The following is a 140,443-nucleotide window of genomic DNA, read 5'->3' as shown; positions in this document are numbered from 1 at the left end:
CAGGGGATTTCGGCTGTCTAGCCGCAGGAAGGCGGAGCAGGGGACGAGGCTGCCAGACAACACATAGGATGTGTCGTACCAGTATTTCTGCTTTCGCTGCCCCGGAACGCCCCATTTTGGCCTCTCTGTGCTCCTCTTCAGAGTACAGGGTTGTTCCGCGCACAGGCAGTGCAGAAGAGGGGGAAGGTTGGTTCTCTGGGAACTGACCTTGGAGCACAGGCTCCGAGGTCAGTTCCTGGAAAACCACATATCCTATGGCCGTCTAGCCGCTGACTAGCGGCCATAGGATTGCTCCCTCTGAGTGATTTTCACCCTCTCTCAGTGGTGGTAATGTGCATTAATTGAAGTGGGACAGGGGAGTCTTAGGTGATAATTAAAGCCTCTAGTGGAAATTCATGAATATTTTTGGCCTTGGGCTAGCTATCACTGACCATGACAACACAAAACTGTTTCAGATTGAACGTCTGGATGATGTGGCTGGTGTGTGGAGGCTACTCTTGGTGTAATGGTTGGGGTTATGACACTGTTTCCTTGACCCTCTAATGAAGGGGTCCCCACTGCAGGGCCCACAGGCACCAGGTTCCTGTGAGGACCTCCAACAGTGCCCACAAAGGTCTCCTCTCCCTAGCCTCTTCAAAAAAATAGTTTCAATAAAAACCTTGGAAAATGTTAGGGCACTCTTTCTCTCTTCCTAGTCTCTAGCTTTGTTTGTTCTCTCCCCTCCACCTTGCTATTCCCCCTTCCCTCCCAGCCTCTAGCCTTGCTATTTTCACCGCACCTCTTTAGCTCACTTTTGACTAGCCAAGCCCTCATGGCAGCCATTACATGACTAACCACATCCTCCATGGGAGCCATTTTGTGGTGGTGCCCACAGCAGTTTCTTAACATTTCTCCCAAATGTGCCCATGGGTCCAAAAAGGTTGATGACCCCTGCTCTAATGTTTAGTCATGAGATTGAAAGTTCATTGAGGGCAGCCACCTATAGCTGTGCAATTTACTGTGCCTGTGTAGACCTACCTATGGACTGTGGGTGCCATCCTAGGAAATCTGCATATAACTCTCTCAAGATCCAGGAGAAAACTTATGTGATGCTTTAGACATAATTCTAATTTACAGTGCAATTCTATACATGTCTACTAAAAAATAGTCCCACTGAATTCAGTGGGACTTACTCTCAGGAAACTAGGTATAGGATTATAGCCTGTATGGCTGTGAGAGCTGGACTATAAGGAAGGCTGAGCGCCGAAGAATTGACGCTTTCGAACTGTGGTGCTGGAGAAGACTCTTACGAGTCCCCTGGACTGCAAGGAGGTCAAATCAGTCAATCCTAAAGGAAATCAACCCTGAGTGCTCATTGGAAGGGCAGATACTGAAGCTGAAGCTCCAATATTTTGGCCACCTAATGCGAAGAGAAAACTCCCTGGAAAAGACCCTGATGCTGGGAAAGACTGAAGGCAAAAGGAGAAGGGGACAGCAGAGGATGAGATGGCTAGATAGCATCACGGATGCAATGAATATGGACTTGAGCACGCTCCGGGAGAGAGCGCAGGACAGGAAGGCCTGGCGTGCTATGGTCCATGGGGTCACGAAGAGTCGGACAAGACTGAACAACATCAAGCCTTAAATACTGGAAAGTGGAAGAAATTCCCCTTGGAATCAGTGGGACTAACTTCCAAGTAAATGGCTTTAGGGTGGTGGTGGTGCTGGTGGTACTAGTCCTCATTGCTGCACCTTCCAGATAGGGTTATTTTCCAAGTACTACCCCACTTTCACCATTTTCTTGTTCTCTGTTCCTCTATTCTTTACCTCTACCCATTCCCTTCTTAGCATCTGTCTTCAAATTCTGTTTTGGATTGGACTGGATGATCCAAAGTTAACTCTAACTTTGGAATCCTGAGAAAATTTAGAAAAGAAGCCCCCTTGCTCCAGCTGCCTTTTGCAAAAGTGCAGGCTACTTTTCCAAGACTCTTGAACAGCAAATGGGTGTCAACTATGAATTTAGTTTGGGAAGAGTCACAGAAGGCAACTGACATTTGTAAGGAGGCATACAGGGAACCATCTGTAAACTTTCTAGTTCATTATTGCACAAACTCTGTATAGCTGAATCATATCTTTCCACCACCTCAATTAAATTTTTTGTTGTTTATTCGTTCAGTCACTTCCGACTCTTCCTGACTTCATTGACCAGCCCATGCCAGAGCTTCCTGTCGGCCGTCGCCACCCCCAGCTCCCCCAAGGTCAAGTCTGTCACCTCCAGAATATCATCCATCCATCTTGCCCTTGGTCAGCCCCTCTTCCTTTTGCCTTCCACTTTCCCTAGCATCAGCATCTTCCTGAAAAGGTTTCCAATAAGGGTAAAAACTGCCCCCCTTCAGAGGAACTCTGCCTCTTGGTGTTTCTGCATGAGACACTGCACTCCGCTGGGCATGCTTTTTAACTGGAAAGAGGCCATTCCTGAGCAGTGACTCATGCAGAGGAACAGAGAAGAGTTGGTTTCCTCTAAGCATGGGCTAATCTGCTGCATCTCTGCATTGGGAATGATCCAATTTAGAGACAAAGCAGAATTAGCTGCCTCCAATAGAAGCTGATTGAAAAGAAAGATCAGCGCAGTAAATCCTAAAGAGACACAGTTCACCACCTCTCATGCAGATGGGAGATTCGAGCTTAAAAGAATCTTTGATTATTTCAATAATTAGTTGCTCATGTCATACAGTTGGAAATTATTTGCTAGCTGCAATAACCAGCGGTGCTGTCAGTGCAGGATTTTGGGAAAGAAATCTACAGTCCTACTCAACGAAATGCAGCAAAGTTGAAGGACCACATTTTGAAGTAAGTTTAATAATACACATTAACATTGGGGGAGCAGGACGGAGATAAAACCTAAAGACCAGAGTCCAAAATTACCCAGCTACTGACAGTAATCATATTCTAGTCAATCGCTGTTACTACACAAGGTTTTTGGGGGCAGGGGGAGTGGTCTGATACCTCCCCTGTTGATGGAGCAATACTGTTGTGCTCTTAAACCTCAGCTACTTACACTAAACTCCAGACTTAATTAGACCAATGGTTTGTCCAAAAGCAAAACCAAACGTTTGTTTTTTAAAAGTGATGGCCACAGACACAGATGAGTGGCATAAGTGGGGAAGAGTTTGCTTTGAAAATGATTTGACAATAGTTAATGAGTCACCTCTTTGCCCAAAGGCAACCAAGGCAATGTAACACATTAAACACCTAATACAACTGATTACAGAATAAAGTAATTAAAACTCATAAAACCAAACATCATAATCTCAAACTATACCATTATAAGTAACAAAAACAAACCGTAAACTTATACTACTGCTGTATTACTATAAGAATAATGTCAGGAGGACAATACATGAGAGTGGATGTTAATTGAAATAGAGCTACATTGATCAGAAGCAGTTTGAGTCTCCTTTTCTGAAAGCTGTCACAGAACAGAAAAGTCTATCTAGACTCTAGAGGACATATAGTCCAGCTTCCCAGACATGCTGCACTCAAAACAGAAAATCAATATGGTGTGCACACAGAGTAAATAAAATAAAAATAGTGTCTGCTCTTATTACTGCCTCTTTTAAGCAAGAGGGAACAGCCCCTCCCACAAAGAGGCATTAATCATTTCTCTTAACCATGGCATCAGTCCTACCTTGGCCAGTTTACAGGGCAATCCTGCACAAGTCTACTGAGAAGTCCCGTAGACTTACTCCAATAGGATTTACTCCCAGGAAAGTATGTATGGGATTACAGTCTTAATCAGCCAAGAAAGGCAAGTGTTGAGTACACAGATGACAGCCATCACAGTTCCAGATACCCTGTTAAATACCACCAGTTGCCATTTAGAATTTTGAGGGGCTCCATTTACTTTGCTGCATTGTGAAAACTGTCAGTTTATTCCTATTCTTGGTTTCCTATTTCAATCAGTTTTCAGTCCATAAGGGAACCTATACATTCCATGATACCAAAATTCAGGTATATACCATCTGTCTATATGCTTGTTTAACAGCACAATTCTATCAATTGTGCCCTCGATGATCAGAAACCCTTGAACTGGGAGGTTTCCAGTCATTCAGTACAAAGTGGGAGAAGTGGAAGCAATCTTCACCTTCCTGGCCTCCCACAACCCTGCATTTTTAGCTAGACAGGCTTTTGTGCCCATCTAGCAATGGCACTTTGGAGAGGGAGGGAAGGAGGCTGGCTAGCTCGTATCCTGGCCTCTCCAGTGTCCTCCCCTCCTTGCCCACCGAAACTCCTCCTTTCCCCCCTCTGAGGTCGCTTTTCTGAACTTGGAAGGCAGGCTGCACAGTTCTTTCCACAACAGCTGCAAGGGGGAGGGGAGGTCGGATCTCTGATTCCACCTTCCAAGGTTGGAGTGCCGTCTCCGACCTTGGAGAGCGGAATCCCCAGTATCCTATGGCCTCTCAGACAATGTGTAGGAGCCATAGGATTGCTCCCTCCATAATTCTAAAAATTCTGTTCTGCTGGCTATCTTCTATCTTCCAATTTAAATGATAAGCTGATTAAATGATTAAGAATTCAGCATTTGCGTTCTTTAAGAATTCTCACGTGAATGCAATCAAAATCAGTATACTATAACCCAGGGGTCCGCAAATGTTTTGGGTCAGTTGGCACATTTGGAATTTTCAGTGTTGTGGGATCCCTCACAAAATGGTTGCCATGGCGGCTTGCTTATTCACAAAATGGCTGACATAATACATGTGACCAGTCACAAACCAGAAGGCTAAGAGAAAAATAACTAGCCCAAGAACTAAGTATGATGTAAGAGGTAGGGTCTGAGTCCAAAACACAAAACCACTCTTTTGAACACAGTTCTCTTGTACAATACCCATTTTACAGAAAGCAAATTGGTGAGGCTCAGAGACAGGTAACTTGGCCAAGAATGCCACATGGAGCCCAGAGACATTCTGGGAAATAATTATGGCTCTGGAGGCTGGAGCTTCATTTTGCAGGATGTCAGCCACCCAGTTTAATGTTTTCTTTAATCTAAAAAATAAAAGAAAATCAAGAGGGGTAGGAAGCCTGACAGTTGCCAAGAGAGGTGTCCGTGAGCATAGTGGTGCCCACAGGCTGTATCTCTACAAGCCTTCTAAGCATGCTACTGCATAGTTAAGTTATTTGATTCTTCTGGGTGAAAAAGAATCAAATGGATAGCAATTAGATTCCTAACAATTGCCTGCAACCCCCAAAGCACTATATTTGTAACCATCAGATGTTTTTCTCCCCTTTCCATCTGACATTCAGCAGCACCATTTAAGGGGTGCATTTACAATAACCCCATCTCACCCTGCATTTCACTTTTTCTCCTTTCCTCTTTGTGGTTTTATGTTGAGCTCAGAAAGTTTCCTCATGTGCTTCATTACAAAATTAGCTGAAAACGGAGGGGAGCTCTTGCAACAGATGTCCCGCTCTGCCAAATGCTCACTGAGCTGTGAGGGGGTAGCGGGTTGGTTCTCACTAAACCTGTGAGAAACTCAGCAACTGAATATGCTAGCAATAGATAGGAAAGCTCCTACATAATTCCCCCAGGCTTTTAAAAAAAACGCCTCACAGTGTAATTAGACAGAGCCCACCTGGGCTGGGATCAGAGGCTTTCATTTCAGAACTGCCATCAACCTGAAGGCAGTGATTACTTTAATACCACTGCTGATTACATAAGGGATATCATACACCAGGGTGTGGTGTACTGGGAAAGAACCACATGTACTAGAAAAGCAAGCCACCACAAGCATCACCAGACACACTGCTATCTTCCAGCCACTTTTTGCTGATCTTCTTTTCATTCAAAAACACATAGCTGGTTTGGTGAGGGACAGGGAGGCTGGTTTATATATACTGTTCTGTCTTGCTGTTCTAGGACACAGGCTGGAAACTTGGTTAGCCTGCCAGATGGCTTCTGACCAGAAGCTATTTTACAGCTTTTGCGACGTCATACTCTGAGGAATTATCTTTTCAGGACTTATGGTCTAGACCAGGCATGTCATCAGAAGATGGGACCAGTACTGAGAGGAAGGAGATAATTAACACATCTCACTATCTGGCCTAACAGGCCTCCCAGTCAAAGTTATCTCCCGAGCAGTGTTTCCATTTGCTAATGAGCAATCATGGCTGCGCTCCATTTGCCTAACTTCTTAACACTAACATTATGGCGATGCACTGCTACTATGGAGCTCAGTTCCAGCTCCAAGTAATCTCTAATTCTAGCAGTGCATCACCCTGTCCAAAGGCTAAGACAGTTCCTCAGCACAATAAATACCCCCAACATGGAAACTGATACAACAGATACCACCCACTGTAAGAAATTGAAATAATACCCAAGTAACTTATAGAGTGCATGCACATACGCAAGCATGGATGAACATAGTAAAAGCTACAATAAGCCCTCCACACACTTCCTCATCATGATAATACCGTTAGCAGAATTCTCTCTGAAGCCAGCTTAAAGGAGGGTAAAAAGACAGTGTTCATACATTCTGAAAGTCCATGCTGCCTGTTATAACATGAAAGCCAACCTGTGCTTCTGTGATTGTTATTAGCCTTGCAACTCAGACCTGTGCATGATCACTCAGAAGTAAATCCCACCAAATTCAATGCAGTTTACTTCTAAATTAGTATGCACAGGGTTAGTATGTGAAGGGGTGTATCTAGTGCTGATCATTCACTGATGGAAAGGAAACCACTAGTATAATGGACCCTCTGGAGGAGATTTGGGGCATGCACAGGGGCCTGTAGGGAGGAGTGGATGGGTAAATCCCACTGTGCCAGCAGATGTCAACTTGCACAACATTGGATCCAAGCCTTAAAGTGCAAATCCCCTGAACAATATATGGCAAATCCCCTGAACAATATATGGCCTGGGAACAGTATTACTAAGGGAATAATACAACTATCAGGAGCCTGGGGAATAGACATCTTCTAATGAACATAAGGAATCCAAAGAATAAAGCAACATTACTCTTAGGGTGCAATCCTGTGCAAGTTTAGACAGAAAAAGTCCCACAGCTCCCAGCATGCCCTAGTTAGCCATGCTACCTGAGGAATGCTGGGAGTTGTAGGACTTTTTTTTCTGTCTAAACATACATAGGATAGCGTCCTTAGGAACCTGTAAAATCCCTACTGGCCCACTTACAGCAAGGACAAGAGTTATGCCTCTCATCACCAAGGGCCTAGATAACTGTTTTTATAACTACAATGAATAAATATTACTCATTTCTGGAGAATCCACACACTGGCCCTCAAGGTAGCATTTCTGTTGTAGGAAAAGCACAGTGTCCTAGTAATTTGGGGGGGGGGGATAATGCAATTCTTCCACCAGTCAGTGCACCATTGCTCTTGCAGTTGCCATCTAGAATGCAACTGCATGAACGTCATAGATACTGCCCATGATAACACTAGCAATAAGCAATGTAGCGCAAGCTCATGACCACTTTTGTGGCCTTTTAAGGAATTTCTCATTCTCTTTTTTATAGGCTGGGTGCACCCCCACTGTACCACTCACACATGAGAGTGCTCATCAAGCCTTTAAAAAAGAAAACTGAATGACAAGCTCCAGGGATGCACCATTTTCTAAACCTTATTTAAATGACCTTAAACAAAAGGTTGCAGTGTAGAATGCTCCATTTCAATGTTCTAGCCAGCCAGCCATGCCATCTTCCAGGATACTCCATTCCATTCCCCCTTTCCTACCTGGTTTTCCATTTTTTCTCCCAATTGACGCTCAGCATTCAGTAATCACTGGGCATGCTCAGTCCTCAACTGGGCTGCTTTGGACAGGGTTTGGCCCTCTGAAGTGTTTTTTCCTAAATATTTTTTTGTAGTTCTGCAAAGCTTGAGGGCTTCCCCAAGCATGCTGATAATCTCCCTTGTGTTTCTCAGTTTCCCCATTTTGGCTATAGTCCCTGTCACACCTGACTAGATGTGTTTGCTATCAGAGGGAATGATAAGGATATGCTTTCACCTCTTTAGCACGGGATTACATTTCATCTCCCCCACCACCAAACACCCTGACTCTGTTGGTAAAAACAATAGGTAATCCCATCCCACCCAGCTCCCATATCACGTATTTGTATGATATTGTGCTACTACCACTGGATTGGGGCTGAGGTGAAGCATAATGGGTAAACAGCAGTAATGGGGAAAGTGCAAGCTTTTTATCATTTCATAAATAGTCCCTCAAGAGTCCCAAGCAAAGTCTCAAAGGAAGGAACATGGGAGCTCAACACTGATTTTACCAGATGTCCATTATGAACAGTAAAACCCTTTGTATAAGGCAGGGGTAGGGTACATGTGCGTCTCCAGATGTCAGTAAACTGCAACTCCCATCAGCCATAGCCAGCAAAGCCAATGATGAGGGAAGATGGGAGCTGCTGTCCACCAACTTCTGGACAGCCACATGTTCCCCATCCGTAGTTAAGCTGTTAAAAAAGAAACAACTGTCTTTATCTGGAATTTTTAAAATACCAGCACTACATTATTGGAGTTTATCAACACTGTATGTTTGGGGTTTTTTTAATTCAGAGGGAAACTTGCTCCCATCAATACAGTCAGCAGCTTGGCCAATGCACACCTCCTGTCTGGCTCTTAAAAAACTGCAAGAGAAACATGGTTTTTATTTTAAAACTTTAGTAGAAAAACAAAAATATAACCCTGCCAAAGGGCAGCTGCATGTCAGTAATACTGCTGTAGGTGATGACCAAATCACTGCCTTTAATAAAACAGGCAAGAAAGATAAAACTTTATACTGTTTAAGAAACCAGGAAAGGGGTTTGCTTTCAATAAATGAAAAGAAGCATGCTGGTAAAGCTACATATGTAAGGGTCTCTGTTGTAGCACCACACTTAACATTGTTGAGCAACCCTAAGAGATCAGGAAGAAGTTTCCATAAGATTTGCGTTATTTTCAAAACCATTAGTTGGATGGGACAACTCTGGAAAAATATGTTTGTAAACCACACTTGAAGAACAGAACACCAAGACCAAGATCCCATGGCTGCCTCCTCTTGGCACTTGGTTAACGGTTTTGCTTTTACCCAAAGGGTAAAATCCGGTGAAGGTTCTCAGCTGATGGAACCGCTTATCAGTGGAACAGGGGGAGGAGGCGATTCCCCCAACCCCTGCAGTCTCCAATGCGCCCTCAAAATCTGCTCTGGAGGGTAGGGGGCTACAGGAGAGAGAAGGATGCCCTTTCACGCAAGCAGACTTCTGCTCTCACAATGCTGGATTCTACCCCAAGTTATTATCCTGAATGCAACTTTGCCCTACTCTGTGCATTTCCCTCTCTTTAAGTAGTTTTCTACTTGCCAATCAAAGTTTTGTAGGGACCGTTGCTTTGGGGTGTTGAGTGGAGATAAATCGTATTCCTGAAGAAGGCTTTGTGAAACCTGCTCATTAATAGGCTGTAATGCAACACCTTTTGGAGGGGCAAATGTCTCATACTCGTCAGTCTGAACAACTTGTGCTGCTGTTGAGGGGCCATGGTTCCCCAAGGCTAGTTGGCACAGAGAGTCACTGCCTGCAGAGGAACAAGAGAACCTTCTTGGCATCGGCCATGCGTCCCCCTTGCACTTGGACCTAGTGTGTGTGTGTTTTGACATTACAGCTCTCTGACATTTTTGAAACTGATTGACAACATTGCCTGTCAGATTATGTTTGGTAGGGCTCACACATTCAGAATTGAGTGGAGAAAGCACTCTCTGGCTCTCAAAGGCTTTTTTTGGTTCTGCCATTATTTCCTCCTGCTCCTCCTTGCACAGGGAGTGCCCAGTGACACACCCTCCTTTAGAGAAAGGCACAGATTTCTTCATGGGCTCTGGGCAGCTTTGTTGGGAAACTTCTGCATCAGAGTCATTTTCACTCTTGCTGGTACATTTCTCTGGGGAGTCAAAACAAACCCCCCTGGGCACATAGTGATGGGCAGCTAGTTTTGACACCCTTAAGGGCCTTTCCTGCTTCTCATTGTTTTGCATGAATCTTTCCACTGATTCAGGGACTTTGGACTCTAGAAGCGAGCAATTCTCAGATCTCAAGTACTGCTGGAAATATGCCTGACATGCCTCCTTCTTTATTACTGGGATTATGGTGCAGGGTTTTAGCCAGGCTACAAACTCCAGCAACTCTTGGAAAGATGAGTGGTCTGAGTAGGGAATAATGTATGCATCAGGGTGGTTGATCTTCACTGGCCGGCTGGTAGGGAGGACAGCTATGGTCGGATGACGCTGGTTCCAGCTGTTTATAGTTGCTTGGCGGATTTCTGAAAAATCCACTGCCTGGATCCAACCAGCCCCTTCCTCGGAGGTGAATACATCCTCCATCTCCAGTAGCTGCATAAGCTCCAGCTTCTGGGGACTCACTACAATCCAGGTGTGAAATTCTTGGGCCAGTTCCACCAAGAGTGACTCCTTTCCCAAATTGTAGGTACCTAGAAGAGGGCAAAGAAGTGTAAGCATTTCACAGGCCAGATGGCATATGATGTTGTTCATTCCAGCTAGAGAGTGAAATTTGTCCAGCTGCTATTACTATATCAAGCTCAGGGCTTTTGATATAGGTGTCCACCTCCTACTTCAGAGTTGAAAACTTCAAGGAACTGAAACACTGACCCTTCCCCTAGTGGGCTACGTCTCTAATGGCTCTCATGCTGCTAAACACAATAGTGACATTATATCATTTCTGGATATGTATCCAGATTCTGTGTATTCACCCCATGCTCCAGAGTAATTAGTTTGGATGGGACCTATTTTCACTGATGATTCTGGAAACATCAGCTTGTTAACAGACTTCTCAAATGTCCTGAATTCCTTAGATTGCTTCTAAGTGTGTTCCTCTCTGTCTTTGGAGAGTCACTGTGAGAGCCACAGGTGGGCAAGCTGCAGCCCTAGAGCTGCATGTGTCCCTTGGCCTAATTTCATGCAGCCCTCAGTTCAGACCTCTGGCAAGAACCATCTGTTCCTTCCATGGCAGTCTGCTGCATGGGAAGGAAGAGGGAGAGAAACAGGGGTGGCAGAAAGACAAAAGGTGTGACCCACCCACTTTTGGTTCTGCCCATGCCCACTGCTGGTGTCAACCCTGCTCACCATTGACATGCAGACCCTGGCAGATTACCCATGAGGGGATGTAGCCCTTGACAGAAAGAAAGGTTGCCCATCCCTGCTGTAAACTCTGGTTTCTTGGCCATCCTATTCCAAGTATTCTCAGGCTAGTGGATCTGAAACCTTGCCTCAACTAACCATTTGGAAACTTCTTCCCCATCTATTAAGACTACTTACCAATCTTAACCAGGTGATAGGGGTGTTCCCTGATCACCTCTTTGATTTGCTCGGTCGCCTTTTGTCGGGATGGTAAGGCAATCTTGGGATGGCAGTTCGTATTGTCCAGGTAGAGGACGTTGATAAGCTTTGTATTCCTCAGAGCTGGCTCCTGCTGCATGCTGGGGGTGTAACGGAAATCACCTGGTGAGACACAGATATCACAGGACTGTCACGGGAAACCGACACTTGGAAGGGAGAAGAGTTTCTCATTAAAGTTCCAGCCAAATATGTGAAGAATAAGGTTACTGTGGCAGAAAGTAGTGCTGTAAGCCTATTACTAATTGCTTCTACAGAGCCTGAGTGTAAAATCCTCATTTCATTTATCCTCGCAACAACACTACATGGCTAGTTCAAAGACAATGATTAATTCTCTATATGGCTGCTAATGAGCGAGCGTTGGAGCTGCATCCGGATTTAAATTTTGTTCTCCCATTTCCAAGCCAACACTTGAGCCGCTGCAACAGGTGGGCAACCTTTTCAGCCCAAGTGCTGCCTGCCGTGCCAGGTGGCGGGTCGGGAGCCACAGGCACAAACACATACGCGCACAAGTACACCCGCATGCACACACACACGCAGAGATGGGATTGCTGGCGGAGGGACGAAAGCCTCCCCCTGTGACCCAGGTAGGGATCGCTGCTTCCCCACCACCATTAGTGGCGGAGAAGCAGATATCCCGGCTGCTTCAGAGTCTCATAGGCAGGGGGAGGCTAAAGCCTCCTCTCCAGGTGACCCAGATGTGCTTCAGGGGTCATTGTTTCCCTGCTGCTTTGGGGTCGCTGAGGACCCCTAGCAACTCCAACTGGGATTGCTTTCCCAGCACTGCTAACAGCAGCACTGGAACTGTGGCTGTTTCCACGTAGACCTGCTGATCCACTGGGAAAAGTGGGTGGGGCGCTCCTGGGCCACACAGCAAGCGGCCAAGGGCCACATGTGACTTATAGCCTGCCCACCCCAGCACTACACCATAATGGCCTAGCAGCGAGGACACTGCACAGAAGTGTGAGGCTAGAGCTGTAGAGTCTGCTATTAGTGGATGCCTGACACCAGGCAGCTTAAAGGTGCAGCCAAGAAGATGTTAATGTTAGGAGGTGAACTAAGGAACAGCAACGTTGGGACAAAGAGAGAAATATGACATGAAATCTAAAATGCGAGTCTCCTAACTCTCACAAACAAAGACGTTGATACCTGTGTAGAGGATGACACCAAAGTAGCCTTCAAAAAGGAACATGACAGATCCAGGACAGTGGTTAGCATCTATCAAGGTCACTGTCATGGTCTCTCTGCCAATCCTATCCAAGGCCACGACATGGCTCTCTCCCACTTCCAAAGGGCGGATCCATTGCTTAGCCACCTAGAGTCAAGACGCAAACATGGTACAGTCAACAGTAGGATTCCCCTAAGAGAACTGCTAGAAGACCATGGACCTGAGCCTAAGCGTACCTTTAGCCTGAGATGCAGGATTTGACCAGTAACAGGAGAGCAATAAATAGGTTGGTTCCAGGTGCTAGAGAGCCCCACTGTGTGGTCACTGTGCATATGGGAAAGAAAGAACAAGCGAGCCCGCCCAGCTTTTCTGATATTCCAAAAATCCACTGCAATGGGTGTCCCTGCGATCACAGTCCCATTCATCAGTCCAGTTCCTGTAAAAGCAAGGAAAAGATTTGAATACTCTTTTTAAACAAGGTGGCATCAATAAAATTCCACCAAAACTGATCAACAAAAAGTACAGACTGAGATATATATCCGGAATAAGACACTGTGCCATCAAGGGAATGAACTGAACTTAGATTGTGAGAATAAAGCAATATAGCATGTTTATTAATTTGAAGTATTTGTATGCCGCTCCTCAGCCAAAAAGCCTCCTAGAGCAGCTTACCTATGATCAACTAAACAAGACATTTATGTTGGAATTCATATCTAACAGGAATATACTGTAACCATTTCCAGAGGGGTAGCCTGGTTAGTCCGTTGCACCAAAAACAATGAAGAATCTTGTGGCACCTTAAAGACTAACACATTGATTGTGACATAAGCTTTCGTGGACTACAGTCCACATCATCAAATGCATGAAGTGTAATCCTGGGTTCCAAGCATATATACACACACATGGGGTGTGTGTGTGAGAGAGAGATTGTAAACAGTGAGGTTAGAAGGAATTGAAATGCTGAAAGTACAGCGATAATTACTTTATTTACAGGAATATACTGATTCACAAAGAAAAGGATAAGAATTTACAGACCGATCCTAAACATATTTACTCAGAAGTAAATCCCACTGGAAAATGTTAGTACAATTCTGTGCTGGTTTCATCAAGAAGCAAGTCTTTGAAGACAGAGATTTACAAGACATGCAGTAAGTAACAGTGCAATCCTAAACACATTTACTCATATGTCCCATGACTTCAGTGGAACCTCCCTTGTAAGTATGCATAGGATTGCAACTTAAGGCTGCGATCCTATGAATACTGACTTGGGAGTAAAGCTCACTGAACACTGTGGGACATACATCTGAGAAATCATGCATAGGATTGCATTGTTACTTACTTGAGTAAATGTATTTAGAATTGGGTTGTTACAGAGCTAGTCCTTTATGAAGAATGCTAGTAAAATAACAAGAAAATTCAGATTCGATCATAAACTTCTAAGAGCAATTTGAATACTGGGGATAGTTCTGTTCTCTCTGTCACGAGAACTAGTGTGGTGCCTGTGGCTACTACTGTGATATTTCATTTTTCATTGCTATAATTCGTTTAGTTTTCTGTAAGTTGCCTTGGGCATCAAATGATGGAAAGCCATGTTATAAATGTCTAAAATAAACGTATATAGTGAACTCTTAGACTAGGACTGATGAGCACCCCTCTCAGCAATGAAGCTCACTAGATGACCTTCAGCCTAACCTACCTCACAAGATTGTTGTGAGGATAAAAGGGTCAGGAGAACAATGTATGCTGTCCTGAATTCTTTGGAGAACAAGCAGGATAAAACATCCATAACAGTAGTAATAAAGACTGGATTAACTATTAGTTAATGCTACATGTTCTATGGAGTAAGGCCCCAATGAAACTGGTCCTTGCTCTGATGTAATGTATATCTGTGTAAAATAGTTCTATCCTTTCCCCAGCTTTCTTGAATGTTTCCTACAACTCGGCATACAGCTTTTTATTTAATCACATGACAGGGAGCAACAGCTACATTGTCAGTTGCAACAATTTCCCAGATATTTATCAGTACCAACTATCTTGTGAATTCCCACTGTTAATATCATGATTGTCACTGTCTATACTTTCTGCTAATGGCAGAAAGCGAAGAGGATCTCAAGAGCCTCTTGTTGAGGGTGAAAGAGGAGTGCAAAAGCTGGTTTGAAACTCAACATTAAAAAAAACTAAGATCATGGCATCTGGCCCTATCACTTCCTGGCATATAGAAGGGGAAAAAATGGAAGCAGTGACAGATTTTACTTTCTTGGGCTCCAAGATCACTGCAGACGGTGACTGTAGCCATGAAATTAAAAGACGCTTGCTCCTTGGGAGGAAAGCTATGGCAAACCTAGACAGCATAGTAAGAAGCAGAGACATCACCTTGCCGACAAAGGTCCATCTAATCAAAGCGATGGTTTTCCCAGTAGTAATCTATGGCTGTGAGAGCTGGACTATAAGGAAGGCTGAGCACCGAAGAATTGATGCTTTCGAACTGTGGTGCTGGAGAAGACTCTTACAAGTCCCCTGGACTGCAAGGAGGTCAAATCAGTCAATCCTAAAGGAAATCAACCCTGAGTGCTCATTGGAAGGACAGATACTGAAGCTGAAGCTCAAATATTTTGGCCACCTAATGCGAAGAGAAAACTCTCTGGAAAAGACCCTGATGCTGGGAAAGACTGAAGGCAAAAGGAGACGGGGATGGCAGAGGATGAGATGGCTAGATAGCATCACCGATGCAATGAATATGAACTTGAGCACACTCTGGGAGAGAGCGCAGGACAGGAAGGCCTGGCGTGCTATGGTCCATGGGGTCACGAAGAGTCGGACACGACTGAACAACAAAATACTTTCTGCATTTCATTTCCCACCAACCTCACTGTTTACAATCCCACCCCACACACACCGTGTAAACACACACACACACCCCTTTAACTTAGGAGAACATTTCAGGCATCTGATGAAGTGGACTGTATTCACAAATGCTTATGTCGTAATAAATTTGTTAGTCTTTAAGGTGCCGTAAGACTTTTTGTTATTCTCACTTGTGCAATGTTCACCTTCCCAACATGAGCAGAATGACTATTATGCATCACATTCCATGTGTAAAGTAGCCTGTGTATGTCAATCACATAGGCACAGGAGCCAATAATGATTCATGAGTGATCCTTCATGTGCTTGGGGTGTTAAGATAGCCAACCCCCAACTGGGAATGTTAAAAAAGGCTGGACAGTACGGGAGCTCCTGAAAAATCCAAATTCAATTAACAGTGGCCAAGGTGATAGCTAATATCTGTTTGGGTTTGTAATATTGTCTACCATGTAACACAGAAAAAGTTTGTGTGGTAGATATTTAACTAGAAATACCCCAAGGAAGCTCGCATCAAAGAGGATTATTCAAGAGCATAACCCATAAGGAGGCAGTGGATAGCAATGCTATTGCAAGAACAGGAGGCAATGGGTTGGGATTAGGATTGGCAGACAGTACTTAGTTTTAACAATATATGAGCTCCATGCTATAGGACTTCTTCCAAACAAACAAGTTTTAATGCTAAACACTTTGGATTGAGAAGCACATATTGAAAGGAAGCAGAGGAGGCAGGCTGGTGTGCAAAGGTTTTAGGAAGTTACTGGAGAGACTGGAGGAAGGAAAGATCTAAAATGCTTGCTAAGAGTCACAGGCCTGCAATAAAAGGGAGAGGCCTTTAAGCTCCCCTAACTCTGGATCGGAGCCTTCTGGATGCCCCGTGTGTTTAGCCCTCCAGTGAGGCAGCGCGATCCTACGCAATGTTTACTCGGCAGTAAATCCCACCGGTTGCAATGCGTGCAGTCTGCTACGGCGGACTTCTGAATAAACACGCAAAGACTCCGGAGGCTGCAGGACTGGGCAAGAAGCGCAGGTCTGGAGCCATCACGCGGTCGTCCCCCCCTTCCCAAAATCACGATGCAGCGAGGGGCACGGAGGCTTACTGTGCTTTGAAGGCCTGTGGTGCTGGAAAAGACAACGGCGCAAAAGGCCACGCGCTGCAACGATGCTTTCCAACGGGGCCTCTTGGTGACTTTGGGCGGCCCGCTAAAGGTCTCCTCCCACCACTGCAAGGCAGATCCTCGGGCTCCCAGACCCCAGTTCAGATCTCATTCTGTACCCGCGCTTCCCGCCGAAGAGCGCAAGAATCAAATCGAAGAGGGAAAGAATTTCCCGCTGTCAGGACGCAACGGTACCACGCATGCGCTACGCTGCACTTCAGCGAAATGAAAAAGGATTGCGCCGCTTGCTGGTGGGCGAGTCCGGCCGGGAAGGTGAGCATGAACGCATGCGCGGTATTGTTATTCATTTGCGTAGTAATATGTTCATCCGATAGACGTCTCTAAGAAATAGACGTCCAAATGTAGACGGATTAATTCCATTATCCGCAGACGAAACTTCCTAGTTCCTTTTGACGCCATTTAAAAAATATATTCTGGGAAGGAAGTGGCAGCTATTCATAGGAAACACAGGAAAATCCAGGAATTTAGCATGGGTGTGATTGGGCAGCAGCAAAGTTCATGCTCTTTTTTAAAGGAAAAAAACGCAGGTCTGATTTCATATAGAAAATGTGTACGTGTTTTTAGTTTTTAAACTTTTTTTTTTAATTCCCCTGACAATGACAATGAAAATACAGCCCATTGTTATTATGGACATACTGGAGGTTTGGGGGAGGCGGCTGAGATGGTTTATAACAGCCCTGCAATGTAGTCCACTGCACTGCTAATAATATTTCAGATATTATTTTATTACTATCAGGTCGAGAATAGAGTACGATAACCCTGCAGTGTAGACATTTAGCTGGTCATCTGTCGTTTGTCCCCCCCCCCCTTGAAATGCAGGCTGGCAGCGGGTCGAACTTCGGGTGACACTTAAGGGTGAGAAAAAACAAAGGCAGCCATGTTGGCCATAAAAGAAATGCCAAAATCCATATAATGTAATACTTTTATTAGGTCAACTCAAAGATCACAAAAAAGGTGCATGCTTTCGAGATCTCTTCATCAGGCAAGATGTTATAAAAAGCAGGATGCTGATTATGCAGACATCCTGAGTACAACATCCAGTCAGCTCCCCCCCCCCCATCTGTTTTTTGTAACATCTTGCCTGATGAAGCGATCTGGAGATCTCGAAAGCTTGCACAATTTTTTGTGACCTTTCAGTTGGCCTAACGAAGGTCACCATACGGACGTAGGATGAGAATGGTTAACCCTTTCTCCGCTGGCTTTTTTGCCCGGTGAAAATAGCCTCCACCGAAGTCCCCCCTCCCCATTACAAAGCAGCTGTGGCCTGTGGGCGATCTTAATCGCAAAAACAGCCGCCGGGAAAGGGTTATCACACACATCCCAGCACGGCCTCTGCAATCAACTTCTCCCCCTGCCCCGTGACTACATTTCCCTTTAAAAAGAAAGAAAGAAAGAAAGAAAGAAAGAAAGAAAGAAAGAAAGAAAGAAAGAAAATGTGCCGTGTTTGTGCCCTCGGTGATTGTTAGATAATGCTTTAAAATACTGCCTTGGAAATTACTTTCGCTCTTCCCCGTCGCTTTCTGTCAATGGTGGACTGTTGAATTTCCAGCCAAAAATCTCCCATAAAAAACAGGGCTCAAGTTGCCGCATAGATCAATTATTTCCCTCCGGCCCGCTCCCAGCCCCAAACCAGACCTCGGTTGCGCGCAGAAGCCTGGCGCTCCATCCATTTGCGTGCAGGCGCATGACGCTTTTGTTCCGGGCAAAACCTAACATGAGGAATCCGAGTCAACCCGATGTGTACGTCTATGGTTTAGTCCGTTACGTACGCGTGCGCCAGGCCTTCCATTGGCTGGTGGAGTGATTTGACTCAGAGAAGTTAAAAGCAAAGACAGCGTTCCATTTATATCTCACTTCCGGATTCGATTAGAATTTTAGAGACGCGGAGCAAGATTGATGAAACTATATAGGACTGAATATGGGGTAAGCATCCTAGTGCCCCTAACAACGCAGTCCTACGAATATTTGGAAAGCTTTGGTTATTGGGCGGTATAGAAATGTAATAAATAAATGAAATACTCAGAAGTCCCACTGAGGTCAAGGAGACTTACTCCTACATGTGTATAATTTGGTTGCAATGCAATGTTTCGTTTTCTGTATGCTGCTTTGGGGAACCTTGTTAGGGCCGAAGGAGAGTTCATGAATACTCTTATAAATAAAATTAATAAATACACACTGAAATATTGCTATTTACTTCTGAATAAAAAAACAAATTAACACGCTAAAGCTTTTTTTGTTTGTTTTTAATTTTTAAGAACACAGGACATGATGCTTGCAAAGCGCTACAACAAAAGGAAGCCTGTAAATTGTAGTCCTGTGCCTTCAAAACCTAGCTCACAGGTAGAAATTCAACAGGGAGAGGCTTTTTCACCACTACCTTTCCATCTGCTGAATGGCTGCTTCTCTTGAGGCATTTAAAAGCATAGGAGCCCGTCTGAACAAAGAAGAAAAAACGTATGAAACCGCTGGGTAAACACACAAACGTGCCTTTGTCTATCTGACTTCTTTCCCGGGGGGGGGGGGGGGAGAGGCGTGCGTGATACTTTAAAGTACTGCAGCGAAAGGGAACTTCTATTCCTGCTTTTTTTTCTTTCTTTTTTACATTTTTGCATTCAGGCCGACGTGCTGTCCCCGCACATGGAGCCTTCCATAAATTGTCATGGGTGACCGGAAGTCTCGGTAGAGAACCAGGAGGGCGGGAGTGCCTTCCGCGTTGGTGCGAGACTGGAAAAGGTGGTCCGGGCGACAATTTCTCTCCCAGCGCCTGAGAATTCTACTGACGACCCTGGCGGTAGATGAGGCCCCGCCCACCTGGGCGTTTCCATGACAGCGGCTGCTTCTTCCTCTCTGGCAGAGCGCAGTGACGCGCTGGGCCTTCCGGGCCTCTGAACGTGGCGGGGGACCTTGGCTCGTCTCCGGGGCACACGCTCTGCGTGCGCAGGTTCCGGCCTTGGCATCTCCAGGTAGGACGTGCGAAGACCCCTGTCTGAAACCTTGGAGAGCTGCTGCCAGTCGCGGAGGCCATCGTGGCTGCGGAGTATGTCAAAGACCGACGATATCATGGCCCTGAATAGCAGATGCTGGAGAGCAACAAGGGGAGGGGGCCGTTTCCCCTTTATGTCCTGCTTGCGGGCTTCCCAGAGCCGTGTGGTTGATCACTGTGTGGACCCAAGCGCTGGACCAGATGGGGCCCCGTCAGGGCTCTTCTTACTTTCAAAAGAGTTGTGTTCCTAGATGGATCAGTGGTCTCACTCCATATGAGGCAGCCTTGTATGTTCCTGTGCCCTCTCTAGAATGCCACAACTTCCGCCCCATATGTCTAGGCAAATCCCTGCGTTTTACTGCACTTCTGACCCTTCCTCATTACAAGTATCTATAGGACAGACTAGAACAACCACTGCTCATGCTGTAGGCACTCTGGTTCCTGCTGGGTGTTGCTCTAGTTCCTGCTGGGAACCACTAAGCCCACCCGTTGCAGGCAAGGCTTTTATCTTGGCAGTGGCCTTAGACTTTGTAAGAATAGTGCAAGTTTAAGTGTATGTTAATTATTTATTTCTATACCGCCCAATAGCCGAAGCTCTCTGGGCGGTTCACAAAAATTAAAACCAAACGGCACACAATAAAACAATTTAAAATATATAGAACATTAAAACCACAATATCACAATACAACCACAATAAAACCTAGCAGCAGTGCAGGAGTTTAAAATCCAGATTTAAAACAGCGAAGCTAAAAGTCTAGAAAGCTGAAATGCGAAAATGCCTGGGAAAATGAAAAGGTCTTCACCTGGCGCCGAAAGGAATACAATGTAGGTGCCAGGCGAACCTCACCAGGGAGCTCATTCCACAGATGGAATTTAATGTTAAACACTGTTAGTCCTCATCCCCTACTAAAGTGAAGCCTAAGTATATGATCTCTCCCCTTGATCTTCTTCCCCTCCCTCTGTTGAATCCCCTGTGTTGTTCTAATTGTAAGCTCCTTGTCAACTTGTTACTCTGTAAAGTGCTATACACATTGATGCTGCTATAATAATAAGTCTCTAGACTGAAAACAGCAGGTAATAGAACAGGAGAGTGAAGGGGGAGGATGGAATGCTATCCGAAGTACATTACCTTCATTATGGAGTGATCTATATTATTAACCCTCTTTGACTACTCCAGTAGATTCTTCAGCAGTTACTACATCCTGCTTGTTTAGAGTCTCTGCAGGATGCCATACCTTGGCTCAGAGGATACACTCAAGGAGCTGAAGAGAGCGTTATCTAACCCTCATGTGCAAGCTGACCATCTCCGCTACAGGAATGTTATCCAGCGAGTGATCAGGTCAGTGTCCTGGTCTGCTTGTGGCACACAGTACTACTTGCCTGTTACTTGGGTATTGTAAGTAGGCTTATGAAATGTATAGGTTTTCTGTCAATCTAACCAAAATATGCAACGTGTCCCTAAGATCAGCCTCTGCACCAGAGGACTGGAAGACAGCCAATGTAACACCATTTTTTAAAAGGATCCAGGAAACTACAGGCTGCTTAGCTTAACATCTGGGTAAATTGATTGAAAGCATTATTAAAGATAAAATCAGTAAGCATATAGAAAGACAAGCCCTGCTGAAAAAGAATCATCATGGCTTCTGCAAAGGTAAGTCCTGTTTCACTAAACTTTTAGAGTTCTTCAAGACTGTCAGTAGACATCTAGACAGCGGTGATCCAGTAGACATTGTTTACTTGGACTTCCAAAAGGCTTTTGACAAAGACCCTCACCAAAGACTCCTGAGCAAACTCAGCAGTCATGGAATAAGAGGAAAGGTCCTCTTATGGATCAGTAACTGGTTAAAGAACAGAGCAGAGAGTAGGAATAAATGGTAAATGCTCCCAATGGAGGGAAGTAAATAGTGGGGTCTCACAGGGATATGTATTGGGACCAATGCTTTTCAACTTGTTCATAAATGATCTGGAATTAGGAGAGAGCAGCGAAGTGGCCCAATGTGCAGATGACACCAAATTATTTACGATGGTTAAAACCAAAAGGGATTGTGAAGAGCTCCAAAAGGATCTCTTCAAACTCGAGAATGGGCATCCAAATGGCAAATGTGGTTCAGTGCAAGCAAGTATAAAATGATGCACATTGGGGCAAAAAATCCCAACTTCAAGTATTACCTGATGAGATCTGAACTAGCAGTGACCGAGCAAGAAAGAGATCTTCGGGTTGTAGTGGACAGCTCGATGAAAATGTTGACCCAGTGCGCGGCCACTGTAAAACTCCATGTTAGGCATAATTAGAAAAGGAATTGAAAATAAAACTGAATATTATATTGCCCTTATACAAATCTATGGTGCGACTACACTTAGAGTACTGTGTACAGTTCTGGCCACCACACCTAAAAAAGGATATTGTAGAGCTGTAAAAAGTGCAGAAAAGGGCAACTAAAATGATCAAGGGGGTTGGAGCATCTCCCCTATGAGAGAAAGTTACTACAGCTGGGATTGTTTAGCTTGGAAAAAAGGAGGGTAAGGGGAGACATGATAGAGATGTACAAAATTATGCATGGTATGGAGAATGTGGATAGGGAGACCTTTTTCTCCCTCTCTCATAATACTAGAGCCTGGGGTCATTCCATGAAGCTGATTGGTAGGAGATTCAGGACAGATAAAAGCAAGTAATTCTTCACACAGGGCATAATTAAATTATGGAATTCACTACCACAAGATGTAGTGATCGCCACCAACTTGGATGGCTTTAAAATGGAGTTCGACAAATTCCTGGAAGAGAAGTCTGAATATGAGCCAGCAGTGTGATGTGGCTGCAACAAAGGCAAATGCTATTTGAGGCTGCATTAATAGAAGCATAGCTTCTAAATCCCGGGAAATACTAGTTCCCCTATACTCAGCACTGGTTAGGCCTCATCTGCAGTACTGTGTCCAGTTCTGGGCACCGCACTTTAAGAAGGATGCAGACAAGCTGGAGAGGGTTCAGAGGAGGGCAATAAAGATGATCAGAGGACTGGAAACAAAGCCCTATGAGGAGAGTCTGAAAGAACTGGGCATATTTAGCCTTGAGAAGAGAAGACTGAGGGGAGATATGATAGCACTCTTCAAGTACTTCAAAGGCTGTCACAGAGAGGAAGGCCAGGATCTCTTCTCAGTCACCCCAAATGCAGGACACGGAATAATGGGCTCAAGTGACAGGAAGCCAGATTCTGGCTGAACATTAGGAAAATCTTCCTGACTGTTAGAGCAATACGACAATGGAACCAATTCCCTAGGGAGGTAGTGGGCTCTCCCACACTGGAGGCATTCAAGACGAGGCTGGACAGCTATCTGTCAGGGATGCTCTCACTCGGATTTCTGCATTGAGCAGGGGGTTTGATTCAGTGGTTTTGTAGGCCCCTTCCAACCCTACTATTCTATGATGCTATGAAATCTGTACATGGCTACTATGGTTGATGGCCATGTGCTACCTCCAGTACCAGAGGTGGTATGCCTGTGTACACCAGTTGCTGGGGAACATGGGCAGGAGGGTGCTGTTGTGTCCTGCTTGTGGTTTCCTAGTCGTCAGCTGGTTGGCCACTGTGAACAGAATGCCGGACTAGATGGTCTGATCCAGCACAGCTCTTCTTATGTTCTTAGGCATATCCACTAATTATCTTGTCCCCCTAGTATGGCTGTTTTACTAACATGAAAAATGCATTGTATTAGGGAAAGTGTTAACAAAGAGGAAATTTTAAGGGTTTCTTGTCTGAGCCAATTAGTGAACATCTTGTGTGTTATATCAATTTTATCTCTCTGTGTATGGTTACTTTGATATTCTGGTGAAATCAAGGCCGTGTAGTTTGTTGAGATTCATAGTGTTCAGAGCTTTGCTCATTTATGTTCTGTGCATCTGCTACACAGTAATAAACCTGCCAGAGAGCTTGGCTACTATAGAAAGCAGATTGTTGGCTATTACTGTTGTAGATGTTTTTAATAACGTAAAATAGAGAAGTAGTGTCTGTGATTGCTTGCAACTTAACTGGAAATCTTTGGCCTGAGGGTTAAGATTTTGTCTGCTGCAGCACAGCTCCCTCCTTCTGTCTTCTCATGACTTCTGGTTCCCTTTTTTCATTCCCCTTGTGTCACGGAAAGATTGTATTGCCCAAGCGAATTCTCAGATTCTGTGCCAAGAATAGCTTGTTACCCTTTTCCTAATGTGAACTAGAATTAGTTATAGGTTATAGGTTGGCTGTCACCATTTTCAGGGTATTTTATGCTTTTAAGGTAGGATAATATGTAGCCATAGGTGCTGTGTTTAAACAGTTTTTATCTCTTGCTTTCAGGCATATGACCCAAGGTGTAGATGTGTCCAGTGTCTTTATGGAGATGGTTAAAGCTAGCGCCACAGTGGACATTGTTCAGAAGAAGCTGGTATACTTGTACATGTGCACATATGCCCCACTGAAGCCAGATCTAGCTCTTTTAGCTATCAACACGCTATGCAAAGACTGCTCAGACCCCAACCCCATGGTTAGGGGGCTGGCCCTGCGCAGTATGTGCAGTCTCAGGTAAGGAAATTACTGGATTTGTAAGTAGAGCTGCTTGCTCTGGCCTTTATTAGATATGCACCTTGTTGTGTTACTCATTCAACCACAGTTTTTATTGGTTAATGCCTCATGGGCTGAACCTTTGACATGACAATTCTTAGGCTTGGGCTTAATTAATTTATTTATTTATTTATTGCATTTATACCCCGCCTTTTTTCCTCTTGCAAGGAACCCAAGGCGGCTTACATTATCCTCCTCCTCTCCATTTTATCCTCACAACAACAACCCTGTGAGGTGGGTTGGGCTGAGAGTCTGTGACTGGCCCAAAGTCACCCAGTGAGCTTCCATGGCCGAGTGGGGACTAGAACCTGGATCTCCCAGCTCCTAGTCCAACACTCTTGCCACTACACCACACTGGCTCTCCGGTGTGCATGAGTATAAGTTGTGTCTTCACACTAGTTCTGCAACCAACATCCAATGCAGGAGCAGTGGAAAGAAGGTGCAACCCTGCCCTGTAATGTAGGATATGTTTCACTGCAACAGTTTGCTGCCTTGCTTGCCAGGGACTGGATGCTCCATGGATTACAACAGTGCATGCTTTTGTTTGGCTGTTGTAGCTAAATAAAACATATGAAATTGTGCTGCCAATAATCTAGTACCACCTTATAAAGAACCAAGGGGCATCATGATTATAAATGCTTATAAAACTATACGGAAGACAAGGAATTAAGATGGAAGAAGTAGTTTGGGATTACTCCCCCCCATCCCCAAGTTGTTTGAAGCTAGTTTAAAGTGATGTGTGCCTAGGATGGAAAGCAGTTCCTTATCTACTTGTTGGAAGCTTGTCTGAAAGCACCAGCATCAAGAAGGCCTTGGTTTATTCCTGTACTGAACAGCAGATAGTGGGGTAGTTTGGAAGACATGAAGGGGGATTTAGGAGGACTTGGAAGATAATAGCCTATAATGTTCCTAGGATGCCTGGTGTACAGGAGTATGTCCAACAGCCAATTCTGAATGGTCTGCGAGACAAAGCCTCCTATGTAAGGAGAGTAGCTGTTCTTGGATGCGCAAAGATGCAGAAACTCCAAGGAGACTGTGAAGTGGGTAAATAAGCACATTGTTTTTTATCCATATTGTTCAGCTCCCCACAACACTGGAATAAATATGGGGACATATCCTTTTGATGCTGTATTGCAAAGACCAGGGCGTGAATACTGTAGCATAGTTTTACTGAGCAAATCTTCTGCTGAAAGCCCTTTGAAGCTAGAGACCACCTTCACAGGAGATTTGTTCTTCTGGGTGACTCTCATTCTCGTCCACTCTCCCTACCCCCTGCCCCCTCCCCATCTTTGGCAGCAATCCTTTTTAGAAAATGGGCATATTATTGGAAGGACTGGGGACTGGGATCATTTGTTATATGTGTGCTCACACAGACATACCATGACCACTTCCTTTAGGCATAGCAGTCCTAGGCAAATATTTATTGAATGAAAATTTGGATATTCTGTCATTTCCATGCTTTTTGAAGATGGTGCGCTGGTTAATGAGTTGTATAGTTTGCTTCGTGACCAGGATCCTATTGTAGTGGTGAATTGTTTGAGAGCGCTCGAGGAGATCCTAGCACATGAGGGAGGAGTTGTCATCAACAAGCCCATTGCCCACCATCTTCTTAACAGGTATGCTCTCCCAAAAAGAGTTCTGTAAACTGGAAGTAACCTGTGATATCCTTTGTGTTTGGTTTGTGCATTTGTAGAAACCAGCTGCTCAGGGAATTGACTCTTGATGTTGGTGATGTGCCACTGCTGTGTCCAAGATTTCCCCCTTTTTATGGGTGGGACTTGGTAATTTGCTTTGTTAGGCTCTTTTCCCCCACAAGGTCCCACAGAGTTTCCTTGCATGTAGTATAACTATGCTGAATGAAACAAACATAAATTTAGAGTGAAAGCCAGTAAGGGAGCAATCCTATGTCCCATAGACAGTGTCTGGCGGACATAAGATTTTTTGGTTTCCTGCCTCTGCACTCAAAGACAGAGCTCCAGGAACCAGGAAACCACACTCCCTGCCTGCTCTTCCTTCCCCTTGTAGCCGGCATGGAGAGAACCACACTGGCTGCCTCTTCGCTCTTGGTAAATGGAGCGCGGAGACGGGGAAAGGAGGCATTCCTGGGGGCAGGGAGGGGAGGAGACCACAGCGGCTGACTTACACCTTTTCCTATCACTGTCCCAGCCTCTTTCCCTCCCCCTTCCTGAAGCCTCTGCTAGACAGGTGAAATTGCCTGCCTAGCTAAAATGCAGTGCATAGGATACTCATAAGCCTCCAAGTTCAGGGGCTTACGAGTACCCAGGGCGCAACCCATAAGATTGCACACTAAGGTTCTTAAGTTCTAGTTATCTCATTTCACATCATACAAACATGAGGACATGTAGATACACACTTTCTCTTTTCTTTTCTAGGATTTTGCCCACCATAGTTCATTGTAGGTAAACTATTATATTGCTATTAAATCTATTTGTGAATATCTTTTAGATATCGAAATGTATTCTATGCTTATGGGGAAAGGGCAAGGTATACTTTTTAAAAAGGACATATAAAGTCTAGCAGAAGCTAGCTTATTCAAAGATAACAACTTTTTCTTCCCATTCTTACTCAGTCTGTTTCTTGCCAATCCTGCAAGGCAGAGGCCACATCTTGTATTAAAGCCTTGCAGCACAATCCTATGCATGTCTATTCTGAAGTAAGCCCCACTGAATTCAGTGGGGCTTACTCCAAGGTAAGTGTGTATAGGATTGCCATCTGAAAGACACAGTATTGTTCTTATGCATAATTAATACATATATAGCTAGGAAACAAATCTGTTGAGTTTAAGGCTTATGGATGTTTAAAAAAGGTAAAGGTGTCCCCAACCAGTCGTGTCCGACTCTAGGGTGTGGTGCTCCTCTCCATTTCTAAGCTGAAGAGCACATGCCTAAACTGTGAAGTAAGACACTTAATGTGGAAGAGCTAATCACTCTACTGTTAAAAATGAGCATTTCTCCAGGCACCGGTTGGTTGGTTGGGTCTCTTAACCTCTGTCTTACAAGTCATCTTGTAGATATATCTTTAGGGCTGGGAAGTGGTTTGAATCTGTGGAACAACTGGCCTGCAGACTAGAGGACCTAAGCCAAGGCCTTGCAGATAGTGATTCCCATAGCCATAGCATTGTTTTGGTTTTCTGTTTTGGCAGGATGCCTGATCTAGACCAATGGGGCCAGAGTGAGGTACTGACCTTTCTGTTGCGCTACGAACCCCGCTGTGAAGAAGAGCTCTTTGACATCCTTAATTTACTGGATGGGTATCTCAAGAGTAGCAGCACCAGTGTGGTGATGGCTGCCACGAAACTCTTCTTGGTGCAGGCCAGAGACTTTCCCCATGTGCAGGCAGATGTGCTGGTGAGAGTGAAGGGCCCACTCCTGGCTGCTTGCACTTCTGAGAGTAGGGAACTCTGTTTCACCGCCTTGTGTCACGTGCGCCAGATCTTGGATAGCCTTCCCGGCCACTTCAGCAGCCATTACAAGAAGTTCTTCTGCTCTTACTCAGAACCGTATTACATCAAGTGCCAGAAAATGGAGGTGCTGTGCAAGCTGGTGAATGATGAGAATGTGCAACAGATACTAGAGGAGTTGAGGGACTATTGCACCGATGTGTCGGTAGAGCTTGCACAGGGAGCGATCTTTGCCATAGGTAAGTGAGCAACCAAGAATCCTGCTAAACACTTCCTCCATGCAAACAAATGTACGTCAGAGATGCAGTAGATACCTTCCCTGGTGACTAGATGACCGAGGACTGATTCTCTATGTGCTAGCTAGTTCTTTGGGACTGAAAAAGAATAAGTGCTAGTCTATGCAGCTGTCAAGGACAATAGTGGCATCAATTTGAGCTGTGCAGTCTGCATAGCCAGGTACCAGTTTGGGCATAACTGTAGTCCAGAGATGCTTCCTGTCCTTCTGCTTGAGTGCTCTGGCACCAAACTGGAAGTGTTGGCAGTTCAGGTTTGAGAAAATGACTGAATTTTGACTGAAGAAAGAAGCAGTTTTGTGCCTCAAGCCCTGTGCTTACAACACTAGAGGATATATGTAGTGCTTGTGCTTGTTAGCTTAAACAAATATAACCAAAGTTTGAGTCATGCTGTGAACTTTGCAGGCAACATTGCAAGGACTTACACAGAGCAGTGCGTGGGGATCCTAATAGAGCTCCTTAAGCTGAAGCAGGAACATATAACGTCAGGTAAATTATCCTAGCCTTTCTGATTGAGATTTGGTTTATGCCTTAATTTAGTAATCTATAAAAGACAACTGCATCAGCGTTATTGCATCTTAAGTTGTATAATTTCTTATGCCCCTTTCACGCAATGCTTCTTTGCTTCCTTTTCTTCAAACTTCTATATGCTTAAGTATGCTGGATAAATTACATTTCAGATCCTATTGGCATGTTTCTAAACTGCAAAGCAGTTTTTGTTGTATTTGGATTGCCTGCAGTATTTGTTTGCTTGCTTGAAACAAGTATCCCAGACCATGTGGATGAAGCATGAATCTACCTAGCTATCTCGGCATCTGTGAAGCCTCCTAGATCATGAATTATTTCCTCATATAGTGACTTACATTATTTGTCACACTGAGAACGGATTTGCTTTTGAGAACTCAGAGGAACCCACAGGCTGGTGTCTGGGCACAATGATGAATTGGATGTGGGCTAACAAGCTGAGGGTTAATTCAGACAAAAAAGAAGTAGTACTCATCAGGAGAAATGCTGACTCAGGACTGGAAATACGGCCTGTTCTAGATGGGCTACACTCCCTCTGAAGGGCAAGGTTAGCAGTTTGGGGATGCTCTCCCTGGACCCAGCATTATTCCTGGATAGCCAGGTGGCTGCTGTGGCGAGGAGTGCTTTTGCCCAGCTTTGGCTGGTGCACCAGCTGTGCCTTTTCTTGGAGAAAGCAGATCTGGCCGCAGTTATATATGCCTTAATCACATTAGGCTCCTGCAGTGTACTCCATGTGGGGCTTTCCCTGAAAAGTGTTCATAAACTTCCAGTGGCGGTGAATGCTGCAACCAGAATAATTTCTATTGTCTACTTTTCTGACCATATTACACTGGTCTTGTTTAAGTTGCAGTGGCTTACAAATTGTTTCCAGGCACAGTTCAAGGTTTATTACCTATAAAGCTCTAAATGACTTTGGCTCAGGTTATTTAAAAGACTTCCTCATCCCACATGAACCTGCCCATCAATTGTGGTCATATTTGGAGGCCACACCAAAAGAGATGTGGTTTGTGGGGACACCAGATGATGCCTTTTCAGTGGCAGCACCCCAATCCTGTAACTCCCCACCAAGAGGTTAGACTGTCTCCTTCTGTGTTGCCTTTTAGGCAAGCAGTTAAGATGTTTGTATTCCACCAGGCTTTTAGTGCATTTTAATCCTGTCAGCTATGATTTTTCTTTTAACATGTTTACTTTGGCTTTTACTGCTGTCTGTTTTTAAGTGTGCTGAGATCTTACTGTAGGGAATCCTTGTTAGGGCCAAAAGGCAGTATAAAAATGTTTTTATAAATACATTTCCATTGTAGCTGTGGTGCAGGTATTCCGGGACCTCGTGTGGTTGTGTCCACAGTGTACAGAGAGTGTGTCCCAGGCTTTGTCTGGCTGTGAAGAGACCATCCAAGACAGTGAGGTAAGGGGGAGTGTTTGGGGTGGGGGGGGGGAGTGGATGAAACTGTTGAGATTGTTTAGTTGAGGCTATATTAAACTTGGGCATCAAACACCAGAGTTAAGAAATGCAACTTGGAATCTAGGATTCTGCACGCAGATTCTGATACTAATACATTTTGTAACTGTATCAGTCTGTCCTCCACTCTGTAGTGGAGTTCTAGGCAAGCTATTAGGGCTCTGTTGGAGGCTGAAAGGGAAAGAACTCCACCATCGTGCTTTATATTAACTATGTATATTTGGTCTGTTGAAAAGTCTAAAGCACTTTGGTTGTGTAGTCCTCCAGAAATGAAACCTGAGGGTGTGTTTCTATCCCCAGATTATACCAGCAGCAACCACTGTGCTTTTCCATCTGCAGTATAGAATTCCTGACTTAATTATTCCTGATTTTAATTATGCATTGCCTTTGTGAAAACAAAGAGTACGTTGTTATCCTACAGTCTTCAAATAAAATGAGAAAACAGGGAAGAAAAAGAATCTATAATACTGTTTTGTGCTCAGGTGTAGAGATGTCACTTACAACACTCAGGGCGCAATTCTATGTGGATAGTCGGCAGTCTCCAAATTTGGAGGCTGCCAAGTATCCAGTGCAGGGCAGGAGGACCATGGAGGTGATCTTCATCTCTGCGCTCCAGCTGCCCTCCATTTCTGCTAGATGAGCGATTTTGCCCATCTAGCAGTGGCACTTCAGAGGGGGAGGGAAGGATGCTGGGGTGGCCACAGGAAACGGCATACTGCAGCTGCCCCAGTCCCCTTCCCGCCCCTGGGAACCCCCTGCCCTTTTCCCTGTCTTAGTGCTCTGTTTTCCAAGTGCAGAGAGGTAGCCGGCGCAGTTCTCTCCGCACCAGCTACAAGAGGGAAGGAGAGAGTATAGGGAGTGCAGCTTCCTGGCTCCAAAGTCAGAGCCCTGTCTCTGACCCCAGAGCCCCAAAATGGAACAATCCTATGGCCCCCCAGACACTGTCTAGGGGCCATAGGTTTGCTCTCCCCATTGCTGTTGGCACAACCTGGTGAACTAGAAGCAGGCATGACTAATGCTTGGATGATTCAATATTATTAGGTAAATTCAAATTGCATGAAGTAACACATGACTATAATGTTGGATGCACCTTTGAGACTCTCCAAATCAAAGTGGTGCAGTACATGGGATTTGAATTATGAAGGGGGCATGTGGTGAGGCAGTTTCTGAACCACTTCACTTGGTGCTCTACTCCGCACTGATTTGCTCAACCCACATTCTTAGCCTGGCAGTGTAGTTACATGAACTTCCTCTCGGTAGTACAAAAATGCTAAATGGGGTAATGTGTCCCTGCATGTGAGGTATGCTGACTTAATTTTTCAGGGCAAGCAAGCACTAATCTGGCTGCTGGGAATACATGGGGAGAGAGTTCCCAGTGCCCCCTATATCCTGGAAGATTTTGTAGAGAATGTAAAATCAGAGACATTCTCAGTTGTGAAGGTGGAACTGCTGACAGCTTTGGTGCGGCTCTTCATAGTACGTCCAGCTGAGTGTCAAGATATGCTGGGTCGATTACTCTATTACTGCATAGGTAAGTATATCCAATGCTGCATGTTGTGATTTTAATTTTTGTGAACCACCCAGAGAGCTTTGGCTATTGGGCAGTATATAAATAAATATCCCTTCTAAGATGTATTATGAAATACTGAAGGGTCTCTCCTGAAGGGTAGTAGTTGCAGATGAGCTGAGAATTGCATGGCACAAACACACCAGTTTTACAAATCCATAGATTTCAAAGCCAAACTGGTGTGTTTTGAATCATTTTATTGTAAGTATTTCTTTCCTTGCTGCCCTTGCCCGTCCAGTCTCCAAAGGGAGGTAAAGGAGCTATACTCCACAGGGTCAGTGGTATGCCCAGCCCTTTAGCATAGGATCACTAAGGTTTGAGCTGGATAAATACTGTGTTCTTTGTTGTAAGCAAATGTGTCCTTTCATCCAGAGGAGGAGAGAGACATGACAGTTCGGGACCGTGCACTGTTTTACTATCGTCTTTTGCAAGCTGGTATGGAAGAGACAAAAGGCATTCTCTGCAGCCCCGCATCTGATCATTCTCTGCGGCTTTTGGAGGAGCAGGCTGAAAGCTCTGTGAATACATGGGCCTCTGACTTTAACTCCTTGGTGCCCATATATGGCAAAGAGCAATGGGCAGCCATGACAGTTAACTGGGTTACTGAACTTCGTCATGCAGACTCCCCCTCTGAAGACTCCACAATGGTGGGCAAAGGTAATGGGCTCACTTGGCTATTTAGACGCTTCCCTAGTCTTTATGTGCTCACATTTTTCTTAATGAAAACCAGACCCTTCAATTAAAGATGCGGCTTTAGGCATATAATTCTGCTAGATGCTCTTCATTCACTCTGCTCAACATGGTTCCTGCTGTATATTATAGCTCCGATGTTCATGCCAGGCATGCAGTGATTCCTGTTGCCTAACATGGCTTCTGTTTCTTCTTTTTCAGAGCCAGTGATGTCAGAAAAACAAGAGAAGGTTCCTTATGTGCATGTCAACTCAAGTGGCCTTATTCTAATGCCCAGCTTCCATCTGACTGCAGAGCAGTTTGAGAGGACATGGCTAAACCTGGGTGTGGGTTGCCAGCAAGCTGTACCCTGGCTGGAAACTGTGCTGCCAGACACCATACAGGCAGCACTACAGGTTGTCCATATCCAGACTATTGCAATGAGCAAGGCCGGTTCCCAGCTGTGGAAAGCCTATCTTGGAGCCCAGGATAACACTGGCTGCCTTTTCCTGACTGAGCTGCTGCTTGAGATGGGGGATGCAGAGATGCAAATGTTGGTGAAGCAAAGTGAAAACAAGCCTGAGGCACTGCAGGCCTTCATCTCCGTCTTGAAGACTGTATTGGAGTCCGTGGCAGGATTGATGTCCTGATTCTTTCTGACCTTTGATATTGGTCATGAATGGAAAGATGCAGGGGGTTTGTTTTTTGATATGGCTTGCTTTACTTCAAATTAAGTTGCAGCTGTTATGAATTGTAACTAAAGGCCTTGCACACCCCTTGTCCTGATAGAGACCAGCTGGTGATGCCAGGGAGAACAGCATATAACCTGGAAAGGTATATGCAGCGTATGAGAAAAATGAGCAGTCATTAGATAGGGAAATAAGGTGGGCATATTTTTGTCCTGACCCAGGGAGCTGCATTCCAGCCAGAGAGCTTCGGCTATTGGGTGGTATAGAAATGTAATAAATACATATATACAGAACCACATCAGTAGTTCAGAAGGAGCTGAAATCCTGAGTGGTGGGGATTGGGGCTGGACTAGGGTGCCTGGAAAGGGTCACTAATTGCATGGGTCAGCAAATATGTTAAGTCTACTGATATATTAATGGAAAATAGGCAATAAATGAAATAGGCAATAACAAAAGTGAGAATATTTGCCCTTCAAATGATTTTTCTCCCATCCTGTTCAGAACTGAGAGTACACATGCAGGGCGTTTGGGCTTTTTTCCATCAGAAATGTACACAGGAACCTCTACTCTGTCTTTAAAGAAAGACCTTTTCTTAATGGATCAAGGGATTTCTTAAGGGAACAACTTGAGAATCATGCTATTTTGAGGTTAAGGAACAAACATCTACAATGATAGTGGAAGAGAAAATGAAACTTGGTTTAGAAGGAAGTGCCTTTTACCAGAAATCAGATGGCCTAGAACTCTGTTTAAATGGATGAGATTTTTAAAAACAACAGCAGAGCTAACATGGATCAACTTCAGGGGATGCCATCAGGATTGCAAAGATGGAAGAAGATGTAATCCACAGTGGTTCATAGCTCCATCCATAACTCCATCTCCATTGGATACTGCTCTTAGAGGTGGTCCTAACAGGTCTGTCAGTCATACATATGTGTTTGTGGTGAAGAGTTACCATTTTGCTGAATTATTTGGGGTAATGGATTATTAGTGTGGCCTGATTATTATCCTTGTATTAATTAAAGTGAGTATTTAATACTAATACTTATGGGTTCTCTCTAGTACAAAACATGCTGATGGCATTATAATATATAACAGTCATAGCAGGGCTATATCTTTTCCTACCCCCAGCCCTCCTGCATTAGAATGGTACTTGATTAAGAGATAAAGTCCTGATCTCTGAACTGAAAAAAATTACTCCAGAACAAGAAGCAACTTTAGAGAAGGGATGGACAACATGGGCCTTTCAGATGTTTTGGCCTACAACTGCCATCATCCCTCACCATTGGCTATGCTTGCTAGGGCTGATAGGTATTGTAGGCCAAAACAGCTGGAGGGCCACAAGTTGTCCACCTTGCTTTAGAGCAAGAAGCTCTGAAGAGTTTCTCTAAGAGCAAGCAACTTTTAGAGGCACATCCAGATGGTTCTAACTTAGGAACATTAAGGGCGCAATCCTAACTAGATAGGCGGCCCCCTTGGAACTCTGAGGCGACCGCCTATCCAAAGCAAGGCAGGAGAGGCATGGGGGGATCGTTCCCTCCGCATCTCTCCTGCCTTGCTTTTTTTTCGCTAGACAGCCGTTTTTGGCTATCTAGCAGCGGGGGGCCCAACCGAGAGAGGAAGCTGCCGTACAACACATTGGGTGTGTTGTATGCGCAGCTCCGCTCTCCCTTCCTCAGAAGGCCCCTCGAAAGGCCTCTTTGCAGTCACTCCGCGCTCCTCTTATGAACGTGGAGGATGGGGCTTCACTGCACTGCCTCAGAGGCAGCATGGACGAGGGGGGAGGTCAGTCTTCTGGGAACTGACCTCGGAGCATGGGCTCCGAGGTCGGTTCCTGGAAAACAGCATATTCTATGGCCCTCTAGACAGTGTCTAGTGGCCATAGGATTGCCCCCTAAAAATATTTAAGTCAAGATGTGCAAAATTACAATGCACGGGGAATTGGGGGGAGCTGGAAAAGGAGAATTTATTTAGTTTATTAGATTTATTAGCCACCCATCTGGCCGGCTACACAATGCAACATAATCAACTGAACAAAGCAACATTGCTCTAAAAAAAAAACCTAACCCACTCCAAATGCTCACCTGAACAGCCAGGTTTTCAAAGCCTGCGGAAGCTCATTAAAGAGGGGACATGCCGGAGGTCACTAGAGAGGGAATTCCACAAAGTGGGGGCCACCACAGAAAAGGCCCTCTCCCTAGTCCTCACCAGCCTAGTTGTCCTTGCTGATGTGACAGACAGAAGGCCTTCCAAGGCCAATCCCTGGTATTGCTGGAGGCACTCCTTAAGATAAACTGGACAGGAACCATATAGGGTTTTAAAGGTCAATACCAACACCTTGCATTGGGCCCGGAAAACAACTGGTAACCAGTGCAACTCCTTCAGCACTGGAGTGATGTGATCTCGCTGATGGCTGCCTTTAATCAGGCGGGCTACTGCGTTCTGCACCAGCTACAACTTCTGAACTGTCTTCAAGGGTAACCCCACATAGAGTGCATTACAGTAGTCTAGGCGAGAGGAGACCAGGGCATGAACTACTAATGGGAGCAGATAGTTAGGGAGGTAGGGGCGCAGCCGCCATATCAGATGGAGTTGGTACAGCACCGCCCGCCTCATGGCCGACACCTGAGCCTCCATGGACAGCTGGGAGTATAAAATGACCCCCAGGCTGTGGACCTGGTCCTTCTGGGCAGCTGCACCCCATTCAACACCAGATCAACATCCCCCTCCCTCCCCTTGTCTCCCACCAAAAGTACTTTGTTTTTGTCAGGGTTCAGTTTCAGCTTATTCCTTCCCATCCAGCCATTCACTCACTCCAGACACTTGGACAGGGTTTCTACGGCCATCCTTGATGAGGATTTAAATAAGAGGTAGAGTTGTGTGTCATCCGCATATTGGTGACACTACATCCCAAACCTCCTGATGATAGCCCCCAGCAGCTTCACATAGATGTTAAATATCAGGGAGAAGATGGAACCCTGTGGCATCCTGCAAGTGAGCAGCCAAGGGTCTGAAGTCTCCTCCGCCAGAGCTACCCTCTGGTACCTGCCAGAGAGGAAGGAACGGAACCACCATAATACAGTGTCCCCTATGCCCAACCCCTCCAGATGATTCAAGAGGATATTGTGGACAATGGTATCAAAAGCTGCTGAGAGATTGAGGAGAAAATGGAAGGAGCATTCACCCCTATCCAGAGACCTCCTCATACCATCCACCAAGGTGACCAAGGCCATTTCTGTCCCATGCCCAGGCCTGAAGCCTGATTGAAATGAGTACTATTGAGAACGTGGCTTCTATTAAAGTTTTCTAAACTCGCCATGCCCATGAGCGCTTTGGAAGCCATAGGAATTTGGCAGACCCATTATTGTAGAGCTTCCTTAATTCCCAAGCCAGCCTCCTTTCCATGGCTCTTGATGTTAAGGGGACTGGGTTTGCTTTCAGTAATGTAAAGGGACCAGCATATTCTCATCAACAAACTTGATGTATCAACCATCTCTAAAGTGCTGGAGGATCCTTTTTAAAGACTTTCTATTCTCCTCCCCTATCGATCTCCACACACATGAGATACACACGCACGCACGCTACAGAGCCAGACATACATAGAGAATTCTCAACTGACAGAAATGTGTAAATCAGAATGAATTGTACAGAAACGCTGTGCTATGCTAGGTGCTTGTCCACTGCTAATGATATGGGCAAGTACATTAAGAAGTAAGCCAAAAGTCAATTCAAGTAGTAAAGAAATAGAAGAAGAAAAATTGTTCGGCCTGAATGAGAAGTACATATACTTGCAGAGAGCTACAGCAATTGAAATAAAAAGCTCCAGAGGTATGTTTTGTTTAAAGTTATTTATAGCCTGTCTTTTCAATTTCTATGCAAAATTTACAAACATGACTGAAATATGAACAAATATCATGAGATGTATAAAACAAGAGAGTTGTTCACAGAAGAGTCTTTGTTCGATTCAGAGGAACAAATGACTCATGACAAAGCACTGAAATCTGCCAACCTAGATTCCAGTAGTAATTCTCCCATTGCATACATTTTTTAAAAAAGAGGACAGTAGGGAATGATAACTTTGGGGAATACTAACAACAAAAGTTTAAAAATAACCATTGATCTCCTCCTACCCCAACCCCCAGACATGGTTAAAATATTTATTTGGGGTCTTGAAAGACAAATGCGTTAGGCTTCAGTCCTATACACATTTACATGGGAGAAAGACCCATTGAACTTCAAGGGGCTCACTTCTGAGTAGAAATGCATGGGGAACAATGGAACAATGGGTGCTAATTTTGTACCCTCCCCAGATATTACCATTTTAGGTTAACACTGATATTTCATAAGAAATGTAAGCACATTTTTGGCATACTGGACTAACATATGGTCCATTCTCCGCCAAATTAACCCTTTATTCCTTCAGGTCTGCCATATCCTAATATTTAAGTGCTTGGTTGCAAAAGATCTCAAAGTTGAAAACAGCCCCAGTGATATATTTAGGCATAGCGTTTCTAAGAAATACTTAGTCATTTCAGAGAAATGATGGCAAAGTACTGTAATACTGTTGCAAAACAGATAAGAACGGTGCAATTCTGATAACAAGAGACTGAAAAATAGATACACAGTTGCCTGATGGGGATGTAATCTATATCCTATATAAAACTGTGGTTGCCATGACATCAATATAACATTTGATTGTAGCTGCTTTCGTAAGCAACCCTACTGAGCTGAAGTTCCTACCAGGAAGAACAGGAAGCAATACTAGATTTAACTCACTGAAAACTGGCAAGAAGTGTCTTTTATTACTCAGCGCTGGTACTATGTAAATGCTGATACTGTGGGTGTAGCTACAAACCAAATAGGAATGAACTTCCCCACATAAGGCAAGTAGCCTGTTCTGGAGAGAATCTTGGTGTAGATCCTGTCATACATTCTGATCTGGTGGGAAACTGGTAGAGACTTCCTTTGTGAAACCTCTCTTGCCCATAGGAAGAATGACTGCTGGGAAAGTGTGGCAGCACCTTTGTGTACAAACTGCTAACATGAAGAACTCGATGACCTTCGAGGAACAAACTGAGCAAATTGTGGAAGCATTACTTTATGGCGTTTCCCTTGAGAAGTCGCAAACAGGTTTTCGTGGTCTAGAGCTAAGGGCCGAGCCAGTAGAGGATGCAGGTATGATTGCTTGTCTAGAAAAATGTGCTGTTGGTACCAGCTCCCCTCGAGAGCTGTAAAGTCAGGAACTGCTTGCTTGAGTTTGGATGTAAGTAAAGAGGCCTCGTATAATTGTTCATAGTTCGTTAGAGCCCAAGGGTTTATCAGGAACTTCCCTTAAGTCATAGTGCATAGACACTAGAGTTGCCCACTAATTTAAAGACTTTAGAGCAATTTGCCATCTGCCCTGTAATCATTTTATCAGTTATAATTAAATTTTTGTATTTCTGAACTATCAAAGCTGTCTTTTTAAGATACTGAAACAGGTTTATGATAACACAAATTTCCCCTCACTGTCAGAAGGAAAGGCCATCTTGAATATATTCTTCCTCGTTTCCTGTTAGTAACTTCAGAACCTAAAATAACTTCACAAATAAAATAGTTCTTTCCTAACCCTACTGCTTATTACTTAAAACTTTAGTTGATTAGGACGCAAACCTATGGCCACTAGTTAGCAGCTAGACAGCCATAGGATAGGTCAGTTCCCTGAGAACCAACCTCCACCCCCTCCCGCACTGCCTTATAGTCAGCACGGAACGGCCCTGCGCTTGGAAGAAGAGCGCAGAGCAGCAAAAATGGGGCGTTCCTGGGGGCATGTCAGGGTGGGAAAGTTGGAAATGCTGGTACGACACATCCTACATGTTGTCTGGCTGCCACTTCCCACACTCCGGGTCCCACGGCTTGACAGCTGAAATCGCCTGTCTAGCTGTAAATGCAGGGTGGCTGAAGCACAGAGGGGATGATCCCCTCCGCGCTTCTCCTGCCCTGCATTGGATAGGCGATCACCTCCGAGTTCCAAGGAGGCCTCCTGTCCCTCCAGGTGCAATCATATGAATGCGTAGATAGAAAAAACTTCTTCAGCTCCCAACATTTCCCAGCCAGCATGGCTGATTAGGAATGCTGGGAGTTGTAGGACTTTTTTCTGTTTAAACATATATACGATTGCACCCTTAATATTCTAATAAAGAATGCAGACATGATAGTTTCTGCTGCTTTGCTGCAGCACCTGTCATTACTTGTGAGGGTTTGTCTGGATTACTGTAGTGTTAAGTCAGATTAGGGATGTATGAGAAATTTGTTTCAGTTCCTTTTTTTTATCAGGATTTACCCAGTTTGCACCTTCTGGGCTGAACACGGATTTGGATGCAATCTATGGTCGAAGTTCATACGTTTCTGAGCTTGCAGTATGATTCATGGACCAAAAAAAGATGCATTCAACTGACACCATGTGTACATCTGAAAAACGTGCATGAAAAGATGTGTGCTTTTGAAAAATGCACAGAAATACACTTTAATACATATATTTCAGAGATACACGCAATTGATGCATATACACACGAAAATATGCAGATTTTCATGAGAAAATAGAAGCTTTTCTTTGATACAGACTTGAGTTGGAAGGAGCTTTGAGATGGAAACTGGAGAACTTCTGCGAGATCAAGTTTTGTTGATTCACAGATCCCCAAGTCAGACTTAGTAAACGCTGAAGTTTGTTTGTATTATCTCTGTGACACTCTTCAATTCAGAAGGATCCTAACGGCAGCTTGCAATAAAAGTTAAAAGGCATAGGGAGCAATCCTACCGGGATCCAATGCAGGGCAGGAGAAGTGCGGAGGGGATCATCCCCTCCATGCTTCAGCTGCCCTGCATTTGCAGCTAGACAGCTGATTTCGGCTGTCTATCCATGGGAAGGTGGTGCCAGGGAAATGGCTGCCGGACGACACGTTGGATATGTCGTATCGGCATTTCCACCTTCCCCACCCCAGAACACCCCTAGGAACACCCCGTTTTTGCCGCTCCATGCTCCTCTTCCGAGTGCAGAGCGCAGGGCCATTCCACACTGCCTACAAGGCAGCATGGAATGGGGGGAAGGCTGGTTCTCAGGGAACCAAACTCGAAGCGCAGGCTCCGATGTTGGTTACCAGAAACCGACATATCCTATGGCCATCTAGCCGCTGACTAGCGGCCATAGGATTGTGCCCTTATTTAATATCCTGCCTTTCTGCCAAAAGTGGTGCTCAATAATAATAATAATAATAATAATAATAATAATAATAATAATAATATAGAATAGCAACAAATTAAAAACATAGCAAACTGCACAGATGCATGGTGTGACTCTCCTTGGTGTCCCCTGGCACTAGCATAGGAAAGAGTGTACGTACACACACCCTTGCACAGTCCACCTGTTGGATGAGAAGAAAGAGCCAGTTGCTTGGGATTTACAATGCAGTATTTCTAAGGTTGGACCAGAAAAAGCCACTATTAGATCACACAGTCAAAAGCTAATTTGTACATAGGGAGAAGCTGTGTTTGGGAAGGTACTTATAAGTGGTCATTGTTCCTCTAGATTTCATAAAAACTTATTTCATTTGTATTACTTTTATACCACAATAAAAACCATAATATACAATATACAATATACAATATAACTATGCAAAAATAACTAATATAAAGGCATCACAAATCATCCAACACCAAGGCGGATTTTTAAGTCTTCAACATGCACCCAAACTGCATCACAGTTAGTGAATGTTTTATTTCTGGGGGAAAGGTATTCCAGAGAGTAGGTACCACTACAGAAAAGGCCCTCTTTTTGGTTGTCACTAGATGGACTTCTGCAGAATGTGGCACAACCAGAAGAGCCTCTGATGGTGACCACAGCGCCCTGGCATTTTTAGGGAAAGGTGCTGTGGAAGGAGGGGTGGTTAGGGCCTGTTTGAAGACTTGTATTTTTTGCCTAGCCTCCTATCTGCCTGCCACAGTATCAAACCAAGGTGTGATGAATAAAAATAGTTTGCTTGATGAATGCAGTTCAAACTGGAATTTCCAAACTGGGCATTGGACTATTTTTAAATCCATGATTTAGAAAGGCTGTAGGGATGGATGTCAGTACTACAGCTACTTGCCTTAGAACAAATGTAATCCCCCCCCCCATTACTAATTTGGAAAAGCAATCGTTGTATCAGCTTCTGTCTACCTCACCTACCAATCTTGTTCTGTGCACTTTCCTCCTCTGTCCTTTTGAAGTCTTGCCTCACATAAAGTCACCTAGTCTTTGCAAGACATAAATAATACCATTAGAACTGGGATTTGAAAGTTTTTGCATAGAGGTGGAAACTGAAAGTCTATATTTGCTTTCTTTTAAGCTGCAGGTAGCACTGCAAGCACGTTTGACCCAAAGGTTATTGCCAAGAGACTGCGACAAATAGGAGACCAGTATAATGCGGACTTGGAGGGGCCAGTACAGATGGTTATTGCAGAGAGAAGCAACGAAAAGGTAATGCACTCAGCTAAGTTCTCTAGCCAAAACATTTCCAATTATGTCATAGTGAACAAAGGAAAACAGCTGTCCAAGCCTATCTACAAGTAACAAAAATGAAACAAGGGCAAATAGGATAATCTGGCCAGGGGCTAGTTAACCAAATTGTAGGAAAGGGGGCTTGTTGGCCTCAAACATACAGTACATCAAGATTGATGGATGTGTGTGTGTGTTGGGGCGGGAGGGATGGTAGGGCAGGTGTGAAGTGACAGGCTCAAGTGTGCCAGAGAAGAAGGAGCTGCATTGGATCTTCAGTAGAAAACGCCCCTCTCATTCTAGAGCCATTTTCACAGACTGCGACCCGCTGTGCAAAGCACACATGTTGAATCTGAGTGGAGAACTGCTGATGGACACATGCCTCATAGCGAGAGGTGAGTCTGTTGCTCATGGCAAGAAGAGAGAGAAGGAAGTGGAGGAAGAAAAGAAAGGGAAGGGAGTGAGGAAGAGGAAGTTCAGTGCCAAACACTGCTAGGACTGAACGTTATACATTTTAGTTCTTGCTCGCTTTGTTACAATATTTAGTTTTGCATTTCAGTTACCCTTCATCCTCAAGAAAAATCTTGAGCTGGTGATGTTTGTTTAGTAAGTGTAGTTTTTTGTTTTTAAATGCAGGGCTTAGAAGTGCTCTGCCAGAATTTTTAAAAACAGAAAGTGGCAGCCTTGGACCTTGCCTGGGATAGTTATCTTTTTCAGCTCACTTAAGCTGTATATTTCCCCCACAGAGCAAAGAATGGCTCCAGCAAGGGGGTGGGGGTCATTCAGGTTGGGAAATGGTGCAGGGGGAAATGGATCACCCCCTGATCTGAATCACCCAGTCACACTTACTACAGCTTCATTTATCCTGATCAAAAAGGGAGATGTAATCATAGGGCTCCTTCATACGGAGCTTTTATCCTGCAATTGAGACTGCTCCTTTGCAGAAGTTTGTGGGCTCTTTACATGACGCCGTGACCCTCCAGGGCGTCTCCTGCACTAAATGCCCTTTGTTCCATTTTTAAATAATTGCAGATAATGAGCTATCAGATTACCCTGTTGTGTTCCACTTGAGTTTCCTCAGCAGCAAGAAGAGGGGAAAGATCAATGAAAGATCATGGAAGACTCAGATATGGGGAGAAGGAGGGAGGAAGGGGAGGGGGGAAAGGAAGCGTGTGAAAAAGGGAATTGTGATCTTGCATTTAAAACGGAAGCAGAAAGCCCCATTTTAAATGCAGGATTTTAGGCTGGTGTAGAGATCATAGAATCATAGAATTATGGAATAGTAGTGCTGGAAGGGGCCTACAAGGCCATCGAGTCCAACCCCCTGCTCAATGCAGAACCCCCTGCTCAGTGCAGGAGATGCCCATAGACTTTCCACCACCTCATCTAGTTGTGCCCTAATGTCACACCTTAAATATATAAACCAGGGGTGGGGAACCTCAGGCCCAGAGGCCAAATCTGGCCCACCTGGGGTCTGAATCTGGCCCTTCAGGTTTTTCCAGATGGCCCTTTCCTCCAACCACCAATCATTTGGTGATTTCCCAGCTTTTGTACAGTTTGTTCTCCCCATTCTAAAAAGCCGAAATGCTTCCCCTAAGGCTTAGTTTCTGGCAGTAAGAGCTTTAAGTGAAAATATGCTGATATTTTTGGCATTTTGGTCCTGGCCTCTTGCCTTTGGTCCCACTCACCACTGGAATATGACCCCCAACGTTTCTCTGAAATTAAATTTGGCCCTTGGGCTGAAAAATATTCCCCACCCCTGATATAAACAGATCAGAGTGTGGACTGAGCTTGAAGCTGTGGCTGACTCAAAGCCACTGCAGACAATTCCAGAGAAAAAGGCTGGGTCAGTGGAAGCACCCCATTTATGGAACGCCCACCCCCAGAGAGGCTTGTTTGGTATCTACACTCTGCTCCTCCTGGTGCCAACTGGATGCCTTTTTATTTTCCCAGCCCTTTTAATTTTTAATCTTATTTTTTATTTTTAGTGATCTATAGATCCTGTGACATTTTTAGAGTTGTTTAGATTTGTGAAATTTCTGCTGTGTTCTCTTATATTTGTTTTATCCTCTGCTGCTGTTTTTTTGTGCTGTATTTAGAGGTTATGGTTTTATCTTTTATGTATCAGTTCTTTTATTGTAAGTCATCCCGAGAACCTTTATTTGTGGGTAGCATATAAAAAATAATAAAATTCAATAAATTAAAAAAACGGCCCAGGAGCATAACTGTTGGAGCAGTGCAGCATTGGAAGCTGAAATGCATATCATCACAAAGAAAACTGTTCAAAGACTAGGAGAAGGAATAACAAGAGGGAGGAAACTCCTGCAGAAACTGGAGCCCAATCTGGACACCAATATCTCAACAGGAACTATTGTTCTGTTAACTAGTCAAAAGGCCCAGATCCTCGTATTTGGCATAGCCAATCCAGATGCCACTTTCTACCTGCCTATCAAAAGGGCTAATGTTTGGAAATCCTATTCTATGCTAGGGCTGAAAGGGGTGTTGAGACCCAAGCACAGACAGCATTGGGTAACTCACCAAGCTAGATCCCAGCCTTTTTCCTGCCATTGTGATCTCTTGACCTAGCAGGGCCTTATCCCCTGGTGAGATAACATCCCACGATAACTAATTATATAAACTTGGTTTTATATTGGATTTTTATCCATTCACTACTGCACTTTTCATGAACCATAAACACATGGAACCTGTTCGGAGCAGCAGACTGGCATAGCAACTGGCTGGAACACTCTTCCCCAACCTGGCAACCTCCAGATGTGTTGAACTATGACCCCCATAATCCCCAGCAAGCCTGGCCATTGTCCATGGGGATTATGGGAGTTGTATTTCAACAGAGCTGGAGGGCACTAGGTTGGGGAAGGCTGGGCTGGAGCAAGACAATGGCTGGGTTCGCATCTAACTCTAACCCATGGTATGGGCTGTTTAGTTATTTAATAGATTTAAATACTGCTGAACATGTTTAAACATATCTCTAAGTGATTCACAAAAGAATCCCAGGTACATCAAAATACATTATAATATACAGTAAAATACAATGAAAATACATAATTGCTAAAACATGTATATAAAACATTAATAAAAACATTAAATTAATTAAAACCAATACAACATCATAATTAAAAACAAACAGACTGGGCAGCACATTCCCTCAGGGAAGGCCTGGGCAAAGAAATGAGGCTTTAATTGGTGCCTAAAGCATGGTACAGTTGGCGCCTCCTGAATCCCAGGGGGAGATAATTCCATAAACGGAAAGCCCGCTTCCTGGTTGCTGTGAGATGGCAATCTGCAGGTCATAGTACAACTAGCAGGGCCTCCTCCGATGCTCTTAATGCTTGCACAGGTCTGTACTGGGGGAGGCGATTCGCCAGGTAACCTGGTCCCAAGCTTTTCAGGGCTTTATATGCCAACAGCAAGACCTTACACTTGCCTTGGTAGCTAATAGGTAGCCAACGCAGTTGCTTCAACAATGGTGTGGTATGTTGACCGCCAGACACTACACTCAGTTTCCTAGCTGCTGCATTCTGCACCAGCAGCAGCTTCTGGACCAACCATGAGGGCAGCCTCACATAGCGTGCATTACACTAATCTAAACATGAGGTTAGCAACGTATGGACTTCAGTGGCCAGGCTATCCTGTCCAGGAAAGGACATAGCTGATATACCAGCCTGAGTTGGTAATAGGTGCTTCTCTGCCACAGAAGCCACTTGGGCCTCTAATGAGAATGATGGATCCAGGCTGCTTAATTCTGGATTGTCGTGATGTACAATCCCAGCTGCAGAAATAAAGTATGGTTTGTTAAGCACAAACAACCCAGAAAGGGAACACATAGTTTGTTGTTGGGCTGTAAACTCTGTGCTCTGTAAACCATGAGTTGTTATGTGTGAACCTAGAACTGTGGGTTGCTCATGGGTTGTTTTACCAGGCTAAAGAGGCGGCAGGCAAGAGTAGGTGTTGGTTTGTTTTTAATTGCCATTCTACATCCCAGTACTACTGTGCTGCAAGGGCGTTTGGGATACAGGAAGGGAGCGGATGAAGGAAGAAGGAAACAAACAGCCCAGGGATTGAGAAAACAAACTGTGGTTTATCTGATTGTCTGTCAGATAAACCCCAAGTAGGGCAACAAACCGTAAGTTAAATAAACCATGGGTTAGCATTATGTGCAAACCAAGTCAATAGGTTTTTCAGAGGGTTGAAGACAGTTTAAAAGAGGGAATGCTGCTTGTAACTTGTTGCCTTATTCCATCTCCTATTCTTTCAAGAATCTGGAAAGTCTGTTTGACCAGAGACAAATGGGGGACAGTATAAATATGACTATGCCATTGGAAACAACTTAAACTATTATCTGTCTCCAGCAGTTACTACCAAGAGAAGCCTACTGTTCTAGGCACTAACAACAAAGGTTCTCGTGACACCTTAAAGTCTAACTAATGCATGGCATAAGCTTTCATAGACAGATGCGCTGTGGCTGCCCTGCTGTCCTCTGGTGATCTGCTCTAGTCAGATGCATATGTCTCATTTGACCTAGGGTTCAGCTTGAATTAATGTGAGCCTTAGTATTTGAAGAACCATGGCTATGAAAAGCAACTTCGATGCACAATATATGGCAAAAGGGACTTCTGATCCTGTTGAAAATAAGGACCTCTGCATTGAAACTTTTTGGTGTACCACAGCTGTTTTCCCATGGTGTTGGCCCTTTGTCTTATATAGCAGACTGTGATTTTAGAAACCTCCGCTCTTGCAATTCCAGCTGAAGAAATTCAGAGAAATGGCAGAATCTCTCAGCAAGACCTGGAGCACTCAGAATCCTGAGCTGGAGTATGAAAGAGCTTTCCTGGCTGTTGCTGTGAAGTTGTCTATGTGCCTTGTGAAGAGAGCTCCTGCTATATTCCAGGATGAGCCAGACTTACTCACACAGGCAATCAATGGAAACCCTGAAGTGAGAGGCTATATTGAAAGGCAAGGTGGCTGGGTGAGTTAAGTTAATGTTTACCTTCTGGCTTAGCGCTTGGGTAGACTGTGTTCAAAGGTCAATGCCACCCTTCAGCAGCACACCCAATGCAGTGTAAAAACTCCAATACTTCTCCATTATCTAGACCCTGTAATGTCTTTTTAAAAAAGGTTTATCCCCTTGCCTTGTGTCCAAAATAGCTTGAAGTCAACTTATAACAGACCGTACTAATACAAAAGACACCCCCACACACACACAAAGCTCTTTGTCCCGTGGCTGATGGATAGGACCAGAGTGCAATCCCGGGACAACTGGCAGCTTGGAGCAAAATGTTACAGTCAGGGCCAGAAATATTGGAACAAGGATAACTGTTTTGGCAGTTGGCCTCTGTACACCACCACATTGAAGTTGAAAGGAAACACACCCAGATGGGAGCGAAGCCAGGACTTTCAACTGTAATTCAAGGGGTTTGACAAAAGTGGGGCACTAACCATTCAGGAAGTACAGCCAGTGGCATACACACACACCCATCATTGGTGGCTCATAAGTAATGGAACGAATGACTGACAAGCAGCTGCATGGCCAGGTGTGGCCTGTTTCCTGGATACCCCATGACCAATCAAGCAGAGAAAAGGCCTGGAGGTGGTTCTGAGTGTTACATTTGCATTTGGTAGCTGTTCACTGGAACTCCCAACATGAGGTCCAAAGAGGTGTCCATGCGAGTGAAGGAGGCCATCATTAGGCTGAGGAAACAAAATAAACCCATCAGAGAGATAGCAAAAACAGTGGGAGTGGCCAATGTAACAGTTTGGAACATCCTGAAAAAGAAGGAATTAACTGGCAAGCTCAGCAACAGCAAAAGGCCTGGAAGACCACGGAAGACTATTAAAGGGGATGACAGCAGAATTCTGCTCATGGTGAAGAGGAACCCTTTCACAACATCTAGCCAGGTCAAGAATGCTCTTGCGGAGGTAGGCATGTCATTGTCAACATCTACAGTCAAGAGACTGCTTTATGAATGTAAATACAGAGGCTTCACAACAAGGTGCAAACCACTGGTAATGCTCAAGAACAGACAGGCCAGATTAGCCTTTGCCAGCAAACACCTAAAAAAGCCTGCCTAGTTCTGGAATAAGATTCTTTGGACTAATAAAACCAAGATTAACTTGTACCAGAACGATGGGGAGAGGAAAGTATGGAGAAGGAAAGGAACAGTTCATGATCCAAAGCATACCACATCATCCGTCAAACATAGTGGAGGCAGTGTTATGGCATGGGCATGTATGAGTGCCAATGGAACAGGGTCACTGGTGTTTATTGATGACCTGACTGCTGATAGAAGCAGCAGGATGAATTCTGAAGTGTATAGCACTATACTTTCTGCTCAGATTCAGCCGAATGCTGCCAAACTGATAGGACACCGCTTCATATTGCAGATGGATAATGACCCAAAACATACAGCAAAAGCTACCCAAGAGTTTCTCCAGGCAAAGAAGTGGGATGTTCTTCAATGGCCAAGTCAGTCACCTGATCTCAACCCAATAGAGCATGCTTTTTGCTTACTGAAGACAAGACTGAAGGCAGAAAGACCCACAAACAAGCAGCAGCTGAAGGCAGCTGCAGTAAAGGCCTGGCAAAGCATCTCGAGGGAGGAAACTCAGCATTTGGTCATGTCCATGGGTTCCAGACTTCAGGCAGTCGTTGACTGCAAAGGATTTTCATCCAGGTAGTGAAGGCAATCCTTCAGTTTGAAATGATGTTGGTTTGTTCCATTACTTATGAGCCACCAACAATGTGTGTGTGTGTGTGCCACTGGCTGTACTTCCTGAATGGTTAGTGCCCCACTTTTGTCAAACCCCTTGAATTACAGCTGAAAGTCCTGGCTTCGCTCCCATCTGGGTGTGTTTCCTTTCAACTTCAATGTGGTGGTGTACAGAGACCAACTGCCAAAACAGTTATCCTTGTTCCAATATTTCTGGCCGTCACTGTATTTCTGGTTGGGAAGGAGCAAAGCAAGCTCCCTGCCATTTCTCCTTCTTTGTTCAATGGACACAAAGGGATGTATACAGTTTTTGCTCACAAAACTTACAAGCATGCCCTGGTCAAAGCTCCAAGTGCTAGCACAGGTCTGCCAAAAATATTAGCAAATTATTGAACACATGCTTGTGTTCGTTGCATTCCTGATTCCCAGTTCGATTTACACAAACGTCCTCATTTGCGCAAATTTCCTCATTAGGCTGAATCAGCCCTATGGAAGTCTATGGAAGAAATTGGAGGAGATCTGCATAAATCTCCCATTCAATTGCTGCTGAATTTGCGCAAGTTTTCCATTTGCACAAAGCAAACAGCGATTGTAAACACAAATGGGAATTGGGCACAAGCTCAGCGGCAAGATGATTTTCAGAGAAACCTAGTGATCTCAAACATCATGTGTTTGCCCACCTAATCCAGGCTGGTCTTCCTTTTGTCATCTTCCTGGGACAAGAGATTCAGCCTCCCAGTGATCCTTGGCTCTGTGTCTGGTAGATGCGGCCTCCGTAATATTATCTGTGTGTCTCTGTAATCCTAACGTATTTCACACCGGTGCAATGAGATCTTGATAAGATGCCTTTTGAGGTGGGTTATTTATTTCCATTTGCTGCTGTGTCCTCATAATTCCAGTGACTGCCTTTCTTTAATTTTAGGAGAACTTTGGAAACAGAAGAGGACAAAATAACTCGTAATCTCTCACTTTCAATACAAGAAGCCTTGCTCTGTTTGGCTGCTTTAAAGAAAATGGGGCTGGAGAGAGTTCATGTACTGATGCTGCACAGCAGGGGGAGTACACAACCTGCAAATAAATAAAAAAGAAAATTAAACAAAAATAAACTACAGCGAGGGTGTTGTGGTGGGGATTATGTTGCCAGCCATCAACAGTAATGTAGGGATAGGTGGAAGGCAGATCAGGATCTCCTGGTTGATCGCTGGGTAATCTGCAGTAGAGCAGTACTGGTTTCTGATTTCCAAGTGTCTAACAATAGCAACAATTAAAAACCTTTCTCCCCCTAAATTAGGTTGCTGAAAATACACTTGGGGGAAATCCAGGTGTAGATTTTTGTGTGAAAAGACTTGTGAGCTTGGTTCTGGTATTGATCACAAATTTCTGGGCTAAGCATGTGCTCAGAGACATCCTGTTCTTGAATTCTTGAGTATGTCCATAGGTATTCTGCACCTGTCCCTGGTTGTTGGACCCCAGGGCTCTAGTAAAAACTAAAGGTATGCAACGACCACAAGATTTGACTTGGACCCAAATTCATTGCATCAGAAAATGACCAGATTCTGCTCAGACCAATTCAGAGTCTATCTGCTTTGACCTGGGTCCTGAACATGAGTTGAGATTTGGAAGTGCAAGGCTTTGTGCCTCCCATTGACATGGGAAATCACATAACAGCTACAGTATATATTTTTTCTATTGTCAAATGTGGATTAAATTTGCAGGCATAGCGGCCCCTTCAGATGGAATAACATCTGCTAAATGTTAGAAAAATAGGTGCAGTAGTGTTTGTGTTATATAAACTGCCACTCCTGATATCCATTTAATAGCACAGATACTGATGAGGGTGGAAGCCAAAACATTTAGCTTCAATATATTTTTTGAATGTCTTTCTTATATACAGACACACACAGACACACACATGGGAAGTGCCAATAACTTTTGTTTCTTGGCAGAATTGGATGAAAATTGTAGGGATAGTTGCCCCTTCCCAGGGGATCAAGCCTGCCAAGTTTCAGAATGATACCCTTAGGGAATTTTGTGCAAGAAAAGGCTTTACATTTGAGGGTATCCCAAAAAGGGCACACTTATCTCCCTATGTTCCTTGTGGACCAGTCTTCTGAAAATGACAAACAGTACTAATGTGTCCCTGAGAAAGAAACATGTAAAGTTTCAGAAGGATAGGTTCATGGGTCTTGTGGAAGGAGAGTCCTCAAATTTGTGTGGGGGGGGAGTGGTTTGCTACCCCTTTCCACCCCATGGGTTTTTTTTAAGACAATTTGTATGAAAATGGCACACATCATGGAGGATGATGTGTGCAATGTGTGCCTCTCCAGCCAAGTCAGAAGGACAGGTGCAACAGCTAGGGAGTTATGATGACTGAAAACAATGTAAGGCTTTTTCATAGTGAAGCCTGGTAGAGTTGGAAAAATGGCCATCCCACAATCCGATCCTTGCCCTCCCCCAAAGCACAGTGATTGGAAAGCTCCTGGTAGAACGTGCCCTATATGGACGTGTCAGTCACTCAATCCCACTCCCTCCAATCAGCATTTAGAGAAATGAAAGCAAAAGATGCAAGTTTTGGAGACACGCTATCTCCCTTTCTGGAGCCAAATTGAGAATGAAGCCTCATGCAGGGTCCTGCTTAGGTTCTGGTCACTTCTGAGGGAAGCCCACTTTGCCTCAGGAAGTAATGGTGCAGAAATGGTCCAAAGGGGCCCAATTTGGCTCAGGCTTCAGCTGAATCTGATGCCTATTAAAAACCAAAGTAGATCTTGCAAGCCTGAAGTCTGCCCACCCCTGCTGTAGGTCACTCACGTGACCACAGTTCCACACACAACTCCAATTTGCAATGGCCTGGAAAAATCAGTTGCAAGTTCTTAAGTTACTATATATGTGTGCTTTGAATACTGAGAAAATGCAGCATTCCTGAAACTCAAGGCTTGGAAGACTGGGATAGAAATTGCCACTTGGCTCACTACGTGGATCTCAGTTCTCCATCTGTACAAGTTAGCATAATAGTGAACCTCCTTACAAGACAAACCATGTAAAGCACTTTAAAAGTGCTAACTTATAATTAACATTTTAGAAGGGGTAAATGTTTAAGGGAGCAATCCTATGGCCACTATTCAGCAGCTAGACGGCCATAGGATATGTGGGTTTCTGGGAACTGATCTCGGAGCCCGCACTCCGAGGTCAGTTCCCGGAGAACCAACCTTCCCCCCTTTCTGCGCTGCTTCGTAGGCAGCATGGAACAGCCTCGTGCTGCGTGCTTGGAAGAGCAGCGCAGAGTGGCCAAAACAGGGCGTTCCGGCGTTCCGGGGTGGGGAAGGTGGAAATGCTGGTATGACACATCCTATGTGTTGTCCAGCAGCCTCCTCCCCTGCTCCGCCTTCCCGCAGCTAGAGAGCCGAAATAGACTGTCTAGCCGGAAATGCAAGGCAGGAGAAGCACAGAGGGAACGATCTCCTCCGTGCTTCTCCTGCCCTGCACTGGATAGGCAGTCGCCTCCAAGTTTGGAGGCGGCCGCCTATCCCCATAGGATTGTGCCCTAGGTGTCATTTCACCCTATACCATGGAGAATGCCTCATCTAAATGAATCAACAGAGAGTGTGTGTTTTTTCTAAATGTATTGTTTCAAGAATGCCCCCCCCCCCCCCCGCTTTCCACACCAGGATTAGGTCAACTGGATAGAAATGAAATGGTGTGTATTGCTCTTTCTGGTCTATCATATTAAATGTTGATTTTAATGCTTTCAGGATCTGTTTCTTGTTTTGTTTGTAGTTCATTTGTAGCTTGAGAGTACTGGGTTCTATTGAAGTTAATCATAACTGGCATTCCCAGTTCCCATTATTTCATACAGACCTTCAGAGAACTCCCATTGTACCTAATAGGTATTCTTGCCATTTGTTCATTCATTTTAGTACATCTCATACAACGGGACTCAAGAAGCAGCAGCATATTAAGAATACAAGAGCCATGCTGGATCAGACCAAAGGCCTCTCTAATCCAGCATTCTGTTCCCGCAATGGCCAACCAGATGCCCAATATTCCTGCCTCCACATAGCCTTCAATAAAAAACCCAATAAGTGAGCTTTTTCTACTTACCAGCTTTCATTGGCTTATAATTCTTCAAACAAATTAACGCACAAAACCAATAAGAATCTTCTCCAGCAACTCACACTGACCAATGACTTGCCAAACGAACAGAGGCCTAAACCCTCTCCTCTGTAGATGGCCACAGTGGCAAAGGCTGCTTTCTGAAGTCCATTAAGGGCAAGCCCCAGCTACCTCCAACCCACAAACAAAAAAAAGGGAGAGAATGTAAAAACACAATGCCACGTTGGAGAGTCAGTATGAGGTAGTGGTTAGAGTGTTGGAATGGGACTGGGAAGACCTGGTTTCTAATCCCCACTTGGCCATGAAGCTCACTGGGTGACTTTGGGCCAGTTGACACATTACGGATATGTGTGCAGAAAGACTGGACTCAAAATGCTATATACCCTAACTCTTTGAATTGCTTTTCTTAATACTGTTTTATATATTATTTCATTTATACTCTTTCATTCACCTAATCAAGCTTTCTTACTATCAATAAAGATTGCTTCTTACTAAGTTCCTTTCTAAAAGCTTGCTATCTGTCCCTTCTTCCTTCTTTGTAATTCATGGAACTGGCCTTTATTACTGTGACTCTGAAAGGATCTTGAACTTCACATCCTTTTAGCCAAAACGTTCAGTGTCAATGGAAACATTCTAGCCCGGGTCAGGAAAGGCGAGGGGGAGAGTGTGAATGGAGAGTGGATGGTTTTATTGCAGGAAGGCCTAATGGGGTGCTTTGGTATGTACTGAAGATTGCCAAAGTATCCGTTAGGAAAGATGGAGATGGTCTAACCATCAGTCTTGGCACTTGAGATCAACAAAGAACATATCGAGCCCCTCTTTAATGCCATAGGCCCCAATGAAGGAAAAAGAGGATAAAACCCCTGAGCCTGCCAGCGTTCAGGAGGTGCGTGGTTGCATCTGAATCACTGTTTGTGCACGCACAACATTACTCTCAATCCACGGGACACATGTCAAGTGCTCTGGCCCAGTGCTTGGCAGTGTGTGGTGAGTATGTGTTGGGTAGAATTCAGGGAATAGGATTTTACTGCCCAGGGCATAGATAAGGTGCAGTTCTCTTTGTATGGTCATACTCACTGTTTGGAGGCTTACATACAAGACGGCAGGTTCTGGCTTGAACCTGGCTGACACTGTATGCCCGTTAGGCAGTGAACCAGCTCTAGCGTGGACTAGACTGGGAGCTGTGTAGCAAACAAAGACTAACTGTGTATTTAGTCATTCAATGCACCACATTTGGGTAACTAAGGGAGTAATCCTATGGCCGCTAGTCAGTGGCTAGACGGCCATAGGATATCTGGTTTTCCAGGAGCTGACCTTGGAGATTGCGCTCCAAGGTCGGTTCCCAGAGAACTGACCTCCCCGCACTTCCACACTGACTCACAGGCAGCGTGGAACAGCCCTGTCCTCTGCGATCGCAAGAGGAGCACAGAGTGGCCAAAATGGAGCATGCCAGGGGGCGTGCCAGGGTGGGGAGGGCGGAAATGCTGGTACAACACATCCAGTGTGTCGTACAGCAGCCTCCCCCCACACTCAGCCCTCCCGTGGCTAGACAACCGCAATCGGCTGTCTAGCTGAAAATGCAGGGCAGGAGGAGCGCGGAGGGAACAATCCCCTCCGTGCTTCTCCTGCCCTGCATTGGATAGGCAGTCACCCCTAAGGAGGCGGCCGCCTATCTGCATAGAATTGTGCCCTAAGTTTGTAACCAAGGGACGTGCAACTCCTTGAGATTTCTTTGGTAACTAAGTTTGTAACTAGGAGGCATGCAACCTCTTTAGCCTCAGAGAGTGTGCAACTCTCTGACGAGGCTCAACTTCTGCTTGTTTTTTTCTTTCACCTACATTGGTTGCATGCGTGCCCTTTCTCCACCTGAAAAGATTCCAAACCTCTCAGCCTGATCAACTGAGGGGTCCTGGGTATAAATTGAAATTCAAACCTCACACGGTCACTGACTCTCAGCCTAACTTACCTCACAGGGTTGTTGTGAGGATAAAATGCAAAGGAGGAGGATCATGTATGCCACCTTGGAAGAAAGGTGGAATCTAAATGTAACCAAGAAATAAATACCAAAGCCTCTCAAGGCAAAATGTCTGCTCTCACACACACTATGGATGTTGTGCCTATCCACCACCATGACCACCCAACTCCCCCCCCCCCGATGCAAGTTGATCAAAAGTAAAGTGAATCACCCTTCACCAACAAAAATGCCCCCCACCCCCCCATGATTGGTCCAGGGCCTTACCTTTCCAGCAACAGTCACTGTCTCAGCTGACCACCTCAGAAACAACAAAGCTCTTATTCGCTCTCTAACTCCCCATGTGCTTATTCTCTCAGTGTGACAGGGCTGGAGCTGGCAAGGCGGCAGAAGGGGCATCCAACCAAAATGGAGGCAGGAGGTAGGAAGGTGAGTAGGCACGAGCAGGTCAGTGAGGGACAATTAGCCCAGGGGCAAGTGAGGAGGAGGCACTGAGTGGGTTGCCTGCACATGCCAGGTGGAGGACGGCCCCCTTGGGAAGTCAGGCCCAGCGCAGCTGCTCCTCCAGCACCAGTGATAATCTGACCATAGCCTGGAAGCACCCTTTGATGACTCAGCTAAAATGACATGTGCCTGTCTGCTTAAGGAAACTCACCAGTTTTCTACATTGTGTTCCAATGAATCACAATCAAAGAAGCCACAAGAACAACCAGGATCACCCAGCGTAGAATGCACCATGGACTATGATTCCAATTTCTAAAACTAAGGAGGAAAGGGAAAAAATATCCTGAACAATTGTTCTTACTGGTTTTGTTTTAAAAAAGGAAAGAAAAGGGGGGGATGAGAGTTTTCAAACTAGGGCTGTCACCCGCCAAAATACATTCTTAAGCAATTAATAGTGAGCGCCATACCTTGTGATCATGAGAGGGTTAAGGAAGGCTCTTCGGGCGCAATCCTATGCATGTTTAGACAGAAAAAAATCCTACAACTCCCAGCATTTCCCAGCCAGCCAGTAGGACTTTTTTTTAATTAAACATGCATAGGATTGTGCCCTTACTCTCCTTTCTAGTTATGGGGACACACATACACACACCCCATGTCAAAGTATTTTAAATTCTGCCATTTCTTTGTTTAAATACCTTCTAAAGGGGAAAGAAAATGAGATCTATCTGTGTTAACTATCAACATGGAACTGTCCATGGAGGCTCAGGTGTCAGCTGTGAGCCCAACAGCGCTGTACCAACTCCATCTGATACGGCGGCTGCGCCCCTACCTTCCCGACCATCTGCTCCCATCGGTAGTAGATGCCCTGGTCTCCTCTCGTTTAGACTACTGTAATGCGCTCTCCATGGGGTTACCCTTGAAAATGGTTTGGAAACTGCAGCTGGTACAGAACACGGTGGCTCACCTGATTAAGGGCAGCTGCCGGCGAGATCACATCACTCCAGTGCTGAAGGAGCTGCACTGGTTACCAGTTGTTTTCCATGCCAAATTCAAGGTGTTGGTTTTGACCTTTAAAACCCTATACGGTTCCGGCCCAGCATATCTCAAGGAACGCCTCCAGCACCACCAGATAGGCCGCTCAACAAGATCAGCCTCGGATGGCCTTCTCTCTGTCCCATCAGCCAGGACAGCTAGGCTGGTGAGGACGAGGGAGAGGGCCTTCTCTGTGGTGGCCCCCAGTCTGTGGAACTTCCTCCCTAGGGAACTCCGCCATGCCCCCTATTTGATGAGCTTCTGCCACACTTTAAAAACGTGGTTGTTCAGGCAGGCATTTGGGATGGGTTAGGGTAATTTTAGAAAGGTGATGTTTTTAATGCAGAATTTTATTGCTTTGAACTGTTTTTATTGTTGTACATCGCCCAGACTGGCTGGGTGACCAGCCAGATGGGCGATTAATAAATTTAATAAATAATAAACAAACAAACAAATATTACATAATCCTGGTTGTGGGATGCTGCTCCCTACCAGAAAATTCCTTATAAATGTAAACCAGAAATACATAAAGACTCTTATCTTAAACTACAAGGGTGGCTTTATTAGGGCTCAGAGGGACTGGAGTATTAGGACAAAAATACAAGTAAATATTAGCTTATAAAATATGCCTTTATCTAGGCAAGCACACTTACAAATTTAGAAATTTTAGCAGAGAGCTTCCAAAATAGCTAGAATGAGTTACTGCTCTCCCTCCGCCCCATGCCCAGCAAAGGGGCATGGGTGAGAGACTTACGGTATCATCACACAGGGCTTTTATCCTGCAATTGAGCTTGGCCATGTCCGGAAGTTTGTGGGTCTTGTACATGACGTCATCAACCTCCAGCACCTCTCTTGTCCTTCCCAAGCAATTTCGTGAGTTAATTTGAAATGGAAATAAACTAGTAATAAACAGGTCGGTTTTGATTTTTCCATGAAAAAAAACCTCACGATAAGAAGAGCTAGTCCACAGCACCATCTTGTGGCTGCATAATGAAACATATAAATTCCCAGATAAAGGGAGAAAAGGGAGGGAGGAGGAGGGAAGGCAGGGGAATGGAGCACATCATGATCCTGCAGAAGAAATGGAAGCAGAAAGCCCAGGTACAGTCGCAGGATTTCTGCATCATGTGATGACACCCCTAGGCTAAATCTACACTAGTGCTTTTTATTGGTATTGAAGCACACTGATAACTGTTGGGGCACATTACACATTCTGTATACTGCTTTTCTAGTGTTATTTCCTGGGTTTTATTTTGTTTTATCCAAAATACTGCAACAGATGTCATTGTGCGCGCCATGAGATATAAATGCGCAAGAGGGATATAACATTACCATGATAGGATCATATCGCTATGACACGAGGTCTAGATCTGGTCCTGGTAAGAGGGTTAGTTATTGGGAAGAGAATCAAAGCACCCCTCTGGCCCTGCAGCTCATGTGTTAAGATTTGCCTCCCACATGAAGACCAGTATTGTTCCATATAATTCATGAAGTGACTACTTAACTGGGCAATTGCTTTACATAGCTCCAGGGAAAGCTAGGTATTCAGAATCACTTAAAGCTGCCTGCCTCCTTTTATATATGTACATAGCAGCTGTAAGGAGGGGGGAAGAGTCATCAGGCTTGGGAGTGCAGGGGTGGGGGAAGTTTAACCTTCATGGGGGGGGAAGGAGTTAAACTACCACTCCCTGCTCCCAACCCCGCCCCCCGGCTGCTATTTGTATTTGTAAAAAGATTCACATGGCTTAAAGTGACATATTTAGGTTTCTGTATGATTTATCCCTCATCTCTGGGGGTAAAGTTTCAGCTTTTGCTATTAATGTTATTTTAACCCTGGCTAATGAAGTCAAAGGGAACTTACCAGATTTCGTTTTCAAACACAATCAGGATATTCCTCCACCTTCAAACTGCCTAAGAGAGCAATCCTATGGCCCCTATACAGCAATGGGGGAGCGGGGGGATAGGATAGTTCAGATTCCTGGCTCCGAGGTCAGAGTCAGTGCTCTGACCTCTGACCCAGGAGTCTGAGCTCCCCTCCCCAACACAGCCAGCATGGAGAGAACAGTGCCAGGGACCTCGGAGGGAAGGTAAAGAGGGTGTTACCAGGAGAGGGGACTGAGGAGGCTGGCTGACAAGGAATTCTCCAGCCTCCCCAGCCTCCTTCCCTCCCCCTCCGGCACACCTCAGCTAGACAGGCGAAAACTCCCATCTAGCTGAAATGCAGAATGGTAAGAGCTCGGGGGCAAAGACTGCAAGTTTAGAGGCTTACAGCCATCCCCATAAGATTGTGCCCTAATAGTTTTTTGATTTGTTTTACTGTCTCCACTCCACTTCCTGGGAATGTGGCAGGGAATGAGCCAGTGATGCGGTTTCTAGTTTCTAGTCTAGATGATTTGGTTCTTTGTCAAGGTATCAATTTTTTTTTTTTTTTAAGATTATACTTGCCTTTCTGTGGCATCATGATGGCACGTAGAATCAGGAGGGCGAGACATATTTAAATAAGGCTTGGAAACTACTGGGAAGGCTGTAGTAACTTCAACGGTAGAAGAGGAAGTGGAGGTGGGAGTGGTCCTCACTATTTCAGGAGCTGCATATAACAATAAAATACAACTTGTCATATTTACAGTTTGTTGCACCTCAGCAGGACCCACACATGGTATGTGGGTGGGGTGGGGGCAGCAAGGGAGGTTATGCTTCACCAGGGCCTGCAGATTGAGCTTCCTAGGGCACCGCCGCCGCCGCCACCATCCCAGGTTGCAACCCCATTAGCATGAGGAAAAAACCGAGGCTAAATTTTAGATTATGTTTGACAAGGTACCTATTGTCCTGTTCTTGTGAGATTTGCTGGAGCCAATCAGAAGCAGAGGTAGAGCAGAACAAACAACATTCTGAATGATAAGTTGCTAGCCCAAGAAGTTCTCTATAACAGAGTTAAAACTAGGGTGTTGTAGTTTAAGAGAGAGAGAGAGAGAGAGAGAGAGATGAAAGCAGAATCCTTCTCCATGACATGCTGTCACAAGGACTACCAGTCCCAGAGTTCCTTGTGCTAACACAAGTGGGAGGGACAAAGCACCATAATAATTCTGGACATTGATCCCAGGGACAGTGGGACACACTGCTGCTGCCAATATTTACAGGCCCAAAATATGTGAGTAAATAAATGTCTACTTTACCCCCACCTTTATACTGTATACTTCCTTGTCTGGCAATAAATGCAAATCAGGCAGCCAGCTATGCAAGGAGGTTAAACAAAGCAAACTAAAAGAAGCTAAAGGACACCAGTCAATCCAGTTTTTCAAAACAGGCAAGGTACTTCTGCAGTCTAGTTCAGGCAAAATACTAACTAGGGAAGTACGTTAACAAAAACAAGATGGAAATTATTTCAGTACAGAGACTAGAGACTATGGCAACTGAAGAAAAAAAGCTGTCAGCTGCACCATGCAACTAATGCTTTCAAAAGATCGTCAGGTAATATCACTATTAGCACCACCACATTCAGAAAAAAGATTTATAAAGAGAAAGAGAGAGTAGTAAGTGCCCTGGGCCATGTTTCCACAACAACGGAAGGAGAAGCTAATGGAGGAGTACTGGATTTTTTAAAAAGGAATTGGCTTTGCTGTGAGCAGGTTCCATGAGCAGATTCACCAGACCGGTTAAAATCACTTCACAGAACATACTTCCTGGTGGGGCTGGGGGCTGCAGTGTGCATCATCTGACTGGCCGGGGCTGTTCAACCAATAATAATTATTATTATTTATTACATTTTTATATCGCCCAATAGCCAAAGCTCTCTGGGTGGTTTACAAAGATTAAAAACATTAAAAACACAATATACAGAGATTAAAAACCATTTACATAAAAACACATGAATACGCAAAAGAAACATTTATCTTAAACAACTTCAAACAAACAATCTCAAAAGCAAACAACCATAACCATAAGACATTCCAGGATCGATTAAAACGTATCATATGCTGCCAAATGCCTGGGAAAAGAGAAATGTCTTAACCTGATGCCGAAAAGATAACAATGTCGGCGCCAGGCGAGCCTCATCAGGGAAATCATTCTACAATTTGGGGGCCACCACCAAGAAGGCCCTCTCCCTTGTCGCTGTCTTCTGAGCTTCCCATGGTGTAGGCAGCTGGAGGAGGGCCTTAGATGTTGAGTGTAGTGTACAGGTAGGTTCATGTCGGCAGAGGCGCTCCGTCAGGTATTGTAGTCCCAAGTGGTGTAAGGCTTTATAGGTTAAAACCAGCACCTTGAATCGGGCTTGGAAACAAACAGGCAGCCAGTGCAAGCGGGCCAGAGTCGGTCTTATATGTTTGGATCTTCTGGTCCCGATTATCAGTCTGGCCGCCACATTTTGCACGAGCTGCAGCTTCTGAACTGCTTTCAAAGGCAGCCCCACGTGGAGTGCATTGCAGTAATCTAACTTGGAGATTACCAGAGCATAGACAACTGAAGCCAGGTTATACCTGTCCAGATAGGGGCGCAGCTGGGCCACCAACCAAAGTTGGTAGAAGGCAGTCCATGCCACTGAGGCCAGCTGAGCCTCAAGTGACAAAGATGGCTCAAGGAGAACCCCCAAGCTACGAACCTGCTCCTTCAGGGGAAGTGCAACCCCATTCAGAACAGGTTGAGCACCCTCCATCCGGTCAGAAGAACCACCCACCAACAGCATCTCAGTCTTGTCTGGACTGAGTTTCAGTTTATTTGCCCTCATCCAGTCTGTTGTCACAGCCAGACACAAATTCAGCACGATTTAGCACAATAAGAGAGACTTACCCCCCATCACCTCCCTTTCCCCTGAAAGTTCAGATGCATCTGCATTTCAGGAGCAAGCTTCATTGAGCACAATGGGAGTTACTTCTGAGTAGACACACTGGGAAAGGGGGGGAGACCACAAAGGCGGAAACCAGTCCCCATTTTAATCTGCAGGACCTCATTGACCACAATGGGAGTTACTTCTGAGGAAACAGTAATGGGTTTGTTGCTGGAAAGAGAGCAGGATACACAAAGACAGAAACCAGCCCCCAATGTAACCCGCAGGATATCTATAACGAAGCTGTGAAGTACTTATTTCCTAAGGCAATTAATCGGAGCCTGGAGATCATGCTTAAAGCCCAATCACTGAAGGAATTGGGCTTTAAAATGTGCCATTTTAATTGAGGGGCATTCAGAACTCTGTAAGTTCTGGTGTGGGCATTCAAAGGCATGCCTCATTAACCGCAATGGGACTTATTTCTGAGGAGACACTAATGGGTTTGTTGTGGGAAAAGAGATGGAAACCAGTCCCCATTTTAACATACAGAATCTTTATAAGGAAGCTGTGAAGTAGTTACTTCCTCCTAAGGCAATGAATCGGAGCCTTGAGATCACGCTTAATCGCACTTAAGGAATTGGCCTTTAAAATGTGCCATGTCAGTTGAGGGACTTCTCTGTAATGTCTGTGTTCATTCAGAGGGCAAGCCTCATTCAGCACAATGGGATGAAACACCCCTTGACCGGGGTCATGGTGAAAGGCACACCCCTGGGCAGGGCTTGCATACCCGAGGTCAATGCGAGAGTTGGGGCTTACAACAACTATACCGGGGAGAACCCAAGTTAAAGAAAAGAATCGGACTTTAAGCAATCTCAAGAAATCTGGTTTTTCCCTGATAATCGCTGAGGTGGCTGCTGGATGGCTACGATGTCATGTATCCCTAATGACCTCAACACGCAGCTGGCTCAGAGTAAATCACTGGTGGAAACACCCCCCTAGTTAGTGAAGCTAAGCTTCTAGTTAATCTGCTTTCTCCCTGGGTTTTTTTCCCCCTTGGAGTGTAGCAGCCATATCCGGGGTCAGACTAAGTAGCCTCATGCTTCATGTTCTTGCTGAGCTCTTGCTTTCTGAAATATATGTTTGTAAGCTGACGAGACACAGGAATTTCTTATCTTGTCAACAAAGGCTAAGGTCATAGAATTGTATATCTTGTTCTCTTTTGTTCTCTGCTTATCATGGCTACCCTATAACCCATTTCTTGTATTATAAACAATGGTGCTAGGAGAAGAAATGTTGAGGACTGCAACCCCACACGGGAGGGAGAGGAGGAGCCGTTTCCTATGTGTCACAATATCTATAAAAACAATGTGCTGATGTAAATCGGGGCTTCTGGCTCTTTGGAAATGATTCCAGCCTTAAGCCCGTGCGTTAAATAAAGAAACTCTTTTTCCTTCACTCCGTGGTCTCCCTGACTCTGAGTTCTGCAACAGGAGTTAAATGCTATACTACCTGATCCATGTGTTTTCAAAGATCCAGGCTTGTGGTCTAAAAACATAATGGACTCTGTCAAAGAATTGCTCTTTCTCATGTCATGTCTCATGACTTTGAAGAAATGAGGAAGCTAGCAAAGTCAGTGACAGAAGATATTGGTGGGCATATTTTTCGTGGACGTCTCAAATGTCAGACCTCCAACAAGAAAGAAAAGATACCAAGAGACTGCATTGTTTGGAGTTACCAAAACATTACAAAAGAGTCAGCAAGCTTTATAGGATGCTTCTTCAGGCTGGATGTTATATTAAACAAAAATAGGAAAACATGTTTGTGTGTGTGTTTTGGGACATGGTAGAAAAGCTTCAGTGTAGACTTTGGTGTAATTTCAGAACTGTCAAAAGTGTAATTTTTGCATTAAAACAAACTTTTATTTCATGAGTTATGAAATTATATGAATGGAATGGGATCATAGTATGTGTGTGGGAGGGGGCCTGTGTTTACAAGTTTGTACTGAGCCCGAAAAAATGATGCTTGGCCCTGCCTGTTGGGATATTATTAGATCACTTCACTGGATCTTGTGCTATGAATAATACTAATACACTCTTTACCCTGAAAAATACCATAGAAATTACTCTTATTATTAGCTCTGCAAGCAGTGAATAATAATTATTGATTTTAATATGTAGGTTTAATAATACACCAGTTCTTGATTTAAAAATTAATATATTCTTATTACAACCAGGGAGGGACCTATTAGAATAGTTTATGAAGTGAGGGTAGGAATAAAGGCTTCTGAAATGTGTTTCTGTTCCACACTCATTTAGTTGGTTGGCACACTGCAACTGCAGTTGTAACACAGTGAGAACAGTGAGTGCTTTGGGCCACATGGTTTGTATGGTATATCAGTGCTATTTGCCAGTGATGGTTCCAGAGGCGCCATTAGCCCTGGACTATATGATGCTCATGTTACTATGATGTAGCAAAAATCCAGTGACCGCTATATATTTCTATATGCTTTCAGATCTCACCCAGAACACACCATATGATCCATGGTTTACAGGCAAGCTGTATAGGATTGTGCTTGTAAGGGCACACGCCACTGGGAGTTTCTCTTAAGCAAGCCCCAAATCACTCTAAGGATAGCCTCCGTGGCCACCCATATATGTAACTGGAATGACAACATTGTGTTAATCAATTCTCACATTTTTTGGCTCTGCTGGAATACAACTGGTGCTTGTTCAAGAATAAATAATCAGTTACAACTACAGCTGGCAACAAGATCCTTTTTTCTATTGGCATCATGGCAATAAAGGCAGTTATGAGACTCATATGATACCTTACCTTTATTTACCTTCAGTTCCACTGCAGTCATTACATCAGCATAGGGTTTGTCCACGCCACACCAGTACGTTCCTGAATCATTAGCAGTCAGGTGCTTCATGGTCACCAAAAAGATTCCGCTCCTAACATCCAACAGTGATAATCTGTTTTTATAGTTCCACTTTACAAACTTCTCTGTGTCTCCTAAAATATCACAAGATGTTTGGGAACTTCCCCGGCACCAGTACTTTTTGTTAAACCTGTAGGTTTTTACATCATAGACACAGGTTACTGTAGTGCTCGTCCCTTCTATGGTTGACTTTTCTTTATCTGTCCTACGAAATGCTGCAAAACCATCTATTAGAAAAATCATGTTATCAGAAACTTACATGATCTTATACATTGAGTAGGTGCATCACACAAAACTTACTTTATTTATTTATTTATAACATTTATTGGCCACCTTTCAGGGCAGAAGCCCTCCCGAGGCAACTAACAGCAATAAAATACATAAGAACAATTAAAATATTAAAAAGCGATAAAAACATAAAAAACAATAAAAGCCAACAATAAAACCAGCAACAACCACGACCACAACAATGGCAGTAACAAGCAACAACAGCAGTCATCAAGAGAAAGTCACAATAAAGTAATACGTTTTCAAGACCTTCTTAAAAGCCTGCAATCAACCTCTGTTCTCTGCTAGTGATGCAAGTCAGCTCCGCAATATTAAATTTCTCCTTTCTGTATCAACAGTTGTTTATGGACTGATCTGAAACTAGATTTACATCATGTACAGATTTCACTCCAGTCACTCCAGATTTCACTCCAGTCATTCAGAATTGTATGTCTTCCACCAAGGATGCCAAAGAATTGGAGGATAAGTGTCAGATTTGAGTCTAGAAACATTTGACAATGCTATGCGTATAATTTCAAACTAAGCATATAATTACTGCATTCTATAGACTTAAAAAAACTTGGGAAAATATTTTTACCTGTGAATATATATTTTGATATATATTTTCTGTGTTTCAGGGAGAGCAATCCTATGGCTGCTAGACAGCGTCTACATGGCCATAGGATTTTTTGGTTTCTGGGAACCGAGCTTGGAGCCTGGGAACTGAGCTTGGTTCCCACAAACCACGCTCCCCTCCACCTCGTAGGCAGCACGGTTCTTCCCTGTCTCCACAGTGTGGAGTGGGCGAAAAGGGGGCGTTCCTGGGGGCAGGGAGGGGAGGAAACTGCAGAAGTGTTGTGCAGCCTCCCCCCTTCCCACTCCAAGGTCCCCAGCTAGACAACCAGAATCAGCTGTCTAGCTGCAAATGCAGGGCGGCCAGAGCATGGTGGAGAGGATCCCCTCTGGGCTCCCCCGCCTTGCATTAGATAGTTGACCGCCTCCAAGTTCGGAGGCAGACAACTATCCTGATAGAATCGTGCCCTTATGCTGTGAAACTACTCTGAGTACCTTATAGAAAGAGGAGTAGAATATATAAATAAATCACTTTACTTATATGAGGTAAGTAGCTACAAGAGAGAGGGCCTTTTCAGTGGAAGCACCCTGTCTGTGGAATGCCCGCTCCAGAGAGATTTCCTGGCATCTATGTCATGGTCTTCTCCGGACTAGGAAAAGACCTTTTTATTCGATGTTTCTACACAAGGCATTTATCATGCGCTTGTGATTGGTCACTCACGGTTCTTATAGTAGTTTTGTTTGTTGTCTCAAAAAAAAGTACTTTGCCATTCTTTTAAAGCTGAACTGTATTTTATGGGATTAACACGGTAAACACAGGCTGTGTTTCCACCAGCAATTTATTCCTACCTGGCTGCACGGTGAGATCTCTGTGTTTCCATGACGTCGTGGCCATTTAGCACCAGCTCCACATTTTAACGTGGAAAACCCGCTTCTTCTGAGACTGGTTATAGTCCGACTTTTCCAGCTTACTTCAACTCCATTATTGACCTGTTTCCACAACTGCACCAGGTTTGGTATTGTAGTCCTGCCCATGGGGTGTGTAGCCCGGCCTTTGTGGGTGTGTTGCTTTGACCTCAGTGACCCAACCCTTTCCCTCCCGTTTTCTGGAAGTTTCATCGCCGTTTTGGAGCAGGATGCCGAGGGACCAACTTTTAAAACATAATTGAAAATAAGCACCAGAAAACAGCCCATGACCCCAGTCAAGGGGTGTTTTCTCCAATTGTGTTGAATGAAGTTTGCCCTCTCAATGATCACAGAAATAACAGAGAAGCCCCTCAATTGACATAGCACATATCAAAGCCCAATTCCTTAAATGTGATTAAGTGTGATGTCGAGGTTCTGGCCCATTGCCTTAGGATGTAACTCCTTCACAGCTTCCATATAGAGATCCTGTGCGTTAAAATGGGGGCTGGTTTCCATCTCTTTCTCACAATAAACCCATTAGTGTCTCCTTAGAAATAACTCCCATTGTGCTCAGTGAGGCTTGCCTTTGAATGCTCACATCAGAACTTACAGAGATTCCCCCTCAGTTGAAATGGCATGCCTTAAAGTCCAATTCCTTAAGTACGATTAAGCGACCAAGCGGGATTATGAGGCTCCGATGAATTGCCTTAGGAAGGAAGTACTTCACAACTTCCTTACAGATACCCTCCAGGTTACAATGGGGGCTGGTTTCTGTCTTTGTGTTTATTGCTCTCTTTCCCACAACAAACCCATTACTGTCTCCTCAGAAGTACCTTCCATTGTGGTCAATGAGGTCCTCTGGGTTAAAATGGGGGCTGGTTTCCCTCTTTGTGTTCTCCCCCTGCATTTTCCCAGCTCAAGCATATGTGTGTCTACTCAGAAGTAAGTCTCATTGTGCTCAATGAGGCTTGCTCCTGAAATGCAGGTGCATCTGGACTTTCAGGGGAAAGGAGAAAGGGCGGGGGGAAGCCTCTCTTCACAGCAAAGCTGATTGCTTTTTAAAAATCCCGTACTCCTCCATTACTTTCTCATTCCGTTGTCCTGGAAGCATGGCAGAGGAGGCAGGAACACTGATAAGGTAATCAGACTCACCCCAGACTCCACTCAGACTCCACCCAGCCATCAAGGAAATAATTCCATTAGAGGTCAGTGGAAACAACACAGAGCCCCAGGCTACAGTGATGATATCCTGGGTCTTTAAGGGCTGTGGAAACAGGAAAAGGAGAAGACGCGATTGGGGAAACATTGCAACACAGTTGCAAACAAAGTGAAGCTGATCCTGTGGAAACACACCCATAGTCCTGCCTTCTAGTCAGATGTTTCAAACCATTCTGTAATGTAGAGTTTGACTCTTGGCCTGCCTGGAAATATCTGATTCTGGGAGGACTAATTCTTTCTTGTTGGAGGTCTGATCCTACAAGGAAGCATTATACCTGGTCAGGTATTTCATAGGTTCAGAGTCTACCACATCAAGTCTGCACCTGTAAATCCAGTTTCAAACCCCATGTCTTGCATTCTGGTGTTTTTTCTGAGACTGCAGATATGTAGCAGCAAATGTGTGATTAAAACCAGTCACACAGAGACCAAAATACAGAGTCTGGCAAGCAAGAGGAAAACTACAGTACTAACTTGATTAGCAGAGAATTAGCAGCCATAGGTGTGTAACAGCCGAAAGTAGGCTACCAATTTTAATTATTGTTAATTATATTTTTTATCCTACCCGTACCTCAAGGAAGCTAGGATAGTGTATATGTCCTTTTCCCCTGCTCATGGTATATTCATAGCAACCCTGTAAGGTAGGTTAGACTAAGAGCACAATCCTATGCAAGTTTAGACAGAAACAAGTTCTACAGCTCCCAGCATGCCCAGCCAGCATGGGGCATGCTGGCTGGAGCATGCTGGGAACTGTAGGACTTTTTTCTGTCTAAATGTGCATAGGATTGTGCCCTAAGAGATGTAAAACATAGGGGTTTGTAACAGAGGGGCTAAAATGATGATGCACTCAAACAACAATGCACTGGGTCTTTGCCCACAGTCTGAGTGATGTATATTATTCATTATGTGAAGTGGAATCCATTCTATGTATGCCAAAATAATTAGTAAGTCAAAAAGCCAGCTTACATTTTTGTTCTTCAAGGATAAATGGAAACGGTTTGATTTGATTTTCACTGCTGAAAAGAATGCGTAGGAATAGGTGGGATGTTCTAATCATTCCTAAGCAAAGAAGGTGCTATCATGTTGATAAGTACTTGCTTGTGTCAATCCTCCAGCCATGACTAAAGCCAACTTGGAAGAATAAAAGTTGCCTTATTTGGATTCTGTTTTGACAATGGGATCTGTTTCACAGCACATGAGAAACTGCACTTATTCATCCTTGACATATGTCAGCCAAGAAACAGCTGGGGGCAGAGCTCCGCTTTGACAGAGAGATTTTGGATTTCCTGCACAATATTTTGTGAATTAAGTAGGAGGGAGGATCATTAGGATTCTGTTTTTTTACTTAGTTTTCCAAAAGCAGTAATTGCATAAAGACCTTCTGGAGCGTGTGTGGATGCTCATAGTAGAGTCACTCAAATAGCTTGCATTCCAGGAACTGCCTAGTCTCTTATTCATTGACCCCTGTGGAACTTTAACATACTAACATAAACGTCTGATGGTGCTGCGGCTTTGCAAAGTTCATCCTGGGCCGTGTGAAAGAGCAGCAGTGTCTGAATATTTTTGACTTTTCTGGCAAGGTTTAGGGCTGAGGCGTGACAAATGCATTTGAGAAACTAAGCCACCTCCTTTGGGGGCGATGGATGAATGAGGAGGGAGGGGTTTTTTGGTCTTTTTTAAATCAGAGAAGGCTGCTTATCAAGACAGAAATATTTCAGACTAGTGAATGAAGAAGACAGCATTGGTAATGAACAGCAATCGTGTAAAGTGGCATATATCTGGGACTTGATATATCTTTTCTATTGCTGATTTTAATGGGAGTTTGTTTCCTCCTGGTCAACTGGAAATTACTTTAGAGAATTACCTGGTGGAAATCTGATCTTGGAGAAAACTGAGCAGTGCATTCAGCAGGATCAATGTTGAAAAACGATGTAATTTCATTCTCGTAAAAGGAGGCACTAGGGCCCAGCGAGGAATAATTCTTTTAATTTCCCCAATGTCGCTGCTACATACAGACTAATTTCCTTTAGGTCTTGTGATGAACTAAGTAAACCACAAACTTCAACAGGAACCTTCCGCACTGGTTGTTGTTTCCACTGTAGCATGCACTTGTCATGTCCGTCTTTATCTCTGACAGTTCAGCTTCACCTGGTTGTACAGCATGGATCAGCGAGAAATTATCATGCAAAACCTGGAAAGGGCCAGAAGCAGAAAGCTCAACAGAGAGGAGTTCACCAATGAATTTTTGGTAAGTAATGTGCAGCAATATTTTGGGGTTCTAAGGAGAAAAGCCCAACTATTGTAGCAACCTGCAGCTTAATGATTGTAGCTTAATTATTACATTAAGTTTTCTAGCATGTAAGTAATTGACATTGAAGGCAGTGGATAGGGAAGATTTTTAACTGCTTGGATCTTAGACGACTTTACAGTTTCCAAACGCGGTTCTTCCTGTTTCTTCATGTGTAACTGTATTAACTGCAGTATTAACTGCTTTGTTTGCAAAATGATTTGGTCTCATTTCACTGCTAACATGGGGAGAGGAAAACAGTGCTTGTATTACAGGTGGGCTAGAGCAGAGGCAGTCCTTTTTGGTGATTGCCTTCTTAGCCAGTGTCGACTCTAGGTTTTGGGTGACCCTTAGGCAAAGTGCCCTTAATGGAGAACTCTCCCTGAGTGGGCTCACCTCCTTGCCACTGTTGTCAGTGCCTGTTTATTTGCTCTGTCCCTTGGGCCTGATCCGTACTATTGCTCAGAAGGAAAGGAAAGGCAAGTGAGGGCTACTGCTCCTTCTCCTTGGAAAGGGCAAGGGCAGGTGAAGAGGCAACAACAGCAAGGAGGAGCAGGCCCAGAGGGACCAGTGGTGTGCCTTGACAGGTCCCCAATAATGCCAGCTTCTGAATTCAGCCCTGTTCTTAGTACCCCTTTCTAGAACGCAATGGGGGCCCATGATTTGGCTAAAATTGGGAGCGAGGCTTGTAGATCTCATTAAGGCCTCCCTACTTTTTCTCCCATAATTTAAGTGTGTGTGTGTGTGTAAAAACAGGTTTCTTGCTAGCTACTTCATGGAATATGCAAGTTTAAAGTGGTTTAGAAAGTAATTATTCAATTCATTTCATGGATTGTGTTTTGAACGGTAAGCAGTTTTCTACCAGCATTGTGACATTTCTCCCTGCCTGCCCCACCCATAAAAAAAACCAAAGGAAGAGAAGGGCTTAAAAATAAAAAAATAAAGCTTGGAAACTCTTAAAGGATCAAGGGCCATGTCAAAACGATCACTGATATTCTTGGCTAGAGGGGTCATTAAGGGATAAAAAGAAACACCAAAGAGATATCACCAAGGTAGAGAGATCAGCATGGTGGGAATGAGTGTAGCCTTCGTCAGAATGGCAACTGGTCAGTAGTCCCAATAAAACAATGGTTTACCAAACTGTGTTTTGAGGAGCGCTAGCAGCTCTGGGTGTGCTGTAGGATACATCCTGAGCTCTTCTAGTGAAGTCCAAAAGGCCAGTGCCACCTATAGTGTGCACCCCAGAACACTTCCTAGATTCCAAATTGGTGTTGGGAGCATAAACATCCTTTAGGCTATTGTGAAGACAGAAGGTGCTTCTAGATCAGGTTTTTATTGTATAATTGCCCTGCTTCATCCATGGAATTTTATGGGATGTCTAGATGTCATCTTCCATTTGTATTCCTCCTGTGTTCTCCCACCACATCTTCTGTTTTTTTCCTTATTTATTTTTTTGATTTGTACACTGCATTTCGACCAAGAAAAATGGCACCCAGGGTGGCTTATAATCATAGATAAAATCTGATTAAAAGAATAAAACAGATGCATTAAAACACCATTAAATTTTAAAAATTTCTTCTTGCCACAGAGGGTACTTCTCATTCTCAGCGGAGGGATCCTAGTGCTAAGAATCAGAAGGCATTGTGCAGTTATTCCACCTTTCCTTCCTTAACGGATTTAAGAAAAAAGATGGAAGAAGTAATGGGAAAACTTGGGAGGGTTACGAGTGGGGGATGTTGGTGTCTGGACTCCCTCGTAAAATTCTGTGACTGAGGCAGGATGACTGCACATGAAAAACCTCGTCTGGAAACACCCAGAAAGTCCATTAAGGAGAAAAAGACAGCAAAGTTGCATAATGCCTTTTGACCGGTAGTGCTAGGAGCCCTCTGTCTGGAAGCACCCAGAGTTGCTTCTGTACTGCTGAAAGGGGAAAAGGGAATTTTGCAACTGAAACCAGATATTGTCACTGAGAGATATCAAAGTGCTAGAAATTAGCATTTTGTCTTTGGAAACAAACCTGTCTAGTTCCCCTTAGTGGTATTAGGCACAGGCTATTCTTGACAGTGAGAGTCACTGGGCCGTTTGCATGATCATCATAGCCCACCATGATTTATTAAACCCACGGTGGCTTGCGACTTGTGTCGTTGGCCAATTTGAATATTCAGACCCCAGCGAGGGGTTGCCATGGTTTGCCATGTCATCCGAACCTGGGCGGCAGGGGTTGTTGGAGGGGGAAACAACCTCTATAATCCATGGTCTGTTTTAGGGTTATTTGAGGGTTGTTTCCCTTTCCAACAACCCCTGCTCCCTGGGGTTGTTGGCAAACCATGGTGACCTCATGCTGGGGGTGAATATTCAAAAAAGGTGGCAGCATGCAGTGTAACCCACTGTGGCTTAATAAGCCATGGTGTGCTGTGGTGATCGTGTGATATTGTATACTGCCTCCCAATGTTCTGTGCCCACAGAGAGAGGCCAAGTCAGAGTGACAGGGGAGAGAAGAATTTAATTTTAGAGACAGAGCTGTGATCAGGGCTACCCCTACCATCAGGCAACCTCAGGCAGCAGATGTTGGGAGGTGACAGCAAGGTGTTTGTGAAGAGAGCTGTGTGTCAAGCAACCTGCTGTGTGCCCTCTAAGCTAGCCTGCTGCCTTTGGGTGCGGTGGAGGATGCTGTCCCATCAACAGTGTTAAAGAAAGCTTCGACTGCCAATCCAGTCAGCTTTTGTACATGGGATGAGAGGAGGCACCATCTTGTTCTTTGCCTCAGGCAGCAAAGTGTATTGGGCCAGCCCTGATGTTGACTTTAAATTACTCTAATTTTGTGTGTGTAATTTTTTTTGCAGGGGATGTATTTCCCCCATTTCTAGTTCAAATGAAAAATCTGTGTTGGCTACTAGAATTAAAAGTGGCTTAATTTTGTTTTTTGTTTTTAACAACATCCACAAGTGACTCATTCCAGACTAAAAAACATTTTTCACATTGCTTGTGAAAATGCCTGAAGAGCCTCTGGTGTGAAACAACTCTCCCTGCCCCCTCCTGGCAAGCATGTCAGGGCCAGACCTGATAAGAACTCTTTGCCAGGCAGGGAGGGCTACAGGCAACTGGAGGGGAAAAGGAGATATGTCCTTTCTTCATTGTCAGTATTTCCTTTCATACTATCCTGAATGGTATTGACATGATTGAGTCACTCACTCACTTATTTCTGAGAATCCAGACAATATTAATTCCAAATGGGTACATTCCTATATTTTCCTTATTTTTGTCCTGTTCTTTCCCAAGTGCTGCTTTTTCCCTATCTTTATATGCAATCGTAGCATATAACGATATAAGTTGTGTGAATTGACCAGGAGTGGGCAGACTTCAGGCTTGGGGGATCTACCTTGCTTTTTACCAGAACCTCAAGATCCACCAACTGGAGCCTGGTGCAAAAGGCACACGCTTAGAATTAAAACCCAGGAATTTGTTTTGAGTACCACAACTGAACACAAGAAGCTCCTAGTCCTTCCACAAAAAAATCCACTCCTGGTTATCTTTCTTCACTTCAGCAGTATAATTTAGGGCAGGGTGTGGGTGTGTGTCATTTGTTGCTAGTATTGTTAAACAATTGGGAATCAGAAATCCTTCCCGATGTACTGCACATCAACCAGAGATCTGCCAGCAGATCCAGATCTAGCTTCTGTTCACTCCTAGACTACTATTATTTTCCTACCTCATTTTGAGGCACGGTTTTTGATGTGGGAGATGTGGCCCCTGTGTGTTTTTTTCCTCACCTGCACCTCTGCCATTACCTTCATTGACCCTCCAGTTACTCTCAATTGAAGCTGACAAAATATGCGGAAATCCTTTTAATTTCACCTGTGTTTGTTTTTAATAAACTGTTACTATGCATATAAGTGCCCTTTTACAGACAGCGCATAGAGGAGCATCTTACCATGGAATTCGCTACCACAAGATGTAGCGATGACCACCAATTTGGATGGCTTTAAAAGGGGGTTAGACAAATTCCTGGAGGAGAAGTCTGTCAATGGCTACTATCCTGATGGCTCTATGCTACATCCAGTATCAGACGCAGTAAGCCTATATACACCAGTTGCTGGGGAACATGGGCAGGAGGGTGCTGTTGCGCTCATGTCCTGCTTATGGGTTTCCCATGGGCAGCTGTTTGGCCACTGTGTAAACAGAATGTTGGACTAGATGGACCCTTGGTCTGATCCAGCACGGCTCTTCTTATGTCCTTAGATGCCTCCTTTAAAAAATATATATATACTCCCTCCACTCCTAGACCATCAGCTGCAGAAAAAAAAAAAAAAAACATATCAGGAGGCTAGAAAGATGGTGAGCTCTCATGAAGGCTGGATGGAGAGGGTGGACAGACAAAAGTGTGAGAGGCTCCTCCAGTCCCTGCCATGGGTCCACAAAGTGCTGCACTAGTGGAGCATGTGAGCTCAGCTCTGAGTGGCGTAACCCACACTGCATCTACTCTGTTTCCACTACCAAGTGGTTTCTTCAGCTATTGTTCTCCCAAACCTGGAATAGAGTGGGAGATGAGCACCATTTCTAATGGATCTGGTGTGGGAGGGAATCTTGACATTATGTAGGCTTGGACTGATGCTCCTAGGCATGGCCTCTCTCTTTCTATCCCAATGCAGAGTGACTTTCCCATTCCTAGCAGCTCTAATGATGCCCAGAGCAACATGCTTCCAGTTGATAACCTGTTAACGTGAGGATTAGATAATGCACAATGGCGACAGAACAGGGCTAATCCCTAATACAGGTTTAGCTACAAAATAAATGTCTTTGTGGTAGTCATCCAGAAGCATCTATAGTTTCCCAAACCCATACCAGTGTGAGCCTACTTTTCAAGCATGGGCATTGGTGGGGACTTTACATTTGGATGGTAGAAAGCAACTGTGCTGACAGTTACTTTACACGTTCAGTTTCCCCCATGGAGTTGTTACAGTATAACAACCCATATGCTTTATGGTTGTTATACTGTAAAATGCGTATGCAAATGGGGGCTTGGTGAAATTTGGCATCTGATATGGCTGTTGAACTGATGCTCATCACTGCCTCGCTGGGTATCAGAATAATGCCAGGGCCTTCCCTCATTTGACAGCGGCAGGGAATTTAAATGGAATTGAGAGTGCAGACAGACATTTCCCAAGAGCTAGCTCTCCCCATTCTGTCTTCTACAAGGAAAGAGTGAATCCATTTGCACACCCATATGAAAACCTGAATTATTCACATAGCTGACTTCTAGGCCGCATCTATATGGCACCGCTTTGACCCTCCACCCCGTCGCAACTGCACAGCAATGCAGCTTCGAGTCAGCATGCCCTGCAATACACTCGCAATGTACTGTGCTCTTCCCTTACAGACTCGCCGTGCCCTCTTTTTTTGGCCATTTTACAGAAATACGCAGTTGTGCAGTCCCATGAGTGTGGGAGTGTGACACTTCAGTGGCTGTTTTGTATTTGAGGGGCTCTGCTGTGTCCTTCTGTCCCTTTTTAGGTAAAAAGTGAGTGTTTTGTGCTCTTTCATTTCTGCACCATCAGTTTGTCAGTTCCCCAGCCTGAGAGACTCTCGTGATGGTTCGCATTCACAAGCGTGAGTGCTACGTGCCTAGCCATTGCTCTGAAATGGTGGCTGGAGTGCTGTTGTTCCTTCCCAAAGACACCCCCCCCCCCGGCCCTTGGGTACTGAGTCCACAACTATTGTGAAGATGTTGTTGTTGTTCAGTCGTGTCTGACTCTTCGTGACCCCATGGACCATAGCACGCCAGGCCTTCCTGTCCTGCGCTCTCTCCCAGAGCGTGCTCAAGTTCATATTCATTGCATCGGTGATGCTATCTAGCCATCTCATTCTCTGCCGTCCCCTTCTCCTTTTGCCTTCAGTCTTTCCCAGCATCAGGGTCTTTTCCAGAGAGTTTTCTCTTCGCATTAGGTGGCCAAAATATTTGAGCTTCAGCTTCAGTATCTGTCCTTCCAATGAGCAGTCAGGGTTGATTTCCTTTAGGATTGACTGATTTGACCTCCTTGCAGTCCAGGGGACTCGTAAGAGTCTTCTCTAGCACCACAGTTCGAAAGCATCAATTCTTCGGCGTTCAGCCTTCCTTATAGTCCAGCTCTCACAGCCATACATTACTACTGGGAAAACCATAGCTTTGATTAGATGGACCTTTGTCGGCAAGGTGATGTCTCTGCTTCTTACTATGCTGTCTAGGTTTACCATAGCTTTCCTCCCAAGGAGCAAGCGTCTTTTAATTTCATGGCTACAGTCACCGTCTGAGGTGATCTTGGAGCCCAAGAAAATAAAATCTGTCACAGCTTCCATTTCTTCTGCTTCTATATGCCAGGAAATGATGGGGCCAGATGCCATGATCTTCGTTTTTTTAATGTTGAGTTTCAAACCAGCTTTTGCACTCTCCTCTTTCACCCTCAACAAGAGGCTCTTTAGATCCTCTTCGCTTTCTGCCATTAGGGTGGTATCGTCTGCGTATCTGAGGTTGTTGATAATTCTCCCGGCAGTCTTAATTCCGACCTGTGATTCATCCAACCCAGCGTTTCTCATGATGTACTCTGCATATAAGTTAAATAAGCAGGGTGACAATATGCAGCCTTGTCGTACTCCTTTCCCAATTTTGAACCAATCAGTTGTTCCATGTCTGGTTCTTACTGTTGCTTCTTGACCCTCGTACAGGTTTCTCAGGAGACAGGTAAGGTGGTCTGGTACTCCCATCACTTTAATAATTTGTCACAGTTTGTTGTGATCCACACAATCAAAGGCTTTAGCATAGTCAATGAAGCATAAATAGACATTTTTCTGGAATTCTCTTGCTTTTTCCATGATCCAGCGAATGTTGGCGAATTGATCTCTAGTTCCTCTGCCTCTTCGAAACCCAGCTTGTACTTCCGGTAGTTCTCAGTTCACATACTGCTGAAGCCTAGCTTGTAGGATTTTGAGCATGTCAAATGAGCGCAATTGTACAGTAGTTTGAACACTCTTTGGCATTGCCGTTCTTTGGAATTGGAATGTAAACTGACCTTTTCCAGTCTTGTGGCCACTGTTGAGTGTTCCAAATGTGTTGGCATATTGAGTGCAGCACTTTAACAACATCATCTTTTAGGATTTTAAATAGCTCAGCTGGAATACTGTCATCTCCACTAGCTTTGTTGTTACTAATGCTTCCTAAGGCCCACTTGACTTCACTCTCGAGGATGTCTGGCTCAAGTTCAGTGAGTGCATTATCATGGCTATCAGGGACATTCAGATCTTTCCTGTATAGTTCTTCTGTGTATTCTTTCCACCTCTTCTTAATCTCATCTGCTTCCGTTAGGTCCCTGCTGTCTTTATCATGCCCGTCTTTGCACAAAATGTTCCCTTGAGATCTCCAGTTTTCTTGAAAAGATCTCTAGTCTTTCCCATTCTGTTGTTTTCCTCGATTTCTTTGCATTGTTCATTTAAGAAGGCCTTCTTGTCTCTCCTTGCTATTCTCTGGAACTCTGCATTCAGTTGGATATATCTTCCCCTTTCTCCCTTGCTTTTCGCTTCCCTTCTTTCCTCAGCTACTTGTAAAGCCTCATCAGACAGCCACTTGGCTTTCTTGCATTTCTTTTTCTTTGGGATGGATTGAGTTGCTGCCTCCTGAACAGTGTTACGGACCTCCGTCCATAGTTCCTCAGGCACCCTGTCTATCAGGTCTAATCCCTTAAATCTATTCCTCACCTCCACTGTATATTCATAAGGGATATGATTTAGGTCATACCTGAATGGTTTAGTGGTTTTCCCTATGTTCTTCAATTTAAGCCGAAATTGTGAAGATATGAAGCTGCAAAACTGTGTGAAGGTGTGATTGAATAGATGAAAACACTGCTCTGTGCCTCTGTAACTGCGCAGCTGTGAAGGGAAGGGGGGAGTAAAGGGGCGTCACAGAGCGACGCAAGCACTACGCACGTGTACAACACGCCCAATGTAAAATGCGAAGTCAGTTCGGGGAAGGAACAGATGACCAACAACCGTGGGGGAACCCGCAGCAACCCCCCAAAATCGCAGTAAAACGATTCCTTGGAACTCCGCTTTTCCGGGCGAAAACCACGGATGACTGCGAAGTTGAGAGTGCCTCACCTATCACAAGGGACCTTGCCTCGCACCCGCCCCAGAGTAAAAGCCCGGCATAGATGGGGCCCTAGTTTCCACAGGCCAATATTCCAAGTGTAATAGTGAATGAGTGTTGGCAGTGGTTAACTTGTAAAGAGGACTCTACTTGCCTAGAAGCTCCGCCCTTTGACCTGGTTTTGTCCATGCCTCCTAATCCAAGTTTTATGGGAGTTACTCAGTCTCAAGGTAATACTTAGAGATGCGCACTCTCTAGCTTCATACGTTCCTTTTCTGAGGCCTGCTATCAAGATCAGCTGAAGACATTTTGCTGCCTGAGGCAAAGGACAAGATGACACCAGCAGCCGCACACCCATAAGCCGACCGAGCTGACAGCTGAATCTTACTTCAACACTGACAACAAAACAGCATCCTGCACCATCCCTGAAGGTAGCAGGCTAGCTTAGGGGATGCAAGGCCATATAGTACACACAGCACAATCTTCCAACACCACACCGCAATGTTTCAGTGTCTGCTGCCTGGGCAGCTGTTTCACTTTGCCTAATACTAAGACAAGCCCTATCTGGCATTAAAATCAGCTTCTGGTGCATAGATCTTGTAGTAACATGCAGAATCATCTTATTATTCCAAAGACAATGGCTTGGCCTTTGCATACACATTTCCATGCAATTAAAAAAAAATTCTCAAAGTTCAGGACCAACTGAATTTAAGATTACCCAAATGAGAAATGGAGAGAAAATGAAATTGATGGATTTGTTGATCCCTAAATTTTATTTATTTATTTATTAAATTTATTAATCGCCCATCTGGCTGGTCACCTAGCCACTCTGGGTGATGTACAACATATAATAAAACAGTTTAAAACAATAAAATTCTACAATAAAAACATTTTCTAAAATACCCTAACCCACCCCAAATGCCTGCCTGAACAACCACGTTTTTAATGCACGGCGGAAGCTCATTAAAGAGGGGGCATGACAGAGTTCCTTAGGGAGGGAGTTCCACAGAGTGGGGGCCACCACAGAAAAGGCCCTCTCCCTCGTCCCCACCAGTCTAGCTGTCCTGGCTGATGGGACAGAGAGAAGGCCATCCGAGGCTGATCTTGTTAAGTGGCCTGTCTGGTGTTGCTGGAGGCTCTCCTTAAGATAGGCTGGGCCGGAACCATATAGGGTTTTAAAGGTCAAAACCAACACCTTGAATTTGGCCCGGAAAACAACTGGTAACCAGTGCAACTCCTTCAGCACTGGAGTGATGTGATGTTGCCGGCAGCTGCCTTTAATCAGGTGAGCCGCCACGTTCTGTACCAGCTGCAGCTTCCGAACTGTCTTCAAGGGTAACCCCACGTAGAGCGCATTACAGTAGTCTAAACGAGAGGAGTGAACTAGCATTCATACATTAATGCCATTAAAGCCTAGTTGTTCAGAAGCTGTAAAATCCTTCATACCAAAGATCTCTGTGGATCTGGTAATCATAGAGGAAGTAACTTCTGACTTGTTGCAATAGTGTTGAGAACTGCTGCTTCCCAGGGCAATTTGCATGAGTGAGTAGCCTTCTCTGTACCCTTAGCACTCTTTCAATTAACCACTAGTAAGTGATGACCGTAAACACAGACATGCTAGGTCAGATGTAATTTCCTCTACACTGCTGCATCCAGGGGAACACTGAATGTACCCAACTATTTTTAAAACTCTTGTCTCTGATCTTGGCTATTGATATAAACTGAAAAGGTCTTTTCCAGCTTTATGATTTCAAACTACTGTGTTCACAATATACAAGAAAAGGGATTCATAAATCTCAACTGACAATACAGTTTCAATTTTTTTGTGAGTCAGATCACACTCAAGACCTTCCTTGATGTTAATTATACTTCAGTCTATATGCTCAGTTCAGAAATTATTGCAGATGCCATTTCTGGAGGAAATAGATTGCTTTCCCCCCCACACCCCAGAAATTAGAGTGCTTGATATTTGGTATACACACCAAAAATACATGCTGTGGAACCCTTATTTTCCTGGAACTCAAGGCAGCTTATAATAATAAATAACATTTGATTAAAACATAATACAACAATGCATTAAAATACAATAAAAACACAGCAACGACAGAATAAAAAACCCAACAGACCAACATGCATGCTAAAGGCCTGCTTGAATAAGGTGGTCTTTGCCTGCCAGCGGAAGGACAGCAGATGGGGTGAACCTGGCCTCTTTCAGCAGTGAGTTCTATAACCTGTGAGGAGCCACCGAGAAGGCCCTCTCTTGCATCATCACCAAATGTGCCTCTGAAAGTGGTGGTGTCAAAAGAAGGGCCTCTCCCAAAGATCTTAAGACCCCGGCAGGCTTGTATGGGGGAAGGATTTTTTTCAGGTAGCCTGGTTCTGTGCCATATAGGGTTTTGTAGGTCACGAGCAGCACTGTGAATTCTGCTCAGAAACAGACTGGTAGCCAGTGAAGCTGTTGTAACAAGGGAGTCACATCCTCTCTGTAACCAACTCTGGTCCAGCATTCTGGACCAGCTGAAGTTTCTGAACAGTTTTCCAACACAACCACATGCAGAGTGTGTTACAGTAGTCAAAACAGGATGTAACTAAAGAATGCATGACTGTGGCCAGATGAGAAATCTCTAGGAAAGGGTGCAGTTTGCACATTAGCCTCAGCTACACAAATGCACTCCTGGCCACCATCAAAACTTGGGCATCCAGGTTAAAGATCAAGTCCAGGAGTATACCCAAACTGTGAACCTGAGTCTTCAGGGGAAGTGAAACCCCATCCAGCACATGTTGGGACCCTGGATACAATCAATTTTACCTGCAAAGTATCACACAAGTTGGTCACAGTGGAGAAGATTGCATGAATGCTGTTTAATTATGTGACCATTCATCCTGAGTCACTTGCATACAGAATGCTTAAAGAGGTAAATGTATAGGATGGTGACTGCATTATCAGTTTAAAACATATCCCAGTATCATAGTTTATTGTTAGAAGAATGTTAGAAATATTTATATCTTTATGTTTCTGTGTGCTCATTCTGCAAAGGTCTTAGCAATCTATTAAATGGTTCACTTAATATGTATATGAACAATGGCTGAGTTGTTCATATACATATTAAGTGAACCCCATCTCTTTCTGCGGAGAGGTAAAAATATTGTGCTTATCCCCCTGTAAGCAAGTACTCTGTTTTCAGCCGACTATCGGTATATTCAAATAGTGGAAACTTGTTTTACCAGCAGTGGGGGAAAACATCACACCCATATGCAAAGTCCTTTCTGTCCAGCTGCATGAAGGAATTTGTTTCTTGTTCTTGTATTGCTGTTCTTGTGTTGTGAACTGTTTTGGGCACAGTGTGTGGAAAAGTGGCATACAAGTTAAGATGATGATGACGACGACGACGACGACGACATTGTGCTCCTGCTGGAGCCTATCTATTACAGAATTTGAAGGGCCAAGGTCTGAACTGTAAGGAGACTAAAGAAATATTAGGTGGACCCATTTCAGAGGTAAACTGACATATATTATCCACCAAAATGCTCACTTCTGTACTAATCCCTTGCTGTCCCCACCCCTCACACACAGAGAGTGTCTCCATTTCAATATGATACTACTGGACCATTGAGAACCAGCTTAATATTAGGGTACATTCTTCTATAATCAATAGGTGCCTGTGACCTTGATGCAGCCACATGGCAATTGCATTGCCAACTGCCAGCACTAGCATGGTGAAGTGTGGGAATTGCAATTTCCCAGTGATGACATAGTGTGGCTGCGCTACAAGAAAATTAAATATTTGGCCTGCACAACTTGTGACCCACCAGGCCAAATGCAGTCCACATGAGACTGCTTGTATACTGATATTATCTTTGGAGTACTTTCTCTAAGTGTTTTTGCCACTGATGACTGGAGACAGGACCTTCTTGGTGGTGGTGCCCTGCTTGTGGAATGCTCTCCCCAGGAAGGCTCATCTGGTGTCCACTCTGGTGTAATTTCAGCACCAGGCAAATATCTTTTTATCTTCCCAGGCCTGTTAATTGTGATCTGTTAATCTCTGAGTACTGGTTTTGTGCTGCTTTTAAATGTTCATTTAAAAAAATAGTTATTGCTGGTTATAGAGGGTAGTATCCAACAGGAGCTGCATGCTCACTGATTCCATTGCGTAAGCAGGACCCACCGCGTGTGCAATCAGGATTTAGTGTTTCATAAAACGAGCCCTGAAATGAGTGAACTGCTAGTTTCTGGATCAGAACAGGTCAGCAGAGCTCCGTTATGCAAGCTCCACTGACATGCCCCATTCTTATCTGAAGGGCTAAATCCCTATTGCTCAGCTGGTGGGTCCTGCTGGCACTTGGGCAGTGTTGGATATTGCCCATTGTACGTTTGTATATTGTTGCTGAATGCTGCCCTGGGAATGTTTTTTGATGTAAATAAATAAATAGCCTGGCCATCACCCTTGCCATCTTTTGTTGGTGAAAATGGCCCTCTTTTGGATAATGTTTACTCTGCAAGATCCTAACTGAGTTGTAATCAGTTGATATGCTCTTAAGTGGAGTCTGTTACTTTAGCACTTCCCATAGGTTTTATTGTTTAATGATTGTGGTTTTATAGAATAGTATCTTATTGGGGGGGTTGTTTAAATTTAGTCACCACTCTGAAAGTATCAGCTAGAAAAAGGCACATAAACTCAAGAAATAAAATGATCAGCCACATACGGTGGCCTACCAGGTAACCTCCTGTTTTGGCTGCCTGCTTGTGACTGTAAAACCATGGAAGGTTGTTGAGCGCTGGGCAGACAAGGCTACAATATCTGGCTGATGGGCTACATTCTGCTTGTTGGGTCAGAAATTGTGCAAGCCTGCTTGGTATTGGGTAGGTTCATAGGAAGCTGTCTTATACTGAGTCAGTCCATTGGTCCATCTAGCTCAGTACTGTCGAGTTGACACTGACTAGCGGCATTTCTCTAGGGTTTCACGCAGGATTTTGCCAGCCCTACCTGGAGATGCTGGGGATTGAACCTGGGACCTTCTGCATGCAAAACATGTGCACTACCACTGAGCTATGGCCCTTCCCACTTTGGTAGAACTTCGACACACAGCACCAGCTGTGAAATAGTGAATGTACTGCCATTGTGTAGTGAAAAGACATGCACTTAACATTTTAAGACTGTTAAAAATGTTCAATTCAGGCTATGTCCAGATGATAGACTTTTCAGAGACATAAAGATTGTATGATAGGGCATTGCTATACTCAAATTCTAGGGGAAATCCACAAGGGAGCTGTCACAAAAGGTAATCTGGGGTGCAGAGGGTGGAGTGCCTGTAATTCAAAGTTTGGTGCCATCATATATTGCAGTGTACACTTACATATTTTTGTCTGGCTAGGGCAGTCTTTCCCAACCTGATGCCCTCCAAATGTTTGGGATGACAACTCCCATCACTCTGTACTATTGGCCATGCTGGCTGGAACTAATGGGAGTTGTAGTCCAACACATGTCGGGGGTACCAGGTTGCGTCAGGGTTCTCTTGACTCCCTCCTTCCTCCAGCACTCACAACACACAAAAAGAGGGGCTTCAGTCTCACGCCTTTAATTCGTCATTCACAGGTTCATTACAGATGCAAATCCTCGAAGACTCCCTGGCTACAAAGGAATGCCTCCAGGGGATTCAAATGGGAATAAATGAAAGTTGTCCGTAGTTTGAAAGGGCAGCTGTCTAACTTAGAGAGGGAGGCTGCTGCTCCCCTGCGTAGCCTCTCACACATTGCTAACCGGTTCGAACGTCTACGCTCCACCCCTGACGTTTCCCTCTTAGTTCTGCGTCTCCGCCTGGCATCCCTTAGGTCGCAGACCTCAAGCTCCTCCTCCTCCTCCTCCTGCTTGCTGTTTCTCACAGAGGGGGGTGAGGATGAGGTTTCATGCCCAGCCATCTGGGAGCTGGTAACATGAGAAGCATGCCTACCGATAACTTGCCTGGCCTGTGAAAAAACCTCCCCCAGTTCTGGCTGCTCCTCTTCTGAATCTGAGCTGCTAACTATTTCCCTGCGCTCAGAATCAATCCTGACAGCTTGTAGACATCTGAGCTGCGGTCTCCTAGAGATCACAATGGAAAGAAAAAATGAAGGCATGTACTGTGGGCAATTATGGGTCTGTTGTACTGCCTCTGTACAACATGCAGCAGTGACTCTTTGGCTCATTGCTGCATGCGATGAATCTCTCCATGAGGGTCACTTGAAAGAAATTTAGGCTAATCTGTTAGGAATGTGCGGGTCTATAGGCTTCCGCCTCAGTCAAGGAGTTGGGCCAGATGACCTTTGGGACTCTTCCAGTTTTCTGGTTCAATGGTTCTCACAGGGCTGAGCACGATACTGTCTTGTAATGAGTTTCTGACTCATCTAGTCTTCTGTTTTCTCACTTACAGCTCCTCATTCTGCATTTTTTGGTAGCCTTGTCCTGAGTCTTGAGTTTATTTTACTCAGGCAAATATGGCGCACAGGCTTTCAGTTCCTGGCAAAAGTGTTCTATAGTAGCCCTACTGAGACAACACATTTGTGGATATGAATGTGTGGAGGGGGGAGGGGAAGAGGAGTGGAAGTGTGCACTGCACACTGATTCTACCCCCTGTTAACTCATTCACCCAAAGCTGTGAAGTTGTGCACGTACAAGGAAGGATTGGGAAACGCTTCTGCTCCTTTCTCACTCCGCTCCGCTCCTTTCTCTCTTTACAACAGCTGATGTACCATTTTTTCCAAATGAGTTAAAAAGCAGTTCACAAACTAATAAAACATCTATAAAATAATATGATTGAAACAAACCAAACAACAATTAAAACCAAAGAACAGCATGTATGGCTTTCTGTCTCTGCCAGAGAGTTCCACAATATAGAGGCTACACTTCCAAAAACATTTTATACACATTATATTGCATTGTATACACATATAGCTCCGTATTCCTATGTATTCTATATAAAATAGTATATCTTTGTTATGACAGTGTGGGAAGACACACTTTGTTAGAACAAAGATCAGCCTGGTCTACCTATACAATGAGAAGAATGGATTTGAGGAAGAAAAAAATATAGTTTAACTATGACTGGGTTCAGACAACTTGATAACCCATGATGGGTTAAATAAGCCCATAAAGAATTTTGTAATCCACAGTGGCTTATTTGACCAAAATAAGCCACTCTGATAACCCACGGTTTGGCGTAAGTGTTACAGCGAAGTTACACAATGACAGGCTTCCCTGATTGCTCCTTTGAAGCTGTGCAAACTTGGGAAATGCGGGGAAATAGGGCAATAAGGAAAGAACTGTTCTGTTTTCCATGAAGAAGCACACTTTGGCAATAATCCACTACAGCATCTGAAGGCTCCCCATGAGGGCACCCCACCTGTGCAATTTTGCCACATTCCAGCAATTTGTCTGGGAGTTATAGCTCCCACCCCCTTTTTCCTTCTCTGGTCACTTTTCCATGAAGAAGCAAAATGGTTATGTGGAAGGGGTGGAACGTGCGATTTTGCTTTTGTGAAATTTTGCTTTACCGGTATAGTGAACAGAAGTGGCTCTGCCAGCAATGTCTGGGGTGGGGGGGTGACATGCTCAACTCCACTGTATCGCTAAAGCGCTATAGCCAATAAAAGCTTCATGCCAGCAATGAGTATTGTGGGGGGGAGGTTTGCACAATTTCACTTTAGAGCTAAAGTGAACAAAAGTGGCTGTGCCAGCAATTTCCGGGAAGCAGGAGCGAAATGCACAACTCCACTTTATTGTCATAAATTTTGGACAATAAAGGCATCTATGCTAGCAATGGCTATGAGAGGAAATGCGCAATTGAAGATTTTGTTCTGATGTTGCAAGCCTCCAAGTTGTTATAGCTGCTACCCCCTTTTTGGTGCACACAGGATTTTCCCTCCTCTGGGGTAACTGCACAGGGTTTTGATGGTGCATCAGGTGCCTCCTGAGTAGAGGAGGCTGTGTATGACATTTGGTTCCAACCCTGCAAACTTCCAGTGCTTTAGAGCCATCACCACCCTTGTCGGGGCGATGCTGAAAGCACTGAATTAAGCCCCTGTACTTCACAGCACACCTCTCCTCTCTCATTGGGATATTGTGGAAGGTTAAAACAGGCTGCTGCAATGTTGTCAGTGGGTGAGACAGCGCCACTGCTTGGTTGGGAGGACTGCAGGGGGACGGGGGTGGGGGATGACTCAGATTATGTACAGTAGTTTAATAAACTACTCACAGTAGCTTATTACCCCAGTCGTGTGAGGGGGCATTGTTGACTATTTCAAAAATAAGCTACTGTGAATAGCTTATTAAGCCACCATGGCTTAAAGTGATGTCTGAACGCAGCCTATTTCTATATGTGACACTACAAAAGATTTGAGAGAAATGTAAACAAGGCATGACAGGGCCTGCAATTTGAAGACATTTGACAAATTCCTCAGAAGTCTTCTGGTAATTGTCTGTGATCACTGCAGTAATAAAAAAATGTACATCGGCACCACTACCTGAGGTAAATGTCGGAGATGTAATAGTAAGGATGCTGCTGGATCAGTGGCGCAGCTAGGGCCAGAATAGTGGTGCTTATTCCCAAATAAATGTTTTTTGCTTCAGGGAATTAGAACCAAACTCAATTTTCCATCTGTAGTCACGATGGTGTTTTTAATTAAGGGCGCAATCCTGTTCATGTTTACTGTCAGGGTTGTATCTGAGCCCATAGAGTCCCAAAGCAGCTCTGATTCTGAGGAAGAGAGACAACTCATGGGGGACGAACTCTCTCAGACTTCAGAGACGCGCAGCTGGAGGGTGAACCCCCCCCTTCTCACATCCCTGGCAGCAAGAGTGAACCAGGCGTGGAAAGGGAGGGACAACCTGAACTTTTAGATGCGAGGCGCAGACGCAGGTACAAGTGAGGGATTGCAGGGGCCGAGCTTCAGCGCTCAGCCTGATTGGCTCGACGTCAGCAGCTGCACCCAGAAGCATCACAGGGGAGGGGGAGAGCTTCCCCTCCCACCTGTTAAGTTCAGAGAATTGCTGTGTTTTTCCCAAACGGAGATCAACTGACATCCTAACCCTTAGATACCCCTAGATGGCTGTTCCTTTGTAGTTTCTCTGAGTCTCAAGCAATTAGCATCTGTATGCCTCATTAGGATGAATGGAATTAAAGCCTTGGAAAGCAGCCCTTTTGTCTGAGTGTTAATTTTGGCTGTTGGAGTATTCAGTAGGCGACAGGGGAACCCTGACATTTACGTAGAAAAAAAAGTCCTACAACTCCTAGCATTCCCCAGCCAGCATTCCCCATGGCTGGGGCATTTGGGAGTTGTAGGACTTTTTTTCTGTCTAAACATGCATTGTGATTGCTCCTTAACTGAGTTTAAAATGCAAAACTGCACATACTCAGAGTATTCCTTAAAAAACAAAAAAACGTTTAGCAAACTGTTAGGGTGTTGTTGTTTTTAACCTCTAACAATTCAGGAATGTAGGAACAGTTGTAAATCATGGAATGGCAGCAGAGAGATAGTGGAGAAGAGAAATGTTAGTTGTGTGCTTCACAACTGAAGTTACACACTTCTAAACCCCTCTCCCTCCTCCATAAGGCCATTAAATTACTGAGATGCACTACTGTGCTGGATTTCTACATATTTTTTGTCACTGCAAAATTATACAAGTTTTCTAGAAATATGTTTGATATGTCATTAAAGAAATAAGAACATAAGAGCCATGCTGGATCAGACCAAGGGTCCATCTAGTACAGCATTCTGTTCTCACAGTGGCCAACCAGCTGCCCATGGGAAACCCACAAGTAGTACAAGAGTGCAGCAGCACCCTCCTGCCCATGTTCCCCAGCAACTGGTGTATATAGGCATACTGCCTCTGAGATTGGAGGTAGCATATAGTCATCAGGACTAGTAGCCACTGATAGCTTTTTCCTCCAGGAATTTGTCTAACCACCTTTTAAAGCCATCTGAAGCACTACATCCTGTGGTAGTGAATTCCATAGTTTAACTATGTGCTGTGTGAAGAAGTACTTCCTTTTACCTGTCCTGAATCTTCCACCCATCAGCTTCATGGGATGAGCCTGGGTTCTAGTATTATCAGAGAGGGAGATATGCTAATGTATATACCATATGTTGGATCCAGACTAAGTCATCTTTAGACTAGTAGACTAACTGAAATCAATAGGACTTAACCTAGTCATCTTGTCCCATTGATTTCAATGAATCTTCTCTAAGCATGACATAGTCTGGATCCAACACCACATGTTCTGTTAAAAGATTTGCAAATGCTGTAAAAAGAAAAGAAACACAGACTATTGCTTGCCAATTTAATAGCAGGTGCTAGAATGATTATTGCAAAAAATGGGAAGTGTGATAACAATCAATAGAAGAATGGAATAGAATTATATGCAAATGGGTAAATTAAGAGTTATTACTAAGATACGGTTGGCAATGACAGAGCAATGATTAATTTCATGAATGATTGGGGAAAATGTATATGGTTTTGGAATAGAAATAAACTTTGAGAAAATAAATGTACATAGATATTATCAATGTCGAAAAGAGACATATTGGGATTACAGGAACACAAGCATAATAGAACTGTTCATGGATAGGGATGCAGAAGTCAGGCATTTGGAGGGGGGGCAGAAATCTGGCCTGGGGCCAAATCTAACCCTCTGAGGGTCCCAAACCAGCCTTCCAGGGTTTTCCAGAGGGCCATCCTCCCTTCCCTGGCCCCATTTCCTTTCCCCCAGTTATCAACTGTTGGGTGGTCCCCTGGCTTTTTGTGCAGTTTTCCCCCCCATTCTAAAGGACTGAAATACTTCTAAGGCGTACTGACAGTAAGAGATTTGAGCAAAAATATGCTGGCATTTTTGGCCCCACTTACCGCTGGAATGCAGCCACCAAGAGCATCTCCAAAATGATTGTGCGATGCTCTCCGCAGTGAGGGCTGCCTTGCAGCAACACTGTCATCTTTTTGGTGCCAGGTCCAGACTTTCCTCTTCTCCCAGGCATCTGACAGCATATATGGCTTTTTAACAGGTCCTGGGATTTTTATTGTTGATTTTTATATTTGTTATGTTAATGGATTTATATTGTTATTATATTGTATTCTTATGGCGTTAATCTCTGTAAATCACCCAGAGAGCTTTGGCCATTGGATGATACAGAAATGTAATAAATGAGAATGAACGAACGAACAAACAAATGAATGAATGAATTGATGGTCTAGGTGACATGCAGGACAGCAAGGTGATCTTGCCAAGTGGTGATCTCGTTAAGGATATCCTATTCAACCATCAGTATCAATTTAGGTCATCCTACTTTATGGGTGGAATGAAGCAGGAAGGGAAAAGAACTGGAGCTCAGGTCATTCTGAACCTGACCAACAAAAGCATAGTGCTGTTGTTTTTTAAAGAAAGCTTTCACTAGTTCTATTTGTCCTAGATTTTGAAGGTTAGGTTAGCTTTTTCTTTTTTCATATTTTATGTGTGTTTTTGTAGCCAAACCTGAGCTTTGGAGCTAGAAAGGATAGAAATCCAAAGTAAAGCAGGATAATTTTCGAGTTTCCAGAGAGGCAAAGGTTCCTGGAATCTTCTGTGTCATTCCAATCAGTAGTCCTATCCTATGTCAGTATCTCTTATTCAGCTCTTTCTGAAAGCCAGACTATACATGGGAAATCTGCAACTAGATCTCCTAACATTTTTGCTTTTACTTCAGATCAGTCATGGGGTAGAGGGTGGGGGTGAGCTGAGCATTGTGGCTGCATCGGAAAATCTGATAAATCTTCTAATAAGCAACAGTGCTGGGGGGAGGAAGTGCTTAACCCTTTCCCCCAGTATTGTTTTCCCAGGGCATCTCTACACCAGCCTAAAATCCTGCATTTAAAATGGGGCTTTCTGCTTCCATTTTAAATGCAGGATCACGACGACTCCCTTTTTCACGCACTTCCTTTTCCTCCTCCCCGTTCCCGCTCCTTCTCCCCGTATCTGAATCTTCCATTATCTTTCATTGATCTCGCTCTTCTTCTTGCCGCTTTTCCTCTTTTCATGGAGGGAACTTGAGCAGAAAACAACGAATTAATTTGATAGCTCATTATCTGCAATCTATTTAAAAACGGAACAAAGGGCATTTAGTACAAGAGATGCCTTGGATGATCACAGCGTCATGTAAAACGCACGCAAACTTCCATGAGGGAGCAATCTCAATCGCAGGATAATAGCTCTGTGTGAAGAAAGCCCCAATCTAAATAATCTTCCCTGAGGCTAGTGTTAGCCCCTCTGAGGGAAAAAATATATACAAATACTGTATTCTCTCACCCCACCCCAACAGTGGTTTAGAGGGGGGTAATTTAGATTAGAATGGCGTTGGAGAAAAGGTATAAATACCCTCTTCCCTAGCATCACTGCCTTGATCAAATTTGGAGGCTCCCCCCCCCCCCGCATAGCTGCTTTAAAGTAAAAGTGGGGGGGAAATGGGAGATCCAATCACAGTTCTCCTCTGTAATGTGTAATTTAGCCCTGAATTTTGCACCAAAATAGTCACATGTTTGTTTGATGTAAATACAGTATAATGGCTTGGTATGGAATGTTTACTATTTTGGAATGACTGAAGGTGTTGGAGGGCAATAGGATGGAAAGCAGTAGAGGGTGGAGCAAAGTATAACTGGATGCCATAAATCAGGGGCAGGCAACTTGTGGCCTTCCAGATGTTATGGCATATAACTTCCATCATACTTTACTGTTGGCTCCGCTGATGGGAGTTATAGGCCAAAATATCTGGAGGGTCGCAAGTTGCCCACCCCTGCCATAAATGTAATGGAATTGGAACACCATGACACTGGCTGCTACAGGCCCTAGTACCTGTCTTTCTGTAACCATTGTCTGGATCATGTGGGAAATTTGTAGCAATTTTAAAGGAATGAGACAACTTCAAAATTCTGCAGAAGTTGGCAATGCTCTATGAATATTTTTGCCATCTCAAACTTGTTGAATCCAGAGCAGGGCTCTGCTATATTTTGTCATGGGCATTGGAATTCCAGATGATTCAGGAGCATGAGTATTGATTTAGTGGAGGGGGTGGTGTTGGAAAAAATGTAGCATTGAGCTGTAGTTGAGCTGCTACCCTTTTGACAATAGTTGAAGGACTTTCATATTTTCCAGACGTGCCTGAGCAGAGTGTGATACCACCACATCACACCTGTGCAAGGGCTGCAGAAGTTCGGTATGAATGGGTAATTTTCTTTGAAGCCACATCAGACATGCATGTGTGCATATTACGCATCATTCCTGCTCAGCACATACACTTTCCACTCCTCTGATGCCTCCCACTGCAGAGTAGTAACAGCAGTTTAGTTCTTGCTGTGGTTGTCTCAAGAGAGGCCAGTCAGGAAATAATGGGCGATGCAGTCCTGTGATACTGTTGACATGTTCACTGTAATTTCTCTTTATGATTTAACCTCAGAAACTGAAAAGGCAATCGGCAACCTACAGAGCAGACAAAATCTACCCAACAGCTACATCTGAGAGGCCAGAAAATATCAGCAAGAACCGGTACAAGGACATCTTGCCATGTAAGCTAGGAATTTTTTAAAAAAAATTGTGAACCACCCAGAGAGTTTTGGCTATTGGGTGGTATAGAAATGAAATGAAATGAATGAATGAATGAATAAAACAAAACAAAACAAAACAAAACAAAACAAAAAGCTATCACTAGGACTCAATGTGCCTGATCTCGTATGATCTCAGAAACTAAGCAAGGTCAGCCCTGGTTAGTACTTGGATGGGAGACTGCCTGGGAATCAGGCTTCCTGCACTGAGCAGGGTGTTGGACTCGATGGTCTTGTAGGCCCCTTCCAACCCTATGATTCTATGAAATCTATGAAATCTCCGTTGTTTTCTCATTCCAGCCAATGTATCAACATGGTGATGTGTATTTTGAGCGTGCCCCCCATATTTGCTAAATACAGTGTAAGGTATATGACTTGGATCATAGAATCTCAAAATCCTCTTGGAAGGCTCAGGTGGCCCTCCTGAACAATGTGGAATGGGGTGCAGAGGGCTGCTGGAGATGGGGAGAATTGCCCCAAATCAGGTGGACCTGTGCCAGCTTTAGAGTGATTCTCTCTTCTTCCAGCAGACTCTGGGCATTTCTACACCAGCGTAAAATCCTTCATTTAAAATGGGACTTTCTGCTTCCATTTTAAATGCAGAATCACGACGACTCCCTTTACATGCTCTCCCTTTCCCCCCTCCGCCTCCCCGTATCTGAGTCTTCCATTATCTTTCAAATGATCTCGCTCCTCTTCTTGCCACTTTTACCCTTTTTGTGGAGGAAACTGAAGCGGAACACAACGGGGTAATCTGATAGCTCATTATCTGTGATCTATTTAAAAACGGAACAAAGGACATTTAGTGCAGGAGATGCCCTGGAGGGTCACAGCAGGGTCACGGTGTCATGTAAAGAGCCTGCAAACATCTGTGAAGGATCAATCTCAATCGCAGGATAAAAGCTCCGTGTGATGAAGCCCTCGGTGCCCCATCCTGCATTGCTCAGGAGGGCCACCTGATGCTCCAGAGAGGCTTTTCAGGGCACTCAAAGGGCGGCTGGGAGGAGGAAGGGATGGGGAACTTCTCCTTCTGTGAACATTCTTAAGTTAACTTACCGTAGGATCCAAGCCAATGTGTATACACATTGTTGCCCATCCATGTTTCAAGGGCTTTTTCAGATACTTAAAACCCATGTTTGTCTTTCTATTAATAGAAATACCTGGGAAACAGCACTAGCTATGATACCAGTCTCTACAGCAAAAAGGGGCAGCAAAAAGTTGTCATAGGGATTAGTCAGTGGGTGCTTGTGAGACCCTTGCAACCATAATCCAAACATATTTTCTAGCAGTGATGGCAGTACTAGGTGGAGTGAAAATTTATTTTCGCCAGCAACTAAGAGAGCAATCCTATGGTCCCTAGGCGAGCGTCCCAGGGACCATAGGATGGCTCAGAAGGGGGAGTCAGAGAACCAACCCCCCCTCCCCCAACCACTGGCAGCCGGCACGGAGAGAACTGTACCGGCTGCTTCTCTGAGGTGGGTGGGGAGGGGAGGGGAACAGAAAGCCCAGGATATGGTTTATCCTGAGCCTCTCCCAGTCCCCTTCTTTCCCCCTCCCACTCCAGGCTGAAAAGCCTGTCTGGTGAAAGCAGCACAGAACGGAGGACTGGAAGGCAAAGACTGCCTCCGCTGCTCCTCCTGCCCTGCTGGCTTCTGCCTAGCAGGCATAGGAATCTCAGAAGCCTCTACACTCAGGGGCTTCCAAGCCGCAAGGGTGCAGTCCAAAGAATTGCCCCAAATTTTTCATTTTGAGAACTGGGAAAATGCTATTTACCTGCTTTGGGTGTACTAGCTCAATGATTGCTGTGCACATTAGACGTAACAACTGAGTCACCTCTATACATTCCTACCACAAAAAACACCCATTCGTTTGTATGGGTTCCATGAGTCATATTCACCTTCCGATTACTTTTGATGCTTTTTTTCACTTGCAACAGTGGTCTGCTTAGGGTAGAACTACCCATTAGTTGTCAAACATGGCTTCCTAACCCCATATTTTCCCTTGTAATGCTATCACAGATGTCAGGAATGAACATCCGCAGGGGAAAGTCAGCTGGAGGGGCACTTAACCCTTTCCCTAATTGCCAATCCTCCACAATTTGTCCCTGCATTAATTCCCCCCCCCCAGCTCACTCTGAGACTGGAACTAAGCCGGTTGAGGAGAGGAGGGGTTGCTTGGGAGTATTGAAGAGTCAAGGAAGGGTCAAGCACATGCAACTCTGTCCACAGATCTCTCCCGCAAACACCTCTATCCCCACATTCTCTTTAAAAGGCAAAGATATTTTCTGAAATACTGTGTAGTTCCTCCCTTATGTATCCTGCTCTGAGATCTCAGCCACAAGCATGTTTGCAATATGGTAAATACATTTTGCCATTCTAGAAATTGCAGAAATGGTCGTGTCTGAGTTCTTTGAGCTTTTGAGCATTTACATACAGGAAGTGCTTCCTGTGAAGGAAGAAAGCAGAGCTGGCCATCTTAGTCTAAAGGTTGCTTGCTGGGGATACCGTTTTAAGAAATCTGATTTCAAAGACTTGAAACCAAAGAATTTGTCATTCCTACAGCAACCTGACATGCCTCCCAAAAGCCTTCTTCTGAGGGTTAGGCGACCCTCCAGAATAGATCTTGAGGTGGCACAAAGGGCGGTAACGGTAACCCAGCCCATACATGAGTAGAAAGGTCTTCCATTTGCATAAGCAGATCTTTGGATTCAAGGCCGAGTTTATTCAGTGTCATTTATTAGCAAGATTTAATTCTGAATGCACATATACTGGGGAAGGGGTGGAAAGTAGGCTTCATTGGAGGTCCAAGTGGAATGTGGGAGGAGGTGAAAAGACTGTGAAAATATGGATCTGAGAAGGAAATATACCCAATGGTGTTCTTGCCTAGGCAGGAACACCCTTTTGCTCCAAAATAAGGATGTAAACAAACAACCTCCCAAACTTTTGTGAAACCTTGTTGGCACAAGATGCTGAACTTATGCACTGAAAACCAGAATGTTCTGTGATGCATAAGGGTTTTCAGAAGAAAGCAAAGCCAAAAACTGTCATGCAAAATGATAGGTTTTTAGTGTATGAGCAGTGTTGCTGGTTATTTAGTTCTTTTTCTGCTCAGGCAAGAAAATAAGATGGGGAGCAACACTACATGTCCCCAAATGTGCCAAAAATATGCATCCCCGAGCAAATGCTTCGAATGCCTGCTCAGCTGGCCTTGCCCTGGACATAACCTCATAGAGCATATGTCACGATGAACCTTGATTTGAAGACTCCTGCAGTATCCATTCTATAATGCAGCTGATAGTTGTTCCTTTTGCTCTTTTGTTCTTTTTAGATGACCACAGCAGAGTGAAGCTCTCCCTTATCACATCAGATAAAGACTCTCATTACATCAATGCCAATTTTATCAAGGTAGTACATGGTGGATGTGACATTCTGTTGCCTGTACATGATTCTCATCGATTTAATGCTCTGTTGAGTGGAAAATATAAGCACAAGCGAATAATCTAGAATATAGTATAACCATAGCCAGGCTTGTATCATGATATAAAATGGGGAAAGTGTGCCTTGTGTCAAAGAGATCTAAGGGGATGGGTTAATAAAGGAATCTTTGAATGCTGGACATATATTAGGCCAGGATTTCTAAATTACGGAGCAATCCTAATCCCCAGATCCATTGACTGGCAGGGTTTAGAATGCAGTGGAGTAGTGGTGGCTGGTGCCCATTGGAGCTGGTGGGGCAGAGGGCAGGGCAGATACTCAGTATTCTATAGAGGTTGTCAGACAGGGCAGTGGAAGATCATGCCATGCATTTTAGCAAATGTAGCGGTTGTGGTAGGATTTCTCTGCCTCAAGTGGGTGGGGAAGAGGCAGAGAGTCACCACCCCATTCGCCTCAAATATAGAGCCAACCTCTGGAGTGGAGGCACGCCTTGGCCACTGGAGAGGAGCTCCACAAGGGTGCGGGGGGGGGGTGTCTACCCCAAATGCCCCAGTTATGCCTGCTGAAATCTCTGTGGGCATAAATCTACAGTTGGTGGTGTTTCCACTGGAATAAGGCACCTAATTGGGGTGTTCTGGGGTGGGTATAAACAGTATAGGCTCCTCTGGATAGAAATAAAGCTCCCCGCTTACTTTGGAGTCATGTTGTGGGGGAAGGGAGCCACACAGAGCCAGTGGAGTGGAGGGAAGACTATCTCCCTCTGGCCTGCCCATGGCTTGTAAAAACCAGGCCTCCCATGCAGCTTTGGCATTGCCCCACCCACCCACTCCAGGGTAGCAAAGCTCTCACTATGGACTGAGATCAGTTGCTGGTTAATGGGGCATCGAAGGAATTTTATCTGCATACAATTTGGCACCGCAGAATAGAGTTTTCGCCTTTCCCATTGCAAGAACACTAATCCAGGTGTATATAAAGGAACGGTGTTATGGGACAAGTATCAAGGGTAGGTCAGCTACAAAGGCTTTCCATTCTTTGGCCCAACTTTGTGGATGTAGAAGGAATTGGGCTGGATCCACTGGTAAGGGGGAGTGGGAATGGGCTCCCTATTCTCCCATGAAGGGGTCCTCATAAGGGACCTCGGCAGGGGTGGCATCAAGAGTCAGCCAAGCATGGGGTGACAATCCTGCCATGCCCCAGGGCAGTAGAGAAGGGCTCACTTTAACAGTCTGTGCTGTGATGTGAGCACCTCACTCCTGACTCCCCACTGAGGCCTCTGGTGTGCAGGCCAGGGCGGAGGGAGAGGACAGCAGCCGGGCTGCTCAATTAACGGCTCCATGCCCTATGCCCCTGCCCAAATTCTGTTCTAAGCTGAAACTAATGAAGTTGTGGCCAGTTATTTAACCCAACCAAGGCTCTGTCTTGTTTGTTCCCTGCTTCCACAGAGGAACCAGTTGCATGCTGCCACACACAAAGCCCCTCTGTTCCCCTGGAGGCCCTAGGATTGGGCCCCTGAACAACAGCAGCCTGGGGCTGGTGTTGTTAATTCCCTTCATTGGTTTCAGTGGGGGTCGGAATGTTTTGTAATCCTTTGGCTGGGGGGGTGGGCAGGGGGAAGAAGAGGAAAAGCCATCCGCTACCTCCTGTCCTGGCCAGCGTGAGCTGGCAGGGCTTTGGTAATGGCAGATGATCCACCACTTTGTTTCTCCCTGCCCACTTAAGATTGCTTTCTAGGTTAACTGGATTCCCCCATCTTCTCATAGCAGAACCACTCTGGGAAAGTCCTCTCCTCTCACATGTCTCTTTCTTATTTAACAGCATGAAGTCACAACCCCCTTCTTTAGCAGCCCTTCTGAAGTTAATGAGGCAACCCATTTTATGATATCATGGGAAAATGTAAAATACTCCAAAATCGACTGGACCTGGATGCTTTTTAATGAGTTATGCAAACTTGTATTTTATTCACTTCCTTTTTAGGGTGTGTATGAGCCAAAGACTTACATAGCTACCCAGGGTCCACTTTCGACAACTGTTGTGGACTTCTGGAGGATGATTTGGGAATATAAAGTCCTGGTAAGACACAGACCAGTGCTATTTACTATTTATTCCTTCCATTGTATAATAAAACACTTAGAATAGCATCTATACCCAATCATCTTCTCAAGGTAGTAAGTTGTTTATATTTGCTCCAGTGGTTTCCATGAGACTCTTCTACTGTAAGAGGGTAGCCTTGCGTTTGCTTTCAGAGAGAAATGCAAGTGGTTTAGAGCTTCATGGTTGATAGCATGTAGCAAAGACAGCATACAAACAGTGCTCTGCCTTTTCCAATGAGAGGGTAGGGTCCCATGAAAGGCATTAAGCTGACAATTGCACTACATACCCTGGAGTTTAACTAGGGTTCAGTGAATGATTGCAAAAATTACCACACGTACCTGCCATCATATGAAAAAGGGGGGAGGGGAACCAGTCCACCACTGTGATTGACAATGGCCTGGTCTGCACATAATGCTAAGCCATGGTGTGGTTTGTTGAAATTTGGCTTGTCATTGTGTCTGAATCCACAAACCATGCTTTGTTAACCTGCTATAAACCAGAAATAGAACCCATGGTTTGTTGTTGGCTTATGAAGTCTGGCTTGTTTAAACCATGGCTTGTTGTGATGTCTGAACCCAGAACTGTGGCTTATTCTTGCCTTGTTTGAGTGCTGTCAGCCCTGGAACAGAGGCGCCGAGCAAGAGCAGTCTGAAAATGAAACTGCTGTGAAGGTTGGTAAAATGGGCGGGAGAGAAACCAGAAATAGGGAAAACAAGATGCAGTTTGTTTGCTTATCTGCAAGACAATTCATGGCTAAAACAACAAACCATGGTTAACATAAACCATGGCCTAGTGTTATGTGTGAACACAGCCAATACCTCATACTGGTTTCTGCCTGGTAGTCTCTACTGTCCTCGTTCCAACAATTTTTCTAGCCTGGATATTATGGGGTTTCTATTACTTTGCATTCACACAACTATTTTTACATAAACCAATGTTTTACCTTCTAGAGGTGTTATTTTCCCATAGACTTAACAGCAGATGCAGAGATGTAGTAACAGTGGAAGGAGACTAAAATTAGCAGCAGCAGATGGATGATTTCTTGACAAAGGTTGTAGAATATAAAACGCCTAAATGTTGAATCCTTCATTGGTCCTAAACCCACTAAGGGCACAATCTTATTCAGGTTTAGACTGAAAAAAGCCTTACAATTCCCAGCATTGCTGGTGGATGGGAGTTGTATGGGGGCGGGAGGGGTTTCTGTCTAAACCTGTGTAGGATTGTGCCCTAAATTTGCAAAAAGCAATGACATGTTACAGCTCAAATAAATTAGGAAAGTGAAGCAAATGTGTCTAGCTTATTGTTCTGTTGCCAGGATTTGTGGTGGTTTCTGGCTATATAGAGATGATGGAGTCTTTATGCAGAAATCTAAGCCCTCCCTGAGTCCTGCGAACAGTAGTTTTCGTCAAATTACAATGTTTCCCAGTTGCCTTTTGAACTAGTAACAGGATCAGGAATCTGCCTGTTCCTCCCCCAACTCAGATCCTTCTTTTTATCTCTCTAGATTGTAGTCATGGCTTGCATGGAATTTGAAATGGGAAAGGTAAGTGCTGTGTCAAAGGATGGCATAGCTTCCTGATATCATGGAAGAATGTGTGTTTGAGTAAAGCATTGTCTGTATAAACTAGGGGGGGTGTTTCCACAAGCAATTTACTCCAAGCTGGCTGCATGTTCAGGTCGTTAGGGATACATGACATCGTGACCATCCAGCAGCCACCCCAGAGCTTATCAGGGAAAAACCAAATTTCCTGAGACTGCTTAAAATCTGATTCTTTTCCTTAAGTCGGGTTCTCCTCGGTATAGTTGCTATACGCCCCAACCCCCTGCATTGACCTTGCGTATGTTAGGCCTGCCCAGGGGTGTGCCTTTCACCATGACCCCGGTCAAGGGGTGTTTCCTGCATGTTTCCTGTCCCTGCACAAACCAATTAGTGTCTCCTCAGAAGTAACTCCCATTGTGCTGAATGAGGCTTGCTCTCTGAATACCCACACCAGAACTTACAGAGATCCCCCTCAATTGACATGGCACAGTTTAAAGCCCAGTTCCCTAAGTGCATTAAAGCTCGAGGCTCCGGGCTTCATCACATGGAGTGTTTATCCTGTTTTTGAGATTGCTCCTTCACAGAAGTTTGCAGGCTCTTTCCATGACACCATGACCCTCCTGCACTAAATGCCCTTTGGTCCATTTTTAAATAGATCGCAGATAATGAGCTATTAAATTACCACGTTGTGTTCTGCTTCAGTTTCCTCCATGAAAAGGGAACAAGCAGCAAGAAGAGGAGCAAGATCAATGAAAAATAATGGAAGACTCAGATATGGGGAGAAACGGGGGTGGGGGGAAGGAAGTGTGTGTAATGGAAGTCAGTTGTGATCCTGCATTTAAAACGGAAGCAGAAAACCCTATTTTAAATTAAGGATTTTAGGCTGGTGTAGAAATGCCCTCCGATTCTCCTTTGTTTGGTTTATTGCCTTAGGAAGTAACTACTTCACACCTTCGTTATAGAGATCCTGCAGGTTAAAATGGGGGCTGGTTTCCGTTTTTGTGTTCTCCTCCCCTTTCCTAGTGCAAGCATATGTGTTACTTGGAAGTAACTCCCACTGTGCTCAGTTAGCTTGCTCCTGAAATACAGGCGCATCTGGACTTTCAGGGGAAAGGAGAAAGGGCGAGAGAGTGGTGGAAGCCTCTCTTATTGGTTGAGTAGCCCCTGCCAGTCAGATGATGTTCACTCCAACCCCCACCCCCACTAGGAAGTATGTTCTGTGAAGTGATTTTTACTGGTGTGGAGAACCTGCTCATGGAGCCCTGCCTGGACTAAAGCACAGCAAAGCTGATTCCTTTTAAAAAATCTGGTACTCATAGAATCATAGAATAGTAGGGTTGGAAGGGGCCTATAAGACCATCGAGTCCAACACCTGCTCAGTACAGGAATCCTCCATTCCTGCATGACTATAGGAAAGGTGGCATACTCCATATTCCTCCATTTGCTTCTTCTTCCGTTTTCGTGGAAACATGGCCTAGTACTGACTCTCCTCCCAGCCATCATTCCATGCCTTCCTTCTTAATTATTAAAGTCTTTCAAATACATTATGAAAATATTGTTCATAATGTATTTGCACCATTGCACCTTTTCTTGGTATAATTGCTTTCAAGATAAGCTAAACCTGATTATTTCATTATCCCAGTCCAGGAACCTGGCATTTTCATGATCCTGTCTCAGAAGCACACCCCGTTTTTCAGAACAATGCATACATTTAACATACAGATATCTGCACTATTGTGATTGTCATATCTTTTAAAATGTTGTCTTTGAGAGCAGCCTTCTGGTTGACAAGCTGAATATATCACTTCCGTCTGATGCTTTCCTTGAGTGGAAATCAGTTGTTGTCCTGGGGGAAGATATGAGAGGTGACATGGCAGGAAGACAGATAACCACAATCTCCTTCTACTTTTTCCAACAGAAAAAATGTGAGCGATACTGGGTGGAGGTGGATGAGTCTCCGATCCAGTTTGGCCCTTTCTCTATTTTCTGTGTAAGTACATCCATTCCTCCCCTGACTTTCCTGTTTAATTCTGCTTTATGAAAAGAATTGCTATTTAAATGTCATTCTGGTTTGTTTCTCCTATAGGAGGCTGAAGAAAAGAGAAGTGAATATATGATTCGCATTCTGAAAGTGAAACTGAATGACAGCGTACGTGTTGAATTGTCCAGGCAATGGGAACATAGGGTGGGCTTGGGCATTCCATGTAAAATGGCGAATCACCAGAATGTGGAAAGCAGACTGTGTCTTTGTCACTGGCCAACACATCTGTGTGAATTCCTTTGTAGTTCCAGTACAGCACATCCTTAAAAATGTGTGTGTGTGTGTGTGTGTGTCAGGGGAGTAGAGGCTAATAACTCCAAGAGCTCACATCCTAACAAAATCCCTAACAATACCACTGATCCCAACAGGAAGAAGTTATCTTTGCACAAGAAAAGCTTAAGATACAATCCCATATACCAGATATACATGTTTAAGCCCTCTTGGATTCAGGGAGAGTCATCTGTTGCACAGGCATACTCTTTGCCTGTAGAAGTATGAGTGGAGATATTGGCTTGGAAACCAGAGACAGCCACAATTTGAATAGTACTGTCTAGTATGGCCCAGCTATGGGTTAGTATTTTTAGTTATGTGCTCAGGATGTTTAGTACAGCCTACCTTTCCATCCTGAACTGGGTATAGGTTTATGCATACTCACAATGGCTACTAGTCATGATGGCCGTATATTACCTCCAGTATCCGAGGCAGTATGCCTATGTATGCCAGTTGCTGGGGAACATGAGCAGGATGGTACTGTTGCACTCATGTCCAGCTTGTAGGCTTCCCATGCGGATTTAGTTGGCCACTGTACAAACAGAATGCTGGACTAGATAGGCCTTTGGTTTCATCCACCATGGCTCTTCTTACATTTGTTCTTATGTTCTTAGCCACCCACTATGCCCACCACCCTCAGATATGGGTATGAGATCATTCAGAACCATGTTTGTTAAACTACTTACTACGCTTCTTCCCTTTTGTCACCTTGTATAGGAAAGCAGAACTGTCTACCATTTTCATTATAAAAAGTGGCCAGACCATGATGTGCCCTCGTCAATCAACCCTATTCTTCAGCTTATCGGGGAGATGCGTCGCTACCAAGCACACAGCGATGTACCTATCTGTATACACTGCAGGTGATATGATCTTTGTTTAACTCTAAGGGAACAGAAATGCTCTATTGTTCTTTTATTGCTCAAAGGCAAATATACATGGGCCTGAAGTTATCATTTGGAGGCCACAGTCAATTGTGTTAAATAGTCCTCCTTCCTTGCATTTTCTAGGTTATGTCCCCTTTCTGCTGATTCCAGGCCCTGGTTATTTTCAGTGTCTCTCTGCTATACACTGTTCTTACTCACTCATCCCAGCGTGCATGTGATGAACATGCTCTCCAGGGCTACGTAGTAAAGAATGCTGTACTTAGAAGGCCATTCATGGAGGCCATGCTACTATAGCTTATAGGATTAATTCTATACCCTGTAAGTGCAGGAACCTCTAACACCAGAATATGCAAGTTGTTTTCTTTGTAAATGTGATTCAAAGATTCTAGGGTGGCAACAATATTAAGTGCAACTGGTAGGGGTAGGGGAGAGAAAAAGTGTGTGTGTGTGTGGGGGGGTAATTGAAAAAAATGTTCCTTACATGTAATAAAAACATTTGCATATTACAGGTTGGGGTGTTACACATGACATTTGGGTAGAGGGGCTACAGTACAATGATGAAAGAAGAAGGAGGTAGTTATAAAGGTGTGAGATAGTTTATGGCAGCTCTACAACCTGGTGCATAAGTGGTTTGATTAGTAAAGGACTCTTGGTTGATTGTAGAGATTGTGGAGCAGAGCAGCGGAAGCGTGGGGTTTTAAAAGCTATTTTGGGCTATTTAGAGCTTTATTGGTAAAAACAAGTGTTTTAAATTGTGCCCAGAAGACCATAGGAATCTAATGCAAGTGCTCAATCATGGGTGTAATATGGTCCTGGCATCCTATCCCCAGGAAGTAGGCCATTGTGCTCTGTACCAATTTAAGCTCCATGGGAGTTTATTATGTGCAATTGCAAGGTTTGAAGTGTAATTGGGATGTTTGTTTTCCTCTCGAACATCAGGCAGTGTTGCTGTTGAAAGCTGGTCACTAGGGTCTAATAAGCCAGTGATTAAATAACAAATCCAAATGCAAAATAGTATCTTTATTTGCCTGCATTGAAATGCCACCTTTCCTATAGTCATGTCTGTTGGCAGATTTATGTGACATCTTGCAAAGTAATGCAACTATGCTAATTTATGGGGAAATTTTAGAGTTCATGGGGCAGACCATATGTCTGAAGTACCTGTGAGGGAAAATGTGCACCTGACTTGATGTTTGAAGGTGTACTGTCTCCCTTCTCTGGCTTCCCAAAGTTATATTTTCAGATATTGTTTTCTCAGTCAAGTCAATATATTTTTCTAGCTTTTACTGTCAAATATGTATATATCTATATAAACTAATAGGAAGGTAAAAAGTTGCATGACAGAAGCAGGAAATGGAGTTATTTATTTATTTATTTAAAACATTTCTTGGCCGCCTTTCAGAGCAGAAGACCTCCCAAGGGCCCTTCATACATAACAACAATTAAAATATTAAAAGTGATAAAAATGTAAAAACAATAAAAGCCAACAACAAACAATTAAAACCAACAATCAAATCAACAATGATGTTAACAGCAGCAACAGTAGCAGTCGTATCAGTAGAAGGCCAAGGTAAAATAATATGTTTTCAAGGCCTTCTTAAAAGACTGCAAAGAGGGAGCACGGCGGACCTTGGATGGCAGCTTGTTCCAAAGATGTGAGGCCACTACAGAGAAGGCCCTCTTATGGGTGTTCACCCACCTGACTGCTGTCACAGGTGGGCAAATGAGAAGGGCCTCTCTTTCTGATCTTAAAGTGCGGGCAGGCTGATATGGGTGTAGACGGTCTTTCAAGTAACTTGGTCCCAAACCATTAACCATATTAAGCAAAAATAAAAATTATAACTTGCTGCTAACCTGCCAGATAGAGACTCCCTGCCCCTCCTGATTTTAATTTTATTAAGATTTAGCTGACAATGGAATGAAATACTTACGTACTCAAAAGTAAGTTTCATTGACTTCAGTGCTGCTTACTCCTGGGTCTGCGTAAGTTAGGATGGAGTGCACCAAACAAGCAAGGCAAAAGGAATGAGACATGATGCCAGGGGCAGCACAGGAGAGGGACATGTTGGCTTTCACATTGGTTTGTAGGGTTGGAAAATGCTTTTTCGTGGCGTTGGAGAGAGAAATTTAGGGGAAAGGGGAAGGTGGGAAATCTTGATATTAATAGCTGCTTGTGCTTCCAAGCAGCAGCAAAGGGGCGTAAAATAGCTCCCAAACTATGAGACACTGAAGAGAAAAGCTGCAGTAGCACTAGGGAAGTATGTTTATGACTCTCTAGACTGGTGGTACAAAGTATGTTGTGTGTGTGTGTGTGTGTGCATATGTGGGTGGGTGGGTGGGCGGAGATGTTTTTAAATGGGACACAGATGAACAAAACAAACTGCAATCACAGTGTAAAACTGCTCTTTTCTCTGGTTAAAATAGGGCAGGCCTTCGCTGGTGTGCATGCATTAAACAACGTAAAAAAACGAAACCTGAGGCAGCTGGGCTCATCTTACAACCACCTGTAGTGTCTAACACAATAGAAGCAATATGAAGCAACACGTGGCACAATGTTGCATTATAAAGTGATACCACTGTGCTCACATGGTCTTGATAGGGTCATCCGCTTTTCCTGTGATCGGAGCACTACATGTTGTTGTGTGGCACAAACAGTTGTTATAAACACTAGGGATGCTGCACCGTGTTTGTTGACATGTGCCCACTGAGAGCTTTTCTACATGACGCATTTATTATGTGCTCAACATTCCCTTCTCACAGTTGTTTACAGGTTCTTTAGACTGCCCCTCCAGTTTCACTTCTGTTTTTAAACCGCACCTTTGGCAAGGTTTTTTTAGAGCAGGGAAAATGTGGTATTATTTCTGAAAGTGAAAGAAAGTGATTGTTCCACTTCTGTAGTTGTGCTATTCTGCTATAGTACAGTGCCACCTAGAGGCTGTGTAGTGTAAAAGCAGGAAAGGAAATGTTTTTCGTGTAGTTCTCAATTCAGTTTTCAGATCTCAGTTCTATGACAAAACTGAAAGTAGATGCGACAGATTAACAGCCTCATGTAGAAAAGCTCTGAGAAACAATTGCGGTATCAAAAAATACTGGCACAGCAGTGCCTCAGAGATTGAAGGGTCTCCAGTGTAGATCCTACCCATGAAATGTTGACAAAAAGTCCTTGATGATCATGTCGTGGATTGTAAGCTATATATATGACATTACATGGGTTATATGCTACAGGTAACATTGTATGTAATGTTTATTTTTGTTTGTTTGCTTGTTTGATTTCTGTCCCACCTTTCAATCCGGAAGTTCGTTTACATTTAAAACAAAACCAGTGACATTGGGGCTGGTTCTCCCTCCTCAACACGGCGCTGCTCACTTATACTTTACTGCTGTAAAAACACTGGTACAAACACTGATGATGATAAAGGTGGGAATGGAGATTAAGTGGACACATTTGGCTGTCCCTTGTAAACTCATGCAATTAAGGATATAGACTAAGGAGTTTTTGGGGAAGGTTGAATGTTATTTTATTAACATACTTAAGGAGGAAACACAGACTTCAGTGCTGAATGTCAATGAGACATTCCTGCCATCCCCCATCTCAGAAGTCTGTCATGTCTTTCTTTCAGCGCGGGCTGTGGACGAACAGGAGTCATCTGTGCCATTGACTATACATGGACCTTGCTAAAAGACAGGGTGAGTGTTTCTGTAGTAAACTTCAGTGGAACCATCTGATCATGTGCCTATGTGTCAGGCTAGGTCACTGCAAGGAGTTGCCCACCAGTGGTGTTTTAACTTCCATGCTATGAGAAATTGCTGTCTTGAGTACTATTACTGGAAAAAGAGAAATTTCTCATCCGACCGGCATATATCAGTGAGAGGAATTAACTATTAGTGAAGCTTCTTGTAAGAACATGAAATGTGAATTCAGTTATGAGATGCAATGCAGGTTGGGTCATTCCACATCATCAGTAGTTCTTTGTCTTTGTTTTTTCATCCTAAGATCCTTCCAGTGAACTTCAGCATTTTTAATATGATTCAGGAAATGCGCACACAGAGGCCTTTACTAGTGCAAACTCAGGTATGTCCAGAAGATTCTGATTGCATGTATAAGATGGCTGAAATTTTAAGAAGCTTCTTTGTCCTATATAGACATTATTGCTCTAAGAAGGAAATCTTTCTGTATGGCAATAATGTACAAGATCCCATTTTACACTGGAAGCCTCCTGGGGAGACATCAAAGGAGCAGGTGCTGATGGTACCAGAAGAAGGGAGATCAGAGTTCAAGATGCTAAAGTGCTCTGTGGATTATGTGCCAAGGGGATGTTTGATGAACAAACTGGCTAGTAACAACACTTCAAATGCTTGTTGCAATCGGGAAATAATCCATTCTCAAAACAGCATCCCAGAGTTGCTTGAAACTCATGGAATAATCATGTACCCAGCTGTCCTCTTGTGCTCTTTTACCCATAAACAAGTTACTGTTCAGGAAATGGAGCGGCGCAGGAACATCAGTTTCCTCTTCTGTGTTGCCAAAGCTCAGCATGAAATACAACCACATCTGCTTATTAAATGGACTTCCCCAACCTCAACTTCAGGAAGTATATCCACTGCCCCATAGCTCTTATGCCAGAAACTGTCAGCCCATCAGATCTTTACCATGTTGGGTGGCCCGGGCCTATGACGTAGAGAAATGAATAAGCAAAAGTGGCATGTCTCCATGTGATTCTTTGGTGTCATTTATTCAGGAGCAATACAAGTTGGTCTATGATGCTGTCATTGAGCTCTTTCAACGGCAAATTGAAGCACTGTCCAATCATTCCGGTACCGTTGCTATGGAGGTAAGTGTACGTCGTGCTGGGTCTGGGTACGAATACAGAAGTGACAGCTTCCCCACCAATGGTATTACCGAACAGGAACTGGAACAGGAAGTACTCCAGTGTCCTCCACTACACTTCATGCTGAAATCCAGATTTCTGGCCACAGTATCACACACATCCAGCCCTCCTTTCTTGCATGCAAATTCTCTCCGCTCTCCTGCACAGGTGCTTTTGGGGTAATGTGTGACCATTGCCAATCTGGGTTAAAATGAAAACTCCTAAACCTATTTTGAGAACACTGGCTGATCTCAGTGTAGGTTTAGGAGTGTACCTAGTTTTATTGTAAACCATACTGGTGATGGTCAAAGGTAACACCAAAATAGGATAGAGCTGGGTGGGTGGAACTGACACCTAAGGATGGGCGAGGCCCACTCCTAAACCTGGTCCAACAGCATGGGTGTGGCCTAGCTGCCACCTGGACCCTTCTCTCTTGGATTCCAACAGCAGCCAGCCATTCTGCATGAGACAAAGAGACCTTCCTATCTGCCTGTTTTGACAGGTATTCGCTTTAGCTTTCCCTGACTAATCATCTTTCCCTTGTTTCCTCCGTGATGTCTTTACTACGGCTGTCACCGGATGAAAACAAACATAGTCAATGAAGCATATGAGTCTGAGTTAATCAATTAGTTAATTAAATTTGAATGAATTTGCTTATAGGTAAAAGAACAATAGTTCTGAAGCCAAAAAAAGCTTTGTGATGGTTGCATATATCATAGGAGCAGGCATTACCCTAGGAGAGGCATTTCTCCTTTGGAAAAGAGAGAAAAGGGTGCTTTAAAGATAGTGCTTGCCATTTGTGGTTTTTATAAAAACTTATATTAAAAGGATTTTACTTGTGAACACCCCCCCAACACAAAAGCAAATAATAAACTTTGTTGTTGTTGTTCAGTCGTTAAGTCGTGTCCGACTGTTCGTGACCCCATGGACCATAGCACGCGAGGCCTTCCTGTCCTCCACTCTCTCCCAGAGCATGCTCAAGTTCATATTCATTGCATCGGTGATGCTATCTAGCCATCTCATTCTGCCGTCCCCTTCTCCTTTTGCCCTCAATCTTTCCCAACATCAGGGTCTTTTCTAGTGAGTTTTCTCTTCGCATTAGGTGGCCAAAATATTTGAGCTTCAGCTTCAGTATCTGTCCTTCCAATGAGCAGTCAGGGTTGATTTCCTTTAGGATTGACTGATTTGACCTCCTTGCAGTCCAGGGGACTCGTAAGAGTCTTCTCCAGCACCACAGTTCGAAAGCATCAATTCTTCGGCACTCAGCCTTCCTTATAGTCCAGCACTCACATCCATACATTACTACTGGGAAAACCACAGCTTTGATTATACGAACCTTTGTTGGCAAGGTGATGTCTCTGCTTCTTACTATGCTGTCTAGGTGTGCCATAGCTTTCCTCCTAAGGAGCAAGTGCCTTTTAATTTCATGGCTACAGTCACCGTCTGCGGTGCTCTTGGAGACCAAGAAAATAAAATCTGTCACTGCTTCCATTTCTTCCCCTTCTATATGCCAGGAAGTGATGAGGCCAGATGCCATGATCTTACTTTTTTTAATGTTAAGTTTCAAACCAGCTTTTGCACTCTCCACTTTCACCCTCAACAAGAGGCTCTTTAGATCCTCTTTGCTTTCTGCCATTAGGGTGGTATCGTCTGCGTATTTGAGGTTGTTGATAATTCTCCCAGCAATCTTAATTCCGACCTGTGATTCCTCCAACCCAGCGTTTCTCATGATGTACTCTGCATAAGAATTGATGCTTTCAAACTGTGGTGCTGGAGAAGACTCTTACGAGTACCCTGGACTGCAAGGAGGTCAAATCAGTCCATCCTAAAGGAAATCAACCCTGAGTGATCATTGGAAGGACAGATACTGAAGCTGAAGCTCAAATATTTTGGCCACCTAATGCGAAGAGAAAACTCTCTGGAAAAGACCCTGATGCTGGGAAAGATTGAAGGTAAAAGGAGAAGGGGATGGCAGAGGATGAGATGGCTAGACAGCATAACTGATGCGATGAATATGGACTTGAGCATGCTCCGGGAGAGAGCGCAGGACAGGAAGGCCTGGCATGCTATGGTCCATGGGGTCACGAAGAGTCGGACACGACTGAACAACAACTCTGCATATAAATTAAATAAGCAGGGCGACAATATACAGCCTTGTTGTACTCCTTTCCCAATTTTGAACCAATCGGTTGTTCCATGTCCGGTTCTTACTGTTGCTTCTTGACCCTCGTACATGTTTCTCAGGAGACAGGTAAGGTGGTCTGGTACTCCCATCTCTTTAAGAATTTGCCACGGTTTGTTGTGATCCACACAATCAAAGGCATTAGCGTAGTCAATGAAGCAAAAATACACGTTTTTCTGGAATTATCTTGCTTTCTCCATGATGCAGTGAATGTTGGCGATTTGATCTCTAGTTCCTCTGCCTCTTCAAAACCCCGCTTGTACTTCTGGTAGTTCTCGGTTCACGTACTGCTGAAGCCTAGCTTGTAGGATTTTGAGCATCACCTTGCTGGCATGTGAAATGAGCGCAATTGTGCGGTACTGTGAACACTCTTTGGCATTGCCCTTCTTTGGAATTGGAATGTAAACTGACCTTTTCCAGTCTTGTGGCCACTGTTGAGTGTTCCAAATTTGTTGGCATATTGAGTGCAGCACTTTAACAACATCATCTTTTAGGATTTTAAATAGCTCAGCTGGAATACTGTCATCTCTGCTAGCTTTGTTGTTACTAATGCTTCCTAAGGCCCACTTGACTTCACTCTCTAGGATGTCCGGCTCAAGTTCCGTGACCGCACTATCATGGCTATCAGGGACATTAAGACCTTTCCTGTATAGTTCTTCTGTGTGTTCTTTCCACTTCTTCTTAATCTCATCGGCTTCTGTTAGGTCCCTGCCTTCTTTGTCCTTTATCATGCCCGTCTTTGCACAAAACGTTCCCTTGAGATCTCCGATTTTCTTGAAGAGATCTCTAGTCTTTCCCATTCTATTGTTTTCCTTGATTTCTTTGCATTGTTCGTTTAAGAAGGCCTTCTTGTCTCTCCTTGCTATTCTCTGGAAATCTGCATTCAGTTGGGTATATCTTCCCCTTTCTCCCTTGCTTTTCACTTCCCTTCTTTCCTCAGCTACTTGTAAAGCCTCATCAGATGACAGCCACTTTGCTTTCTTGCATTTCTTTTTCTTTGGGATGGATTTTGTTGCTGCCTCCTGAACAATGTTACGGACCTCCATCCATAGTTCCTCAGGCACTCTGTCTATCAGGTCTAATCCCTGAAATCTCTTCCTCACCTCCACTGTATAAGGGATATGATTTAGGTCATACCTGAATGGTTTAGTGGTTTTCCCTGCGTTCCTCAATTTAAGCCGAAATTTTGCAATAAGAAGCTCATGATCTGAGCCACAGTCAGCTCTAGGTCTTGTTTTTACTGACTGTATAGAGCTTCTCCATCTTTGGCTGCAAAGGACATAATCAATCTGATTTCGATATTGACCATCTGGTGATGTCCATGTGTAGAGTCGCCTCTTGTGCTGTTGGAAAAGAGTGTTTGCTATGATCAGCGTGTTCTCTTGGCAAAACTCTATTAGCCTTTGTCCTGCTTCATTTTGTACACCAAGGCCATGCTTGCCTGTTATCCCGGTGATTTCTTGACTTCCTACTTTAGCATTCCAATCCCCTATGATGAAGAGGACGTCTTTTCTGGGTGTTAGTTCTAGAAGGTGTTGTAGGTCTTCATAGAACCGATCAACCTCAGCTTCTTCGGCCTCCATGGTTGGGCCATAGACTTGAATTACTGTGATGTTGAATGGTTTGCCTTGGATTAAAATCTTTGAAATAATAAATTGAAATAATAAATAATAATAAATAATAAACTTCCTGCCCAGTAAATCAGGGGCACCTAACATAACTGATTAATTGATTTGCACCCTTAGCCTTTACTATTAGATTGTAAGCCTTTTGCTTCTATATTTTGTACAGTACCTAGCTGTTAAACTTGAGCACGCTCCGGGAGAGGGCGCAGGACAGGAAGGCTTGGCGTGCTATGGTCCATGGGGTCACGAAGAGTCGGACACAACTGAACGACTGAACAACCTAGCTGTTGAGGTGCATCCTACTAGCATTGTTGCTGGCTTTGAAACGCAGCTGTTATGCCATGTATGCTGGTCCTTGCTAAACCACTGGAACTAGAAATGATTGGCACAGGTTTGGGCATAGTCCCTGTAGAGACTGTGGATGTTGAGCATGCTGATGCAGTGCATCCAGTGCTTGTAACCACTCCAAGGGGAACTCTGCGGGGTTTAGAGCATTATTCAGCATGTGGTTCCCTAAGGACTAGTTCATTCATGTTGATGTGAAATTTAATATCCTGCAATTTTCTGATTTCACAGCATGGAGTTTCATAATGTATGATCCTTCCTTTCCTATCCACAGTACTGATAACTTTTTCTTAGCAATTGTACATTAAATTATTAAGTGATAAAGGAAAAAGGTTAACTGATAAAGTCTGAAGCTATTAGTGTGATTATCTGACTTCAGACTGAATCCTATGAACAGCACTATCTACCCCTCCCATTTTTGCTTGTCATGTTTGCAGAGACCTTCAGCAAAAATTGGGGTGAGTTGTTTTCTTTCTCATGTGTTGTGGCCAGTTGTGCGGTCTAGCAGAGGCATGAGGCCAGGCTTACACGCACAGCATTTCAACCAGGATGTGGTTTTGCAGATCTTGGCTATTATTCTCACTGCTTTTAGGACCTCCTAAAAGGGCCTCTGAATAAACGTTTTACCAAAAATGGACTTGGGAATAAAACAGTATCTAAAGCAAATCCATTCTGTAGCCTAACAGAATGATATCATTAATGCGTAGGCAGAGATCTCTCTTGCAAGATACTTGGGGCATGCTTGTACAGAAGATTCTTCCACACTAATTTCAGCCTCCATTACTGGAAGGAGAGAGAGCTTGAGTTTTCCCACCAGCAGAAAGAACCGTGTGGCCCTGTGATCACCCCTTGCCCACATTGCAGCAGGCAGGAGACCAGTGTAGGCTAAGAGCTAGTGGGGGTCCAATGCATACCAGACACCTCCCAATAGGATCTATACAGATATGCCCTTAGTTGAAATTTTAGTCCCAGAATCTGAATATTAGTGCATTTGCTTTGAGTGTATCCTATTGGCATCCTATTTCCTCCTCTTCTAGCAACTTCTCCAGACAGTACTATTTCTGTTCTAAGGGGATGTATTAGAGATATAGAATATACTTTGCTGTGGTTGCCATCTGGTGGGTTTTTGACAAGCCTGCCTGGATTGTCAAAGTTAATTTTGAAAGACAATGGAACAAGCTTTAGGTCAGAGTCTGACCTTGCATCCTAGGGCGAAAATCATCACAGCACTTTTCGGGGGGGGGGGGAGAGCGCGAGCTCGTGTTCAGGCTGTCTTCTCTCATCTTTCTCAGATAATCCTGGCTTAGGCTAAGTCCAAGATTTCCCTTCTATCACTCCCCATTAAATGAGTGGTAAGAATACTTATGCTGTAGAATTCAAACCTAGTGAACCAACCTGCAGGCAAGGTCAAGCTCCTCATTCGCTCTATTTCTGATGTTCAGGTTTTGAGTGTTGTTATTTATGTAGCCAAAATGGCACCACCCATGCAAAGGGCATCCATAGGCTTGGAGAAGCCTCAAGACTGACAGAAGGACAAAATACTTTAGGGGAGAAAATCCTTAGGAGGGGACTCCAAAAACAGCCTAATGGGGATTGGGCATGCTCAGTGGCCACAGAATGCTGACTGACGTCTGGGGCAGGGGATGGAATGGGGTGGCTTTAATCAGTAGAGGCTGGTAGCTCCAATGTCAGTGGGGTAGTGAATCCACTCCAAGTTTCAGTCAGAGCCAGCTTTGCACCTTGGACTTCTGGCTGGTTCTCACTGAAACCTGGAGTAGATTCACCACTCCACTGACACTGGAGCCAGCAGCCTCCACTGGCTTTAATCCTGAACAGCAGCACTGTACCCTGCAACATTTTGTTGCAGGGCCCATTTGTCACTTTTTGTTGTTGTTTTTTTTAAAATAATCCTGACCAGGAAACTCCCACTAACAGCATGGTCTTGAGATCCCTGATATGAATTCACAACTTACAACTTTCCCTGTATGCATGATCTGTTAGGCAGAACTCCACTTGTTGGGGAGATCTGTGGGGGCGGGGGGACTGGACAACAGGAAGTAGTATATCTTCTAGTTATATTTACATGATTGGGGCACTTTGATTGCCAGAAGTAAAACTAGAAGTGCCATCCTTAATGCTTAAGCTGAGCTCAGCTTTGCTTGTGTCAGGTTGTCCTAGATTCAAAGTCCCTTTTAAAACTCCTTAGCTGGGCCTACTTTTTCCTGCTCCTGAAGGCTAACTGGAGAAATGAATGCCTATCTGACTGTGCAGAATCTCCTTCCTCAGTTTGGAGCAATCACAGCAAGCCTCTACATGTGTTGGAGTAAAGGGTAGGAGCCCATGTCTTCCTGGCAGACTTGAGCCCCAGCACCTCTCTCTGTCTTTCTCTCTGAGCCTTTCTACACGAGGCTTTTACTGTGTCCTCGTGATTGCTCACTCACAATAATTTCCAGGTCCTTTACGCAATGTTGTCATCCTCCAGGGCCTCTCCCGTGCTTTGCAACCATTGTCTGGTATTATTTAGAAATGGTGGAATGAGTGTCTCATGTAATTGCGCAGTTCCGCTCTACCACAACACGATCTAGTGGTTGTATAATAAAACATATAGAAAGGCAGAGAAAGAAGAACAAGAATGTGTAAAGAAGCTGATCTTAGTTCTGTAAAGAATCCGGAAGCAGAAGCCTCAATAAAGGTGCACGATAAAAGCCTCATGTAGAAATGCCTCCCCCCCCCCCCCGGTGTGGTTGAAGAGTACTATAATGAGATGGGTGGAGGGAGTTGCTGGGCTGAGTGACCTCAGTGTCCCTCCCAGCGTAACAATCCTACTGTTGAGGTCTGGACAACAGAAGGACTATTTAAGTGGTTGAGCCTGCCAAAGCCAAGCAGTTCTGGTTTTATCAAGTAAAATAGTAGCCACACACCTTTTGTTACATAGATTTCTCTATGTAGCTGGGACAGAGTGAGACAAGATTGGGATGGAGGTGTGAGAGTTTAGTTGGAGCTCTGGAACCATCTTTATGGTGTAATGTCCCCTCCTGAGAAACCTAATAGGGGAGCAAAAATCTGTTGGAGTGTTAACAGCGTGAGCCTTCACTCATGCTCAGCCATATGTATGGCTAAATAAGGCATATATCACAAAATGCCATAAGTCTCCAGTGACCTCATTCTAATTCTAACCTTGGATATTGTTTGCACCCCTGGAATTCTCAGCATTCAGAGAATTGGGGTGTGAGAGCATAAAAGTATTATGCAGCAGGGTGTGATGTAGGTTTCAGCAAGTTCACATTATAGTATCAAAATTCACAACTGGGGGAGGGTTGAGTATAGCTGAGAGTTTCTTTTCCATTTTGTCCATCTGTGTATTTTACCTCCAAAATATGTCTACAAGTTAGCTGGCAACATGTAAAGCCAAAATAGAATTTCAAATTGCTTCTCTGTGTCTACCCCACACATTCCTCTGAAGCCCTCTAAGCAGTGGAGGCTGGTGGCTCTGATGTCAGTGGGGTGCTGAATCCACTCTGGGTTTTAGTCAGAACAAGTCAGAACTCTAAAGGAGCCTCTAAGGGTTCTGATCTTTCTTAAATGGGATCCTGCCTTAGCTGTGGTTAAGCACATGGTTAGCCCAGACATCAACTGTGGCTAACGCTAGCTGAGCTGATTAAGAATCCTGGTTAAGTGGGGAACCTCGTTAGCCTTAACTGCAGTTAACATCCTTTTAGGAACTGTTCTGGAGAAACAGGCTTGGCGTCAGCACCTGGTAGCCCAGAGCAGCTGCTGAGCCTGAGAGCCACCATTTTAATATTGCTCAGAATCATGGAGTGATACCACCTCCGGTGCTCTGTAGCATTGTGGGAATTTAAAATGGCTGCTCTCAGACTGCTGGTGCTGCCCCTGCCAGTTAAGCCAGAGGGGGCTGGGCATCAGTATAAGAGGAAGCCCACCAGAGGGCATTTTTCCCACAAAATGGCTCTGATGGAGGGAAGGAGCAATTTGCTTTGGCTAAGGGATTGCACAGAGGAATTGCACAATCCCATTCCTAATCTCATTAACGGTGTTTAAGGGAGCATGCCAGTTATGTCTGGACCAGTCCTAAACCAGGTGTGGTTCTTCCATGGAAGCAGCAGGGGCTGCTTCTGTGTGGCAACTCCAGAAGCTGCTCACCATGTGGATTGCCGTAATTCCATGCCACGTGGAAGCATTTCAGGCAGCTTTCGTGGGATAGCTAAAATGTAAGACTTGACCCCGATAACATTTAGGGACAAAATACATTGAAATAAGGTACAGGACAAAGGAAGAACATGTTACATTCATTATAAGCAATGAAAGGGAGTCTACATTTCCTGGGGATCTGGGGAAACCTACCATTCGTGTGGCACTTCTGTGGGTCTCTGTTAGCCCACAGAACAAGATGTGAGTAAGAAACTTTACAAAACCAAAGAGAAGCAGCTCAAACACTATATTTGGAGACCTGGGATGTCCTTGGAAAAGAAGACCTTGCCAGCTCAATGACCCTCTGTTGCACTGACAAATATCGACTCAAGATACAGCCTTGTAGTTCAGTTCTAGCTTTCTTTTCCTACCGTGAAAGTCAACGTTCTTGTTAGGTTTGGACCAAATAAAATCTGGAATGTATAGTCCAGTAGTCTTAAACCTTTTTCGACCTCGGACCCATCCTTAGCCCAAACAGTTAGTCCCTATTTGGAGAAAGTCCCTATTTGGAGAAAATAGAGCTTGCTATAGTCATTTATGACCTGGTTACTTCCAGACCAGACTACTGTAGTGCACTCTGCATGGGGCTGCCTCTAAAGACAGTTTGGCAGCTTCTTCAGCTGTTGCAGAATGTGGCAGCCTGGTTGCTTCCGAGGGCTAGGGGATCAGAGCATATAACACTGATTCTTTACCAGCTGCACTGGTTGACAGTGTGTTTCCCGTGCTTGGGACCAGGTTATTTGAAGGACAGCTTGCACCTATATAAACCTGCCAGGGCCCAAAGATTGGCCACGGAGGATTTGCTCACGTGCGCTCCAGTAAAATGTATTAGGTTATTGGGCTCAAGAGACAGGGCCTTTTCTGTGGTGGCCCCATCCTTGTGGAATGCCCTACTATGGGATGTGTGTGTGGCTCCCTTCCTGATTGTTTTTAAATAGACCTGAAAGACCTGGATTTTCCACTCTCCTTTTAAATGAGCGGAAGCCCATATTTATTTTACAAATGGGAGTCTTTTCTGTTGCTTTTCTTTTAAATGTTTATGCTGCTGTTTGAATTAATTTATTTTGTATTTTATTGTTTGATCATTTTACTTTGTAAGCCATCTTGAAGAGGCTTTGCCTCGAAAGTTGGTATAAAAATATCTTAAATACATTAAATATATTTAAGGAGCCGCTTTTTCATTTTTTACCGTGCACTTGTGCGGTGGTAGGGCTGCTGTGCATTCCTCTTTAGTCAGGCTGCAATCCTGTAGTAGGTCCCAAACCACCTGTTGAAGACCAGTGTTCTGTTCCCATATTTCTACAAAACCATACCTCTGTACCTTTGCAGACTGAAACACACCATCCAACAGCCAAGATACTCCAGGCTCCACATATGGAAACCTCTCCTCTGAAACTGCTGAGCAGGTAAAAACAGGCATAATTCTTAAACATAGTACACAATCCAGACAGAGTTAATGATTTCAAAGGCTGCAATCCTATAAACACTTACCTGGGAGTAAGCCCCATTGAACTCAGTAGGACATACTTCTGATTGCGCTGTTAATCCCACTCATCTCAATGGGGAGTTGAAACACATATTTTCTCTCCTGTTGAAATAAATGAGACGTAAGAAGCGCTCAACTTTGTCCAGTAAGTTTGTGTCTTGGCTAGCAAAAAAGAGCAAAGTTAATTACTGATATAAAACAATTTATGTTGGCCTCTTCTTACCTGCCCCTCCACAGCACCTGACTTTTCCTTAGGGAAATTCATGGAGGGCATGTCTGTCAGTGGCTCCTGGTCATAGTTGCTAGATGGAACCATGTCAGGGGCAGTAAGCTGTTGTTCTTATGTTTCCACTCCCTCCTTACTAACCATTAACTGTTCGTAATCTGCCTAGAGAACACTGGTTATTGGATGGACTAGAAATGTAATAAATAAATAAATGAATGAATGAATGAATGAATGATAAACCATTTATTAACAGAATATGATCTACCTACACTAACCAATTTAATGAAGGGTGTAAGCACTCTGGGCAGGGTTTGCGTGATTACTGTGTTCTGTACAATACCTGGCACATGGCTGGAGGAAGAAATGTTACACAGCAGTAGTTGTGCTAGTACTGGAGAGTCCCATTCTCTGAAACTTGCAGGAGAAATGTGAATCTTTAATTTTAATCACTGGGAATTGTCTACCTCGGCATTTTCCTGATGATGTTCTGTGCAATCTGGAAGCCTAACGAAATAGTCAATGTTACTTATTTGTATACAACAGAGGTGGGGAACATGTGGCCTTCCAGATGTTGTTGGACTGCAACTTATGTCAGCCCTAGCCAGCAGTCAAAGGTGAGGGATGATGGGAGTTGCAGTCCAACAACATCTGAAGGGTCACATGTTCCCAGCCTTGGTATACATCATATATTGGTAGTAACTGCCTTTAGCAAATTAGAAAGAAGCAGGTCTTCTAATGGGAAACTGCTGGAAATCATTGTGTGGCGGTGGCATCAATAGATGCTTGTAACATGGATTGCCTTCATCGAATGCCACATGGCAGCATTTCCAGCAGCTTGTTCATACTTTCAGTGTTTTTTTCATTGGCTTATTGAAGAGATATGTGTGTGTGTTTCTGTTTTACACAATATGGCCACATTTGTGGCCCACGGCAGCCCCAACTTCTGAAAACCGGGCTCAATATAACTTAATACAGAAACAAATGTGACTTCTTTTGCTGAGGTGTATTTTTCATAGGAAAACAGGGAGGGTGTGTGCTTCATTTACTCTTTGCAATTTTGTAACATGGTGGAATTTAGAATGCATGAAGAAAGGTGCATTGTCATAGCTCCAAAAATCGTGTTACCTTCCTTGCAGTTCAGCACAAGAGGTCAGGCAAGCAATTTCTGTTGGAGCCTTGAGCTTCAGCACCAGCAGAACCATGGATGCCACAGCAGGATGCAACTCTTGGTTGGCAAAACACCCGCTCCATAAACATCACAGCTTGGACTTCGACAATCTCATTTGGGCGGAGCTGCCTCTCACTTTGAAATCGGGAGGTGAAACTGGGATAATCTTAGATACAAAGGTGCCTCTAACACGGACCAAATCTAACCCTTTTGAGTTAGTATCGCAGAGAACATCCCAAATGTTGACACGAAAGGACTCTGGCTCCTGTCAGGGCGTCCAGTTTGGAAGCTCTCAAGTTGACTCAAGCCTTTCAGATAAATTATCAAGCAAAACCCAGCGTTGCTTGCTCAGGAAGTTACGCCATCAGCCTTGCACTTGGTCATCGGAGGATCCTTACTTTTCTTCTCTCTCATCGGAAGAACCCTGCTCCCCAGCACATCTTGACTCTGTTGTGGGTCCATCTGAAACAGTTTCCCCATTTCCCTCTGTTGTGGACTTCACAGCCCAGTCGTTGGAGAGTGCAAGGCCCAGCCATCTGTTGTGTGACCCACAGGCCCAGAATATCCCCCCTTTGGATGTGGTGGAATCGCCCTGCCACAGTAAGTTTATGAGAGCTTGTGGGTTATCAAATGAAATTCCTTGAGCATAAATTTTTGCATTACAAAAGGGAAATGGTACAAAGAGAAGGTGTTTTGATGCCATACAGTTGAATGACTGACAACTTCTTAAGTTCACACATGTGCTTGCCCACCACATCTTTTACCTCCAGCTTCTGGGAATGATGCAAAAGATGCTTAGGGCCATAGTTCTCACTATGTTTCACCAGTAGTTTGTATGAAAGCTCAAGTGATACTAGTGTACAGAGTATTCAGAATTCTTTTTTTAAAAAACCCATTTTGGTCAGTGCTACCCAATTGTGAGTGTGTGTTTTGAAGGCGCAACCAGCTTCAGTGCCATCTGGTGGTCACATTTATCAATGTATAAAAAATGTGCTTTTAGATGAATTCAGACTCCTGCAGTGTAAGGATTTGTAATACATATCGCAACCAGCAAGTTGACATTCAGATGTTTGAAAATGTGAACAATCTCCCTGATGTGCTTCTGATATTTTAATAACATTAAAGCACTTTCATTTAAAGCATCCGAAACTTGTTGCAGAATCCTAGCTGTCCATTTCTTTCCTGAATAGGGTTATAAGATTAGATATTGAATGTGCACATGGCTGTGTAGTTTTCTACCTAATGGCAAAGATTTTGGCTATCATTCTTATACGTCACCCTTTAAAAAGAAAAAAAAAGTGGTGAGATGATAGCAGTGCACATGATCTGAAGCAGTGGCAGTTCTGTAGCTTAGTGGTAGAGCACATGGTTTGCAAGCAGAAGGTCCACAGGTTCAATCCCTGTCAATCCCCAGGAATGTCAGCACTTTACATCTTCAGCTAAAATGATTGAAGAACATAACATAAGAACAGTTCTGCTGGATCAGACCAAAGGCCTCTCTAGTCCAGCATTTTGTTCTCATAGCAGCCAACCAAATACCTCTGTGAAGCCCACAAACAGGACCTGAGTGTGCCAGCATCATCCTGCTTGTATTCCCCAGCAACTGGTGTTCAGATGCATACTGCCTCTGATACCAGAGGTAATATATAGCTACTAGTAACCATCAATAGCCTTACCCTCTATGAAGTCTAATCCCCTTTTAAAACTGTCCAAGTTGGTGGCCATCACTACATCTTGTGGAAGCCAATTCCATAGTATAATTATGTGGTATGTGAAGTACTTTTATCTGTCCTGCATCTCCCACCATTCAGCTTCATCAGATGATTGCAGGTTCTAGTTTATGAGAGAGGGAGTTTCCCTGTCCAGTTTTTCCATGCATGCTGTTATGCACCTCTATCACACACACCCTTACTTTCTTTTTTTCTAAGCTGAAGAGCCCCCAACATTGTAACCTTCTCCTTATAGCAGGAGTTGCTCCAGCCCCTCCATCATTTTGGTTGCCCTTTTCTGCACCTTTTCCAGCTCTACAATATCCTTTCTGAGGTGCAGCAACCAGAACTGTGTACATAATTCCAAGCATGGTTGCACCATAGATTTTTATGAAGATCTATTTCTGTTAGCAGGGTCGAGACAGACTTCTACCTAAGACCTTGGAAAGCTGTTATTGATCAGAACAGACAGCATGGGGCTGAATGGACACACCGTCTGATTCAGAATAAGGCAGCAGCATATCTTACATAACTCACTTCCATCAACTACTGCTGCAGAGTGAGCAGCTATGTGGCAATGTAGCCAAATCAATCAAGGAGGGCCAGAGCCTTGGTATTTTCATGTTATCCTATCACATGGGTGCAATAGCTGTTTCTGCAAACATGCCTTAGTTACATCTTGCAATGTGCTATTACATCCTGTAATGTACATTGGACTATTGTAATGTGCTCCATGTGGGGCTGCCTGTGAAAACTACAGAAACTTCAGCTGGTCCAGAATACTATGGCCAGACCATTGACTGGGGTTGGCTACAGGGAGCATGTGACTCCCTTGTTACAGCAGCTTCACTGGCTGGTGGTCTGTTTCCCAGCAGAATGCAAAGTGCTGGTTTTGACCTATAAAGCCCTGGTACAGGTTGCAACCAGGCTACTTGAAAGATCACATTCTCCCATACAAGCCAGCCTGTGTTTGGAAAACTTCAGGGGAGGCCCTTCAGAGGTGTGTTTGGTGGAGATGTGAGAGAGGCCTTCTCTGTGGCTGCTGTGGAGCTCCCTGCTGCAGGATGACAAGTTGGCTCCCTCTCTGCTGTCCTTCCACTGGCAGGCAAAGGCATTTTAACTCAAGGAGGCCTTTGGCGTTTAAGCTGGGCTGTTGGGTACTGTTTTTATTGTGTTGTTGTTGTGCTTTTTAACTGTGTTTCAATGTATTTATTTTATTATTGTTTTAATCAAGTTTTATTTAACTTTTTTGTTCCTCTCATTGTTAGCCACCTTAAGTGCCATTTTCTTGGTGGAAAGGTGGGGGTACAAATGAAATAAATAAAATAAAAAACACAAGCCCACTAACCTTCATTCTTTTGGATTAGCAGTTTCTCCCCAAGAAAATGAAGATGTTCCTCCGCCATTGCCTGAGAGAACTCCTGAGTCCTTTATTGTACCTGGAGAAGATGGTGAGCTCAAGCAGCTAGGTGAATCCACTTATATTGATGGCAGCCATCTTCCACTGCTTCAAAACTTCTGCTATCCAGAAAGTAAAAAATAAAATAAAATCAATCAATTTTGATTTCTAGTTCTATACTTTACAGATAACACTTCCTTGGCAGATTCAAACTACCAGCAACCATTCAAGAATGAGAAAATTGGAGTCTCTAAAGAATGGAGCAGCATGTCTCAGCTGAAATTTTCTGATGACTCTGTGAGATTGAGGCCAAGTAAGGTAACTCATTAGAGACTTTATACATCTCCGCCAGCAATATTGCTATATGGATCTCCTGACTGCTGCAAAAATGAAGGCTACTGTTCTGATTAACTGGATTGCTGCAGATATTGTCTCTGTATTCCAACAGCCGAGGCTAGGGCAATACTTCTGAAATAACGGGTCGCATTAGCTTGGAGTGAGTCAATTGGCAATAGGAGTCTACAGATGCCCAGCAAATTCCAGTAATGTTTGCGACAGTTGCTAATGCACACAGCTCTTTCTCAAATGCAGGGAGAGATGAAATGACTAACTGGGAAGAAACCGGGGAACTGAATAAATGTCTGTTTCAAGTGGTTTGTCCTTCAGCATTAACAAATGGGACCTGCAACAAGATGTTGCATGTGGAGTGCTCCTGTTCATGATTCTAGCCAGCCAGCTAGCCATGCCCCTTCAGGATATTCCATTCCATTCCCCCTCCCTTCTGGTTCTTCAGTTTTCCCCCACAACAGTCAGTCAGCATTTCAGGCCCACTGAACATGTTCAATTGTCATTGGGCTGTTTTGCGGGGGCCTCCCACCAGGAAAAAATGTATTTTGTGTACTTTGGCACACCTTGGAGTTCCCCCAAGCCTGCTGATACCTGCCTCTTATGCGTGGATGTTGCTGTTTTGGCTACACAAAGATTCACACTTGGACAATGAGTACACTATTAGTAGAGAGGTTAGTGGCTTCTCTACACCAGGATTTTATCCCACACCTTTCAGGATTTCCTTTCTCTGCAAGTTCTATATGTTTCATTATACAGCCAGATGGTGCTGTGGTGTAGCGGAATTGCGCATGCACATGCAGCTATTATCATGCTAAAAAAAAAACTCCCGGACTTTCCCCGATCTTAAAAAAAAAACAGGATAAAGGTTAGACAGTAAAGCAGAGGAGAGGCCCTGGAGGTTGACAATGTCATGTAAAGGACCTGCAAACTTCCGTGAGTGACCAGTCACGAGCGCACGATAAAAGTCTTGTGTAGAGATGCCCTAGATCAGTCTTAAACTGCTAGCATTGCTGAAGCACTGTTCGGTGGGCAAGGCTCTTGTAATTGCTACCACCAACGTTTGTAAATGCATCATTGCTGAATTTGCCTCAGGCTGCTGTTCTTATCTCTGCACTTAACTCTGCAGTGCAACAGTTTTTATAGGAGTGCGAAGTAAATAAGACTTTTTGAAACGGAAAGTGCAGAGAGGATTGAAAAAAGGAGAAGATTAATTTAAGTGGAAACCTGACTAGAGCTCTCAGACTCTCGCTAACACCACAATTAGAACATTCCTCCAAGTTCTTCAAAGAGATAACTCTTTTGAAAAAAGGCAGGTGACTTGTTTGAGGTGAGCTGGTGTCAATTTGAGGAATAAAGTGACACAGTAGGACTCTGTCTCCTCAACCAGAAGGCCCTTTCAGTCTTTCAAATCTGATTCAGAAGAAATAACAATTGTGTAAATGCATGGATAACATGAAATGTAGACCCAACTCCCATAAAAATGATAGGCAGTATGTATGTTCAGATGCATATACTATGCATCTGAACACATACATACTGTGTTCGGATTCATCGCCTACTCACTCAAATTAAACACAGTCATACTGAGCTGAGGGAAGATAAAATAAATCTCTTTTTGTTCATTTTCAGGATGTGAAACTACAGAGACCCAGATCAGGTATACATTCTCCTGACCTTCCTATCAATTAATCTGTGCTTGCTTTGTAATGAAAATGAGTACATCCCGTTCTTATAATATGCCATATTTTATTACAATCCTTTGTTTTTATTGTTAGTGGGAAATGTCTGTACAGGTTAATAGATGGTACCGTAACTGAGTTCTGTTCCTCAGTATCATATTGTCCTTTTAGTTTCCTCCTCTTGTTGCAAAATACTGACGACCTAATGTATATTGAGGCATGGTTTCAGAGAGCCTCCATATGCATGTGGGAAACGTGGTGCAGCCAGATCATTTAAGAACCTGGACTTCACAGTCTTAGGGGTGGGGTGGGGGGCTTCAGATGGCCATGTCGGAAGCACACAACTAACATTGCTCTTTCCCCCCAATCACCATTCCAAGTTTTACAACAACAGCAACAACAACACTGTTTGCCTGATTTTAAAAAAAACAATATTCCGAGCATGTGCAGTTTTGCATTTTAAGTTCACTGAAATTATAGCACCATCATGACTACAGGAATAAAATGGAGTTTGCTTCTGCTGCCCTGGTGCCCTCATCACCTCCTGCTCTCCTGGGTGACTTTGGGCCAGTCACAGACTCTCAGCCCAACCCACCTCACAGGGTTGTTGTTGTGAGGATAAAATGGAGGAGGAGGATTGTGTAAGCTGCCTTGGGTTCCCTAAGGAGGAAAAAAACGTGGGATATCAATGTAATACATACATAATAATACATACATACATAAAAGGGCACACATGTTTCCTTAGGAAGGATTGTGCGTTAATGCAAATGGCAGAGTTGAAGACATTTCAGGCAAAAGAGGTCTGATCCAACTGAATCCATAAAAGGTGGGCTCAGGATTTTTGGAAACGCCTTTGTTTCAATTGTACTTTTTATTATGCATCATCATTACAGAGTTCCATTGGGATCGTTCTTCATCGCCTCCTGCTCCCCCACTTCCGGAGAGAACTCCTGAGTCGTTTATTCTTGCAGATGAGGAAGGTAAGTGCAAGGGCTTTTGCTGTCTTGTAAGACAGGGTTTTAGGTGGTGGTTTTATTTAAAGCATCATCATTTGAGGAGAAACCAAAACTTAGACTTCCAAAGCAAATCTTTAAAAGTTTACTTTGAGAAGGTCAGGTTGACAAGTGGTGGAAGGAGAATCACAGCAACAAAAGATGAAGAGAGCTGTGAGTCTGCATACAAAAATCACAGCCAACCCCCAACTATTGTTATTGTTATTCTTTATAATGCAGTATTGTGATATCCTTAGATACAGTAGCGAATGCATATAATCAAGTGATGTTGCCAGAGGACACTGGAAGTCTCCGCACAAAAAAGTCTCCAATGCTACTTACAGTCTAGTATTAATTATATTAACTCAATCCAGACAAGACTGAGATGCTGTTGGTGGGTGGTTCTTCTAACCGGATGGAGGATGCTCAACTTGTTCTGGATGGGGTTGCACTCCCCCTGAAGGAGCAGGTTTGTAGCTTGGGGGTTCTCCTTGAGCCATCTTTGTCACTTGAGGCTCAGGTGGCCTCAGTGGCACAGAGTGCCTTCTACCAGCTTCAGTTGGTGGCCCAGCTACGCCCCTATCTGGGCAGGGATAACTTGGCTTCAGACGGTTCAGAAACTGCAGCTCATGCAAAATGCGGCGGCCAGATTGATAACGGGGACCAGAAGGTCTGAACATATAAGACTGACCCTGGCCCACTTGCACCAGCTGCCTGTATGTTTCTGAGCCCGATTCAAAGTGCTGGTTTTAACCTATAAAGTCTTACACGGCTTGGGACCACAATACCTGACGGAGCGCCTCTCCTGACACAAACCTACCCGTATACTACACTCAACTTCTAAGGCCCTCCTCCGGCTGCCTAGACCGAGGGAAGCTCGGAGGACGGCAACAAGGGAGAGGGCCTTTTCGGTGGTGGCCCCCAAATTCTGGAATGATCTCCCTGACGAGGCCCACCTGGCACCAACATTGTTATCTTTTCAGTGCCAGGTTAAGACCTTTCTCTTCTCCCAGGCATTTGGCAGCATATGATAAGTTTTAATCAATCCTGGAATGTCTTATGTTTATGGTTGTTTGCTTTTGAGATTGTTTGAAGTTGTTTTATATATATGTTTCTTTTGTGTATATTGTCTGTTCATGTGTTTTTTATGTAAATGGTTTTTAATATCTGTATATTGTGCTTTTAATGTTTTTAATCCTTGTAAACCACCCAGAGAGCTCCAGCTATTGGGCGGTATAGAAATGAAATAAATACATACATACATACATACATACATACATACATACTGAATTATCCTAGAGCAATGTAACAGAGGTAATTAACTGCCATATTTTGGGGTGCAAAAAGGAACTTTATCCCAGGTCAGATGTTTGGGGTCTTCTTATTGGGCTGGAGAGAGATGTGAGAATGTGGTATGGTAAAATCCTCATTGCCCAATGATGCTTTTTCCCTTTGTCCTGCTCTTGTATCTGGTCGGATTTTTTTTGCAGGCTTTTGAACATACAAAACCTGTTTGACTGGAGACCATATTAGGACAGGAGAAATGAGCATGCACCACTGGCTATTATAGCTTTGTCATATGAACTTCAGCTCTCTGGGGGGAAAATCTTACTTGACGTGTCTCCAGTCTCGGTGTATATATTGCAGGGATGGGCAACCTGTGGTCCTCCAGATGTTGGACTCCAGATGTTAGACTCCAGTTCTTGGCTGACAGGAAGAGGAATCCAACAACTTCTGGAGAGCTGCAGGTTGCCTACTGCTGGTAAAGTGCATTCCTTTACAGCAAGGGTGGGGAATCTGTTGCCCTCCAGATGGACTACAGCTCCCATCATCTCTGACCTTTTGCTGGAGCTAATGGGACTTGGAAGGCCACATGGTCTTCACCCCCCCACCACACTCACATACACACACATACACACACACATTTAAGCTTAAGGAGAAGGTCTTTGAGGGCAGATGGCCTGACTTTGCAACAGGTCTAGGGTTCCACAACCTTTTATCTTTGAAATTAGATGAAATTTCTGCGGGAATCATGCTTTGCTGCAGAGAATTAGACTAAATCCAGTGGAGGCTGGTGGCTCCAATGTCAGTAATGTGGTGAATCTGCTCTGGGTTTTAGTCAAAACTAGTCAGAACTCTGAAGGAGCTATCCAAGGTGTGGAAGCACAGTAAATCCCTTGTGTAGAAAAGCCCTACCTCTCTCAGAGAGATTTCACAGATGTCACTTAAGATGCTTTTGAGCCATTCTCCTGTGGTGAGGTGCATGTATGTAAGACAGAAATATAGTTTTAAATAAGTTTCTTTCTCTATCTGTAGTTGTCCATTTTAGGAAGGTGGATTTGCATTTCAACTTTTCTGCAGTTATCTCTCCCCATGAGCTGGTGTGTTCTACCTGAAGTACAGTTTTGGTCCTCCATCCATGATTTTTCTCCCCTCGGTAGAGTTCTTTGAGAATGGCTTGTTCACATGTTAACATCTCCATGTACGGAAGTTCTCTCCAGTGATTCTTTTGCTGAGTATGTTTTGTTTTTGTAGCTTGGCCATCTGTTACAAACAGTGTCGTGAGCCTTGGAGACTCTGGAATTAAGTCAACAGACAAGTCATCGAAGGAAGCAAAATGCTTCAGGAGGAGTAAGGTAAAGAAACATGGAGGACACAGGAAGTGTGGGGCGAGATGCCCATAACTTTAATAGTAGCACAGGAGCAGGATTTCCCCCCATCCCATTTTAATTATACAAGTTTCAATTGTACAGAGGATCCAGATGCCTTTACCAGAGCTAGCACTTGTTTTGGCGGAGAAACTGCATTTATACTAATTTATTTTATTTATTTTTTATTTATTTCATTTCTATACCGCCCAATAGCCGAAGCTCTCTAATTGCATTTGTCAGTAGAAAAATATGGTTTTCTCAACCCCACTAGCATTCCTGTTGTGCTGCATGGAATATGAGCACACGAGTGTCAAAGTTCCTGTAACATCACTTGTGATGAGTGATTCTCCCCCTACAGTGGCCATGTGCCCTACTTTACAGAGGGAGGTCCTCTCTTTAAAAGGTTCTCTAGTCCAAGTACAGTGTAAAGATAAAGAACCATATGACGGGACCATCAGCAGTTAGCAGTTGGATCACAGACTAAGCAGGCACACAGGTCACTTGGACACAGGCTTCCCCGCTATGATTAAATGTATTGTGGGGAAGAGACAGTGTGGTGTAGTGGTTAAAGTGCTGGACTAGTCCCTACTTTGCCATGAAGCTCACTGGGTGACTTTGGACCAGTCACTGACTCTCAGCCTAATGTACTTCACAGGATTGTTGTGAGGATAAAATGGAGAAAAGGGGGATCATTTACATCACATTGGGCTCCTTGTAGGAAAGGATGGATATGAATGTAATAAATACAATAAATAGATAAAAATAAATATTTAAATAACAGTAATTATGTCTAAATGTGCAACTTTACATATCATAGAATCATAGAATAGCAGGGTTGGAAGGGGCCTACAAGGCCATCGAGTCCAACCCCCTGCTCAATGCAGGAATTCAAGTCAGAGCATCCCTGACAGATGGCTGTCCAGCCTCATCTTGAAGGCCTCCAGTGTGGGAGAGCCCACCACCTCTCCAGGTAATTGGTTCCATTGTCGTATTGCTCTTACAGTTAGGAAGTTTTTCCTGATGTTCAGCCAGAATCTGGCTTCCTGTAACTTGAGCCCATTATTCCGTGTCCTGCACTCTGGGATGATCAAGAAGAGATCCTGGCCTTCTTCTCTGTGACAACCTTTCAAGTACTTGAAGAGTGCTATCATATCTCCCCTCAGTCTTCTCTTCTCAAGGCTAAACATGCCCAGTTCTTTCAGTCTCTCTTCATAGGGCTTTGTTTCCAGTCCCCTGATCATCTTTGTTGCCCTCCTCTGAACCCTCTCCAGTTTGTCTGCATCCTTCTTAAAGTGTGGTGCCCAGAACTGGACACAGTACTCCAGATGAGGCCTAACCAGTGCTGAGTAGAGGGGAACTAGTACTTCCCGGGATTTGGAAGCTATGCTTCTATTAATGCATCCCAAAAGAGCATTTGCCTTTTTTGCAGCCACATCACATTGTTGGCTCATATTCAGCTTGTGATCGACAACAATTCCAAGATCCTTCTCGCTTGTAGTGTGGTTGAGCCACGTATCCCCCATTTTGTAACTGTGCATTTGGTTTCTTTTTCCTAGGTGCAGAACTTGGCATTTATCCCTATTAAATGTCATTCTGTTGTTTTCTGCCCAGCACTCCAGTCTATCCAGATCACTTTGAATTTAGTTTCTGTCTTCCAAAGTATTAGCTATCCCGCCCAATTTTGTGTCATCTGCAAATTTGATCAGCATTCCCTGCACCTCCTCCTCCAAGTCATTAATACAAATGTTGAAGAGCACTGGGCCCAGGACTGAGCCCTGCGGTACCCCACTCGTTACCTCTCCCCAGTTTGAGAAGGTCCCATTGATAAGCACTCTTTGAGTCCGATTCTGTAGCCAACTGTGGATCCACCGGATTGTTGTTTCATCTAGCCCACTTTGAGTTAGTTTGCTAATCAGGATATCATGGGGCACTTTGTCGAAAGCTTTGCTGAAGTCCAGGTATATTATGTCTACAGCATTCCCACGGTCTACAAGGGAGGTTACTTGATCAAAAAATGAGATGAGATTTGTCTGGCAGGACTTGTTTTTGACAAATCCATGTTGGCTTCGAGTAATCACGGCATTGTTGTCAAGGTGCTTCCAGATGGATTCCTTTATCATCTGCTCCAGAATTTTCCTAGGGATTGATGTCAGACTGACTGGTCTGTAGTTCCCAGGTTCCTCCTTTTTACCCTTTTTGAAGATAGGGACAACGTTAGCCCTCCTCCAGTCATCTGGCACTTCCCCCATCCTCCATGATTTCTCAAAGAGAATAGACAGCGGTTCTGAGAGTTCTTCTGCCAGTTCCTTTATTACTCTAGGATGCAGTTCATCTGGCCCTGGAGATCTGAACTCATTCAAAGTAATTAGGTGTTCCTTGACCATATGCTTATCGATCTCAAGCTGCAATCCTGCCCCTTCAGCCTGTACTTTGCCTTTGCCAGGGGGGTCATAGACCCTCTTTTGGGAGAAGACTGAGCCAAAGTAGGAATTGAGCACCTCTGCCTTTTCTTTGTCATCTGTTATCGTTTTGCCATCCTTATTTAATAGCTGAACCACCATTTCTTTCCTCTGCCTTTTACTATGCACGTAGCTGAAGAAAGCCTTTTTGTTGTTTTTAGCATCCCTTGCTAACCTCAGCTCATTCTCAGCTTTAGCCTTCCTGACACCATCCCTGCAATTCTGTGCTCTCTGCCTGTACTCTTCCTTTGTTACTTGGCCTTCTTTCCACTTCCTATATGTGTCCTTTTTTGTTTTCAGGTCATCCCTAAGCTTTTTGTGAAGCCACACTGGCTTCTTCTGTTGTCTTCCACCTTTTCTTCTTGTTGGAATTGTTTGTGATTGTGCCTTGAGAATTTCCTTTTTTAAAAGCTCCCACCCATCTTGGACTCCTTTTCTCGTTAGCGTCGCTTGCCATGGGACCTTACTGATCATTGTTCTGAGTTTATTAACATCAGCTTTCCTAAAATCCAGTGTATGCGTTTGACTACACTCAGCTTTTGCTTCCCTTAGAACCAAGAACTCAAGTGCAACATGGTCGCTTTCCCCCAGAGTTCCTGTAACTGCTACTTTATCCACTAAGTCATCTCTGTTGGTTAGGATCAAGTCAAGGATAGCCGATCCTCTAGTTCCTTCCTCTACTTTCTGTAGGAGGAAGTTATTCGCCATACAAGTCAGGAATTTCCTGGAGGGGCCATGTTTTGCAGAATTTGTCTCCCAACAAATATCGGGGAAATTGAAGTCCCCCATTACTACTACATCATGCTTCCTTAAAACATTGGCTATTTGCTTTTCAAAAGTTTCATCCTTGTCTTCTCCTTGATTGGGTGGCCGGTAGTAGACTCCGACCACCAGGTATATAAATTATAAATATAAATTAACATATGCAAATTTTATGCAAATCTATGTCTAGATGACATAGATCTAGGTGATGCATAAATTGCCAGCCTATCTCCACCCACCCACCCACATTACAAGTCATACCATGCCAGTGACATTCTGTGTAGTTTTAATCTTCGGAATCTGAGAACTCTCTGACTGTATTTCTTTAGTAAGGGAATCCAAATCTAGCCCTTCAAACAAACAAAGTCCTAAATACCATGAAACCTGCACCTTTCCCATGGAGCAGTGAGCTTTTCAACACAAGGCTGTTAACTGCCATAGCTACTTTCAGTTTCGTCGCAGAATTTAGATCCTCACTCTACACAAAGAGCTTTTCTTTTCCTGCTTTTCTGCTACATAACCTCTAGGTGGAGCTGTGCTATAGCAGAATAGTGCAAATATATCAGTACAAACAGCACATTCAGAAATAATACCCCATTCTCCCCCCCCCCGAAAAAAGTGCTCTGAAATGGAACAGAAGCGAAACTGGAAGATCACGACATCACCTAAAGAACCCATAAGCAACCGTGAGTAAGGAATCACGAGCGCACAATAAATGCCTTGTGTAGAAAAGCTCAGTGCCCTCAGTTACCATTGGTTATATTTTTATCCCTCTTCTCCGACAAAAAATATCTCCCAAAGAGCTCACAGAATGAAAATGCTAGTGGCAGGCACTGTGTGCAAATGAAAAGGCATCAGGATTTGCCCTCAGGTTTGCAAACCTAATACATAAGAGGAAAATGCAGAGGAGGGAGTTCAGTCTGACAATGCCTGAATGAAGTGATGGGTTGTTAACAGGCATTTAAATCTAGTTGGGGCTGAGCTGATCTCTTCTTATTGAGATGGAGAGGGTACAATTACCCCATTGCCTTTAATCCTGTAGCCAATGACAGAGGCAGACTGACCTGCCTCTCATTACTGCAGGTCTAGCATAACTGGCAATTGGAGCAGAAAGCAGCCATCCTGCAGCTCCCCTCCAAAGGACGAATGGTTGTTTCCCCTTCATCTCTAGATTTTTAAGGCTGTGCATTTCCTGTCCAGTTTAGCCCACAAGTCCTCAATTTTTAACGCTTTTAAAAAATTATTTTAAGGAACTCATATCATAACAATTACTACAAGACTCACCCTCCTCCCACTTCCATCTGTAATGTGGAGAAGAAATGTGGTGGCCTAAGCACTGAACTGGGGCTAGTCGAAATATAACACTAAGAAGAAGAAAACACTCCCCTACCCCTATTTTCTAGGAAAGGTCCTTGGCGGTAAAAACAAGGCCTAGAAATTTCTCATTCATAGCACTAGAGGGCGCTCTAGGCAAGAAACAGAAGCCATACCACCACAAACGGTGTAACTAAGCTGTAATCAAACCTGCAATCAACTGTGATTCCCTCTTTTGAAATCAGTTGCCAGTGTTGCTGCAACTAAAGAATGGCTTTGTTTGAGTGTTGAATGTCAGGGTATTGTGGCCAGTATAGCCTAAATTGCAAGGGGGAGCAAATTGGAAGATCTCCTAATTAGAACAGAACTCACCTAGCTGAGGTTCCATTCTGAGGTTCTGCAATCATGCTGCTCTGAGACGAAAATGGAATGTTCATGTTGCTCTTCGCTAACTTCTCACAATTTCCAGATTAAATGAAAGCACCGCTTTGTCTCAAATACAGCAAGGTGCAACAAGCGCTACCTCTCCTCCATCACTTTTGATGGTTTAGTTCCTCCTGAGAAGTAGGAGGGGGTCATCTAGCCCGGAGGAAACAGCCCTGTGCAATTGCTGTAGTCTTTCACTGTAATAATAGAAGTCAGAGAAGTATCGAGTTAGAGGGGAAATGGGCTATCTGTTACAGTCACCTGTCCAAAGGGCAGGATAATCCATCCACCAACATTCCTCCCCCGATTAATCTATGCAACAGCTCAGATCACAACATGCCACAAGCAGAGAACAAGTGTGCGCGCTCTCTCTCTCTCTCTCTCTTGCTCTGTGCGTGTGTGTGTGTGTGTATGTATGTATTGTAGGTGCTTGCAGAGGATTCAGGCGAGTAAGCCAAGCCATAGACTGAAGGGTAAGATAAAATGTCCATCCTCTGCATCACTGGACCATCTGACCTGAGAGGACATTCTTCCACAGCTCCAAATATGACACAGCTGAGCCCTATTCACTGAGAATTCATCTCAAGAAAATGTTATAGAAGCACCTTTACGCCATCCATCCCTGTCTCTAGTCTCAATATGATGCCTCAGAGGGAAGGGGAATCCTAAGCTCCTATGTAAGGGTAGCATGTGTACCCTACATGACCCCAATGGCCACTGACACGTGACAATGTACATTTCAGTACATTCTTCTCTGATTCATCCCCCCTTTTAAATACATAATTCAGGGTATAATTGATGTAAGTCCTCACTGTAGAATTGTATCAATAAGTTCCCATGGTATCACCGGAAATATAATTGATATATCCCCACCATAAGAAGAATCACTGAAACCAAGAGCCCTTTACCACGTTAGTTCTGTGATGCCACAATCAGCACAGCAGGATTTGCACATTCACCATGTGGATGATGACAATCAGGCATGCTGATTCAGCACTCCTGAGGTTTATAAACCCCTTTTGCCTGTCCAAAAATGCAGGCAGCTGTGTTGAACCATATCAACAAACCAGTTCTAGCAATTTTCTCTCCACTAGGGGCAGGTCTTTCGTAATGCTGATTGGTCTTAATTGCCCATTCAAGACCAAGGGCATTTCTACATGAGGCTTTTATTGCACAGTTATGATTGGTCACTCATGGAAGTTTGCGGGTCCCTTACATGACATCATCAACCTCCAGGGTGTCTCCTGTACTTTCTGTCCTTTATCCTGGCTTTTAAAAGACCGGGGATGATAATAAATGTTAATCCGCTTTAATGGCCGTGTGTAATTGCACAGTTCCGCTATACCACAGCGCCATCTAGTGGATGTATAAAACATGTAGAACTTGTAGGCAAAGGAAGTCCCCAGAAAACCAGCTCATGTCAGCCTGTGTAAAGAGCCGATCCTAATCCCGCAAAGAATCCAGAAGCAGAAGCCCCGGCAAGTTGCGGGATAAAAAGCCTGGTGTGGAGAAGCCCCAAGCCACCCCAAAATACTTTGCAGTACAACAGGGAACAATAAATTGTTGCTGGGAGAATTAATTACCTCCCACCTTCCCTGCCAAGCTGCTGTGAGAATTTTAGCTAAACTCAGAGGGAATGAGATGACATCAGTGGCCTTGCGAATCAAAAAATATAAGTCTTATATCCCTGCAATCCCTGACTTCACTGTACTACTGATGTCCCTGGATGAGCATCAAAAGGTTGACCATAAATGGGCTGAGTTATTGTAAGGAATGAAGTGGTTGTATGATTTCTTCTTTCATAATTTGTGAGGATATCACAACTGATCAACTATTGAAAGCTTTTGTAGTGGAATACAAAAATATTGCCACCCACAGAAAATTGAAGTCTAGGTGCATTATGTAGTAATTCCATGGTTGCTTCCTCAAATGTTCATAGATATTATCAGGCCTCCACACATTGTTCTGTGAATTGCCCCTTTGACTTGATAGCTCCAGTTTGACTCAGCAACGTGTGCCCATGCACAATAAAACAAATGTTTGTGGTTTAAAAGATACAATTCTTTTTGTACTGTGTACATGTCACTTTTGTGGTTTCTCACTGTAGTTCATTCTTCAATAGATCTTTTCTTAATCAATAATTAGTGCTTTTTCAACACCAACAGAGGACCCCCCTCTTCTTTCTTTTTGTTTTACAGAGCTTGAAGATTTTACGAAATGTGAAAAATAGTAAGTGTCTTGAAGAAAGAGACTGTTAGGAGTATAAATGTGAAACAGAGATGTGGGGCTTTGGTGTGGGGCTCCTAATGATTCTGTGGAGAGCTGAGGGTGCTCAGTAGTTTACTGGATGAATAAAAACCCATCAGGCTACTCCACCACCTTTCATTAGCATCTCAAAGGATTTCAGGAACAGGAATTAATTAAAAATGTACATTTGGGGGGTGGGGTGGGGGAGGTTAACTGCAAAACGAGAATGCAAATTGTTAGTATGAAATTTGCTCCGGCCTCTATTTTGTGCATAGAAAAATAAGCCAGTGTTGGCCAAGCCTCTCCTACAACAGCTGGGACTACACATAACAATCCCCCATAAGGAACAAATTTTCCATGCTGCATTTCCCAACCAGCAGTCATAGGGTTGGATCCAAACTTAGTCACACTTAGAGTAGACCCATTGAAATAAGTGGTACTTAAGTTAGTCATGACTAACTTAAGCCTCATTGATTTCAGTGGGTCTACTATGACTGTCTCATACCATCATATTTAGTAATGTGCATGGTGTGAACTGGGCCATTATGTAATGAGTTTCTTCACATACACACTCAGCTCATCCTTCTGCAACACAGAGTCCTCCAGATGCGTTGGATTACAAATCCCAGCGCCCCCCCACCCAGTATAACATAGCTGGCTGTGGGATTCTGGGAGTAGTAGTCCAGTGCACCCGGAGAGCGCTGGGTTAGAATCATAGAGTAGTAGGGTTGGAAGGGCCCTACAAGGCCATCAAGTCCAACCCCCTGCTCAATGCAGGAAGCCTGCTATAGGTGATAGTCAGGGCCTTTAGACATGACCTATTTGGGAAATCAGGTTGAGCACAAACATTATATTTCATTAAAATGCTAATTTAAAGCTTCACTCCATGCATCTCATGACACAGGTTCCTGCCTACAGAAGTTTTTCAGTAAACACCATAGCTCTCTAAGGGCACGTGCATGTTTAGATAGGAAAAAAGTCTTACAATTCCCAGCATGCCCCAGCCAGGGCATTCACTTCACTGTATGCCCTGTAATACTGTACTGTAATAATAATTTTTATTAGTTATTAATACTGTAATAAGACATGGGCAATATCGGGAGCTTTGAAATCTGGGGAGGCAAAAGGTCATGTCCTGCGTGTGGGTTCCTGGTTGACAACTAGTTGGCCGCTGTGTGAACAGAATGCTGGACTATATGGACCCCTGGGGCTCCTTCACACTGAACTTTTATCCTGCGATTGAGATTGCTCCTTCACAGAAGTTTGCGGGCTCTTTACATGACGCTGTGATCATTCAAAACATCTCCTGCACTAAATGCCTTTGTTCCATTTTTAAATCGATAGCAGATAATGAGCTTTCAAATTACCCCGTTGTGTTCCGCTTCAGTTTCCTCCGTGAAAAGAGTAAAAGCAGCAAGAAAAGGAGCAAGATTAATGAAAGATAATGGAAGACTCAGATATGGGGAGAAGGAGGGGGAAGGGGGTGGGGGAAAAGGAAGCACAGGAAAAAGGGAGTCGTCGTGATCCTGCATTTAAAATGGAAACAGAAAGCCTCATTTTAAATGCAAGATTTTAGTAGGGATGTCAGAGAATTTCTCCACGAATCTCAGGGAGGCCGAATGCCAGCGCATTCGGCCCCCCAAAACTGGTGGAGAAACGGTCTGCCCCCCCACCCCCCCGGGACAGGACTTACCTTGTGCGAATGTCCCTGGCGGCGGCGGCTCCGGCAGCGGTTCGGCAGCGGCGGCGGCCGGTCTTCCGACCGGCTGCCGCCGCCACCATTTCCAAGTAAAAAAAAAAAAAAAAGGGATAGGCTACGTAAAGATTTACGTAGCCTATCACGGCTAGATTTTTTAAAAACACCGTGATAGGCTACGTAAATGTTTACGTATCCTATAACGGCTGAGTGGAAAAAACAAACCCGCGCGTACGCAAATGGCGGCGCCCATGGGCGCCACCATTTGCGTTCCTTATTTTGGCACGTGTAGTCTACGTAAACATTTACGTAGACTACGGCGAAAATAAGGGGAACGCAAATAGCATTCCCCTTATTTTCGCCGTAGTCTACGTAAATGTTTACGTAGACTACACGTGCCAAAATAAGGAACGCAAATGGCGGCGCCCATGGGGGCCGCCATTTGCGTACGCGCGGTTTTTTTTTTTCACTCAGCCGTGATAGGCTACGTAAACATTTACGTAGCCTATCATGGCTGACTGCAGGGATGCAAACGGTGGCGGCGGCTACGGCCGCTGCCATTTGCGTCTCAGCAGGACAGGATTCGTGGCTGGAGGGACGGGGCGCCTCCCCCCCGGCCAGAATTTCGGGGGGAGGGATGGAGCGCCTTCCCCCCACTGTGAATCAACTTTCGGGTTCTGGTAAGTGACTTTTGTACATCCCTAGATTTTAGGCTGGTGTAGAGATGCCCTTGGTCTGATCCAACATGGCTGTTCCTTATGTTCTTAAGGTGACACTGGAAGAATGGTGGCACTAGCATAAGTATTGGGAGGAGGATAGTGGCAGAATGGTTAGATTGGTAAAGAGCCAGTGTGGTGTAGTTGGCTAGAGTGTTGGACTGGGAGTGAGGAGATCCGGGTTCTAGTCCCCACTCGGCCATGAAGCTCATGGGTGATTTTAGGCCAGTCACAGACTCTCAGCCCAACCTACCTCACAGGGTTGTTGTTGTGAGGATAAAATGGGGAGGAGGAGTATTATGTACACTGCCTTGGGTTCCTTAAGGAGGAAAAAAAGTGGGATATAAATGTAATAAACAAACAAATAAAGAGAAAATGAGAAGGAAGAGAAACAGTGCTTTGTCAGGAGCTGCTGAGATCTGTGGACAGGTGCCCTATGTCATGAGCCACTGAACTCCAGGTGGCAGGTTCTGAGTGAAGTACCCTCAGGCCCTGGACTGACTCTGCCCATTCTGGCTTGCCATCAGATTCTCCTGGACAGGAAGGAGTATAAGAGGGGTTCCTGTTCCAGTTAAACTTTGCTTGAGCAGCAAGGTCTTCCTGCGCTCTGAGATGTTCCTGTATCCTTGGTTCTGACTTTGGTCTTGCTTCTCAACCTGGCCACCTAGTTTGACTTTTGGTCCTGTTTTGCTCTTCACTCCTGGCTTCTGGTTTGCTTCTTGACGCTGTCTCTTCACTTGTCCTTGACTTACTGTCTGATCCTGACTGCTGGGAGGATGCTCCTGGTTCCTCGCTCATCTGAGACTGGTGCCCATGGCCTAGCCCTGATAGTGCAGCTGGATCACTGATGTTTGTAGAGGTTGTGTATAGATTTAGGCTGGTCTTTATGGCATGAATAAACTTTGGGCTGGCCCTGGTCCCAGAGTTAGGTAGAGCAGAATGTAAAAGATGAGACAAAGAGTAATAAAAATCATAGGACAGTCCTGAAATGCAGCCCCAGCCAGTGGCAGTTGGGATGTCCTTACAGCAGCCTTCCCCAACCTTGTGCCCTCTAGAGGTTTTGGACTTCAGTTCCCATCAGCCTCAGCTATCATGGTCAATGGAGAGGATCATGGGAGTTGAAGTCCAAAACGTCTGGAAGGCACCAGGTTAGGGAAAGGCTGTGCTACAGCTTGATATTCTGTGTTTCCTGGCAGGATTCCTCAAGCTTCAAATTCTGTAACAGCCATGCTCTGTGGTGCCCATCAGACATTCTCCCAGCTGCATCGGGGCAGTTGGAAGATCCATGACAAGTTCCTGTACAGCTGGAAGAATATTTAAATGACCCAACCTCAAGGGCATGGATGATCTTATAGATTTTTCTCCTCGCCTCTGACCCTTCCTGGAAAAGTGCTTATGGAAAATGATCCCTACTGTTGGGTCATGTAAACCTTCACATAGCTGCACAGGAACTTTGTTGTTGTTCAGTCGTTCAGTCGTGTCCGACTCTTCGTGACCCCATGAACCATAGCACGCCAGGCCTTCCTGTCCTGCGCTCTCTACCGGAGCGTGCTCAAGTCCATATTCATTGCATGAGTGATGCTATCTAGCCATCTCATCCTCTGCCGTCCCCTTCTCCTTTTGCCTTCAGTCTTTCCCAGCATCAGGGTCTTTTCCAGAGAGTTTTCTCTTCGCATTAGCTGTCCAAAATATTTGAGCTTCAGCTTCAGTATCTGTCCTTCCAATGAGCAGTCAGAGTTGATTTCCTTTAGGATTGACTGATTTGACCTCCTTGCAGTCCAGGGGACTCGTAAGAGTCTTCTCCGCACAGGGACTTGCTCACAGCTAAATGGCGAAAGCTGGAAGATTGTGTGAAAGATGGCTGGAAGAATGTTTGAAGAGCACAACAACCAATGTCAGAATTCATCCCCAATATTGGATTCATGATGAATGATACTAACAATTCTGTGCTATGGATATTCCCCCTTTCTCTCCCCTGCCCCTGTCCAGTTTAAGCAAAATAGCTTCCCCTTACAGCAGAAATTGTGTTACAAGAAGCCTGTACATTTACATAGCCATAGATTAATCAACTATCAGCTGCTAAAGCTTTTGTTTGTATTTCTAGGTATTTCTGGTCCATCTTCATTAGTAAAAGCCCCAGAACCTGATAAATCAAATAATTCCAGCTCTGTTTTGAGTTTTGGTATGTATTTTTTAAAAGTTTGCTTCTACGTTCAGTTAACTATGATGATATAGGGCACTTAAAGTTTTTTTCCTGGGGTTTTTTTGCCCATTGAATATTACTGAAAATCAAACTCAAGTCAAAACCAAAGTGAAGCATCAGAAGAAACTGGAGGAAACAATCCTAAGGGTCATTGCAGATACTTTAAAATAGCACTGAAACTTCCTAGTGAGGTGTTTCTAATGCCAAATGCAGGATTTCCCATCATGTAATACATATGGAGTAATGTATGTATTGCAAGGCATGGACACAATCTTTTATATTTATTAGATAAATCAGGTGCTGGATAGAGCAAATAGTTGCGCACTACTACAATTCCCGCCCTCCTGCTCTGATTGATTCATAATTGGAGCCAACTTTTTTTTTTTCCTGAAGCACAGCTGTAGAAAGCTGTGCTCAAATGAGGTTAACACTACCATAGCAGGACAGAAATGCCAAGGACTAAACTGAAATGGAGGATGCATTTTGTAAACATTCCCCCCCACACACACACCCTGAAACATTCATTTTGGTAACTTCTTGGGGAGGGAGCAGTGAATAGGAGTGAAAATGTTTGTAGTGTTGCCCTCTCCCTGATTTGACTGCTTGACAATGTAAAAAAGCCAGCTAAGAGTGAGAGCAATGCTTCCTGCCCTCACTTTGGCTTCATGACACTGTCATGTAGACAAATCTGATTGGTTCTGTAGCAGTGTCTGCATTTATTACCTGAGAACTGATTGGCTGGGGGATCATTCAGGTCAGAAGGACAGCTGGGGGGAAATGGCCGTGACAGAGCAGCAGAGAGGAGAAACAGTGGGAAAACTGTGAGCAGTGGAAAAATGTGAAAAAAAACACAGTGAAGGATTTTCCAGGAAATATTAAGTGCTCCCTAAACTGTGCCTTAACCTCTGCCTCATTTTTGTACATGAATATGTGGAGCAGCCCTAGAAATGCTCTACTTGCCCACATATGCCATGTGGGGAGTGTCAACACGTGCCATTCTAAACGATTGCTGCTATACATTGTTTTAGTTTCTGGGTGTTCTGGCTGTGCATTTCTTGTTCTTCTAAACTGAAAAGAATTTCAATATGAGTGATCAACTTGGGTCAGGAAAAAAATGCTTGATGGCTCTGTGGTATACAATTATTACTATGTATTTCAAACTACTTACTCTGGAGTAATTACACTCTCTTCCCCAAGGCCACTCCCAGAGTAAGTAATTCTGGGAATGTGATATACGTATATTTATGCTTCAAACTCACCTGACATTAGCTGAATTACACAGCTGGCCTGTTTATATCATTTATGTGTAAACTTTTAATATGCTGTTTCCTCTTACTCTTGTGTGAGAAACATCATGCTAACTGCATGTAAAACTATACGAGTGACGCTTAACATTTCTATTGGTTTTGTGTCCCAGGCTTTGCAAACCGATTTTCAAAACCCAAAGGACCAAGAGATCCGCCACCAAGTTGGAACATTTAGTAGAACTTCGTAGATGCCCTTTGTCTCCAGTACTGCAGACTTGTCTTGCCGTTCTGCCTTTGGTTTGTCAAATGCTATTTGCAACCAGAGCATCATTTTGAACAAAGAAGATCTCGTTGTGGTGCTAGAAGACAGGATAGTATGTGTCCTCTATAGACTGAATACAATACAACCTCATCCACCCAACTGATCTGGACTGCACCTAAAGTAAATGGGAACAGACTTCTAGTCCCTGGTTCCTGTTCACACTTCTAATGCAGCAGTAATAGGCTGTTTGTAGAAACAACACCCTGAGACAAACAAAAAGAAGTGCTGGCGATCAGACCTTTCCAGAAACCACAGCATCTTACCTAGAGGTGTTACTCCTAGTCCAAGATGGGTAGATGCACAAGCTGTGATATTGCTTAGTAGTGAAAGAACAGTACCTTGTGTAAGCCAAGACTGGCACTGTTATTTATGAGTCATTCATATTTTCCATGACTATGTCTGATATGCAAATGTGGCTTTCAAGGCCTAGCCCTTAAGCTTCCTTGCTTTTTAAATATATTAGAAGCTGGTAGGGAATCCGTCTATTGTATATACACATACAGGGGAATTATTTGCATGAATGTAGTGGACACCAGGCAATGGCTGGTGAACATGTAAGCACTTTTGCTATATTTGTATTCTGTGATTTCCAGTATAGCTGAAGTCGGGGCTCAGCATCCTCAGGTGCCCTACCCTCAAAGATCAACAAATAGCAAATAATTTTGGCTTAAAAAAAAAATAGAACTCATTTTCTTACAAGCAACAACTGTGGTTTCTCCAAATCAACTACCTATATTTGATTCTGAGCTTTGTTTCGTTTTTAGAGAATAATTCCTTGAATATCGTAAGTGTCCTCTCAACATCTGGGATCTGTTTCCCAAATGTTCAGAATTGGGAGTCTGAAAATACATATCCTAAATATTCAAACTCTTACATCAGAACCTTTCAGATAACAAAACAGAACTGGAAATAGTCATGTTTGAACACATTTGGAGGGTTTTTATTTTCCTTTTTGCCTCTAACTGTTGCAATATATTGCAAGTGGATCCTTAAATCTTCCCCCAGGCCAGGCCACAAGCTTGTGGGCTAGAACTCTGGGACGGAAAAGGCCCTCTGCCTGTCACTGAAGCAATATTCTCCATGCTCAAATGTTCAAAGTACACCATATGCACGCATAAGATGTATTATGCACATATTATGCCAGACGTGCCTGCAGGAGAAGGTATTTGCATTGTAAAAACATGCCCAGATGGTTGAAGCAAGTGAGATGGGTTATACCCTGGAGAGGAGAGCAAAACCCCCAACTCCAGACAAAACTGACAGCTAGCCTTTATTTCTAGAAAAAAGAATTTGAAAAGCCAAGTTTAAATAAATCCAAAAGCATTTAATGAAATGTCTGCGGGAGATGCAATATAATAAAATTAAATGTATTATTTATTTAGTATGCAAATTAATGCTTCTAAAAGTTGCATTTCTAGAAAATTCAAGAGCAGAGCATGTCTCATATTTATTGCAAATGGGCCCAGCACCACCGTCGGCACTGTACCAAAGAAAAAAAGATACTTAACTTTTAATGGCATACTTAGTTGCCAGTACCTACATTTCCAGTACTAATATTCAAACCCTTACAGATAAGGGACTAGTTTTCACTTAAAAGCAAAAATTTAAGTCAGCCATGTAGGTCAAGGTCTAATTTGAATTACAAACACAAATGAGTCAGAGAATGCAAATTG

The 140,443-nt window shown here is 44.1% G+C and overlaps 4 protein-coding genes across 19 annotated transcripts; 3 read left to right on the top strand and 1 right to left on the bottom strand.

The window, feature by feature from the left end:
* Positions 1–7,849: 7,849 nt before the first annotated feature.
* DCLRE1B (DNA cross-link repair 1B) lies at positions 7,850–18,302 on the bottom strand. Of its 2 annotated transcripts, none has more exons than XM_084853513.1 (5): positions 18,215–18,302; positions 12,779–12,978; positions 12,524–12,689; positions 11,297–11,479; positions 7,850–10,452 (listed from the first exon to the last, which is right to left on the bottom strand). In XM_084853513.1, the coding sequence occupies exons 1-5, from the start codon at positions 18,243–18,245 to the stop codon at positions 9,293–9,295; spliced, it is 1,740 nt and encodes a 579-aa protein (XP_084709639.1). In that variant the 5' UTR covers positions 18,246–18,302; the 3' UTR covers positions 7,850–9,292. The 2 variants fall into 2 exon arrangements, with proteins under 2 accessions (XP_084709639.1, XP_084709640.1); XM_084853514.1 differs by lacking the exon at positions 18,215–18,302 and adding an exon at positions 16,502–16,785.
* Positions 18,303–19,431: 1,129 nt separating this feature from the next.
* Positions 19,432–33,809, top strand: AP4B1 (adaptor related protein complex 4 subunit beta 1). 3 transcript variants are annotated; one of them, XM_084853512.1, is made up of 11 exons: positions 19,432–19,542; positions 20,777–20,901; positions 23,888–24,112; positions 25,065–25,195; positions 25,620–25,767; positions 27,315–27,811; positions 28,271–28,354; positions 29,692–29,795; positions 31,173–31,380; positions 31,789–32,073; positions 32,308–33,809. In XM_084853512.1, the coding sequence occupies exons 2-11, from the start codon at positions 20,789–20,791 to the stop codon at positions 32,733–32,735; spliced, it is 2,223 nt and encodes a 740-aa protein (XP_084709638.1). In that variant the 5' UTR covers positions 19,432–19,542; positions 20,777–20,788; the 3' UTR covers positions 32,736–33,809. The 3 variants fall into 3 exon arrangements, with proteins under 3 accessions (XP_084709638.1, XP_084709637.1, XP_084709635.1); XM_084853511.1 differs by having other exon boundaries at positions 20,743–20,901; XM_084853509.1 differs by having other exon boundaries at positions 20,740–20,901.
* On the top strand, positions 33,552–49,294 carry BCL2L15 (BCL2 like 15). Of its 2 annotated transcripts, XR_014790673.1 has the most exons (6): positions 33,552–33,686; positions 37,761–37,946; positions 41,135–41,265; positions 41,587–41,678; positions 46,049–46,270; positions 48,934–49,083. XR_014790673.1 is itself a non-coding variant. In XM_084853516.1 (5 exons), the coding sequence occupies exons 2-5, from the start codon at positions 37,766–37,768 to the stop codon at positions 48,970–48,972; spliced, it is 573 nt and encodes a 190-aa protein (XP_084709642.1). In that variant the 5' UTR covers positions 33,552–33,686; positions 37,761–37,765; the 3' UTR covers positions 48,973–49,294. The 2 variants fall into 2 exon arrangements, 1 of the variants encoding a protein (XP_084709642.1); XM_084853516.1 differs by lacking the exon at positions 41,587–41,678 and having other exon boundaries at positions 48,934–49,294.
* A 7,308-nt stretch (positions 49,295–56,602) lies between these two features.
* PTPN22 (protein tyrosine phosphatase non-receptor type 22) lies at positions 56,603–140,196 on the top strand. 12 transcript variants are annotated; one of them, XM_084853495.1, is made up of 22 exons: positions 56,603–56,670; positions 68,371–68,481; positions 90,087–90,195; positions 93,559–93,635; positions 95,640–95,735; positions 97,261–97,299; positions 99,215–99,286; positions 99,383–99,445; positions 100,325–100,467; positions 104,112–104,178; positions 104,486–104,563; positions 105,231–105,323; positions 115,050–115,126; positions 116,569–117,200; positions 119,680–119,778; positions 119,896–120,026; positions 121,686–121,713; positions 122,629–122,715; positions 125,263–125,363; positions 132,538–132,568; positions 137,103–137,180; positions 138,619–140,196. In XM_084853495.1, exons 1-22 carry the CDS (start codon positions 56,623–56,625, stop codon positions 138,681–138,683), a joined length of 2,325 nt encoding a protein of 774 aa, XP_084709621.1. In that variant the 5' UTR covers positions 56,603–56,622; the 3' UTR covers positions 138,684–140,196. The 12 variants fall into 12 exon arrangements, 10 of the variants coding, with proteins under 10 accessions (XP_084709621.1, XP_084709624.1, XP_084709618.1 ...); XM_084853492.1 differs by lacking the exon at positions 56,603–56,670 and adding an exon at positions 109,333–109,458 and having other exon boundaries at positions 67,950–68,481; XM_084853494.1 differs by lacking the exon at positions 56,603–56,670 and adding an exon at positions 109,333–109,458 and having other exon boundaries at positions 68,143–68,481; positions 119,680–119,760.
* Positions 140,197–140,443: the final 247 nt, after the last annotated feature.

This window comes from Heloderma suspectum, chromosome 4, assembly GCF_057233095.1.
Source record: "Heloderma suspectum isolate Gila_16-S chromosome 4, 16-S_ref, whole genome shotgun sequence".
NCBI lineage: Eukaryota > Metazoa > Chordata > Lepidosauria > Squamata > Helodermatidae > Heloderma > Heloderma suspectum.
Note: the sequence above shows the minus strand (reverse complement) of the source record. Positions and strands in the feature narration are given on the sequence as shown.

Bases quoted from the DNA above. Each gene is read 5' to 3' on its own strand.
- DCLRE1B (XM_084853513.1), bottom strand. From the start codon at position 18,245: ATGGAGCGCCAGGCTTCTGCGCGCAACCGAG. The intron at 12,690-12,778 runs GTACGCTTAGGC...TCTTGACTCTAG, and splicing joins TCCTGCATCTCAGGCTAAAG to GTGGCTAAGCAATGGATCCG. The intron at 10,453-11,296 runs GTAAGTAGTCTT...GCCCTCTTCTAG, and splicing joins CTATCACCTGGTTAAGATTG to GTACCTACAATTTGGGAAAG.
- AP4B1 (XM_084853512.1), top strand. From the start codon at position 20,789: ATGCCATACCTTGGCTCAGAGGATACACTCAAGGAGCTGAAGAGAGCG. The intron at 29,796-31,172 runs GTAAGGGGGAGT...TTAATTTTTCAG, and splicing joins AGACCATCCAAGACAGTGAG to GGCAAGCAAGCACTAATCTG. The intron at 32,074-32,307 runs GTAATGGGCTCA...CTTCTTTTTCAG, and splicing joins CTCCACAATGGTGGGCAAAG to AGCCAGTGATGTCAGAAAAA.
- BCL2L15 (XM_084853516.1), top strand. From the start codon at position 37,766: ATGACTGCTGGGAAAGTGTGGCAGCACCTTTGTGTACAAACTGCTAAC. The intron at 41,266-46,048 runs GTAATGCACTCA...TTGCAATTCCAG, and splicing joins CAGAGAGAAGCAACGAAAAG to CTGAAGAAATTCAGAGAAAT. The intron at 46,271-48,933 runs GTGAGTTAAGTT...CTTTAATTTTAG, and splicing joins TTGAAAGGCAAGGTGGCTGG to GAGAACTTTGGAAACAGAAG.
- PTPN22 (XM_084853490.1), top strand. From the start codon at position 68,395: ATGGATCAGCGAGAAATTATCATGCAAAACCTGGAAAGGGCCAGAAGC. The intron at 104,179-104,485 runs GTGAGTGTTTCT...TTTCATCCTAAG, and splicing joins GGACCTTGCTAAAAGACAGG to ATCCTTCCAGTGAACTTCAG. The intron at 137,181-138,618 runs GTATGTATTTTT...TTTGTGTCCCAG, and splicing joins CAGCTCTGTTTTGAGTTTTG to GCTTTGCAAACCGATTTTCA.